Source organism: Ammodytes marinus (genome assembly GCF_949987685.1).
Source record: "Ammodytes marinus genome assembly, chromosome: 16".
Classification (NCBI taxonomy): Eukaryota; Metazoa; Chordata; class Actinopteri; order Uranoscopiformes; family Ammodytidae; genus Ammodytes; species Ammodytes marinus.
In genome coordinates, this window is record NC_137220.1 from 9,813,569 (window position 1) to 9,957,747 (window position 144,179).

A 144,179-nucleotide genomic window follows, 5' to 3' on the forward strand; every position below is an offset into this window, starting at 1 on the left:
TCTGCTTTGCATGGCTTCTTTTCATGTTGCAATGTGGAGCAATACTAAGCATTCTGACACACTTTTAGGCCTATTTATCCCCAGTCTGTACTTCACCAACACCACACAGGACAGCTTTAGATGCAGCATCTCTATGGAAGGTTTAACCAAACACACGCCATGCTGAAAAACATTACAGCAATAAGCATGAACATACTTGTCGGGGAGTTATCGCTGAGGTGTTCGACATACACATAGGCCTGATCATTGCTGTCTCCAAAGTCTGAACAAGCTGTAGGTAGGATTTGCAGAACTGAGCGACAGCAATGAAACAAAAGCACCATGATAAGCTGATAGACTATAAACGCATTATATCTATTGAAATAACCTTTTCATTTCAAACAGTGCAGCCAAATGTCAGCATTATATTGCACTGAGTTTCGAAGAGAGGCATCTGCATGTACTGTAGAACAACCTAATCAAAAGTATAAGAACTCTCTAAATCCATGTACAATATCAGTGCGGAAGAACTGTATAGTTTGAGAGAAGCTAACCAAAGCACAAGCATCCAGGGTAGAAGGCACTTTGGATAGATTCAGTCTTAGACTTAGCTCATTGTAGTGATACCAATGGGACAATATTAATATCAACCAAAATAATAACTTGCCGCTGTGAAAGATTAGGCTGTTCCGGTATAGCTACAAAGTCTATATAGTGAAAATCAAAACTTTGAATCTATCGAATAAAACCCTAGGATAATCTGAATGCAAAGAAATGTAATATGGATGCAAACACGCAGCAAAGGAAATGGTTACGTCTGCACTCAGATATGACTCTAAAGAGCACATCATATAAGAGAATCCACATTCGGCCGACTCATATTCATTAACATTCAGTATAAGATACACTTTGTTGTTTTTTCAAATGTCAAGGCATAATAAACAGAAAAAGAAAAAATCATTTTGTGCTTCAACTCAGCACACATTGTATTGTCTGTATCTGAAGCATGAGCTTTTGATGATCAGTCTCGGAAGTCGTGTTTGTTTTGGAATAAGTTATATAACCGATAATTGTATTGTGAGAGAACAGTATACCTGCTTATCAGAGAATATTACTGCCCTACTTGATGCCCACAGAGGGGATTTAGGTGAGCTTTAAGAACTCAGATGTAAAAAAAAAAAAAAAAACTCCACTTCCATGATTATCTGACACAGGTGCTGACAGACGCTCCCTGTTGACATTTCTGTTGATATTGGCAGTGAAAAGGACAGCGACGGCAGAGACTTATACACCGCTTTACAGGACTTACACGGATGTATTTTCTCTCTTTTGTCGGGCCTGTGTTGTGGGACTTAGCGTATCATCTGCACTTGAATGAGGTGTGGTACTGACCCGTTCGTTGTGACAGGCCGGCATCGTGCATCGGCAGGGCTTTTTTTTTTTCTTTCTCTTTGTCAACACGGTTGTGCGGTCAGGCCTGACACCTGGAAAACAGCTGAAACATCACAAATGCAAAAATGTAAAAAGCCCCATTGTAGAGCAAGCGTGTCAAAAAAGTAGTACGTGTAATGGATAGGGGGTCACGGTGTCGCTGTTTTTTTTCATGTTGCGGTCTGATCCCAACCATGATTGGTTTCTGTTAGAAGTTATTATTAGAATGGCTCAGAGCCTACTTACCATAAAATAACAGGTGAGGTTAATGGGAAATGATTTGTTGCATTAAAACCCCCAGTTTTTGCATTTCACTTTCTTTCTTTTTTTCTTTTTTTTCTCCCCTAATGGATTTTATTTGACTGAATATTCACTGAAAGCGTACATAATTCTGTCTGAAAGCAAGTCTATTTTTCATGAATACAAAGCATTATTAAAAGCACAACTTAAGAGACTATGAATTAATAATTTTGTATTACAAAACATGAAAAATGCACAATTAGGAATGTGTTTTTCCTCCTGGGTGGTGGCGTACGTAGATGATCCACTATAATATACTTTGAAACAAATATCTAGCTGCTAAGGTCTCTTGTTCCACAGTCTTCACAAATATACAAAAACAAGTTCAGATGGTGCACAAGGGTGATTTTGCTCCAGTATCACATATTAGACATACTGTATACAGTTACAGTTTGTTAACAAACATTCACACTTAGTTCAAGCAATAGCAACAACAAAAAAGCATTTTATTTGAGAGATAAGTCAAATGTACTGCTGGCAAAGACTCCATCCATAAAATCATTGATCTTTGTGCTATTGTAACCCATAATAGTTGTCAGACAAAATAGAATTACACATGGGTTCAAAATTAAAAGAATCTGGCAATATACTGTATTTATTTAATAGTCAACTAAACATATGGAAAAACAATAACCAACGACAACATGTGTTTGTATCTTAATACTTTTCGACTATTTCACCCTGTCTATGGATTGTAGACTGGAGCACATTCAGTCCTAATGAAGACGTACAACTTTGTATAATGATCAGATAAGCTGGTTGTGCGGTTTTAAACAAAAGTTACTCAAACGGGAGTAGATGGGGATCCTGCATGAGAGATTGAGTCAAATTTAAAAAACAATGCCCATTGTTCATCATTAGAAAGGAATGCGTCAGTAAGTGCATTGATCTGACTGACTGATGTGTTTGTAATAGTTTTTAGACAACAGCGGTCGCTGGCACAGAAAAAGGACTACACAGACTATACTTGGTAGCAAAAATCAATGTATTGTTGCTTTTGGCCTTTTCACAGGATTTGTGGACAATAAGGATCATATAGAATATGACCAGATTTTTTCATCAACCTATGATTTATTTCCAATACCATCCTTTTGGCCTACGCCATTTTAACCATGCAATCCTTTTCACATATATTCAATGTATAAAAGCCCTGCAGAGTTACTATATATTTACCAATGCATTCTTTAATGCCTGTATATGTCCAGTGCAGTCAGTCACTAAGCGTTTCCTACCTGAAGCACATACAGTAATGGCTGTGGCATCGGCTTTTCCCATGACATTTGGAGGTTAATTTGCACTGGTTCATGGTCATTTATCAATGCAGGGTTCAGAAATTAGCATTCACCACGCTTTTTATTGACAGAAGTGTTTAATAATAACCCATCAAATCAAACAGGATGGCCTGCCAGGAAGTGCTTCTGCATGTGCAAGGGAAAATATAGTCTCCTTTCAAACAACATGCTTTTTTTTTTTAGTTAGCTTATATACCTTGTGATGACTGAACTCGTGCTGCCGAAGCCCAGAAGTTTTCTGTGAATTAATTTGAGTAAATCATGTCAAGCGTTGTGACAGATTTATGCCAGGGGAAGCTTTGTGGTAAATATTCTGTAGGAAGTGATGCCTGATTTTGGGCTTAATGTGTGTGGAGGGATTTGCAGATGAGGAACCTGGATGAGCCGCTTTGATCCAGATGGACCTGGTCAGTGTATAGTGGAGATGGATGAGGGAAAAGGAAGCAGAGGTTTCTTGTTCTCACCACAGGTTTCCCTTCATTTTGACATATTTACAGCCCACGCTCAATCTGTTACATCTTTTTTTTCTTTTGTCCTGCCCTGCACATTGCCTGCAGATTTACAATGTTATTTCTCACTTCCGTTCACAACCCCGTTCCCCAACTTTGTCACGTTCCTTTGAGCTTGAGTGAAATTGTTAATTTTTTTGTGGTTGTTGAATGAATGATGCTTTCTCTGTGAGAGGCTGCAGATTAAGTATTGTGGGCAATGGAACAACCATGTTCACAAACATGTTTTGCATTTCTAGGGAGAACTTATTCATCAGACACGAGGTGCTCATATTAGCTGTAAAAGCAGAGCAAAATCATGTTCATTTTTGTCTAGGAAATTAGTTCAAGCCCATAAAATACATTGCGCACAGGGTTTTTTTCCCCTGATCTCCTTTATAATTCCCAGCTTCCTCCTCCAGTCTTATCTTCCTCTAACCACTGTTGTACTCGAATGTGTATAATTTCATATCCACAGATTCACACGGCATGTCACCAACTCAGAGAGTGAAATATACTTATGTTCAAAGGAGTCCTAATGTGGAGTGATGGGTGGGCCTACAGTCGCCTCACAGCCGCTGACACACAGCTGTCTTTGCTATAAATCTTGCAAATCCACGGAAAAAATGTGAAGAAAAAAAAACTCTCACTCTCTCGAGACTTCTTTGAGTGGTAAATTGCCTCAGCCCTGAAAGTAAGTGTTAATAAGAACCATCCTGAATACCCCCTCTATTTAGCAAATCATTTAAGTCCAATGGAAAGGCAGGAAAGGCTACAACTGCAATTCTAATAACATGGAGCAATTATTTTAGATTGTGTGTGTGTGTGTGTGTGTGTGTGTGTGTGTGTGTGTGTGTGTGTGTGTGTGTGTGTGTGTGTGTGTGTGTGTGTGGCCTAATGTAAATAAGTAAATAAATCTGTCTTCTGATGTATAGTTAGTGGACAAGGTTAATCCTGCAGGTTAATAAATACAATGCATTCCCCTCTTAATAGCAGGCATGGCCTTGTCAGAGTTCCTCCCTCTATCTACAAGCTTTGTCTGTGAGGCTATTATATAATTATATCATTGCATTTGTCATTTGCGCCTTTCACCCTGGGGGTGAAGAACAAATTAAAGCACTGAGTATGTTAGCTTTATAAGCAGAATGTCTGCAACAGAAACCATAACAAAAGTTCATATTTTCTCTGTAATGAATGTTACATTATTTATACTATGAATTATGGATGAACTTGCGTGGACCTGCACAGCATGGCTTGTAATCAATTCTTGTCTGATGGACCTCTCCAACAAACAGTTATTAGTGGTTATTCTGTCTCGAGTCCTAACTGTTACAGAGCAATAGATGAACTATTATTACCTGCATTCAAGGTGTAAATTACACCTCTCGTCACGGAAATTCATTGCCAGCAATTTGGGAATACATCTTAAAATATTGTCACTGTGATGAATTAGAGATTGTGGCAACAGAGATTAAGCAGTTCACCGATTTAGTGACATTGAAAAGGCTTATTGAACTGAACCACTTATACTTTTCACAAAATACTAAGGAGAATGCACATTAAATGACAGCCTCCTTTGAATTAATGCACTTTCTAACTTCGCAGGCAGTGGCATAAGCACTAAGCTGAGATAGGGAGGAAACGTTATTCATGGTGTTTTTCATCCTAACTCTACTTTATTAGCTTATTTGATTCCCCATTCTCCTCATAGTTGATTCAATACATTTCCTATTTGCATAAAACTGTCCGGTAAGATTATCTTCACTTATTCGATCTATCCTAAGAGTCACCTTGTTCAGGATCTTATAGGAATAATGAGATTTTAAATTGGAAGACACTCCACACAGAGAATGAGGCATTTACAGTTAATTCATCTCATTGAGTTACATTGCTTAGAGGTATTGGAGGGTTTAGATTTTCATTCAAGCATCATATTTAACAGTGTCTGCTTCCCCCTACTTTACTGCCATTGAAATTTAAATGTCCTGAGCCTGACAGATCCAATATTGCGACCCACTGTTGCTATTTTCCTGGGAGCAAATATATTGTCAAAATCCGTATATTCAGAGAATGAGAAGAGAAAATAGAGTGATCGCATAGAGCACCATTGATGTGGTTTCCTCTTTTTACAAATATTTCAAAAGCACCCATCTACATTCTTTATTGGCCTATTTATAGAAGCTGATACACATCTGAATGTTGCAGGAATGATTTTTCAGATCTCAAGAATTTAAAAAACTACGTCAAAAATAGTCACTCAGTCATTTGTCAGTGTTTTATGTAACAAAACAATTGTGTACAGTAATAGCATCACACAAACTTGAATTTCTGTCACACATGTACACAGACATTTACAGTGATTTGACAGAGAGAAAGAGACAGAGAAATGGGAGAGAGACAGAGAGAGGGGGAGGGGGTTAATTGGCTTTTTATGACTCCAATTAAATAACATTATGCATATACTGGCTTAACGGCTTATATGTGGCCTCCATTAACAATGTCCCCTTGATTGGTTCTTGGGCTTAAGGTCTCCTCCAACTCGGGGCAGGCGCTTGTCATAGTGTTTAAACTCATATGTGGAGAAAAAGCCTGTGACAGTCGTAGGATACATTTTATACGCGTGTGAATATTTTAAAGGGGGGAAACTACAAATCTTTGAAAAGATCGATGAGCCCATTCTGTATCGACACAACCTGCAACAAGGCCGCTCCGAACGTTATCTGTCCGAGATGAAAATTGAATAAAATAAATCTCATCATTAAGGCCTTTAGTGCGTTATCTTGAAAGCAAAGGGAGAGAGAGAGAGAGAGAGAGAGAGAGAGAGAGAGAGAGAGAGAGAGAGAGAAAGAAAGAAAAGAAAACAAGCATGTGCCTGTCCTGAAGCGGAGCTCCTGAGGTGTTAACTAATCTCCAGTGGCCAGTCTATGCACTGCCTCCTCTAATTGCTCCCTGTATTTCAGTCTGGTGTGAGAGCAGCCATTGTAGCGAGCGCCCAGTCAGCCCCCAGAGGTCTCACACCTTCATTATCACTCTTTATTGCAGAACCTTATACGGGCACTCGGCAGCAACCAGCCTGCCCGTTAAAAATAGAGCCTTCTCCTCTTCCTCTCCTCCTCTCCTTTTGGTGGGTTTCAGTTTTAATTACTAACACAGAGCCAAAGCCAGAGAGTCCTCAGCAGGGCCCCGGCATCTTTTTTTGTTCACTAATTAAAGCGCGGATGGAGTTTATTGAAGGGACCCTGACTCTAGCTCTCTCATCTATTATTAACAGGGCAGGACAAATCATTTTCAAATTTATACGCTGAAACCTGTCCAGGGACAGGCACGGGGCGGTAAAGGTTGGGGGAAGGTGGGGTGAAATGATGCTGAACACAGGGGGGAGGTGGTTCAGATCTATAGGCAGTGAGTGGAGGAGATAACTGAAAAAAAGGGATAAACACAGAAAAACCAACTGTTCTATAACACAACACAAAGGAAGGAGGTGGCACTACTAGATTGACGCTAACTGCTATGTGTGTGTGCAAAGTTCCTGTGATGTAGCAGCACACCTTCATTTTGATCGTTAAAGGGATGAGAAGTCTGGTTAAGACCTGCGCGGATAGTATTAGCAAAGATAATGGGATTGATTGGAGGACCCCCTTCTGTGTGCTCTGTGTAAACAGTGGGCATAAATACCAAAACAGCAGGGTGGTAATGCGAGAGCGCAATGTCCAGCCAGATTGATGTTCTTAGTGATTTCACGAACCCCCCTCCGTCTAGCATCCTTAATTGTCTAAACAGGCGCGACCCTGGCAGCTGCACAGGTAACTCACAGACAAGAATTCTGACTGGAGACATGAGAAGGGGCAAGACAGCTGGTATAGAGGAGTAAAAAACAGTTGAAATGGGAATGGCCACTGGGTTTTTGGAGCCTATGAGAAAACTAACATGGTGGTGAATACTGATGCATAATTTCTAATATCCTACAGACCGCATATTTTCACAAAAGTGATTATATGCTACTTTAAATATCTGACAGAAGCTTGTATTAGCAGAAACGATTCAGCCTAAGAAAAAAGAAAAACCTTGACTCCCCTACTTTCAAACTGTTATGTACAAATTAAAGCTTTGTCGAAATGCTGCTACATAGTAAATTGGTCTCCAACAGTCGCAGAATGTGAGTTATCCATGCTGAAAAACACAACTGGGAGCAAGTCTGCATGGGAAAAAATTAGCAACATACAATTAGAGAAAGAAACTCTTCATATATCTGGTTTCTATAACCTTTATGAGAGGAAGGTAGAGCGAATTGAAAAGGGAGAAATAATTAATTTAGCCGGGTGAAGAGCAAGAGAATCCTCCCTTTGCCTAACAAGCAGCTCGCATCCTCGGGGCAATTAGTCACTGTCATATGAGGGCAAATGTAGAACCCTTTGCATGCTTGTTAAGTAAAAACTTACACAGGGGTCACTGACATGTAAGAGAAATGCAGTGTGTAACCACTGAGCTAGAGAAGACTGCCAGAGTAAAATAAGGCAGACCAAAAACTCCACCATTACAATATATATGATATGATTTTAAATATAATCTAAATTAGGCGTATTAACCACATGCTAAGTGGGTGAATAAGTAAATGGTAAATGTGCAGCAGAAAACAAGAGGTGTTTGGTTCTTTGATTGATATTGATCACCTTTGTTTATATATGACAACATTTCATTTTGTTGGTTAAAATACATAAGCCTCCAAATTCCTTTTTTTCCATAACTATCTTCATGACATATCACATGTAGCTTTGTTCACTTCATGAAGTTTAGCAGAAAAAGCAGCATTCTGGTTTAAAAGACAATCTTTCAACTCATTGTGATGTTTCATTCAGTGCTTGTTTGGGATTTTTACTGATTTTCCCCTCAACATTCAATGTCCTGCATGTGTCTGATACATCGCCTTCTAGACATTTTGGTCCCAATGCTTTTCACCCAGGGAACGCCAAACAAATCCTCCATGTTGAGCAAACTGAGGAATAAAGTGAATTTCACATGTGATTGTTTAATTTCACCATGTTCTATGCATTATAAATGTACGTTTCTGTCTAGGGTGGATTTTCTCCAACCCATACAGGGAGGGATATATAGGTCAGAGACCCCAGTGCCTTATCAGTAATTCGCCATTGCCTGGTTATTAAGGACAGCTTAGGTGGAGAGGGCTGGAGTACCAGGAGGGGTTAAGGTGAATTGATTGCCTGTGGACATGTTAAACATGACCCTGTCAGGCCTCCACTCCACTCCCTAAAATGCACCAACCTGTGCACCTCACTCACAAGTAATCAGCTGTAGAGGCTTTAATAAAATTCAGAAAGCCCTGAGAACTTCCCCCCGGGGACTGTACCAAGTTGGAAATAATCGAAACCCGCGGCAACAGACATTTGCACTGTGTTACCGTATAGGAAGCATGACAAAATGCCCGGTTGCCCTGAACCCCTTGAAAAAAAAAATCAGGGAAGAAGAAGAAGAAGAAAAAAAGTTGTGGTTTATGAGCGTAATGGAAGCACACATAGGTTGTTGTTGTTCACTGTTAAACAGATTGGAAAGTAATGACCAAAGTGTCTGTTCCTTATGCCGACTGGGTGGAGATGCAGCAGCTTGCAGCAGAGGGCCAGTGGCAGGGTAATTACAGGGTAACTTGGGCTCAATCTGTCCGTGGACGCCCTCCCTCTTGGAAGGGGGTGTTTCCCTTGATTAGCCCGACGCAGGGTGAAGCCCCCTCTGCAAACGGCAGATTGAAGTTCATCACGGGGGTCTCAGCTGCCAGTGTGTTGCAATGAATTGCACGCTGTAAGAAGGTGTTGACAGGAGCAGCTGGACATCCGAGAGTGATGAAAAGAAAGGCAAATTCATGGAGAAACCCAGACAGAACGCTCCACCGGGGGGAAAAGACAAGGGAAACTGGTCATCTGCCGGTAGAGAGCGGAACTGCAGTCATTGTAGTCTGTGTGTGTGTGTGTGTGTGTGTGTGTGTGTGTGTGTGTGTGTGTACGTGTGTGTATGTGTGTGTGTGTGTGTGTGTGTGTATGTGTGTGTTTCATATTTGTTTGTGTGTGGCCTTCATCGATGCCTGACCGATGGTTAAGAGTTAAGAACTGTTAACTGAAGTGCTTGAAGTTCAGTCACACTGATTGATTGGATCGCTGCAGCCTCTGGCAATCAAATGAAAACTTCCCTGAAAATGATTTTTAAGTCAAACAATTGTTTGTGAACCATTCAAAGACATTTTGAAATGCTTGGAGCATGCTGATAAAATGACAAAAAAATGGAAAGACTACACAATACTTTTATTTTCTTTATGCCATCTCTTGGCAAGCAGAGTCTATATTGGCAGAAAGGATTATATGTGTTTCTCTTTAAGACACATACCACATCAAACCTGGTTCAGCATCCACATTTTAAATAATGACATTGGACAGGCCTTGCAGGGTGGCTCACAGCGAATGCAGGACATTACACACATACGTATGAGTCTAGTCTGACAAGTGCAGCTCCTTAGCTCAGCAATGGTGACTAATGTTAGTGAAAATGAGTATGTGTGTGTGTGTGCGTGCGTGTGTGCGTGTGCGTGTGTGTGTGTGTGTGTGTGTGTGTGTGTGTGTGTGTGTGTGCGTGTGTGTGTGTGTGTGTGTGCGTGTGTGTTTTGATGAATAGAGATGGTGCCCTAAGGTGAGGACAGACTATATTGGTGTGATTCTACCATTCACTATATTAATGAACTGCCTTAAGGTGCAAATTACGTTTTAATGGGTGTTACTTTAGTAGCTGTGGTTCTACCACACACAAAGCCCTCTCACTCAATGTACCTCCTGCACCTTTTTTGAAAAAAAAGCAATTACAATTTGAGTGGTTTCAGTAACGCCAAAATAAAATACAAACATTAGAAGCTCAACTTCTCAAGAAGAAAAAAATGCTTATTCACTTTGTTATGACACTATAGGTTCCGACTCTTTTCCCCCTCCACACTTGAAATGCCGTAACTCACACTGCCAAATCTTGTCTTCCACCAGCTTACTGTGAACAAAGCCAAACCATTTTGCATGCCTGCGTGTTTGAAACCCCCTTCATGCTGTATAATTTAACGCTCTTTATTTTGCAGCAAGTGGAATTCGGAAAAGAGGAAATGTAGATTGCTGTTTTTTCAAAGAAATAGGTGGATGAGGGGAAAAGAAAAGTGAAGTTTAGGGTGGAAAGACAAATTTTTATGGTTTGAGAGTACAGCTCCCTGCCTAAATAACATGGTCTCTTTAGCATACTTGACACCCGCCACTACTTAATTAGCTGCCATCATCTCTGAGCCCTGGAGAAAGAGGGACAGGCCAATGATTAATGATAAAAAATGCCTGGCAAAAAAAAAAAACCTTTGACCAAACACAACATGTCATCCTGTGTCCTTTTGCTGCTGTGATTTACTCTCCTCAGAGCTTACAAAGATCATTTATGCTCACAAACCATGATTTTTTTTCCAAACACAGGATGGAATGATAGGACACTGTTTGCGTTTGTGTAACCAATAATTCATACTGGTGTTTTTGACACACATAAGGGCCTACAGGGAAATCTGAGGAGTCATGTTTCTGTCTGCATGTAATGGTCAGGGGCTTGTGTAGCATTTTTCATGCTTTAACTCCCTCGAATCTCCGAGCATACTGCAAAATCAATTGCCTTATTGATCTATAACTAATTAGGGGAAGATAAATGGTTCGACTAAACAAATATGGGCTCTATAATGAGCCAATACCGTGCCAGTCAGACATTTTCATTGACTTTCTATATGAGGCTATTCTTCTATATTAGACTTTGCATGGTGTTCAACAACATGAACTGATGTTACTGATGTTACTCTACAGCTATACCTAAAAAGCCAGAAAATAAATGAATAAATAATATCATTTATACATTTTATTAGCTTACAGTTGAAAAAGATGTCCAATCTTCAGCATGGAGGTATTTTGTGTGCTTACGGCAGAGTAGCAACCAGATCCCATGGTAAAAACATGTCTCTGGTGTGACTCGTGTTGTGTGCAGTCACCAGCGATCAAAGGCTAATTAGTTTCAGCTGACACGGGGTATGGCCCTCGGGTCAAAGATCATGACTGATGTTATGGAGATGATGGTGGAGATAGAGAGGGAGAGCCCAGGGATCCCAATCCTCATTAACCAGAAATGGTTGCGCTAACATCAAATCCTTAGACTAAACTTACACCCAACACTTTTCTCCTATATTTTAATCACTTGTATTTCACTTTCTTCATATCTGAACTTTGGTCTGCTTGAGCCCAACAAACCCGTCCCTCAGTGTATGTTTTTAGTAAGAAACGTGGAAATAGAAAGATCATTTTTTTCATGTGAATTGTTTCCCTAAAGGCTATTTGAAAAAAATCCACAATATAAACTATGCAGATTACATTAGTGCCAGCTCAGTTCATAGATACACACATAACCAGGGGCTCCCTCTACAGGCCGACTGTTGACTCCAATGGCAGGCAGCTCAGTCTCTCACTGACAACACTCTCTCTCGTGCACTCTCTCTCTCCCTCTCTCTCTCTCTCTCTCTCTCTCTCTCTCTCTCTCTCTCGCAATGCTTCATTTGTCATAGCAGATGTTCAAAACTATTTTCCCTGGAAGCCTAAAATCTGAAGAAGTAAATTAATATCCCCTCCCCTCCCGTTCTAAGTCCCTCAGACTCAGTTCATAGCCCGCACTAAGTGCCCTTGTTGACTCAATTGGATTAGCACTAATATGTAAACACAGGAGGTAAGAGGAGTAATCCTCTAATAAGAGGAGGAAAAAGTGAAATAAATAAGTTGAAATGCCATGCCTTGCCTTTAACCGAGGCACCTGGCTGTCAGGTAAACTGGATGTGTGTTAGATTGAAAGTAGGTATTAAATGTTGGACCAGGGGATAGTCTGAGGTAAACTGTTGTGACCATTCAGTGACAGCGTAATTACTCGTTTGTAACTTTGTTGGGATAATAGGAATACAGCCTCCAGGGGATAAGACAAAGACTTGTTAATTATTAAAGCTTACATCAGCCAGGCACTAGAGAGTTGCAATTATTAATGTTGTTGTTCTTGTTTGTGCTTAAACACTACCTCTGCTGTTAATATGCTCATTAACCAAAATGAGTGATTTTATTACTCTTGATTTGGTTTGGGGTTTGTTAAACGCATCGGGGCTCAGCTGTCATTGTTTACTGAGGGCTTAACACTTGTGGACAGGTGATGAGAGAAACACCACATTGATTTTATTTTAATTTCTCAGATAAATAATTGAAAAAATATATTACAATATACATGTGATTATTTTGAAAATCACAATTTAGACCATATACATTTTGCTCTTTAGTCAGATAGTGCAATAATTTGTGGTGCAGTTAACCAGGGTCCTTTTATAAGAAATTATTTTCATCCTTTTTTAATCACACGGATACACTGCAAGGTGGACTACAGTCTAATGTCACTTATCGGGCTGCAAAGAAGCGCCTCCGATTCAAACATAATATCGCATTGTGCTCAAAATTAAACAATTTGCGTGTAATTACGGAAATGCACATGGTCAAATTGTCCTTTGCTATCTGAAATCCTAACCGAAATGGTGTGCTACTAAAAACGCATCAGCCTTCTGTAAATGAAAAATTGCTCTATTAATATCTGATGCATAAATTATCATGGCTCATAATGTGAATAATCTAAAAGCAGAACAATCTACAAACATTATTCCACAACAAAAAAAATGTATTTAAATTCTTTATATAAACCTTTTTCAGTATTTCTCTACAGAAAGCTTGCATAATGTACATTAAAAGGTAATTTAACTGTTACAAAAGCGTTTTCTTTATTGTCCTTTAAAATCATATACAGCTCCACCAATGTAGTGTTGGTGAAACTCTTACCAATAAATGCTCCTGTCAGCTGTCACATGTTGTCAATAATGATTTCAGGTGTCCACCCTGTTGTTGCTGCTCGTGAAGACTCTCTAATTGGATCTGTCTGTTGATCGAGGGCAGAAAAAAATAAAAGACTTTAACTCTCGATGTCACTTGTAGTCCAGACATAAGCCTGGCCAATAATGTAAGGGACTGTGTCTTATTTTGATGCGAAAAAAAAAACAATAAGTTTAACTAAAACATTTGAAAAATGTGTCTACAACCATATTTAGTTTTGACATTTCTATTAACTCAGCTTATATCCATTTTTCTTTATTGAGTTCACCATGAACTGTAACTTTTACATTTAAAACTGCTCCAAATCTATTTCTAACCTTTTCTTCAACTCAGAATTTTTTTTTTTGAATTAACATTATCTTCATATAAACAAGCAGACAAAAAAAATGTAAAAGCAAACAAGCAATTATATTTGTTCACTCCTCTCCCATTGTGAGTTCAAACCATATGCAGCTTTAAAGGGTGTTCCTCCTCCTAATGGGCCCCGTGGGGACGAAGGGGTTAATTGATGCAGATGTTGATCGCTTTTACACAAGATGCAGGGAGCGTCTCCCCGGTGGCTCCTATTAGAGGCAGTTTTAATGAAGTGCTAAACAGAAGGCTTTTCCTACAGTGTGGCCGGCCTGTCCTCAGGAATACTCGGCAGAAAAGAAAAGCACTTCACATGAAAAAGGTCCCCTATTGATCCCCGTGTCAAAGAACTGAATCCTTTCCTAATCAATGCTTATTTCTCAACTTATGGAAACCTAATAGAAGGCAACGTGAGAGAAAGTCAATCACAGAGGTGTTAGAATGCTTAGGGGCAACATGAACGAGTGTGTGGTTGTCATTGTGGAGAAGAAAATAAAAAACGTTTTTTTTTAACCTCTTGATGTTAATGGTCTGGGTAATTCAGCTATAATTTCACTGACAGACCGGAGTTTAATGGGTGAATATTATTAAAGGGTCAAATCTGAGGCTATATGATTTTGCATTGGACTAATTTGATTATTTTTGTGGGATAATTTTTTTGTTATATTAATCAATGTAACGAGTTAAGATTATGAACATATTTTTTTATTCATTTATAATGCAGGTGGTTATACACTGGTCCACACAGAAAATAAAAAAAATGCATAATGACCATTAAATAAATTCATGCATGATTTTAAAAAAAAGAAAAGAAAATATATATATATTTATTCATTTTTCTTATTTCTAAAGTTACACAAGGCAAAAACCAGACACGTATGCTATGGAGGTTGGTTAAAGTGACGGTAATGTAATGGGGCTTCTCACGCAGCGTTACCAGCCCCACAGTCACTAAATTCTGCTCATTAAAATGACAAACCCAAACACACAGTTACTCAGGCGTGATCTTCAGCTGTGTATGGCATCTGGCCCTGATGCACCTCCGCCCCCCAACTCCCTAGAGTATCACGCACAACAACACACACACACACACACACACACACACACACACACACACACACACACACACACACACACACACACACACACACACACACACACACACACACACACACACACACACACACACAGAATAACCCCAATCAAATCTTAAAACAATCAGCATTCCTTTCATTTCCAATTTAGTCACCTGCCACAGCGTCCTATTATTGTCCACTTTGATACAATATTAGAGCTTTATAAATGATGAGGGCGTCTTCCTCCCCTTCTTCAGACTCAAGGAGTTTTTCTACATTTTCCCCCAGTCATCCCCTCACTCCATCCGTCAGCCTCCTCCATCCTGATTATCAGGAGACACCAATTTCAAAGAGACATCTTAATAGCGATGTCAACGTATTAATTAGAAGTGTTAATGAGCTAAAAGCAACCCAAATTAAATTAATGCGGCAATAGACGGAGAGCGAAAATTAGCTTCAATTTCTGTAAATGATTCTGAAGTGTGCACAACGTATCAGCCTGTCTGAACATTCCCATCCCCCCAAAGCTAATCAAGAGCTACATTGCAATTAGCTGCTTAATTAAAGCAACACTCTGCCTCGGAAAAAAAAAAATCCGGCACAATTAAGTAATGGCTGTTATAGCATGAAGACAGACTGTATTTTTCTTCTTGGAGGAGAGAGAGAGAGAGAGAGAGAGAGAGAGAGAGAGAAAATAGAAAAACAAACATATTCTACCCCTAATGGCCTGCAGGGATTTGAGCCAAGCAAAGACCGTGCCAAGACGGAGAGGTTTCCATCTCACGCTTCAATGGGGGATCTTTGCTCCAGCTGGAAGCCTTGTGAATCAATGGCAGGCGAAGGCAGATCAAACTGCCGTGCCCAGGGTTGCTAAGACATCGGACTTGGCACTGACTGACTGACTATGGGGCGACTGTGTCCTAATCACCACCAGTTTCTTGTTTCAGCAGCTCAATTGCTTCCAGTTGGACAGAGCAGCTCCAGACTATTGACACTTTGCACATATTTCAGCAGTGGACCTGTTAACTGATCCCCGTGGCTGTGGACACTATGTTGTTCTTCACTTCCTGCTGGTGTGGCTGGTAGAGTTTACCAGCACTGAGGGGGATACACAGTGGAAGAGCCACATGGGGAAAAGTGGCCCTAGCTTTATATTTGCATATAGTTTAGGTATCCTAATTCTTTCATCATAAATTATTTTGAGGATCCTGGAACCAAACGTAAGACTAGAATATGTTGGTAAACCAAACTGTGGGCCTTGCTGCTGTAAACAACAACAGTGAAACAGTAACTTTTCAGGTAGCTTTCTAACTTCAAACAGTGTTCCAGGGATCCAATTTTCCTGTGAAGAAAGTTTGTTTATTCAGTTATGAGAATATACCTTAGATTCTAGAAGATGTTCACTTCTCTGACACACCCAAAGTTACATAGTGCACCTTTAAAGGTTATACATCTACATGTTTAACTCTTTTACATCAACACTAAATGATGACATACATGTACTGATGTCTTTCTGAAGAGGATTACTTTTGTGTTTATTGCCATATATTTCTGTAACCGTCTTATCACTAACCCCTAAGTGTCTTTTAGAAGCTCTGTGTATAGCTCCTCCACTTCCTTTGTGAAAATGCATTGTAGGACAATAGTGTTTAACAATCAAATCTCGTATATTTTTATCATGCACACTCACTTTTTGATTCATGCTCATCGTTGCTCCGTCAGTATGAACATAAAGCAAAACCTGTAACAGCTTCCAGTGCCAACTACATTTTGTAATAAGGACCAGAGCAGCAGTAAACACAATCTTATTTTGGACTAAAAAAAGCACAAGTGAGGAACCCCACTCCCCCCCTTGTTACCCAGTTATTGTGTGCTTTTAAACATGCCTGAATGAGTGTTGAGCTGTGATTAACTGCCGTCTCGGTGGTGGAGTCCAGGGACTGTGGTGTAAACGGCAGCCTTCAGCAGGTGTAGGCCACAGCAGAGCATATGCTGCAGGTAACCAGGCTGCTTTGCTCTACAGAGACTCCACTGTGGGCCTGTGTCTGCTTCTGCTGGGAACCAGTGTCACTCACAAACACCATCTGCCAGTTAAACAGGTCCGCCTGCTTATAAAGCATTTATCGGTGGGGTCAAGCAGTGGGGCCTTCCTTTCGAAAAATAAAAATAAAATCCCTACACACCTTCTGAAGAAAACAGGTATAAATTGTTCTGTGCTGCTTTAACAGCTCCTGATTCTTACTTTAGGAGAATCAGCCATGTAAACATAAAACAGTAAAAAGCACCGGGAACAAGAGATGTCTCAGACCTCAGATTGCTCCAGGACACCTTTCCCTTTGCTGAAGAGAGGGTAAAAAAGACACCTGAAGTGTTTTACGCTAAATTAGCTTTTCAAAGACAATAATTAGACTTCTCCCCCCTGAAGGTAAATTACCTGCTAACCAACTGAACTGTGATCTAATTATAGGATCATGCCTCCGAGCCATTGCCAAGGATCCTTGTTCCTGGGAAAGAAGATGTAAAACACATTAAAAAAAAGAGATACATGTTGAAGTGGTGAAGCCTACAGAATACACAGTGAGAAAAATGTCCTGTGTGACCGCATTGCTCTGTAACACAGAGGTGAAAAGCTGGAGGATCACTTGCATAACTGCGGTAACCTTTAGAGGATTTAAATAAGATCGTTCCACACAGCAACCAGATGGCAGCAATCGTTCCTTATGTGCATTTTGACAGAGGAGGTTGACTGAGCAACACTGGATGGATGACAACTGGGTACTTATCTGCGCTTTGCATATTTTGCAGTTGATGTCGTGACACTGCAAATTGATTTGTAAGACACACAGTCGGTGGAAAAAGATATTGAATATTTACACTCGCCATGTAATAAAAAGCTGTCTGTGGTGGGTAGGGCTTTGTTGGCCTTTAGGTCTAGGTAATTTCTCATTGTTCTGCTGGGCTGAGTGCTGAGCCTCCCGCAAGGCGGCACTGTGGCTGTGGATCGCTGCAAAAAGCCACAGCAAAGGGCCACACATTTGAATTCATCATCCGTGCTGATAGCCTGTCACTAATTAATATGTAAACGTAACATTGTTTGTTTGCTTGCTGTGTCATACTTTGATGTGAGGAGCGGCTTCCAGGTTAACAGAGATTTAGTGAAGATTGAGGGCTAGAGACCTGCCACATATCCCAACCCAGCCTGTAATCTAATATTTTATTTAACTACGTCGACTAATACAGTGCGTCTCCACAGCTTAGAACCTGGGAGACAGGCTAATGATATTTTATTAAGCCAGAGTAATTGAGGATCCCATCAAACTATGTAATTAAACACTTAAGCATAATTATCCAACACAGTAGGAACCCGAATGAATTAATTAAAAAAAACGTCAATACATCAATTTATTTGAATTCCTTTGTCCCTTTTTCTACTTGTTAATAATTAACATTTTAATTGCCTTAATTTGTGGTGAGTAAAATAAATTCACACTTAACTCGATGGCGGCAATAAAGCAAGAAATGTGAGCTCAACGGAAAATGTGTTTGCAGGAAAATTATTATGAATGTTAGCCTCGCGCAGCTCATTGCAGCGGAGAGGAGGAAAAAACTGTTTAAATGTTTTTTGTAGAGGAAAAGCGGAGGATGCAAGTGTGTGTGTGTGTGTGTGTGTGTGTGTGTGTGTGTGTGTGTGTGTGTGTGTGTGCGTCTTTGCTTGCTCGGTTGCCAGGGTATATGTTCATTATCAGCAGGCTGCCTGGGTTTGATGCATACCTGGAGAGCAGCTTAATATCCTCAGGCCACTACTACATGTCAGGCCATGAGAAAGATACACACACAAGACAGAGGAACATCTCTGGCCCCGGTGGAGCCATTTACCTTTCTCCAAGTAGGTTCAAGATATTAATTAAGATAAATCTCCCTCAATTCACACATTCTGCCATCTGCCTATTTATCAGAATTATGTTAATCATTTCTGTAGGGCAAGAAGAATGATTACCCATTTTGTAAGTAATTCGTATTAACATTCAGAACTAAATGATTTTTTTTTTGCATTCTGTACCATATGGTCTCCTTTTTTTCCACCATGACATCTTCTCAGCATACAGCAAATAAAGTGACACATTCAAAAACACATACAGAGAGCTCATGACAGCACGCTCCCTCTGGTACTCCCACAAACAATATGGAAATGTATCCATTCTAATCATGGGCACAGCCTCTCAGGATTTACTCGTCATGATGCATCTCGTGCGTTTCAACAGCTTTAAACAAAACAATAATCTTACGTTGATCCGTTCTGTCTCGGTGGCTGTGACTTGAAGTGATTCAGGGCTGCTTTTTTTTCTTTTTTTCTCTCTTGGCCAATAGATGAGCTAGTTAATTAAACTCTGAGGAGATAATTAAGATGAGACGGCTGCTTGAATCACTCAGGTCATTCTGTCATTATATGGGGCAAGCCGACAGGTGGCACAGGCCTGCATCAGGTGACAGACTCAGCCTACGGACCACAACATATGATGGTATATGGGCACGTTTCATAGCGTCCCCTGGTGCAGACCCACATGTCATGCAAACTTATACTCTAGATCTACAAAGTTGTTGGACTTGCTCTCAGCTTTAAAGCTATAGTGTGTAAGTTATTTCTTGTAAGATTTTTCTGAGCTCCTGCACCAGAGTCAGGGGCTGACATCCAATTGTAAACGCTGCCATAGTGAGGGAATTCTATGGAGCTGATAAGCTTAATCAACTGTGTCAACTTGTTTAGCGATGGCTTGAATATAACTTGACATATGAAAAAGTTACACACTATAGCTTTAAGTTTGCTGCTGTCTACTGGCAAGTCTGGGTCAGAGTCAGGGCCAGTGCCAGGTCTAAAACAGGGCAGATCATAGTCCTGCACAAGCCAAGGACTAATGAGGGTGAGCACAGGGGCCAGGCCGATGCTGTGTGATTAAATTTACTTCTGGAGGGAGATCTTGACCCACGTCTAAGTGACATTTACCCAGGAGAAACACACTGCAGCTGAGGCTTATTAACCTTTTATAGATCTAAGCACTGCCGGCTGTCTTAATTGGCAATCGGATTATTAAATGGACCAAATTCACAGTGATTTGATCCAACACGGGTCTACAATGCAGAGGCTATTTAAAAAAAGGCCGGGCCTGTGACAACGCGGGGCATCCGATCCATGTCAGAGGTTCAATCGTCCAAAGTAAATTCTCGGTGAAGACTCTCAAGTCAATTATAGGATTGCAACAAGCGTTATTGGAAGGAAAGTCATTAGGTTAAATGTGAATTACACTGTCAATATAGAACAGAGCTTGATTCAGTCGCTCGGAAATAAAAGCCAGAGCAAAAAAAATTCAATGGCATGAGAGAAGAAAAAACGGATAAATGATGGAAATTGTGTTTACCACCTATTACTGCGTCTGCCTAAGGTGGCGAGGCAACAACAAGTCATCCATCACTTTTACAATTATATTCAAAAACCAATAACAGTGGCTTAGTCAAAGCAAAGAAAAAAACCTTAAACTATTTAATTATCTAATACTGTATGCAGTATGTGTGTATATGTGTATGTATTTAATGTAAATATAATGTCTTCACCAATAGTTCATTACATACAGAATCGATACACATGCACTTTGTACAAATTCACAACTCAACTAAATCTAAATGAAGTAAATTGCAAAAGTGAAGTGACCATACAAGTGATGCTGAAGAAGACGACGAATATGGCCTTCAAACAAATACATTTCACCAAATTAAAAACTATTCAGCTTATAGTTAATATTCTCGGTGCTGAAAATGCATTTTTCTTGAGCCAACACAAATGCTTTCATAGTTGTGCAATATAGTTTGAATGCATTTCAAGCTTTGTTTTCTAAAATTTCCATCATTTTAATGTTTGTGTTGCCAAATGCTTTTTGGAATAATCTAGAATAGAGACTTCCATTTGCAATGGATATTGATGATGAGAGGTCACGTGCCTGACTGTGAATGTGGAACCTATAGTTTAATAATGGATTCTCCTGTGAGGCGTTATTAGTTTATTTTGGGGACACAACCTGAATTGGGGTAAATACATTCTGGCAAAGCATAACAGAGCAAAACACATCGACTGCATTGTATTTCATCTTAATGAGAATGTTATATTAATTCAGTTGTTAAGCTTTCTTTACAATTCTGTTATTTTGTGCTGGGATCGACCGTATGAGGTTTTACTTTCATATACACAGTATACTGTATCTTAGTTCTATTACATATTAATGTTGATCTATTGTTTAATATTGTATCAAATAATAAATATTGCACCATCTTATCCCACCTTTTTTTTCCAGAGTAAATTATTATGGTATTGGGTAATAAGACTGACGCCTGAAAACCCAAATACTTGACAATGTTGCTGGTAGAAAACTTGATCCTAGATACAATTTAAAATGTTTTATTAATCATCAGTTTAACTGTGATTAGTATGCTTTAATACAACATTTACTTAATATTTACTCTAATATTTAAAAAAGAGGATAAAGTGGCTGAGCAAAGTAACATCAGTACAACAGATTTTCCCAGCAGCTCTAAAAACTTGTGTGTCTGTCTTGTGCTGTTGATGCAGATATTAATTCTGAACACAACGGACACTTTTATGGGCTTCTTACAGTCAGTTAAGATGACCGACAAGCACTGGGAACATTAGTTCTGTGCCACAAGTCCCATACATCAACTGTCTAGTGACAAGTAAGGGAGGGGATCAACATATTCCAAATGAGCAGACATAATCCCACTGAATGTGGAGTTAAGCCATTTCATAATTAGCAGATTTTCTAATGTATGCCAGGCTTTAATGACCTTTGCAAATGAGAATGGTTGTTTGAATTTCCATCCTTCACATGGTTTTATCCCTGCCATATCTGCCTGATAGAATGAGTGCACCAGTTGATGATACGCATAAGCTTAATGAACAAGTGCACACACTTCTGAATGGAAACTGATGGGCTCAAGCCGCGGAGATTGGAAATGCATTTCCACACCTTGCATATCATCATCATGGCCATAAGTGGTGTCTCTCTGACCCGTTAACAATGCATTTCAAGCCTTTTCCTTCAATTAGCTACACTTCTCACTCAGATTCTCGCTCATCAAAATGCTATTAGCATACTATATAATAAAAATATACTAGGCCTCTATAGCATCACAACCTTTTATATAATGCAAGTGACGAAATGAGTTTGTTGATTGCAGAAAAATAACATAGTGGTTGTCATAGCCATTTAATATGTGGTTCCTGTGTAGATATAGAACCTGAGACTCAAATATGTAAAGCTTAAAAGTGGCTAAGATCAATACTTCGGAATTGACAACAGATCACTGTGTGCAATTTGAAGGCGATCGCTCGAGGTGATGAGCCCACAGTGGATTGTGATCGACAGCAGTTTTCCTCAGCTCAGCAGCTGAAGTATATTTCTGCTCATTGTTTTGATTTCTGTCCCACAACCTTACTCCTAGAAGAGTGTGGGTTAGACCTGCCTTGCTTACCATCAACAGTGTAAAAACAGGACTTTAGCACACAACAGACACAAACCAAAACCAAAAAGAAGAAACTAAAAGAAGACTGTCAATATCAATCTTTCTTTCTCTACATCCACACACACAACTCCTGCTAGAAGAGTAGGCAAGTGTTTGTGAACTAGCTCAAGGTATTGACTTAAAAGCCACTGCCCCAAAGTGGCCACATACATTGGTTGTGATGACATTTTGCCAGACAGACGGAACATCAAAAACCTGACCCCAATTTCTTAAGCGGCTAATGCAAAATGTTAACACTTTAAATGTATATATATATTTTGTATTACCACAGTCATTAGATAAACGTCATTTTAAACCTTGGGTTAGTTTAAAATAGGACAGTTTAGTGTTTAGGACAAACATTTGCATATAAACTTATGTTTAATGTGAAACTTTATTTTTGTTGATTTGAGCGGCACCTTTGGAACCACAGGATGTTATCAGTCAATTGTACCCGAGCAAATGCAGTTATAATAACTATATCAAAAGCAATAATTGCACTGATGGTCTCATTTGCTGTGAATGTATCATGAACATTTAAAACGTGCTGATAGGAGGACTAAACTACCTAAATTCTAAAGATGAATGGCTAATACATCTGTACCAAATACACTTTCCTTCTGAGACTAGTCCACAGTGTTAACAAAGTTCCAAATGCAAAAAGTTAGGATTTCATATACACCTTATAGAAAATTGGGTAACACTTTACAATAAGGTACACAAAATTGTAGTACCTACTACATAGATCTGTGTTACCTACTACATAGGTTTTTTTTTGTGCTACCTACTACATAGGGTTTTTTGTGTGTGCTACCTAACACATAGGGTTTTTTTTTTGGTGTGTTGCCTACTACACAAGTTTTTTTTTGTGCTACCTAACACATATTTTTTTTTGTGCTACCTAACACATAGGGTTTTTTTTTGGTGTGTTACCTACTACATAAGTTTTTTTTGTGCTACCTAACACATAGGTTCATTCTCTAAACTGCAGCCTAAGATGAGTCAGGATGGTGAAGTGTTTTATTGTGTTCTTATTGTAAAGTGTTACCAAAAATTGTTAAACTGAGGCAATGTGTTACAAACCTCAGAAAGGAAAATTGTATTTCCTTACCTTTGAGCAGAGCTGCTTACAGCTCAAGCTACAGTTAGCAAAGCTAACCACTTAGCATCCCATCCCAACTGGACCCATAACTTATAAGTCAATCACTTTTTTTCAGTCTAGATAATTAGAAAACATTAACCTCAGCATCATACAACAATAATTTTAAAGTTTAAGACACACATAGGCAAATGTGCCAGTATGTAATGGCAGTTTCTTGTTGACAGTGAGGTTTCAAGATATTGCAGGCGAACAAATTATTTTCATGACTTTATACCACTGATGTGTTTAACGTTCGACAGCCTCGTGTCTCGTCAGACGCCTGCTAAGAAGCCTCGTGGTGGGCTCTGCTCAAAGCCAACAACATTCATCACGGCTTTAATGCTATCAAACTCTAATCTGTCTGGGATTTCATGTGTGTTAACACAGCTACGAATGCACAGAGCAAACACTTCAACAGCCCTACATAAATGTCCCGATATATTAACTAGACAATAAACAACCTATTCAATTCCAGGGATTTGCATGAGAAACGTGAGCATTAGTGAACGGAGACAAGTCTTCTGGCTTTTCTGCTGGAGGGGAACGACGGCTTCAAACATGATCCTTTGTCAGGCGGGATGTGAGAAAGACACACAAGCCTCTTGGTTTTTTGGCAGATCCGAGCTCACAATGCCATAGATTAGTAACAGCCTGACCACAGAGGTGGAATAAGCTAATTGCTTAATTAGCTGACCCAATTCGATAAGCTTCCTTTAGCACATTAACAAGAGCTATGTAACAAATAGTTGTGTTTTTGCAGAGGTGGTGTTTGTTTATGGAATTACAATAATGAGGATCAAATACAAAACATACGGTCAATGGCACTCCTTTTATGGAATCTCTGCTGTAGAAAAATCAAGGCATTATGTTGATTTCAGCACACATGGACGTTCCGTTGTTAATTCATGTAAAACTCAATTCCGCCTTGGTCTGATGATCTACATGCAAATGATCCCGGTGCTTATTTGTAATTGACATCAGATTTACATTATCCTTCGTGTATGTATTCTTTTCTCAATTATTTATTTATTTTTGTTGTTTTGTTTTTTTGTTAAACAATTAAGCTGCTTCGGGGAATAGTTTGACCGCCCTCTGAGTATTTCTGGACATTTGAGCAATGAGGTGAAAATGAGAGAAGGGTGAGAATAAAAATCTTATGGGATTGAATGATGATTGAAATGGATTAATTTACATTTTTTCTGCATGCATACTTTACATACATGATCTTTGCTCAGCGCAGGGAGTTCTGGGCAAAAGAGCACTATTTGTATGAGATGAACTCATCTATATGCTAATTCATTGGCGTGTAGACCTGCTTCATTTCTCCCATTCAGGACTGTTTACCTATTAGCTCTTATAGATGCAAAGGGAATTGGAATATTAAAACCAAAAAGCTAAGGAATACAGCACATTAGCAGTACATCACCTGTTATTATATTTATATAACGCTGGCATTGCTGCCCTTTGTTTAAGCTCTAACCACCACCAGCCAACTTCCAAAACACTTATGACAAATAAAATAAGCCAACTCTGTCACTTATGTGAGACTTGTTGCCCCTGACAAAAGCAATGTGGGGTTTTCAGAGGCCCTTCAATGGAAGAGAGAAGACTACACCCTGCTGAAAACTTTCCTGATTTAAATGAGGAGTGATGTGACGCTCGACGGCGGAGAACCACTTTGACTATTTAGCATTTTAACAATGTTCTTTTCTGCCTCCGAATACAATTCATAACATTTCAGAGCACAAAACCTTAAATGTTGCACAGAAAGACTAACTTTTCCTTATAAGGAGATGTTTGACTGATCAAGTTACAAGGGATGCCTAAATGCTAATGTAATTTCATATGAACTGGGCTGAAAGAGATGCAATCAACCACTCCTGATTCAGACCACTGTTGTGTTTAAGAGGATGACAACCCTCTGTCTTATTGTCTATGTAATTCACCAAAATTGCCACTTACAGCCGCTAAGAGCAGGACGTTTCATCTCCAAGCTTCCTCTGGTCTTTTGCTACTCATCCCATTTCTACTTCCTCCAAAAGTGCCACCACTTCATTAACCTTGCCAGGCGTGAGATAAGAGAGGCAGTGCATCAAAGCAGCCTGCCCACAGAGAACAGGGACTTGCATGTCTCCACTACACAGCAGCAGCCGAAACACACACAGACAGACACACACACACACACACACACACACACACACACACACACACACACACACACACACACACACACACACACACACACACACACACACACACATCCAGTCCACAAGCCATCCAGCATGCAGAAAAGACCTTTTGTGTTCCACACTGTCATTCAGATTTTTTTTTCCTTTGCGGAAAGGACACCATCATGTTTTTAAAGTTATTCCAAGAGGGGTGAAAACCTTTTCTCGTTCCAAAGGGTTTTAAGCGAGTTTGATTGGAAAGGAATGCAATTTAATTGGTCCGGGTCATACTCTTCATTGCCTCCGACCCTGCAAATACCTATATACTGTATGGTGTCTCATATCACTGTTGTCAGAGCAGCTCAGGTACACAGCGCTGTCATCATTTAAAACCTCGGAAAATTAGAAAATTAAACATGCAAAGCATCAAAGCCAACTTCAGCCCGATGAGTAACAACCCCAGACTTTTACTCAAAGCATGAAAGAAGATGGAAGGAAATGTATTAACTGAGTCACAATATTGTTTTACTTGCACCACATACAAATCTCTCTGGTGCATTTAATCCCTCTACCCACAGTTTCTCAGAGAGGAGGATATAAATTATTTTTCCTTTGGTGGAAACTGCAAATCCCTGTCTGGATTCTGTTAAAAGGCTTAAAATGTCACTAAATGCCAAGGCTGAGACTCCTGCTAACATGAAGGTCTTTAAGACAAGATGTTAAAGCGTTGAAAGTTACCTGAAATTGATGAGGTTAATATTCTTATCGCACTGCGAGGCTTCTGTGAAAGTGGATATTGAAAATAGCCAGGTAACCCCTTGCTATTAGAGGCTATCACCAGGATTAGCAGCATAAACACCAATTACACATTTAATTGTTTATTGTCAGTAGTATTTAGAAAACATGCCACACAACGCATAAATTAAGAGGATTGGGATGGGATGTAGAGGCGGGTATTTGCCGCTAGATAGTATCGTCACACCAGTATGTATTTCAGTGAAGAAGACAAGGAAATACTCCCAAAATAATAAGTCAAACCGCTGAATGCTGGGCTGTAAATGAGTCATTTACCATGAATATCCTTCTCTATCCCTTTACGGCCATGCGAATTCGCAAATCACGTTATATACTAGCATGAAAGGGTCTGTCACTGAAATTTGCAATAGAGGACAAAGGGCCACCGAGAAAATAGGGTTTTTTAGAGCCCATCCTCTGAGTTCCCTGCCAATGTGAATCAGAGGTAAAATACAGTGCATTAAGTCGACCTCTGAGGCAGCACAGAGGAGGGTAGAGTGAGACATTCTGCTATCTATTAAGGCCTGCGTTATGTATATATTGTGTTTTGAAGGAATTTTACTGATCCACAAAAACCAGCGGGAAGGGATAAGAGTGAGTCCCTATAAGACCATGTGGTAAGAAACTGCAGTGCCCAAATCTCAGGCAAGTTAAAAGTTGCTGTGGCGTTGGAGGAGAAAGTCTGGCAGAATCCTGCACGCCCGCTGATAACATGGTTGGATTAAGGATGTTTAAGGGAAGTGAAAATTATTCATTTGAGATGGATGAAAGCTGCACTTGTCAAGTCTACCAGTCATGCACTTTATACATTTCATTTCCACTAGCCAGCATGCATAATTTCCCCTCAATGCAAATTTCTACACAGTGGAAATTGTGAGCATATTTACCCCGCTCCCTCAACACAGCCCCTGACACACAAAATGGATCATCTCCATTGAACAGGGGAACAAAACAATGCAATTTGGTTTGTAGAATCTAATTTTATTTTTTTATTTTTGCGCAGGAAGATAAAGTCACAATGCTCTGTAGAATACAAATAATAGCTTTCGCAGCTTCAAATCATGCTTGAATCAAAAAGAGACAAGAGTTGTTTTGTTTCCCTGCTCATCAAAATGGTAACTAAGGAAGTGCTTACAGTAAATGTCCAATTATCCAAACTGACTTGATATTTTAGGTGGAATCATTAGTTTAAAGTCAGTAAAGTCTCGCTCTCAGTGTTGGTCTAGGAGCCTTTTAACTGAGTATATGCACTGTGTGTCTGTCTCTCTCTACAAATATTATGATCTCTCTGATGAGAATTAAGTCTCTAGCCTGGATGGCCAATAAATTAGAGGCACGCTTCTCGTTTACTCATCAGAGCTAATGAGCCTGATAAAATTACCTCGAGGATCATAATTACAGGCTAGTGGCAGAGACTCTGGCAGGGACTGGAATAAGATGACACACACACACACACACACACACACACAATTTAGATTGTGTTGCAAGTGGCAGCGTACAAAAGCTAACCTAAGACATCACAAAGCACTCACGTCTTATTAATAGAATAATAGACTAATATCGATGTGCACAAGCACAAGATTATACATTGTACATTTTCATTCAGAAAAGCCTAAACAATTTCACGGATGAGACATATAGAAACCTATACTGTTGGACACCATCCAAATTAGAAAATGTACTGGATTCAAATAATGTTAGGTGCTGAACAATGTTAATTTACACCTTTCAGTCGACACAATTCAAACTGATTTTTTTAACCACACTTTCATAAAGATTAAGCACTTCATGGGTAATGGCATATTTTAATGAACGGTGGCAGCCTGGACAAGAGCTCACCGCAGAGGATTCCATTTCATCACGCATTCACAGGATGAATTGTTTTACTTATGAATATTAATGTCCCTCTAATTTGAGGCTGTTGTTAATGCTTGTCGCTAGGAGCTTGGCAAATCAGGTCCCATTCCTGTTAAAACCATGTATTAGACACCCCCCTGACACTAAGCCCTCGCCTTTGATTCTTAATTGCAGAAGTGCAAGCATTTGCAGTAGATGGGGCGCAAAGCTTTAATTAACTCTAATATCAGACATTCAGTCTCGACTGTCACCCACATCACGCATGGTATTTGGTACCAATATCATCCCCAACTCTGCTCAGCTAGAAAGATTGTGTTCCAAGTTCATGATCACAATTTCATGCATCTCAAAATGAGGGATATGTAGTTTTAAGTGGCTGCAATATATTGACGCTGGTGAATTATCTTGATGCCATCCTTTAAAATAAGCTTATTAAAAAGCATACATCGATGCAGCTCCGTGATTACTGCACAGATGTAATGCAAAGTGGTTGTAACATTGCTGGTTTCTTAGCAATAGCAACGTCTGATCTTGGCATTGCTGAAGCTTGTGACATGGGAAATGGAGTGAAAAAAAGTTCAGGGATGTGTTCAATAGAAGGATGTGTGCGAAAAGAGGCTCTTAATAAGTAAATAATTCAACTTCTCACACACACTAATCTTTAAAGGATTTATTTGACAACAGATCAAAACATTATAAATAGAGTACATAGCATTCAATAACACTTAAAATGCAACAGTATATTGCATACCTTTCAAAACACTGAATACCATTTTCACACACGAGTGACTCCACATGCCATTTGAACATTTTAATAGTTCAGGTACGGAGCATTTGTGATGCAGATATTAGTAAAGAGTAATGTTTAATTAAACCTGGTTTGAAGATAAAGAGCTCAATACAACCTATAGTTTATAAGCCTTCCCCGGCCATAAGCTACTGCTCTACCTAATCCTCTTTCACATAACATTATTGCATCAGCACAGCTGAACATTTTTGCAGCATTTTATAAAATTAGCAAAAGAAATTAACTGTCCGTACTGTGGCAAATTGGATTTCCAAGTTATTGCCTTGTGATACAGCATACCCAGGCTGCCACCTACAGTACAGTGTGAGAGAGGAACAGTCTGCAACAACGCGGCTCAACATGTGTGGCTCTCCATTTTACACTCCACAGCCGTTCAAAACCTAATTGTCAAGGCTTTTCTCCTGCTAATATCCGTACAGGAAATTTGTTAAAATCCATTATTAAATAAAAACTGAAATAATTTGATTTTGGATCAAGACTGTTGAAGGATTAGCACATTTATTCTGCTCATTCCCTGAGCAGTTCCCAACGGAATTTGTAAATCATAGATAGTCAAAGCATAAATTGTTTGTTTTTAAATCCCAACCCAGTGCAAGTTGATTTGCTACGATAATTAATTAAAAAGCTCATCACTCAATACATATACAGTGCCTTAATAAATATACAGTGCCTTAATATAAAACATAGGCATGGAATATGGCAATTCCTTTTTTTTGTTTGTCGGATCAAATAAGGGAAATCTTAGCAGTTGCATCTGCCACATCTTTGAACAGCATCTTTCTGAAGAAACAGAAAAACCATTGTGAAAAAATACATCACCCGTTGTGAAAAAAGCAAAGACTTAACACAACACTATTTAGAAATGATCACTGAACTAAGGTGACAGCAGAAAACTGAAGGTGAAAGTTAAAAAACAACAAACGGAACCTTTATTTTGAAATACGCTTTTAACAACTCATAAAACACAACCAAATGATTTGATCCATTATGCTTTCTGATTTGACATGCCATAATTTCTCTTCTCACACTATGTGTGCACTTCCTACATATAAAAAAAATACTTTGAAACTTTGAAAAAAATAGGATAATAAATATACAATAAGACAATCGTTGCTTTGAGAATCATTCCACTGGTCTTTTACTTCTTCTCCTGAACAGTTTTGAGATGGAGGACTTTCTCTTATTTTTGGCTTTCTTTACTCCTGTTCACCAAAACAGAATAGTGTACATCAGGATGGTGCATTTCAAATTTGCAAATGTCATATAAAATAAAAATCATTTTATACATCACTTACCCAGATTTTGCATCATTTCATTCAACTGCTGATCCTCCTCCACTTCCCTGAAATTGATCAACATTTTACCAGTTTAAGCATTATATTTGCATATGGAGTTGTTTTATACAGTATATATATAAATATACCAGTATTGCTCTGCTGTAGTGATCTCTGCTGTCAACATTATTTATTTATTATTCTTTCGGACAATTCCACACAATACACCATTTTCTCTTGCAAATATTCATACATCATACTTTGTGTTGTCCGAAGGGAGACGGAAGAAGCCAAAGGCTTAAAATTATAAAAGAGGCCTCCTATTACCTCCGCCTGTCTTCATCCAAACCCTCCACGATTGCATTTCTGCCGTCCACAATCTCGAACAGTTTCTGCATCAACTTTGTCTCCTGCTGTTGATCCACTCTGGACTTTAAATGATCTGTGATTACAAGTTGAGAGATTTTAAGTGTTTGAAAAAGTCAGATGTAAAATGTAATGGAGCTGATGTTGTGAATAGAGTGATACTATGATATCTTACCTGGCTTCTCCATCAGCCTGCGAACTTCTTCCTCCACACCTGACTGCTGCTGCTCCAGCTCCTGAGTCCTGGCTCTGAAATATGCAATCATTAATAAAATTTCAAAATAAAAAGGAAAAGCTACATTTATTGCATATAGTTTAGCAAACATTATTGAACAAATACATTTGGATGGATATTTAATACGTTTTAATTGTCAGGTTAATTAAAAAATGCTGTTACGGCTCAAAGCAAAAGACAGAAGTGCAAACCTTTCTGGAGGTAAAGAACCAACATTGAGAGGAAACAGACAAATGGGTATAATGGATGACGGGCCATTACATACACTACTATATAGAACAAATGGTACTCACATGTATACAAGCTCTGACTCCTTTCTAATGTACATTTGCTTTTTGCGAATGAGGTTGAACCAGTCAACCATCAGCGGGTCCATCAATATGTCCGCCTCTCCCTCTGAAAAGACACAACGCCAATATGTGGGTATTATAAAATTGGGTGTAATGTAATAATATTCAGTAATGGTTGTGTAATGTATTGGCACTGATGTTGACATATTGGCTTAAGAGTCATGAATCAATCGGGATCAGTTGGTTTAAAGTATTCAACAACACTTATAATGCCTGTTGAGACTCTATAAATGGTCTTTGAAAATTGCATTTATTATCTGCTCTGAAATGTACCGTTCCTACATAATTCCACTAAATGATTCTGACTTGCCAGGAAATGAAATCCAGCAGGGAATAATTAAGCCTCAAAGAGTTGTCAGACGGCATTTCTTGGCTATGTGATGTTCTGATGTCAAATAACGCATAGATTGAACAGCTGTAGAATTGTTTTTTCTTTATTTCATATATATATATATATATTTGGATATTTTGATAAAAGGACATATTACCGAATCATATTTAGTACAGCAATCAAGAAGCCATCCCTCATCCAGAGCTAATTTAAATGTTCACCAAATCAACCTTTTTGTTTTTATATGACTATTAGTGAAAGAATAATACAATTGAGTGCAATTATAAATGAGGTTTATGGATCATTTGGCTGGTATGTAGCAGCAGGGTGCAGGATGACTCACCTCCTGGGACCATGTCAACACTTTACTCAAGCCAATTACACACAGCCCTGCAGCCTTAGGTGTAAATGATCTTAAATGTGACATGTTAACTTAATCTAAACATCGCTATCATATGTTGTTCAGCAGGACTAAAATTGTCTAAATCTATTGTATAGTTAACATTATTAGTCATCTGTTGCATATACTTCCGAATAGAACATAAGATTTGTCTTTATCTCACCTAAAAAGCCTTGGTCAATTTTATAATACACTGGGTTCAGTTTATTTTCTCTAATGTTACATTTTAGATAAAACAGCAAGTCAAACAACTATTTAGATAGTAGATTGCATAAGTCAGTTTGATGAATTGATAGTTAAACACACGCCCCAGCATCGGCATCTAGAATATAATTCCTTATCTAAATGCTAACCCCCTTCATTTGCTTAATATAACATAATATGCTAGTTTTAACACGCCACACAGAGTAGAATACATAAAGCACAAATTTGTCTTCGTCACAATGTAATAATGTGTTTTGCAAAAAATCCAGTAGGGATTAGATAGAAATGTATTTCTTTTTTACTTATTATTTTATTTTGACTGTTGGGACAGGGACGGCGGGACAGTCCACATCCTGCTATCACCATAAGAAACATGATTTTATTTTGAATTGAGTGCCAGGGTTTAGATTTTACCGCGCCAATATTCCAGTTGTGAAGTTGATGATCTCCTAGGTGGTGTGCAATTGATGTCAAATGTTGGCCAGGCGATTGTATGCTCAGGCTTCCTGGGTGGCACGGAGGAAATAGTAGGCAATCGACCAGAAAATATATATCACTATACCCAAGTCATGTTGACCTTGAGCAAAGCAATCAGGACCCCTACTCCCACTAACTCAAAAAAGAGAAGCAACATCCCTGTGGGCTGTGTGTGCCTCTCACCTCATTTGGCTGCAGAAACAGTAATAGAAATGGCAGTTAAATCCCCTGAACACACACACACACACACACACACAGGCGTGTAAATGTGTGTCCCGTGTGAAGCAACCAGGACACAACTCTGCATCAGAGATACTCTCAGTCAAGCTGCAGTGGAATTGTGCAAGTGGAAGCACAAGTGGAATTCAGTGGTTTGCACAAATACAATAAAATATCAACGTTTGAGGCGAGGTTATTCAATGCAATAGAGCAAAATTGACCACAGCATTGCCATCTTCTGCCTGAAAATACGACAATGGAGGAACTGTTTATTTTCTTAAATGCATATTGTTTCTGACATATCAACATTCAAATTGATGTATGGCACATCTAAAAACAAAGACAAGTTAAGATAGAGGGAAAAACGGGTTGAAGGCGGAGAATGACAGAGGGGTAAAAAGTACCTTCCTCACAGCCGCGTAGCTTCTGCTCCAGCTTCACACCCTCCTTCTCCAGCTGAGCCAAGTTTGACTCGATATCATTCAGTTCCCTCTCAATCTGCTCCACTGGAATGTGATAAGACTTCATCTGATAGGAAACAAAATAACTTAAAGAGTTACAGTCAAGTGTAGATAACTTTAATTAGAAAATTACGACTTCAGCCACTTAAACGTAAAGAAGGTCGTCCATTTTTTTTTTTTGCTGGGGAATGTAATGAAAGCATATTTGTAGAGCCTGTTAATTAATCTCTTAAGAGACTTAATGGAGGGAACTTACAGAGGGTGACCTCATTTCGGTCCTGGAGGCGTTGGTGGGTGACAAATACTTTCCCTTTTTAGCATCTAAGAGGTAGATAAAATAGGATTAGATAGTCCTTTCATGGCAGCTTTTCAGAAAAGCATTGTCACTTCAGATTTCTACCTGATTTATTTACAGTGGAAATTGACTGCTCATATATGTAATCAACAAGATGGCTGAGGCTCCGTATGTGTGGCTTTGATCCTGATATTTTTTTAACCAACCTGATGACTTTCCGTCATTGGCCGGAGCAGTGGGTGAAGAGCTAATAGATTCCACAGCTGGCCGTCTGGGTGGGGATTTCACAGACGAGCGACTCCCATTTTGAGCAGCTAAAATGAGGACAGGAAGGTTTAGAAGGCTATACATCGGCAGAAAGTTCAGTCCGCTGATGGCTTTTCCTGTTTTCTGCTTAAACAATTTAGCAAATTTTAACAATTTTGTTTAGTAATAACTAGCTGATCTTAGCATACCAACAAGATACTCACGTGATGTACGCGCTTAACTTAATGCTTTAAGAAGAATGCATCAAATAACAATGTGATAATGTGAAAGGTCAATGAAAAAGTCAAAGCGACCCTTTTTACACTCCTTGTAACTCATTTTTTTATAAACACTCAATTAATACAAATTCTCTACACTGGTTGACCAATGTGTCTTATTAAAGTGAACACAGGTGACTCACCCAGGTTTTCAGAGCTAAGCTGAGGTTTGTGGGGAGATACTTCTGTAAAGTGTGCGGGGTCAAACAGAGCAAAGCCAAGTGGAGGTGCTGCAGGTGTTGGCGCAGAGGGAGGCCTGGTTGTTCTGATGGACACGTTAGAAGAAGTTGTGGACATGAATTCAGCCTCACGTTGCTCATTAAAAGCTTCTGAATCCCTGTAAGAAAGACACAATCAACTATTTAATAAATGGTGTTACAGTATGGCCTTTATTTAAGATGCGGGGTCCAAAAGATTGAACATTAAAGAAAAAGATTGTCTCACCTTTCGTTTTATAAGGGGAAATGTGTAGAAAACAATGGAGGAAGCATCAGCAGGAAATAGAAATGGGAGAAGCTAGTCGTGTTAAGAGTAAGAAAAAAGCTCAGGCCTGGCACTCCTTGTTAGGATGGGGAACGGAGCGCGCGGCTGCCCGTCACCGTAAACAGAGACGAACGGAGCTTGGTGATTCTGCATTTGGAGAGTGAATAAGCTGAATGGTCAGGGATGTTTATTGACTTTTTAAATTTTTTTTTTACTAGGATTTTTTGTCCACCTGTGTGACTTTCCCACTTCCACCTAAGTGAGTTATGAGGCAATGATGTTATGATTATTTTGAAGACACTTACCTTAGACCAAACTTGTTTCTCAAAGGCTCCGCCTTTGATTGCCACTCGTAGACTGGATCTGCAGAACAAAAATGAATTAAGAAAAGAGTGAATGAAAATAAAAGCATGGAGGCAAAAGGAAAGCTTTTCACGTCTTCATCTGTTAAAAAAAAATGACTTCACCCATCTCAAAATCAGGGAACCATTAATACATTGACTTTTATTTGACATTTAGCAAATCAAGTGTGCGCTCGAAAGGAGTTCAAGTTTCTCCACACAGTAAACAAAAGACTCCCTCGACTTTTCTCTGCGTCTCACTGACCTGAATAGCTGCTTATGAGTGTGACTATAGTGGTTTGATTATCTAGTCAATCACAACAATCTTCACATGCACATCTCAACTAAAAGACCCAAATGATGAGACAAACTGCCTTTTACTGAACAACAATGTCAGTATATTCCGAATATAGGTGAGCTTTTGCTTCAAGAAAAGTTGGAGTTGGTGTCCATAGTCAATATGTCTTCCATATTATATTAGCAAACACAATAATTGCTTTCCATGATAGGAAGACTTCTATCAAATGCTAATTTGACTAAAACCAACTGTAATTGTGTTTCTGTCTGAAAAGAGTACTGACTGTCAGGATGTTGCAACCATGCATGCACGTCATCCACCCATAGAATAAATGACAGCTCAACTATGAAAGTTCATTACAAGTGTGAGAAAGAAATCAAAATGTCAGTATCCAACACTGAACTAATGTCAAGCTAAATGCACTGGCTGTATAAATGGGGCAAACCAAAAAAAAAAAAAAAAACTGACAAGAGGGCTTTTGTTTTCAATGAATGCATTCTGAGACAGAGAGAGAATCGGGGTGAGGGGGAGCTGGCTGGATGTCAAATAATGGATCAAGAACAACTGAAATGAGTTAAGCGGCGCTTGCCTTTGGCGGTTGTGTGTACAGTGGTTGGCCTTGTGTCGTCTCTGTTGATGGCCTTCAGACATGGCGCTTCCTTTTTGTTTGTCTGGCTGCTGGTGGGCTGTTCTGCCCAGTTTCCTGCTGGGCCTTGGCTGTATTTATCTTTTCTCACACCGGAGCCGTCAGCTGATCTTGGCTCATCTCCAAATCTGCAGAGAGAGAGAGAGAAATCCCTTCACCATCAGCCTTTAAGGGTGCACTATGTAACTTTGGGCGTGTCAGAGAAGTGATCATTTTCTAAAGGTATATTCTCATGAATGAATAAACAAACTTTCCTCATGGGAAAATGTGATCTTTGGAACACTTAGAATGCTACCTGAAAAGTTACTGATTCACTGTTGTTGTTTTTTTACAGCAGGAGGGCCAACAGTTTTGTTTCAAAAACTTATAGGTCTTACGTTTTGCTTCCCGGTGCCTCAAAATAATTTGTATTCATTCATGAGGATAGAATTATTCAATACTAATAATGACAGGTAGAGTAAATTTGTTTTATTAACTAACCGCAGGCTCCGCAAATGTAAACAAATCCACCTCCACTAAAACAGCATAGTGCAACTTTAATAGCAAAAGTGTTCACAAAACCGTACTGACAGTGGGAAACACTATGAAATATCTAAATATTGCAAAGAAGAAGAAGTACTATACAGAGTGCAACACTCACCGTCTCTCTGCTGATCGGATGGTGAACGGACGTTTGTTGTTGTTGTTGCAGTTTTCTTCGGCCAGTTTCTTGCAGATGCTTGTCCTTGCCTTGCTCTTCTCATCATCATCATCATCATCATCATCATCATTGGGACTCAAGCGTTTTAGGACGGCTGAGGCCTGCGTGACCGGCTGTGCAGCCTGGAAAAACCTCTGGCGGGCGGACTGGGTCTTCTGGGCTGAGGTGGTCCAGGTCTGGGTAAGTGGAGTAGGATGAACAGGCTTCACCACAGCATTCAGTGGGGCTGACAGCACAGAAGAGGGGCGTGGTGCAGGCTGGCTCTGGCTGGCACCGTTAATGAGTCGCCCAGCTGAACTGGCACTGGCGGGTCCATTTTTGAACCCATGCTCGGAGGAGGAGGAGGAGGAGGGCGGTGGTGATGGTTTGCAACCGTTCTGGTGGGCGTTACAAATAAAAGTGTCTGGATTCTTCCCAGGTTTGTAGCCTGCGCCTTGAAGCACGCTGGAGCATTCACTGCATTTGGTGGAAAAATTGATTGAGGGGGAAATTATTATTATTATTGCGATAAACACAGCACATGAAAGGAAGGTATCATCAAGGAATATAGATTCCCTAGGTTCGTACTTGAAACAGCTCCTGTGATAGAGCTTGCCTTCCACAAAGTGCCTCTGAACCAGATGGACATGACTCTTGCATGCCACACATTTGCTATTGAGAGTCCCGTTTTTGTTGGCATTTTCTGCCAGAACTGACACCTGTAAAAAAGAAAACAAACGCTGAAGTAATGCCCTATGCAAAAACCTTTCTGATCTTATTTCCATGTACGTAATAATCCAATGAAAGAGGGCCATTCCTCTTTCTTTTTAAATACAATCATACAAAAGGATGTGAACGCGGACATCATTTCAAATGTTTGATGACATAAGTGCTGACCTGGACAGCAACTCTGGCCAACTTGGGTGAGGTCTGAGCAGCGAGCGTGGAAGGTAGACGATTCTCAATGGCGGTTTTAGACACAAAGGTTTTGGCAACCACTGGGAGATTTTTCTTCTCTGATGGCTCCTCCTTGGAGCCCTCTGCTGGTCTCTTCACACCTCCCACTGAGGAAAAAGTAGAACTCTTTGAGCACAAATATCACATAAAAACAAGATATATTCAAGAAATAGCTCTTAGTTCAAGAAAATCTTATTGGTTAGGAGGGTTGACAGTCTCTAGGGATATTTGAAACCAGCATGTTCTCACTAGGAGGCCGTCCTTTGAAGTAGTTGTGGTACTGGGAGACGTAGGTTAGAATGCTCAGCCTGTCTGGGATCCTCAAAGCCACCATGTCTTCTGCATCCAACAAAGCTGGGATCCCCAATTTATCTTCTGCCACCTGAAAAGCCTTGACAGAAAAACAAAAAACAAATACAGTTTAACCAAATGCCTTTAACTTCTGCCAAGACAAAATGTAAAGGTGGAGTCAGTGATTCTGGTCAACTATTGTTGTTTGAATCACTTTGTCAAAATCAGTGAATATTTCTTTACAATCTACTAACCGTCTGTAAGTTTGTAAGTTTGCTGGGTAGAAAAATTCAGTGTTAATACAAAAGCCTAGGCTCTGTAAATGGCCATGTTGCTAGCCACAGTGGGCCCCTTCTGTTTACATACTCTTTGTTAACATACAGTTTACAGAGCCTAGGCTGTGTATTAACACTGGATTTTTTTGCACGCAGTTTATTTAGGTGGTTGATTATGAGGAGATAATCACAGATTTTGACAAAAAGAGATTTCCACAACAATCATTCTCCAAAATCGCTGACGCCACCTTTAAAAAGTGATTGTCTATGATGGACCATGTTAACACATCCAAAGCATTGTTGCCATATAAAAACATGTTATTCACTGATATGGGCGCAGTAATGTCAGCTCCTACAATTACAGCATGTGTAACAAAAAGTCACACAATACAATCTCCTTTAAATAGAAAGGCAGCAGTCAGTAGCTTTGCCCTGAAAGGTCTGAAAGGGCCTGAATAGTGAATAGCATGCTTCCTGTGAGCTTGTAGGGATAAAAAGAAGGATGGAGAGGGAAAAATATCAGGGCATTGTTTAAGATCAGCCTGGACATGCCCTTTAAGACTAGTTGTAAATGAAAAGCACTGAAAGCTGAAAAGTAATGCTGCTTTTGTAACAAACTCACAGGGACTATTTCTTATTTAACAACTAGTGAAAGAACCAACTATAAAGTAACATGACACTATTCATGAAATATAGAGGGGTGTGAATTACCGCACTGGTCGCGCTCTCATGTTTCACTATAGGGGGCATCTCCAACGGTTGATTAAAGCTATAGTGCATAACTTTTTCAGATAAATGAATGTCAGTTACATTCAAGCCATTGCCAAATGAGTTGACACAAAGTTGACTAAGCCTATCAGCTCCACAAAACTCTCTCTGTATTTCTCAGTATGGTAGTAAGTTTTCAAACTGATGTCGTCGCCCCCCCCTTGGAAAAATGGCACAGGAGCTCAAGAAGCGGCAATGGAAATGTTACAGTTGTTGATTCTACTAAGAACACACCTGGACATATAGAGCAGAAGGTAATAAATCCATGCAGGATCACCGCAGGCTCACCTCATGTGAATGCACCGATAGTGTTGTTGTAATTACTCAGAATTCCTCATGAGGGCAACAAAATGTACGCACTATAGCTTTAAAACTAAACCCTAATTTAAAAATAAACTTTTCTTGCCACACGTTGGGTTTAAAGTGCTTCTTTTTGTGTAACATTCATGTATGCTACAACACTGGCTTCAAGTGAACCTTCATGGTATAGAGGTCAAGTGGCAGATGACAGTAAGCCTCATTCAAAATGAATAGCGTGGACAGCCTCCCCCCTTGAGCTCAGGTTTTGTTGCTGACACTGCCAGGATCATCCAAGACAAGCAGGAAGTCATACGGAGTGCACACTACTGTAGCACTCTGCAGGGTGTGTAATCCTCAAGAGGAAGCTGGGTAAAATGGAAGAAGACTAAATAATGGAAGGGGGTCCTGGCTGAGGCTGCCTGGGGTCATGTAGCGGTTTACAAAATAAATGAGGTCAAGTGGACAGAGGCAGAGGCAGAGAACGCATTCGGAATTCTTGAGTTTGAGAGAAGTTCATAAATCTGGTAGCGGTGGCTTCTGCTCGAACTGCATGTGATGTTAAAATGTTGAAACAGCTAAGAAATATTGAACCAATCTGCCAAATAAATGCCAAGAGCAAGAATAAATACTGTGTGTTTGTTGTCGGATGTGCCCTCAGTATGTTTGGGGTTAATGAAGGGGATGTTTTATGATACATCAAGTCATGTGTGGCTTCGGATATGAAGTCAGCTCCACTTAATATAACAAAGGGTTCAACAGCAACTTGACATCTTACCAGTCTGTTGTTCTCAAACACATCCTCCTTTCTGAGTGAGTCATAGTCTCTGGGAAAAACAGGAATACAATGGGGGGAGAGAGAGAGAGAGCGAGAGAGAGAGAGAGAAGTTAGACATGTACAGTAGGTGAAAACATCTTAGGATCAGGACTCTGAGTTCAACTAGGCTATATGATGGCATATCTTTCTTATGGGTTTCAAGATAACATGTAGCCTATTACAGCAGGTCATAGGCCTACACCCTTAACTAAACTAAAAGCAACACACAAAATAAAATACATGTAATAAGATTAGAAAATAACATTTGAAATTCATTTAAGGTCAATAGTACCAGAGACATATATTAACCCTCGTAGAAAACTAAATAATTGCAATGTATTACTTTTGTCACAACTAGTAGCCTAGTTAAAGTAGGCTGTGCCAAACTCAGGCTGATTTTTTATTTTTATTTTTATTCAAAGTGAAATACTTACATGAGGTCGGGTCTGTACTTGTGTATGAGCGCACAAAAAGCCATTCCGTTCTTGAATGAAGTCGTCATGTTGGTGATGGCCACATCTCGGTAACCGTCACAATGCGTTTTACACCACTGCTCCAAAGCCTTGATAGCAGCCATGCTTCCAGCGCGACACACAGACACACACCGTACTGACGAAGTGAAGTGTGCAACAGGCAGGCAGAGGGGTTTCAGCGTGGAGGAGCCGGAGGAAAGAGAGATAAACTAAACAAAGTGTGTGTTCAGGATTTGGCCGTGAACTGCAGTGCTGCAGCTGCGTCCTGTTTCCTTCGTTTACCTGAATGAACGCCGAGGCACAGAGTAGGTCCTAGTAGCCTATTGGACACGAGCTGCGTGCTGCTGGTGTGTGCTTCTGCGCTCATTACACTAATTGACCCCGACTGCTGATTCGTCATTCACAACTGTTGAATACAACACAGCCAGAAAGAAAAGGTAGGCTAAATCAAACTTTTTCTAATATTTCAAGTTTAGCTGTCAATCCCAGACAGAGAAGGTTTATTTATGTTAGCTGAAAGTGCGCAGAAAGAGATCCCAATCGAAATATCAAAGTGATTCTGAACTGTAAGCTATGAAGCTACATTATTTTAATTAATGCAGCGTCGTTCATTTAGTAGGCTGATCAATGTGGTTATATTTTTGGAGCCTACACTGCCTTCAAATATACCGGTATATGTTTGTGATCCTGCACCAACAAGAGTGACAGATGCTGGGTATGTCATTGAAGGATGTCCCTATGAAATGTCAAAGGATGTTAACAACACAGAGAGCCCAACAGTAGGGTGAACAGTGACAGTAGTAGGCTATGTGAAAACACAAACCTCAAATGTGACCTTAAAACAAAATGTATTTGCTTCTGAACACCTTCTAAATACTCACAGATTACTTTTGCCATCTGGATTTGAGAAATGAAATGCTAGTTATACAGTTTCCATTTCCTTTTCTTCTATTAGGTTTTCATTGGCTACATACTAGCCTATGTCAGGGGTGGATTACTGCACGGGCACACCGGGCACAGACCCAGGGGCCCAAGGGGGCCCTTAGTCAGAGATACTGATAGTAATGTTTCATGTCGCATAGTCAAAGAGCTCATTCACTCTTGTCAATAACAGGGTCCAAAAAGGAATAGCCTATATAAGGATATACTCATTAAATTTAACAAAATAGAATCATGGGCCCCTCAGGGGCAGAAATACAAAAGCAAGTTAAAAACAACAGCATTAGTATCTCTGTCTAGGGTCTCCATGAGGCGCCTTGAAGGCTAAATTGTTCATGAAAAGTAGCTATCCACCCTTTATCTGTTGAAATGGGCCCCTCCATCATAGAACATGGGTCTGCAGACCAATCTACTGTACTGTTTTTACAGTTGCAGAGTAAAGAGTGCTCCCTGTTTAAGAACAATCTGAAAAATAATGTTCCTTCTGCATCCCAGGATTTGATATAGTCTCTTACATTTCCTCTCAAAGTGCACCAGATCGATGCATTTTACTTTAAAAAGGTTAAAAAAAAGCATGTAGGTTATGTTGACATTTTCAATCATATTATTTCACTAGTTGTTTAAAAAAACCTAACTTTGGGTCTGCAGTAAAGGAGGAATGTGCTGTATGGTTTTCTTAAGTAATTAAACACAAGATTTCAGCAAGAGTATCGAGGTCAGCATGCAGTATGAGAACCAAGAACAAAATCTGTGACATGCATTTTTCCTATTTAACCACGGCCATATTTGAGTGGGGGGCCTAATTGGGGCCTAATTGAGGCCAACTATTGTCATATAAAGATTCTGACCTAATAAGCTGATATAATGGTGTCCCATAAAAAAAACTCATTGGAAAACTTAACTTGATTTCTCAGTAACTTTCACAAAGTAAACTGTATAGTTATACTCATAAAGGGTGTTCGTAAAATGTGAGTCGTTCCAACTGAAAAAGAACACAAAATAACTAGAGAAAACTTCCAAAAGTGCTTCTCTGACACATTTTGAAAAGAAGCGTCAAATTTTACCATGGCGGCTCATCAGTGAGTGTCCGAACCCTCTGACCTGGGAAATGTAATTAGTGTGAGAGTCCTTGAAATGCGAGCGGCCCACACTGCCCTAATTCACTGTAGACATACATTGTTTATTTATCACAAACAAAGGGTCGCCACAAACACTGCATGAAAGGTTTTGCTATGGTCCACACTACAAAGATGATATGTGTGGTTGCAGTAAAAAAAAGGAAATTCTTAGTTGGATCTTAGAAACACATACTGTGTCTGTACGTACAGGTGTGTTGCCTTGTTTGAACTCTCATCTGTCCTGTCTGAGGACATCTTCATGTCCAGAAGGGGGCAGCGTCACTCTACACTGTTAGAAGACTATCTCACCACTCTGAACTTGTTGTCAGATAATCTATTGCATTCGAAAATAGTATGATTTCTGCAGAAGTAGAAATAATTTCCATATTCACTGTTGTGTTTTAACGTGTGGAAATCCCTATTCATTCACTCTCATATTGCTTAGTCTAGATGGCTTTCATAAACTGAATTTAGTGAAAGTCGGTTGGACCAAAACCAGATTAAAAATGTTTTTAGAAAAAGTTAAGTAGTTAAACATTTTTACATTTTATGACTTTGTCATTTACCACATCTGTGAAAAAATATTATTTATTTTTTATATTAGCGATCATTTTCCATTTCCTTATTGTTTAACTTCAAACAATCTTCAAATTATCAAATTTGTATCGCTATCATCGAAAACAAAATAACCATGCATGCTAAGACTTTGATTCATGTAGTTTTAAAAAACATAGACATGCATCATCTTAATAGACTCACAATGTGTGATTTCATTTTGCAGCTATTTCCTATTTCCATTGTTTCCTGTGAGGACGTGTGGCGGCATGCAGACATCCTGACTGTCTGTGGGCCAGAGACATCGAGGTCAGGGATGAGCTCGTCATTAAATAAATCAGGTAGAAATCATTTGATTGCAATTTGTATCCCATTTCAGTTGTGCCCCTTTTAAACTGATATGATAAGGTATCAGCATTTGTCATTTGCCACATTATGTTCCAGTTTAGCTGACAACCTAAAAAACCTTTATAATGAAGCATGTTCAGAATATAACGAAACACAAACAGCACATGCATGTATGAAATGTTAGTATTAGTAGTTATCAGTAACTCAAATAATGTAGGATACAGGAAATATTTACAGTTTTACATTGTTATCAAAATAGACAAAACAGTGCTACAGAACTTAAGATAAATTGCTTGAATAGAAACACAGAGAACTTTTTTTTAAGTTGCATTTTAGTAATAAGATTTTAAAAAAATTAAATAGTGACCAGAATAACACATTTTTATAATTTCATAGAAAATGACTTACATTTTATTCTGTAGGAAACTATTTAATTAAAGATGGTTAAACAATCCCTAAAAAGGTTGAAAAAAGTTTGTGCAGGCATATTAATAGAATACACAGTTTTTGCGTTGTTATGATTACCTATCTGTACAAACAGGAAAAGGGGGAAAAAGATCAATCATTCGAGGATGGCATCAGCTTCCTGTGTTTGTGATTGTGTGTCGCTTCCTCCTCCTGACATGTTTATAGTGGATCCGTGGATCTCGGCTTGGTGCTCTCTGGCTTTGGCCCTCAGCTTGGCGATGCTGCAGGAGCGCAGTTGGTCTGAACTCGGCCCCTCCAACCTCTCCCACTTCCCGCTACTCACGCTCAATGCAGCAGCAGCACTCGGTACTTTTGTCCATGGATTGTTTTCCCAGTGCTCGCCGTCAGAGCTTTCTGTCTGCTGTTTCAAACTCCTGCTCGCTCCTTTCTCCATGTCACCACCATTGTCCGTGTTTACGTAGGGCCCTCCGAGCTGGCCCTGCAGTTTCAGCTGTCGCCTCATCTTGGCACGGCGGTTTTGAAACCAAACCTGGGGAACGAATGAAGCAAAACTAAATATAAACATAGAGATGAAAAAATTTTCTTAAAATATATAAATACTCCTTTTAAATACTCCTTTTACAATGGTTACAAAACGTTTACAAAATATCTTGTTAAATAGTTTTTAATACACATTTTTCTAGTTTTTGTTAGCCCTTTATTAAAGAATGCCGTATTTCCATGTGAACTTATCAACAAGTTCAAATGTTGCCATAGTGGAGCGCCATGGTAGCGGAGTGGTTACTGTACATACCACATACAGTAAATGCATTTACGCTGGTTGGATTCCAGCTATCCATTAAAGAAGGCACATTTCTTTGCCATAGTCATTCTGCCTGTTGACGCTAGCCGTAAAGATATCCTGTTGTAATGCCAATCCAATGCAATCACACTACAAACAACTTCAGAAGGCAGTGCACTTTATTTGACTTACTCAAACTGCTGAGGCCTCATATGGAATAAGGACTCACGACTTTGGCCCAATAGAGAGGTATACAGTAAATAACTAATCTCCTCACGGTCACAAAGACAAGAAGGAACAAATAGGAAACCAATGTCCAAATTTTCATAATGTTTCAAATTGGAACCTATTCAACCTTTATCATATTTATTTATATTGATATAAACAAAACAATAGAAATCTGCAAACAAGTCTGTAGGGCTAACTTCATGTCCACACTGTACAGAGAGATTAGTATCAGTTGAATGAGTGTGAAGAGAATATTTCCAGGAGGATTTCCGTGTGCCAATTACCTGTACCCTGGCCTCAATGAGGTCCAGTCTGACGGCCAGGGCTTCCCTCATGAAGATGTCTGGGTAGTGGGTGGTCTCGAAGGCCTTCTCCAGCTCCTCCAGCTGCCAGCTGCTGTAGTTGGCCCGTGCGCGACGCTGCTTCACTGGCCTCTGTTCATCTGGAAAAGCACAACAGCGCGAGCACCAATTACACACAATCGCCAACGGGTGACAACGAACTAATGGCTCTAGATTGGATAATTAGCACGGCGATCATTAGGCCCCACTTTATTATAACACTCTTTGGATAATTGATTGTTAGTTACGAGTGTTAAATATTTTGTAAATATTTACACTGCGATCAGATGGCAGCTCACTGATTTGTCTTTTAGAGACAGTGGTTAAGTGGTGCCAGTTTGGCTGCAGACAGTGCACTACTTGCACACAAGTCCTGTATCATTCAATCAATCCCCTTTATTTTGGCCAAAGCGGACGTGATTTGAACTCACCTATGCCCTCTGCGAGAGCCCCAATCCCAACCGCCTGTGTGGCCAGCAGCAGAGCTTCCTTGCATGGCTCTGGTTGCAGATAATTCCTTAAGGATTCGTAGGTGATAAAGGGCCCCGGGATCAGGATCTGAGGTTGGGAGCCTAGCCTGGCCGGGAATGCTGGGAAAAAGTGAGTGGCGGGCGAATGGAAAACTGCAGGCAGGAGAGTAGATACTAGATGCCTTGGGCCAAACATGTCCAAGCTATAAAGAGTCCAATACTAAGTATCAGTCCGCTTAAAAAAGAGGCCAGGTTGACTCCTTACAGGGATGATGCTGCTAGTGGAGTGGTGGAATGCATCCCCCCTCATATAGTGAAAAATAATAGAAATATGGTTTTGGTTGTCCAAAAGATGTATCCGGTTGGTTGTTTAGAGCTGCTGTGTGTGGCTGAGGTGAGCGCAGGTTTGAAGGTGTTGCCTAGAGAGTAAAGGTAAGACTTAAGGAGTGGAGGAGGTCTCACTCTCACCTTAGCTTTCTACTCTTCTCCTCCAATCCTCTGCCCCCCCCCTTCTTTCCCAGTCATGTGACCCTCAAACAGACGGCAGGGCTTGGTTTGAAGAACGGAGGTGAGATTATCAGAACTACTCACCATTACTTTACCCAACCACGTGTTCAACAATCTATGTCTTGATGGTGAGAAAGAAAGAGAGATTCCCCTGAACTTTCCTCTATCTATCTAACCTGAGACAAGTTTCAACGTCTCTGGCTTCTAAAATTTCAAACAGTGAGATTGAGAGGAGCTCAGTGCGTGAAATCTCAGTTTTGAACACGCTATCACTTTACAGGTGAAGAAATAACTACAAAAAGGACATTAACGAAACACAAGTTCATCAGTCTTGTTGGGTACAAAAACAAGTAAAATGGCAGCAGACCCTGAACAGCAGGGCTCAGGTAAAAACACTCTTCTTAACACCAAAGTGAAAAACTTGAAAACTCAAATTCAATTGCATCATACCTTGTGGTGGGCATATACTGTATACCATACCTGTTGGTGATGACATAAACACTGAATATTTGTATTGCAAGACTAGTGCCTTTTCTCACATTTGGAAAACATTTTAAACACATTTACAAAAAGATTCCCATATAAAATGCAATACACTTCATATTTGAAAATCTATAACTGAAATAAATGTTTAATTAAAAGGTCAAGACAGAGCAAATCCTGCAAATAGATGAGCGCAAGAAATTTCCCTCGATTATTGTATTATTGTAACATTTCATTCAAGTCACAGAGCTAAGCATCAATTTCTTTGTAGGAAGATAATTATTGCCAAGCGATGTTTGGAAAACCCAGAAAGTCTGGTAACAGCAGTTACCTCTACTCTGAAAGGATTTCCAGATTCCTCAAACCCTCTCCTTAACATCTGGATGAAAATATCTGGATTCTGCACTCAAAAATAAAAATTAGTATTGACCACCATCTTTGGTTGAATTCGGATATAGAATTGCAGTTTTAATTTTTTTTGTTGATATAATGATCCAGATGATCTGATGTGGTCTGAAATCTGGTTAATTACCTACTTGGTTTTTCAGATGGATTTTTATTTATTATATCGTGTGTTTGTTAATAACTGATATACCGCAATAAGTGGTTGTGTGATATTCTTATCATCGTTGTGAGGAATGCACAGTAGTCAAAGTGTGATCAAACACTCCCAGGATTTTTCCATCTCGGATCGGATCAAAGCGTACACATCAACACATTAGGAGCCAAGACAGGGAGAGTATTAACACCTTTTTTCATGAGCAATGCAGCTGTACTGTAGCTTATAGTGTTGATGGATCTCTGATGAGATGATCGCCAGCACCGTCTATGTGAATTAAACACAGGTGTGTCAATTAATCCAGAAGATACATATCACCCTATAGCAACACATCCTGCTAACTGCTCATCAGCTCAGACTGTGGTGGTGAGAACATTGAGCTGTCAGCGATGTCACCGCTGTACTGACGAGGCTGAGGAGGCTTTGATCAGCCCTGGAACCTTCTGCAGGAGACAGCAGCTGGTCAGAGCTTGAAGGTGAGTCACAGAATGGTCCATCCTTCTGCAAGCAGCAAGGACTGAAGCTCCCCTCCTCACCTGTGGCCCTTTCATCTGCACCTGTTCAAACACTAAAATTAATGCCTTAGTGAAGGGAGCCGATAAAAAAGGTCAGAATAAGGGTCTGACTGATTTGGATTTGTTTATAAAAGCTCATGTTGAGACTTCAAGCGGGTATTCGTCTTTTTTTTTTTTTTTTTTTTTTTTAAAGATATTTTTTGGGCATTTTTATGCTTTATTGATAGTGCAGAGAGACAGAGGTGAAATGGGGCAGAGAGGGGAGTGACATGCAGAGAACGACCGCGGGTGGGAATCGAACCCGGGTCTGCTGCTGGGCCCGGCCCGGGAGGGGGACGCCTTACCAACTGAGCTAAAGGCGCCCCGCGGGTATTCGTCTTTAAAAAAAAAAAAAAGGTGTTGTCAAAATAATTTTCTTTTTAAATCACAAAAGTATATTAACAAAAAAAATAAAAAATAAAATAAAAGATGGAAAAAAGGAAAAGAAACGACTTAGCAGCTTTACCAACACGAAGCGAACTTTGCCAACAAAACATTTTCAACATTAGCATTGCCTAAGGTAGCCATATCCCATCCAAATAAGGACCTTTTAAATACACATTACAATTCACATATTGAATTGATAATATAAATAATTCGATCTTTCCATTACTTGAATGTGTAGTCAGACAGGACCACCTTAAATAGTTGACGACTCAGCCAGCCAATTAAAAACAACTTCTATTGCCTCAGTCAGTGCATGTGTAATTAACGGAGGGAATGGACAGACGGAGGTTTAAAGAAATCATTTCTCTTGGTTTCAAGTTCTGCGGGGGGAAAGCAAAATAGATTAAAAGTGTCTAGTCTGAGCTGTGACTAAATAAACACTGTGTGTGGTGGGACTGACGACTGAATAGCCATCTCCGTTTGTCCCTGGCACACAGGTAGTTACAGGGATTTCTAGTCTGTTTGAAAGTAGAGCCGCTTCTCCCCCCCCTCAAACTTCTGTGTTTGTCTTTGCCTGGGTCCTTTAATGCCTATTGATCCGGATAATCAGGGACAAAATTGGTGAAAAACCTGTGGGGGAGGTTCTGACAGTGGCTGCTCGAAAGAACTTCTTGTGGATAATTGAAGGAGGCATTAAGACAACAATAGTAATGGCTAATGCCAGGTCTTATTGGTCTCTCAGGTATGTCGAGCCGCCTGAATGACAAGGCAACACTGGAGATCCACAGCCAAAATGGCAATCATCGAATCATTAGCAGCAGACCCTCAACTGCAGGGACAGAATGTGCATTATCCATGGATTTAGCCAGCCACCAATGGGATGCCCTTCAGATAGATTTAGCTTGAAAGGGACTTGTTTCAGCTTGCATCATTCTATTATTGCAAAATAGAGGGAGAGGGGCGTATGAGATACTCCTCAAATGTGTAATTTGGCTCTTAGATGATGTATTACTTCTCAAAATTAAAAACATTTGAAGGTTAGGTCAGCGAATTTGGAGAAAGATTGTCAAAATCACTTTTTGTTAAATTCAGTGAATATCTCTCCAAATGATCCACTACATGTAGGCCTACATACTTTGTAAACTGGCATGTTGCTAGCTACGGCGGGCCCCCTATGTTTACACACCCTTTGTTTACAGAGCCTAGCCTATTAACACTTGATTATTTTGGCCACTTGGCGGCAGTGGAAGCAAGCTGTGACCACAACATTGACATATCGCTTATTAAGTTCTGGTTAGCAGTTGCTTATTTATACATCAAGCAAGAATAAAGCACCATTATCACTAATTTGGAGTCCTGTTTGTTTCCACATGATGGATACAATACAAATGTATTGCTAATGTTTCAAATATACAAGTAAGTCATTAGATAACTTCTCATACGGTTACTCAAGCATATGTGACAATTTAGAAATCTTTCCATCGAATGGAATTAGCAGAAAAACTCTCAAATAGTTGAATTCTGAATGAAATTATGTGGGCTATTTACCACCTCTCCTAATCGACAGACATGGCTGAAGTGGATCGACTATCACACTGTGCCCTCAGTGTGATGAGATACAATCTAACATAATGGAGATCGTGAACACTGCACACTATTATTCTTTCTCCTCCACTACAGTGGCACTTTAGTTCATAAAAGCAAGAGTTCCGCCAAATGTCACGCGAAGATGGATGATTATCGTCGGCTCCGCGGTCATGGGAATATATCTATCTGGTGTAATTTGCAGCCTGGAACGGCAATGAGCACAGATAAGATCAATATTTAATGAAAGTTTAAGTGAAGCTTAAGGGTTGTCACTTACGCCTCCGCTGTTAATGACATGTCACATTATCATACTTATCAGATTGGGTCAATCTTTACTGCAAATTACTGGCTTCATTTCTTTTTCATTCATTACAAATGTTGAATAATTTCAGTCGTCCACCTCTATGCAAACACTCCTAGAAAGTATTTCCAGGATTCTTGAATATGTATTTTAGTGTCAACTGCCCTGCACAAACTTCAAACTTTAAATCTATTAATGGGAGGCTGCTGGATTGGCATAATTCAATCAACACTCCCTAAAATGTGTTTGTAACTTGGGAAGAAAAGTGTATTTCACGGCTGAGGAAGCCCCTATGCGTGGTGGTGCCTCACTCTGCCCTGGTAATAGTATCCCCACAGTGAGCTGGGCTGATTGTTTTAGTCCTGGATCACTGGCCATGGGATAAAACCTGAGAGCCCAAGCCTGCTTTTCATGTCAAAACCTTCAAGGGAAAGCGGCCACAATCCAAGAGCAATCACACTTGAGACATCAAAGTGCCCGGGAGAAGAGAGGCGAGAGACGGTCCACATTTTTTTTCCACGCAGGGCCAAGTGCAACTCATGCGTGGAGCAAGAGGAGATGATCTAAGCCCAGGGTGCCATTGAGAGGAAGACGGAGAGCGGACAGATGTGCGTGGGCAGGTAGCGGCACATCATGCAGGGCCCCTCCTGTTAGCTGAGAAGAGACACAGAGAAGCCTTGGCCGCTCGCATTCCTGTTGCTCGCTGCTGCAGCTCATTCACTGTCCACTTTCACATGGGCATGGACAGGAGGACACAATGATAAAAGCATGTGTCTGCACTTTGAAGCCATATTTCCCAATCTGATGAAGTATAAATCAAACCTGGCCTTTATATAAGTCACAGAGGAACCAATACACTATGTACACTATTCAATTCTTATGATGTGGTCTTAAGGTTTTTTCAGTAATTATCGGAATGTTATTTAACTAAATTTAAGAGACAATTGTATCTAATGTTTCAATGGTTTTGGCTCGTTTTTTAAATCAGCTTGTGGGCCTTTACTTGCTTTTACTTTGCATTGTCTTGTTTGACTCAATGTTATTGTATGAGGGCCATCCCTAAATGATCTCTCAAGTATAAATAAAGGTTAAATGAAAAATACTGCTTACATAGTTTTAGGTAAAAGTGGTAGGAAATACCAAAATATATTAGGACAATCTAGTCTTCCAGCTAAGTTTAACTTCTACTTCATATACAGTTTTTAGTGCATTGGCAGCAACACAAATGTGTATTTATATATTGGTATGTGTACATGTCTTTGTTATCATTTGCGAAGTATTAGACCATTTTAACAAATGTTTCTCTAGCAAGTATTTAAATTAAGCCAAGTTTAGAAGGTAAGACTGACATGTCTCAAACATGGCAAGAAGCCCCACATTGCTTTTTGTAAGGGTTCGCAAGCCAAAAAGCTTGGGAACCACAGATTTGATCTTCAACAATGTATTGTATTTTAACAACACAACAAGAACACATGTATTTTAAAAATAAAAAAATAAAATAACAGGGTCAAATAAATGTAGAGGACATTTAAGTATGAACTTGAGTGGAGTAGAAGTATGAAGTAGCATAAAAAAGAAATACCTCAAAACTGTATTTTGAGTAAATGTACTTTGTTACTTTTCATGCCCATGGTTACTTAAAATAATATGTACTATGATATGAAGATATGTTATTACCACTAAGCAAAAATGTTCAACATGTACACATTACCAGCTTGCTTTTAGCAGCTGCATTTGAGGGCATCCAGGCTGGTATGATGAATAAAGGCAGAGGGTTGTTAACTTGTCAGTGCTCCGTCAGACTATTCAGCAGCAGGGCCGGTCCCCCCACCACTTCCTCGTTAGCTGTCATTCATCTCTGTTCCGCATCACTGCTGCCCAGCCAGTAGGATGCTGGCGCCGGACCAAGAGCCCAGGCTGCTAAGACTTGTGTAGTGAGTTGATTGATAACCATAAACAGAGCTTTCTAGGCTAGTTATAGGACACCACACAGGTGCAATTAAGACATCAGACAGCGGCAGAGAGAGAGATCAACAGGTACGAGGCTGGATGGCTCGGACATGATTGGGTTTACATATGAACAAGTTAATTATAGGAAAGGATGTGTGAATACATATTCATTAACAGGGATTTGGAGGCATCACAAGGGGTTCAGAAGACAAAGGCAAATAATATATTCACTATATGTCTAAGGTTTGAGTACATGACAGTGATTACGACTCAGCCTACATATTCTGCTGCCCATATAGATAACTTAAACATGGATTTCATTATTTCAGTTTTACAGAATAAAACTGATTATGATTTAGAGCATGTTCACTTCTGATACTTTTTTTTAAATTTGCATTATTGTAGTTGGAGACAACCTACTTTCAGCCATCCAGCCCGTGTATATCTTATTGAAATGCCTGTTATTTCTGAATGACAGATTCCACTGACCCGCCAGTGTGGGCATGTTTCACTCTCACTGAGAGGATCCTTAACCATGCAGTGGTTTCATCTTCATCTCCTCCTATGTAACAAAACACCAGCCGCAGTCTGCGTGCTGTGAAATGGCCTAGTACCCACATCAAGTCTTCAAAGCACCTTCTTTGGTCTGTCTGATTGAACAATTACCGCCATGGTTAATTTCCCATCAATAGGGACTTCCACTTTCCTAGTTCACCAGCATGTCCGTACGTTGTTTAGCTTATCCCTTTGACTCCATCAAGAGGTTTGTAGATGAAGTCAGTGGCACTGGGCAAAACAACTCACACTTTCATGGCAAAATGGTTTCCATCACAGCATGTGCATCACGCCTTTAATTTGTCTGTTACACGCCAGTGAAGAGCAAGCGTACCTATGACAGCTGTTTCCAGTTTTATAAGGATCCAAGAATTATTGGAATGAAATGAAAAACCACAAACCCTAGCACTATTTATTTTTTTAGCTTTCCATCTTGTGTGACTTGCTAACATAGTATTATGAAAGGTAATAATTGGTTCTTGTGAAATGTGTGTTTTTTTTTACAATTTCAACATTGAACTGCTCTCCAATTAAACTGTGGTAAAATGTCTCCATTGAATTCCTAAACTACAGTGGTTGACTGCTGAAATATCTTACATATTCACTTTCTGTTAGGTTAAGCAGAACAAAAAAAATGCATTTTTCCAAAAGTCATTTTATTCAGCTTTCATCAAGATGTCTCAAAGATGGTGTTTCAGGGAACATTAAAGCAGTGTATTCAGGCAATAACCCGTTTTGGCTTCTTAGTCTTAATAATTTGAAACTTAAATTACAAGATCTTGTCTGGCACTTGTTTAATACAGAGGGGCATCCAATAGTGTTAGGTCAGATTCTACTGATTTTTAAGATTTTGGACACTCAGAATTTGTAGAAAAATTATAGCGAAATTGCTTCCAATCTGATTTTTTTTAGATGCTCATTAAAAACAACCATACATACAGGCAGTGTTTAAACTGTACAATATTGTTTTTTTTCACATTTCAACTATATAAAAATCAAGCTGCGACTAGTGAGCCAGTTCAAAAGGGCACGGAGCTCTGCAGTCGGTATTAATCTGTTAGTAATTTAATAACTGCGGAAGTGAAAGAGCTCCCTCTTAAATGTCTGAAAATGCAAGAAAAACTTGGTTTAATTTAAATTTAATTAAACCATTTTCCAGCTTTGGATTTTATGTTTTGTCTCTAACTGAAAATATAATAACCTATTAATATTCTAATTTGCCTTATCTCTTTGTATTATTGGTTAATGTAGTATTACTTCATCAGTTAAAAATAACACACATCCCCTAAGAAGTAATAAATGCACTAATTGTGGCATTGTTACAATACCATTGATTTTACGTATTTAATTAAACATTTCAAACTGGTTTAGAGGGAATTTTAATTCATTCTTTGAAGTCACTAAATCATCCAGTAGTTAATACATTACTGGTAGCTAACGGCCGACTGCAGGATCCTTTCATCTGTACCACTGAAGAACCACTGTTTGTTAATCTGTCATGATAAAATATGTATTTTTTTTAAATGATCTAGCTCTTGGATGCATAAAAGGAATGACAGATGCCTTTTGAGATGGGGAGTTTCAAGCCTTGTTGTTATGTTGTTGCTTCCATGTGAAGGACCTTCATAGATTCCGCGATCATTGAACTGGTGTCAATTTGTCCGTAGATTCCCACTAAAAAGGCTTTGTGGAGCAAGATGTCGGCATGTTCTGTGAGAATGGGAAAAAGCACATTGCAACACGCAGATATGAATGTGTGACTCTGAGTAGGACTTTAGTTACAAGTTTCGTCAAATCAAAAGAAAATGTGCATGGTCATGTGACTATTCGACAAGTTGTCAAAAAGAACGTGTCTAAAGAGTATCCTCTTACCTTGACAGAGAAGCACATATTCTGGAAGATTCCTGAGAGCGGTCTGCACCACGTCAAAGTTACCACTGCCCATACAGTACATGTAAGTGGGCAGGAAGTCTGTTGCCAGGCTGCAAACAGAGAAAACAGACAATATAACACATCGAAAAGCAAAAGGTAACAAACAAAAGTATGCAGACAGATGGACTGAAGATTGACTGAAAGACACATAGGCATTGCGCCATTTTTTTTAACACTATGCTTTTCTCATTCATTTCCAGCACGCTTTCTGTAGATGGCTTGTCCAAAAGTGCTCTAAACCTACCAAGGATTATTCTGGATGCAGCGCAGCGCCAGACTGAAGGCCATGTTCCGACACAAGTCCTCGGAGGAAGCCATGATTCTCTGCAGATCATTCTACAAACAGAGACACATGGTGGTGATGGACGTGTTACACACTCAGTGGTACTCAACTTTACCTTTTTTTTTTGTCTTTTGTTTCTTTTGATTATGACTCACAATGAAGTACTGGATGATCTCTGGGCTCCTCCTTGACTTGTCATCCACCTCTGTCAACACTTCCAACACATCTATAGCAGACAGGGAATAAGAGAGCATATTACTCAACAGGAAACAGGATTTATACATGTGAAATTTGCTGCAGCAGTATGTTAGTTACCCTCGACAGCCTCTCCTCGAGACATCTTTTTCAGGTACATGGTCATGTCAGACGCACTCAGTGAAACAGAGGCAGAAATGTTGACAAGGGGCAGAGAACCGGTGGACACTTCATCTTTGTGAAGAGCAAACATAAGTATTCAGAAATATTGTAGATGGCTCTTAAACAAATAAAATGTAACAAGACTATTGCAAGGTGATTATATTTTACGATATGGGCTCTGTTGTAAAAACTGTATAAAAACCTCCTGGGCTTACCATCTCTCTCATCTTCATCTCCCTCTGCAGAAGAACTTTTCACAGGCAAAGTGAGTCCAGCCAGCAGAGATTTCAGTTGAACCAGGTCTGGGTTTTCTGCACACAGGCCCCTGGAAGGCAAAACAGAAATACAAAGTCTCTAACAAAGCCATTGTTGCTGTAAATACAGTAAACTCATTCTCGGTTTGTCATTAAAATGTCACAATTTTAATACTAAAATGGATATTTTTGCCGTGATATACTTACTGCAAGATGCCAGAGTTCTTCTGTAAAAAGGGAATGGCGGCTGATGCATCATGGGTGATGTACTTTTGTGTGAACTGCAAATACTTGTTGATGAAGACCAACGGAGAACGAGACCTGTGAAAGTTCTGAAAGATGCACAAAAATTTAAAATCAGTGTTAAAACACCAGATTTGCAGCTATATTAAACAAGTAGTTAACTGCCTGGTCTGAATCCTAAAATCCTATGGTGAAAATGTGACACCGTGTGTAAGCCGTTTACCTGTAGAACCTTCATAAATGACAGGAGACAGTCTTGAAGCGCCCTCTGGTGGTCGCTGTGGAAAACAAGCGGCTGCAGCAGCTCCAGGATGGCCAGCACGTTGCTAAAGAACGTCATGTGGGTTGGCTGCCGAAACTCATGTTTGTTCAGGTGAATGCGTCCGTGTAAGAGACCTGCAATCATAGGCAGGTGTCTGGGGAAAAAAAATAAATGAAAAAAGCAAAGTCAGCTCAGCAGGCAAAACAGTCATCACATTGAACCCTCTCCTATGGCAACAGAACATTTACTGTTTGTATACTCAGGGTGATTTCATGCCTAAAGGTCTAAAATCAATGTTCATGTTTATGCTACACTGTATGGATTTGGTAGAAGTTTGGTTTTACATTGCAGTTCTTTGATAGCACGACCACACGGACTGAGTCTCCCTATACTGGACATTGATTGGTTTGTAGAAGAGCATGCACCTGATGTCTGCATGTCAATTCGGTGAGTAGACTTTATAAATTTGAATGAATAAACAAAAAAACTTAAGAAAATTGCATATTTTTTGCACAGTCCGTCCGTTTTTGTCCAGAAGTCCCAACTAAACAAGGTAGTAGTGAAAGCCCCCTTAATCCCGAAATACTAAAAATACTTTTTCACCTGAGCAGAAGGACAGGATGCGACACAGCCATCTTCCTACATGCAAGGTTGGCATCGGACACTCGGTTCTCAGCAGACTTTGATTCTCCTATATCAGCAAGCAGTGTGACCAGACGATGCACCAGGACATCAAGCTGAGGGAGAAAAAAAAACACATCAAATAAGTGTTTACCTTAGTGTGAAGTGTTGTGATGAAATCATTGAACATACTCTGGAAAAGCCACATGTATTTTAGGAGTGTCCATCTAATTCAAACCAGATATTTTACTCAACAAACATCTCCTTATATCATGGTAGCACGACCAAATAGAACCAAATGCCACAACAAAATTCCTTTACATTTAGACGATCAGAACTGTGTGGTCTATGACATAGGTATGATGTCTTTACCTTGCAGCTGCTGCCATATGCCGCGCCCCCACTGCTGAAGGTTCCTTCAGGCAGAGTAACGTGCTGGATGACCTCAGGGAAGTGCAGATAGATCTGCAGCAGCAAGTTCTGGCACCGCTTACTCATCGCACTGCCAGACAACATAAACAAAATGGGATGTACACTGTTTAGAGAGACAAAGCCCCATGCCATTCACGTTAGGGAAAATACAACAATTATTATTGGCTAGTGACAGTTCAGTTTTCCATCCAGGCTAAAGCTAGAAGCTTACGGTAGTAACAAAATAATAAAAAGAGTAATCCCCAAAGGTATCCAGTTGTGGAGCTTGAAGATATTTAAAGTTCATCAAATATTTTCAACTCAAGTGAAAGATTTACTCTAAAGTGAGAAGTGCATTATAAAACAATATATTCCAGCTTAAAAAAAATAACACACACACACAAACACACTATCATCTCTTTCAATAGATTATCCCCAGAGCTGATATGAGATCACAGGGTGAAAAGCATGATGAAGCACTTCTGTCTACAAACAACAATAATTCCTGTACATTAATACCATCTAGGCACATAAATAGCATAATGTAATTCTGAGGCATTTGCCTTCAAGTCACCGTGGATCCATAACACCCTCTAAAGCTCTTGTCGAGCTCAAATGATGCACTCTCTACTAGCTGAGGAGTTGATTACAGCTGTGAATTAAGCAAACCAGAGCGACCTTCACCAAGAATGTGAAGTACGTTCGCTGTTCAATAGTTGGGGAGTAATTGGAATAAACACCAGCTTATCTCACAGCGAGGTTTCACAAGAAGAATGCTCGACATACAATCAAGTGTTTATTCAACACAAGGCCAAAACCCTTTACTCTCAACGTGTTTTTATCCGGCCATATTTTCACAAGCAACCATTTTACCAGACAGCTTAGCCATACTTAAAATACTGTAATTCCGGAGCTAATTTTGCTTGACCTTGGCCAAAGTTTGCTCATTAAAGTGGTTTAATAACCAGAGACATGGTCATGAAAGGAGGGTTTGCCTCCACAAAGAGTTGCACCCTGATCTCTGACAGCTAAGTCAGAGCAGGAATTCACAACACAGGCAAGTTTAGAGCTTCAGCCTTAATCCTCTTGGCTTCATTATAATACACTGAGCTTTTAAAGAGATCACAGTACAGACGACTTCTGCTGGTTTTAATTTCACACCAATAGACCTAATTATCGAGTTTTCCCTGGTCCACAGCATTGTGGCTGACAGAAGAAGTCGAAAAAGTACATCTGCACTGGGAGGGAAAATCTAGGGCGATTTACCCCAAGTTTATCAGCAAACCATAACATGAGAAAAAAACTGTGTATCTGGGCTAATTAGAAAGAACAATACAATGTGTTGAAATGGATGGGCAAAGCACTTTGTTCAACATTATATGGAAAAGAAATATGACAAGCATATGTGTCTTTGAATATGGAGGGAGGGAATAGCGGAAATATTTGAGAACTGATGAGGGCGCTAACTGACAGCTAATGTACACCTTACCTGTCCTGCCATTTCTTGGTGCAGTTGATGAGGTATTCGGAGACTTCCTTGATGCTTTCTATCTCTCCGTTGCAGTAGGAGTTGAGAAGAGGCAGCCTGGACTGGATGAGTGAGCAGGAGGCTTGGTCCAAGGTGCTTTTATCATTGTGGCTCGAGTCCCGACTGTTGAGCTCCGACTCTGACAAGATCAGGTCCACCAGGCTGAGGAGCTCCTCAGAGCTCAGTCGCAGCACAAACTTCTCTGTTTTCTTCTGCACGGACAAAAACAACAAATACACGAGTTTGGTCTCATCGCGGAAATCAAAAGAAAAAAAAGTTGAGAATTTGCATTGGGGATTTTGATTTTACTTGAGGGATCTTTTGGTCCCGTCCTTGCCAGATACGAGGGATGTGGCTGCATGCCCACAGGAAATCCAGGGCCGACGACGGGTCAAGGCTGAAAAAAACGATACAAAGACAGTTAACATAATCTCCTACTTTCAAGGAACATCATGCTCAATTAAATATCATCAGGACCAGAAACTATACATTCATCTACAAGTGGCAAAAAATAAGGCTGACAAGAGGGGTTTTAAAACATGGCGTACTTGTAGTCTCTGCGCTTGCTGAGGAGAGCACTGATGCACTGCAGGAGGGTGGACCAGTTTGACTGATGTGTGAGCAAGGCCAAAAGATACGGCCTGTAGGCCGGGGTTCCTCGTGCCTGAAATAAGAGAAACAGTAAGAAAAGATGTTTCAGTGGCATCAAGAAAACACTTGTTACTGTGTGACATTATTTGCAGGCCATGCTCGTCTTACCTTGTTGAGGGCGAAGAGCAGTTTCTGTTGAAGGTCCGGACACACTGAAGTGACCTCAGGGTCAAGGTGCTCCAGCCAATCAACCAGTAGCCCAGAGCTCAGTCCTGACTTTGTCACCTCAGGGCTGCAGGCAAAGGTGAAAATGAAAGGCTAAATTACATCTATTCAAATCCCATAACCTTTATCTTTTTCAAGACCTCAGAAAGATAATCGACAATACAAGTGAGCTTAAGATCTTATGCCCAATGCTCATTTGCTGATCATTGCCACCACCATATCCAAACTTAACTATTAACTTTGAGTCCCCTGGAAACTGTCTTTGTGATACAAAAATGTTTCAGAAAGTAGTGATATGCTTCTACAGTTCTAAATATACAGACAGTAATCAAGACAAATGTGTGCTCCTTGGGCTGGACCTTGCATGTCAATAAGCAACCTTTCCGTATGTACCTGCCTAAATGGCAGTGAAGCAAATGTAAAGCCGCAAAACCAATTAAACCTTCCCAGACCAAATTAGTTTGGACCACTGCAATTTTTCTGTCACAGGCAGCCAGTGTTTGTCGTTTAGTCCCGTCAAATAGAAATATTTCTTGCATGACTTGAGATAGGGAAATAGAATTTCGCCGCTTACCTGTGAGAATCCACTTCCTTCTTCACAGCTCGCTCCTCGCTTTCCTGAAGCAGCAAGGAAATCACCGTGGCAACAGGGCCAGCCGTCCCAGTCTGCGTACCAACAGTCATCAACAGAGACAGCAGCTCCTCCAAATACGGTGAGCTCACCTCCATCAGGCCTTGCAACACTGCAACAGAATAAAAACACAATGTTAAATAAGAGGCTTTGGGCCACATCCTTATGCATCCATGTGTAACTAATCTAAATGTTAAATGTGACCGCAGCCTTTGTGTTTTAGTGACAGCAAACTATGGATATATAAATATATTTGATCAGATAAACCTTATATATTCAAGGTTCAATAACTTTTATAAAAATGGATAGTGTAAAAAATGTGGAAAAGGGGTATTGAAAACCTATAAAAAAACCTCTCATATTATAACAACAATAATAAATAAATAAATATATCTAAAAAAATATTGCCAGTTAGATTGTATCTTTAATCGGTAAATAAATAAATGCTACTTGACAAAACAATGAATTAAGTTTCAAGACTGTTATAAATGTACTTTCTGTCAATCAAACAATTAAAGGCCTACTTCACCGGTTGGAATATGAAGGTGTATTGAATTCTGTGACATCACAGAAAGAGAAATGTAGGGTTAGACAGTGAGACCATAAAACACTCTTTCTGCCTTTTCTCAGGCTAGGATGAACCAATTTTAAAAAAAATTGCACATTTATACTACATAGAATCTCAGAATTCAATACACCTTCACATTCCCACCGGTGAAGTAGGCCTTTAATGATTTGTATAATGTCTGATGATCACTTCAAGCTAAACGTATGCACATTCACGTCCTCAGAGAGACTGCACTAATACCTTTTCCAATGATCTCTGGTTCTGCGTTACATCTGTCTCCAGCCTTCAGCATTGCAATGATGGCTCTCAGTGGCACCTCAGTCTCTCTGTGATAGGCCAAAGCCTCGGCCAGGTGGAGGAAACCTGTACGCACTGCAGGGCAGAGACACCAATCACTCATTGGGTATGATGGATCAATTCATAAACATTTAAAATGATTAAGAGTTGAGCTGCTTACCATCGCTGTGCCTGTGTTTGTGAGAGTTCTGACCAGCGAAGGACTTGAGCAGAGTCTTGAGTGGTCCAGCCTCCACAGTTGGGTTGTCTAACCAGTTTAACATCTCAAGAATGACTTTGAGGAATAGTGAGGAGAATGCAGTGTCCTGGGAGACGAGACGCTGGAAAAAATAGACATCAGGCAAGAGAAATAAGAAAAGAATAAAAAAATCTAATCTAAATCTTATATTCCAATGTTTTATGAATCAACCTGATATTATACAGTGAGTGTCAGCAAGCCTAACCTGGTAGAGGTGAAGCTGGCGCATGAGAGGACAGGAGAGGGCATGGCTGTGGTGCATTGACATGACAATAGGCCCGGCGTGAGTAGAGGTGAGCAGGGCTGTGATGGCCTGCAGCAGCCGGAACGCCAACCCGCCCTGCTGAATCTGGCCCTGCTTGGCCCTCATCAGCTCTTTAGCCAGGGCTTGCTGCAAGGCCAGGGACAGCTGGCTGGGAGGGGGGCCATGCCAGCGGGGGTCCACCTTCAAGGGGAATATCTGGGGAAGCAAAGGAAAAAAGAAACAGCTCAGTTGGACAAAGAAATGACTAGACAACAGCTTTGGATAGAGGTTTGTTTAGAGGTGAAATTATTTACAATAAACTTCTCACATTAAGCATTGCAGGAATTCAGTTTTAAGCAAATTTTATCCAAAAAGTTCCAATTTTAAAAAACTATATCATACCACAAAGAAATGAGATGGAAACAGCTAGTCAATCCTACCTGAAGCAACATGCCAGTGAGGTCATCTTCAGGCCCAACTGTAGGGAGCTGACCGGCTGCTCTCATCTTCACAGAGCTGTGAGCTGTTTCCACGGTAACTTTCACCTTACTCGTTTCAGCAGAATCTGTCACAAGGGAAACAGTCACAACTTATAAGAAAAGCATTTTCAGAAATGTTCCACTAGATTTACTAGATACTTAAAACCAGATTAGATTAAGAAAAAAGAAATACAGATATTATAACAAATAATATTGTACACATGTACAATAATGTAAGTAATACATATTTAATAAAGTGATCAATTAATAACAATTATATGTGATTTGTTTTTGTAAATTAAATTGAACTGATATAATCATTAAATAAAAACAATTACTTAAAGGTGAAGTAAGCGGTTTATTTATGTTAATATAAGTGTAAAATCGCTCTTTATTCATACAGTGATCACTTACATAATGTGCGCGTTTCATAAAGCCGATCTCTCAGTCAGCTGCTTTGCATGTAATCGGCAAATAAACTTATTGTAGTATCCCGAAATTTTTATCCAATCAGAAGAGAGAACTCTACAAACCGACACGCGTCTCACTCATATAAAGTATATACACTCCATGGTCTCACTGCCGGTGCATGCCAGAACAACAGATGGGTGAATGTGTATGCGCCTACAATGGCGGAGCAGGTAAAAATCCTTCCCAATGTCTGTTTTGATGGTTTGTATCATGTTTTATCACACTTATGGATCTGAGATGATGCTAGATAACTTGCTGCTTGAAGACCGCAGTGCATTAATGTGGTGACGTAGGGACGAGCGAGGGGACCGCTAACTGCACTAACTGACAGGAAGTTAGCTAAAAGAACCATTCTGCTTACAGCACCTTTAAATGTATAGTATCAGTTGTCACCAACCTCTGTCTGGAGGAATAGAGGAGCTCAGTAAGGAGTGGAAAGTGTGCCCTCCAGTGGCACCTCGCTCATGCTGCACTTCAACCAGGTGGGCCATGTAGTCTGTTGTAGGATAAATACAACATAAGATAAAACCATATATATTTTTAATCTTAAACCACTGCAAAAAATAGTAATCTACGGCACTCTTACGCTTGTCCATGATGTTCTCTTCCAGTGTCTGTGTATCATGGGAGACAGCTTGGTCCAAGTACTGCAGCAGTTTACTCATGCTGGACACGGGAATGCCAAAGGACTGTACAAACAACAGCAGCTGAGTAGGCTCCAGGTCATTCAAAGCTAGGGGGGGAAAAAATTATTGTTTCCTTAAAAAGTTAAAAATATATATTTACAAACTGAACCACAGATATTTTAGTGTATTATGACAAGTTGTACCTGCATCAACCAATCGAGAAACTTCAGAGCGGATCATCCTCAGTTTCAGCCAATCAGGCAGCAGAAGAGCTTCTTCCGAGGTGTCAACCAGGAAGGCAGTGGGTAGAGGTTTCTTGTCGGGAAACCAAATGTCCAGAAGGGCGTAGAAATCACTCTCTCCTGTAAAATCAAAACAGTAGTAAACATGGCCTTATAGCCCCCTTTAACACTGCAAGTATTCAACAGGGCAAGTGAACAGGACTAACCTTTGGGTGGCCCCAGAGTCAGCAGGATAACCATAGCATGGACTACTAGAATGTGCATGGTGGCCGTCTCTCCCGTGGTCCAACGCAGAAACACTTGGTCCTGAGATTCTGACTAAAAGAGACAAAAAAATGTTTTGTCAAGCACAAGTTTATATATGCAATTCTTCTTTTTTTTTCACCAAACCTACATTTTCAGATTCACACTAGGCCTTAAACTTTGGATTTATTTTTGATGAGCCAGTGACAGTACCCATAAAATGTTAGCCATTAAAAAGGTTAACCGAAAGGGATCTCCAAGTTAAATTTAAGACTTTTTAAATTCCTTATGTCTGCCACTTCAAGTGAAATTGAATGCCAACGTAAAGACCATACTGGCAAAAGTAGGAAGGATATAATGGAATTCTGACCCATTTTATGGTACTTTTAATGAAGAAAATGTATAAACTCACATTAATATACTTCTCACATTGATACACAAACACAAGCTTTGTGAATGGGTGTTTACTCTTAATAACAAAATCAAAATGTGTCACATAACGACCCCTCTCCAAGTTTTTAAAAGGGCGATCAAGAAATGTAAGAGCTTTGTTAAAAGGAAATTCAACACTCACGGTGAAATTCAATGCTTTTAAGGCCTTATTTTGAGAATATTTTTTAAAATCTCTTGAAACCCTGCGGGTACCCTGCATTATGTAAAATGAGCCGGCTGTAGTTCAGTGCAATTGCTGCTCACCCAGCTGTAAAGGTCCTCTCCATCTTTGGTCTTCCTCATCCTCCTGATGTAGGCGGAGAAGATGATGAGGAAAGCGCTGAGCACGGCCTCAGACTCCGGCCGGCAGGAATGTTTGGAGAACAGGCTGTTCATGATGGTGGAACGCTCCACTATGAGACGCGCCACATCCTGCAGAGGGGGATTGAGGAGAAGATTTATGTCAACACATTGCTCCATGACAACAAAAACTTATTTAAGAAAAAGTGTGTTACGCAAAGCCAATTTAAGCAGCTTGGCTTTGATTACCAGAGCCAAGTCATTATGAGAGGACTGCTCCTCCACTGGTGCATGCTGGGATAGGTAGATGAGATAGGCACTGATCGTCTGCGGATCGGTCTCCATGTGAATAGCCTTCAATGGAACAGACAGACAAGACAAGACAAACCCTTCAAACATACACTCATTATTCCTCCTTAAAAGGTTAAATGTATTTTCAATTATTTAAAGCTCACTGTTGGGTGAGATACAGATACCTGCTGCAGAGCAGTGGAGGTCATGCCTCTGACGCTGTCAAACAAAGGGAGCTTTGGAAGGTCTTGTAGCAGCCACTGGTAGCCGGGCAACAGCTCGGCATCTGCAGAGTCTTCTTCCATTGGTTGGTCGCGCTCCTCTCCATCTTTTAAGCCTCCTTCACTCAGCACCAAAGACAACCCCTACACACAAACATATACTGTAAACAGAACGTATGTGTTTTATTTAACATGACACAATGCTACTAGAGATAATGTTTTCAATACCTTCATGGCTAGCACCCTAGATGCCACCTGAGAAGAACTGAGACGACGCAGAAAGTAGTCCAGCACTTCACATGTTGTCTGTTCATCAGCCTTAGGACCCAACAGAAGATCCTGCAGCCGTCCCAGTAGCTGCCTTTGCTTTTGTTGTCTCTTAACAGGACAAGAGGGAATAATTCTGGGTTATTCAGGAAGTCAGTAGTACTCAGCTGCATATGTAGCATATCAATCTGAGACCAAAGATGAATGTAGACCCGTCTTTCAAAACCAGAGCATTTCAGTTATTACTGCCAACAGTCAAGGTAGGGTTTTATGATCAACATACTTGTCTCCTCTTGGCTCTCTGCTCTTTGCTCTCTCCCTCTTCGTCTTCCTCGATTGGCAGACTGTCATCGGCAGCATCATGCAGAAGGAATTCACACAGACACTGCACTGGAAGCACATCCAGGGAGCCCTCGCTGGACTGGACCAGATCAGCCAACCACGGCATGGACTGAGAGGAGGCCTGGGAAAGGAATGGGGAAAAAAGCACATTTTCATCGAAGACAAAAGTTTCACAATAATATGTTACTTTTTTACTCTTTATAAAAAAGGTGCTACCAGGAACTTTTAAATATTTCTGAAACAGTGCCATTTTTTCTCTGATGATCATAAATGACATGTAACAGTGAACCAGACCATCAGTACAAGGAATGTTATTTTGATATTGTTTTTCTTAAAGGTGAAGTAAGCGATTTATTTATGTTAATATAAGTGTTAAATCGATCTTTATTCATACAGTGATCACTTACATAGTGTGCGCGTTTCATAAAGCCGATCTCTCAGTCAGCTGCTCTGCATGTAATCGGCAAATAAAATTATCGGGATCCCAAAATTAATAACCAATCACAAGAGAGAACGCTACAAACCGACATCCGTGTCACTGGCGGTGCACGTGCAGAGCAACAGACAAGTGAATGTGTATGCGCCTACAATGGCGAAGCAGGTAAAAATCCTTCCCAATGTCTGTTTTGGTGGTTTTTATCATGTTTTATCACACTTACTTATCTGAGATGGTGCTAGATAACTCACTGTTTGAACACCGCAGTGCATTAATGTGGTGACGAGGGAGGGGACCGCTAACTGCAGTCAGTGACAGGAAGTTAGCTAAACTGACCATTCCGCTTACTGAACCTTTAATGCCTTTGTCATGGATACAGCTGGCGTAGTAAAAACACTACTGCTTTTGTCCAAAGGGGGTGCAATAATTAACACATACTGAAAGATCCTCCAATCACCTTTAAATCAGAAAGAGTTTATATAAGTTCATGACAAAGCAGTGAAGGACATTTTTTCTTCTTCTATTTTGTGACATGTTCCTTCTTTGCTATGTCCAGTAGAATCCAGTAAGTACATTGAGGGCAGTTGTGTGAAGCATGTAGCAGCATGTCCAGTCACATGTCTCTTACCTGTCTCTGGATGATGTTGAGGAGGAAGTCTGGGTTGCGGCTGCGGCACAGAAGATGTCCCAGACGCAGAGACTGGTTGAGGGCTTTCACCTGCTCCTGGATCTGAGGGGGCGGTCGACGAGAAGGACCCCTGAACACAAAACAAAACATCTAAGAGCCAATTCAACACCCATTCACACAGCTCTAAGGACATCTATGGAGACTTGAAAAGCTCTAACTCTAGCACAGATTTTTAACAGACCAACAATGGGTTTCTATCAAATTAAATAAATAATGATAAATCATTTATAATTAATAAAATTAAATTAAAAACCTGTATCCAAAATATGTTCTTTAGACTTTGGACTAATATGTTGTAAAAATAAAATAAAATATATAAAGTCTGACTTTATCTAGCGTCAAGTTTTTTGATTTTTAAAGTGATGCAAATTCAAACATAATTAGTTAGATATTGCCAAATCTGCATATTTCTGATAACAATGTAATACAAAAATTCATTGTTTTAATGTAAATAAACAACTGACAAAGTTTAATGATGATATATATAAGAAAAATGTTAACCTATTCACCTGTAGTGTATCGCCTTAAATCTATATCAAGTGGTCATGTGAAGTCTCTAGATCCGTCTTACAACTAAGGTTTTATTTTCTTGGAGAAAACTATTTATTTATGAACTATTTAAAGGGTGTGCATGAGGTCACTGTTTCTTGCTCCCTTACTGTGGGTCCAGACTGGTAAGCTGAGACAGCAGCAAGCTGTTGCTCTCTGTGATGGTCTGTTTGGTGGAGGCTGCTGCCAAGTGGCTCTCGAAGGCCAGGATCTCCTGTCTCTCTCTCTGGGAGATCTGCAGCTCCCTGTTGATCATCTCTGTCTTTGTGTCCTCGTCTGCGACGGTGCATGGAGGGAAGCTGTAGTTACTGTGGAAGCATGGAGAAATGGGTGCGAGTTATGCAGTTTAAAAAAAATAATTATCTTGTATCCATTTTATTTAAAATGTCTAAACGTTCACCTACTTGGTCATAACCATCTCCATGAGCATTTTCAGAGTAGGATAGCCATCCCAGGCAGCCAAACCTAAAGGGGAAAAATGTTTGAGCATATATAAATAAAATATTTTTAATAGCTTTGAATGCATCCAGTAGCTAGTCTGATGTATGTTACACAGTATTGTACCTATTTTCTGAGGATTATACGCAGCCACCACTAGCAGCAGCAGCCATGCCTTCCAGTACAGGGCGGATATTGCCAAATTTGGTGGTTGGTACCTGAAACATTAGGAGACATTGGTTATTTTAGACTGTAAACTGTATGAGTGTGTTTTAAAAAGCCAGTGCAGACTGTTGAAGTACCCGGCAGGCAGCTGGATGTTCTCTGGGTGGTGGTATGTACACAGGTTGAGCACTGCATCAATCAGCTGGATCCTCTCCACTTTCAGGACCTCCAGGTCTGTTCCAGAGGCAAAATCAGTCAGTCCTACAAATGGAAGAAGTATTCATACTATTACAATGTACACCATATTTCCTTTGCTCATACTTTGCTACCATGCATATTGTTGACTTGTGAGCATAAGCTGTGAAATAACTGCACATTAAACTAAAGGCAGACGTGTGTTTATCATATATCCAAATGTTCTTAGAGGAAGACATTTACACAGGCTTTAACTGTGATCATAAACAGTTACAGTCTAATGCAGCCGGGACTAAGGCTGCACACAATATATCGAAAATGTATCTTTATTGCAATATCAACATTCAAAGTATACATGTCGCAAAGCCTGCTTGAACTGCAATAAATGGTAGCCTAGTCCATGTGCCCCATGCATTCATGATCTGAATGTCAATGTAATATTTGAACAATTGGATGTAGCCTACCAGAGAATGATGTTAAGGGGGGCATCAAGATGTTTTGCTTAAATGATCAAAAAATAATAAACAATAAAACTGTGTTGAAGGAATGGAAATAATGATAATGTTTGGTTTATAAACATATTCTAGTCTTATGTTTGGTTCCAGGTTCCTCAAAATAATGTTCTATCGGTTTATGATGATGGAATAATTCAATACTAAGAATTACATGTAGAGAAAATATGTTTTGTAAATTAACTAAAGTTAAAGTAATGTTTTTTTTGCCTCCCCTGAAACTGCATAATGCACCTTTAAGTAATTGTATAATTTTTCCCAAGGGATACCTTCACCTCAATATGCAATCAAGTTTTCCCTGATATGGTGCAGCCCAAGCCAACCTGAGACCTTCACCCACCATCTGACTGAACTCCTGCAGCCCTCTTCACCAGGTGATCAGCCAGCTCCATGGCGTCGGCCGGGCCCAGGGGCAAATCACGAGACAGCCCGATGACCAGAACACGCATCAGTGTGTCCTCAAGCAGAGGCACCTCAGAGCACAGGCGCAGGAAGAAACTGAAAGAATGAAAAAATAAAAACAGTGAGGCGACAGGGCTAGATGCAATCTAAAAATTATTGATTTTAAAGACTAGAGAACAGCAGCTCACTTCCTGTCACTCTCTGGAGGCCAGTTGTCCCACTTGTAGTACGTCTCCGGCTGCTCTGTGAAAAGCACTTTGTGAAGGCTGGGGATATGAAAGAGATCATTCATGTGTAGAGCAGAAAACATGATTTGCTTTTGCAGCTTGAACAATAAAAATGCATGCAACTGTTGTGACAATAAGCGCTTTATAAGTTCTATCATTATCATTATTATTATTACTGACCAGTGAATGTAGTCTTTTGCGGGGGTTTTGCTGATGGCGGGAACCACAGAGTGAAGCCACCACACAGCATCTCTCTGGATGGCGGCAATATTATTCTGAAAGGACCTCAGGCTATCCAGATCTGAAACCATGCCAGACGTGTGGTTAAGGGCTAAAGCTAATCACGCATATTTTGGTTAATTAACAAGCAAAAAAACAGCACTCACTCTTCTTCTCTCCTTTGTCCCACGCGAGTCCAGCTTCTTTGACCTGAGCGGTGATGCCCAACATCATGGAGACGGTCAGTAAATCTGTCACCTGGATCACAAAACGCTCCTAGGGGAGAGACCAGGACAAACAGCTCAGAGTCAAGTGCAAATACCTGAAGACTTAAGATGAGTACAGAGGGATTATCAAATGTAACTTACTTTGAACTCCATGTCCACATAGGTGGCCTCCTTTCTCTCCTGCATTAGACCAAAGCAGAAGGACTGGAAGTTGATCTCGTGCTTGGTCTGCTTGATGATCTCTCTCAGCAATGCTCGCGAGGCGCGGAGGTAGTCGTCCTTATTGGTCAGCAAGTCCTGGAACACCATGGCCAGGAACTGCAGACACAATGGAAGACAGGGGGCCATGAGGATTTGGAGAAAATAAAATTATTGAATTTAAAAAAAAAAAAAAAAAAAACAGATTTAAAAGGTGGAGTCAGCGATTCTAGAGAACACTTGCTGTCAATTTTAGTGTTAATACGCAGCCTGGGATCTAAAACGGTTATGTTGCTAGCACCGGTGGGCCCCTTTGTTTACATACACTTCGTTCACATTCCCGTTTACAGAGCCTAGGCTGTGTACTTGCACACAGTATGGATGGACAGGTAAATGATCGTGAGGAGATTTTCGCTGATTTTGAAAAAAAAATATATTTTGTCAACAAGCGTGCTCAAGAATTGCTGAAACCAAATGATAACTGATAATAATGTCAGACTTAAAACAGCAATATTATTTCCAGTCTCAACTATTTGTTTAAAACCCTCCTGAGGTGTGTAGTTTTCACCTTTGGAGCCTGTTCAGGGCTGTGCTGCAGCACGGTGTGGAGGACCTGCATGTTGTTTGGGTTCCGGGCGTTGGACAGCTCGTTGAAGATCACCAGCTTCACCGTAGTGGCCAGGTTGTCTCTGTTAGCATTGAGCAGCTCCCTGCACAATCAAGGCCAAAGCAGCAGTCAGTTTAAGTCGCTCTATGTAATAAGTTAAAGAGAGAAAACCAAACAAATCCAAACAGAAATGCCCCACAGACCTGACACACAGCATGTAGTGGTTGAGCAGGACTTTGGGTTTGAGTCGGATCTTGATCAGGTTGGAGATGACCTCCATGTCGTCTGCTCCGTGGGTGTTGCAGTTCATACACATAGACATGAGCAGGTCTTGAGCCGGTCGAGTCAGCTGTGGAAGAAGGTTCATATACTCATTAATTACATTAACAGTTCTCTGCATACAGACTATGATTTCAAATCAACTAAAATGAAGTGTGACAAATTGGAAAATAAAATAAACTAAAATGTTGCTATATTGTAGAATGTTTTAGATACATTTTATTTACAAACACAGTTGTGAATGTCAATAACACAATGCTAAACCCAAGGCAAATAAAGCGTTTTTACTATGGTGTTGCAGACAGATGATATGGCCAGTGAGATACAGGGAGGGAAAGTTGTAATCAAAAATTCTTGTAAAAGGTTTATTATCCCAGGATATTTGTTGCCGTCTTACCTTTGGGTTCTGGAGCCACATCTCCAGCCTCTGCACAGCCATGAGCCGAGCCTCTTTGTAGCCACACGTAGCTGTGAGCAGACGCAGCAGATTCCGCGACACGTTGTCCATGGGCTGTCTGCGGTTCAGCTGATCTCTGAGGACGTCCAGCACATAGTCCTCCACGCTCTCTGACAGTTCCTCATACCTGCACCGAGACAAAATAAACAATAAACAAGTGTGTAAGAGTCATTGCAACTAATGTCATTGTGAATCAGTGAGTCTGGAAATCCTTTTTTGTCTAAATCGGTGAATATCTCCTCATGATCCACTACCTGAGCATACTGCTTGTGCACTGAAGAAGAAAAATCCCGTATGTAGGCTGTGTAATAATAACACTTTTTTTTTAACATTTCACACCCAGCATGGACAGGTAGAGGATCGTGGGAAGATATTAATTAAAGTCCACCTTTAAACACTTATCTGATATGTAGGGGTTGTACTGTATATGTTGGACTGTGTGCACTGTAGCATCCCCTCTAACATTAACATTGGGGTGGTTTTCATACCTGGGGGAAATCTGCCCGTCATCTTCAGGGCTGAGTTTCTCCTCTGCTATCAGTAGCTCAGTCTGGCTGTCTTCTTCGTCGGGCGTTGAGGGATGAGGGCTGCTACCTGAAAACAAAGGCATTAGAACCAATAAAATCCTGTTATTCCTGCATCAGTAATCCTAACAGGCCACAGTGTGTTCTCTGGATGGGGCTGTACCTGCACTGAGATCTCCAGCAGAGCGGCCAGTGTCCGCCTGCAGCAGCATACTCTTAGGGGGCATCTTTGTGCCAAAAGCAGTCTGGATGTTGTCTACAAAGTTTTTACAGTGTGAACTGTCCACCCAGATTCTTTCCCCCAGAGAGTCCTCGATGTACACCTGAAAAAAGACATGTTACATTTGAAAAGAGTCCTTACATGGCTAACATAAAACATTGTTAAAAAATCAAAAAAGGGCGCATCTTTGTTGAGCATTCAGGGGATTCTCACTTTAACAAAGATCTCAGGCCAGTTCTCGTCTTCCTCGTAGGCTGCCATCAGCAGATTGCAAGTGAGAACAGACACAAGGCTGTTCCCCTTGGCTTTAAAGTTGATGGAAGCATCTCGACGCAGGAGGCTGCACAAGGCCTAGGGACCAGAGAGAGAGAGAGAGGTGGAGAGAAGGAAAGAAAAGGAAAAACAGTCAGACAGCTGTGGGGTTTACTTTTGAGGGAGGTTTCTATGCAATTCTAACAATATGTAATTCAATATCAAATTGTCTTTAACCAACTCTTCAGGTGGTTGAGTATATATGCAGAGGTGGGCAGAGTAGCCAAAAAATGTACTCAAGTAAAAGTAAGTTACTTTAAGATTATAATTACTCAAGTAGAAGTAAAAGTACTCATAAAAATTATTACTCGAGTAAGAGTAAAAAAGTATGCAGTGAAAAGACTACTCAAGTACTCAAGAGTACAAGTAGGCCTACTGAATTACTCCGGATTTATTTTTGAAATATACAGAGCAACACAAACGGTACAGAATAGACACGAACATAATATAAAACAGCAATGTTCAAATAAAGATATGTTAAATAAAATAATTTTAAATAAAACAATAAATAAGGTATTTAAAAATCAAATGAATAACCCTTGAACTCAAACAATAATACATTAATTATCTGCCAAATTAAATACATCACCCTTCAAATAAAATGATAATAAATTAGGCTTGTCCAAAATTATATTAATTAAAACCAATACACTTATAACACTGTTGCAATTGTTTTGCACATACACATTTTAAAACAAATTCCTACAATATGTCACTGGCCCTGAGAAAATTATCTAGGTTGGGTTTAGCCCCAAAATGATAAAACACACAAAATTAAACTTTGTTACACATCAAAACCTGCTGGCACACTCACTTAACGTATGAAACTACAAAGTGGCTGAACAAAGAGACCACTCTCAGACTCTCACACAGCCAGACTGGGGCATGCGAAGTGAGTAGGCTACAGGGAGAACAGGACATGTGTCAAAGAAGAACAGTTTCTCTGTAATTGCGAGTGTGTGGGAGTCTGTGTCACTGTGATTGTTATTTTGTAAGTTAGTGTGATTGAGAGCTTGCGAGTGTGTGAGTTTGTATTTGAGGCCAGGGGTGTGGCTATTGCTCCTCGGAATCAGCGGTTTCTTCCATTTTCTCGACTCACCCAGATAGTCAGTAAAATATGCGTTTAACCTACATGGCACGGCCACGGACACAACATCGGTGCAGAACCGCAGCCTTTAAAAAAGTCCGCGGACATTGTTGAGCCCATGGTTGAGCCCTATGACAACATGACAACACTTGTCATGTGACTGAAGTGGCTGCATTTGATTGGCAAGCTTTTGTAATGTGGTTTTTATTGGTTGAAATAGTCACGTGATAGAGATGTTGGCTGAAGACGTCCCCGGGGAGAGAAATCATGAGAGAAATAGCTCTCGCATGTAATAAATAAAATATATAAAAAAATAAGGTAACGACCGTCACGTAGCCAAATGGAACGGCGTAAAAGTACCGTTCTTTCTTCAAATATTTACTCAAGTAAAAGTAAAAGTATGTTGCAATAAAACTACTCCTAAAATTACAATTTATTCAAAAAGTTACTCAAGTATTTGTAACGGAGTAAATGTAGCGCGTTACGACCCACCTCTGTATATATGTATGTATAGCAAAATACGTCTGTTAAGGATGATTCATGAATGTATAACCTTTAAAAAACTGAAATAAATGAATAGTTAAATGTGCGTAAATGAATAATTGACTTTTCTTTCTTTGAATAATGTCAATCACTATTTTCAACACTAACCAAAACTACTCACTACTTTCCTATGACCAACTCGTCTAGGCCAAGGTGCATGCATTGTGTATTGCAACATTATAACTGCTCCTTTAACTGTCATAATTGTCTTCTTGACAACTATGGCATCCCTGATTAGACATCTTACCTCGATAATTCCCTCAGTAGCAAAGACGTTGGGCTTGATTTTGGCCAGGAACATGAGACTGAGGTACAGCGTAATGTCTGGTTTTGCTCGGTTTAGCTTGAGCTGCTTCACGGCTCCACACAGCAGTCCCTCGATGCGATCATCGTTTCCCTCCGACTCTGAAGCTTCAATCTCATCCAGCAGCACAACTGGAGACACTACAATGATAAAAAATAAATACTTTTAAGATATGTTTCAGCTATTCTGGAGAAAATCACTTGTTGTCAAAACCAGTAAATATCTCCTTAAGATGTGCTACCTGGTGTCCTTACTGTGCGCTCGCTGAAAGTAAATCTGGTGTTTATACACAGCCCTGACTCTGTAAACAGGTGGGTAAACAAAAAGGGGGCCACCATAGCTAGCAACATGCAAAGTTATAGAGTCTAGGCTGCTTATTAGCAGGACAGGATTGTATTTAAGCGCACCTAGTACGAAGAAGAGGTAGCGGAACACAAGGAGAATATGACAACTCCACTGCTCCACCTTGAATTACAGATATGAAAGTGTTAATTATACAAAAATATATTGTGCATAGCCAACAGGCACAGAGCCAGTGATTTAATACCTTCAATGGGTATCACCGACGGCTCCTTTATGGAGGGGGAGATAGCCCGCTTGTCCACAGCTGCCACATCAGCGAGTCTTCCCAGAGCGCTGACGGGAGGCGTGGTGGAGAGTTTGGGCCGCTTGGCCAGGCCGGACAGACCGGAGGAAGAGGAGGGCAGAGCGGAGGAAGTCTCTCTCTTACGGTCGGAGGGTAAAACTGTGGACGCCGGCTTCAAGAGCACAGCGGGGGCTTTGGTCTCTCCACCCTGGCTCTTTGATCCCAGAGCTATGAAGTCCCCAGGTGGAGCGTGTCCTGGAAGAGAAAAGCAGTCAACAAAGGTTAGGTGGAGACTTCACTTGTTTTATTGTTTTTTTATTGTCTTTTCAAAGCATTTTTTTTTTTTTTTACAATTTGTCTGCCAGTTCTCACTCTTTATTTTATTATCTCTTTAATGCTTACTCAATATTTTATTTTGTCTTACTTTTGAATGTACTTGATGCCCCTGTAAAGCTCTTTGAATTGCCTAGTGTCTGAATTGTGCTGTATAAATAAACATGCCTTAATACCTCGCTTACAGAAAAAAAAACACTTGACAATGCAGTTCGCATCCTCCTACCTGAGGTTTTTGCAGCGCTGGGCCGTCTGAGAGTTGTGGGCTTTGGGCGATTCATCTCGACTCACAGGCACAAGTCAAAACCAAACTCGCAGCACGTCAGACAGGTGACATTACCTGACAGGAGCGTCTCTGTATGTGGGAAACTACGGAGAAACGCAGGATTAAAACACGTAAAACACATCAGCATACATCAGCTACTTCAGACCCTAAATAGCACTTGACATAGAAACAACACAAGCCCTCTGTGTCCAATCTCAGTTGACAGCCTGCATGCTGTACTTCATTTGTTGGACATAATGGATAAAATCTGCAGCGCCAAAGACAACAACACGGCTAAAGCTAGTTAGCAACTTTAGCTACAATAACGGTGTCCAGCGCAGCACTTGAATTGGACTAGCGTTCATTTGGCATTAAATACAATTGCGTTAATTAAAATGGACTTACATGTTATTTTGGGGGGGATAAATGCTGTACAATAAACAGAAATAGTCTTTTGCCGACTCAAACAAAGCTAGTCAGTGTGAGCCATGACGGCTTCTCCTTCTTCTCTGTATCAATGGTATTCTATCGCAAACATTACAGTGCACAGCGCCGCCTAGCGCCAGGGGGATGCAGACGGTCTACCTAATTTTCATATTCTTTATTTAATTTTTGTTAAATGTTTTCACTGTTCGACGGTCTGAGTAACTGTTGGTTTTCATGAGTGCATAGTTTGTAAGTGCCCGGTTCAGCAACTACGCTTAAAGCAAAAGTTTTACTTTGTATTCCTTAGCCGGAAGTATTACATTACAATTGTAACAACTTTACAATAAAGCATACTGTTGTAATTACAAACTTTGGCCACCAGAGGGCAGAGATGCTCATCATTATTATAGGCTACTGTTTAACACAATTCTCCTAGTTGTAGTTTGGTCTTGCTGTGCGACTCAAATACCATAATACACACGTTAGCTTCAAAGCATACACAATAGCTTGGTGGTTAGAAGTGTATTAAGCTTTTTACCCGTCGGGAGGTGTTCTTAACTGGCATTTTTCATCATACAATATGAACAACTGCAGATGAATTATAGGCTACTACGGTAGCCTACTTCACGCATGGACTTCAGTTTACTAGAAGTTTTCCTATGCTATGCTAATCTAATTGACCTCTGGCTCAGTCCAGGCTAACCCCCAAACTAGACTTACATTGCACGTGCCCAATGTTTTGAGCAAACTCGGAAAAACCATTTTTCCTCATTGGACCTGCAACTCGGAATAAGGAAAATGCCCAGGCCATCTCAAAAATATCCTTGGGGCAATGTTAGTGATTTCATTTTGAACATCTGTCGTTTTAATTCATTTATATTTGCTTCATTACCTTTGTACTCTAAGCTTTTTATATTATATTTAGCTACTCTTTAATCAATTGGGCTCTTTTAATAGGGACTATCTTTAATTGAATAGCCTTTTTCTTTGTCTCTTTGTGTCTGTTCTGTACTCCTTTTGTAGTTATTTTTTCACTCGCTCGGCTAGATTGTAGATTAGGTATTTACCATAGATAGTATAATTTACCTAGTTAAAAAAAATGAAAGGTTTTTAACCGATAGGCTATCTGAACGTGTAGACGCCACGGTGTAAATGATGCTATGTGTGTGTACGCCCTCCGGTGGTCACAATGGGTAACTACAACTACGATATCAAGTTAGAAACAATATCAAAGTTAAACTTCCGGAAAGCACTTTCAAAGTAAAACTTTACAAAAACTGACGAGTGTAGTTGTGCATTGTGGCCACTGGAGGGCAGTAAATGCATGATTTGTTTCTATTACGTTAAAGCTGGTCATAAGGGAATAACTATAAGGTATTGAAAATAATTACAATTTAATAAATATTACTTTAATGAAGAAAAAAATGGAATTCATACTTCATTCATTTTTGACTGACAGTTTGGAGTGAGTAAAAAACAAAAATGGCAAATTGTATGTTAATATTTAGAATTGTATGAATAATCAGCAAATGTTCAGGGAAATATAAGAGAAACCTGATTGTACACGAAGGAAAGTTTTGACAAAGATTTTTAAAGTTTTTATATTGATATTTATCTTCTTCTCCATAGTAGTACACTAGATTCACTTTCTCAGCCAGAAAATCCAAATAGACAACTTTACACTGGCACGCCTTCTTGAGACACAAGGTGGAAGCAGTCTCAAATCAACTGCAGTGAAATGGTTCCAGTTTTCCTATCCACCCAGAAGATCATTTTATCATTAGTATGAATCCATGAACATGAATGAAAACCTAATAAAACAAGGCTTACATTTTACCAGCGTTTTGTGATGTCTTTGTCACAGACCACACACATAAATCAAACCTTATCGTGACTCTCCACTTTTAAATACAGATAACCCTAAAGAACAAAATGCCATTCACCAACAACCATCTGATCCAATCCTTAGGGATTTTTTCAGTCTGAAGTCATCAAGTAAATTCATGACAGTGAGTCACAAGTTCAAATGTGACACAAGTTTCTTTCATCCTGACAACTGACTTCATTCTTTAACAGCTAGTGTCTATGCCTCGAGGGAAACAATGTGGGAACATCAAAGCTTTACCACCCGCAATTAAGTCCATATTTAGTCCATGCATGGTCAGCGGCGGTGACCTGTTCATTCCTTAAACATTGCTTAGCACAGATAAGACAATCAAGTAGCCTACAGGTGAACTTGGTTTATAAGCGCCATAATTCCTGCTTCTTTAAAATCTCAACCTTTTATTTTGGCAATCAAATATTTTTCAGTTTCTTAGTAAATGTAACTCTGGTGACTTTGAGGCTGTGTACACTATCCACTATGGCGTGCTCCAGCTGCTGCCACCACTACTACTGTAACTTCGCCATGTTCCTGTGGATTGCAGCTCTAACCTGCCAGCTAGTTACGTAAAGTGTTTTCATGTGAAACACATTTTGGTGAAGTCAGTGGAATGTCCAGTGAATGTTCCAAATTAAATCTTGTGTCATACGGGGAGTCTACAAAAATCTGCAAAAACAATCCGTTTAGGCTACTTCTGAAATTACGTACGGCCCGCACTGTGCCAGAGGCAGCTCTGTCTAATGCGTCAGACATTCTCAGTTACATATTCTTGGACAATGTGCAAACACTTGGAGGAAGATAGTGGGATTAAATATGTAATGTTTTTATCCAGGGGGGTTTATTGGTCTCATTGGTAATGCGGTTACTTCAGTTTTAAAAAATCCTGCGTCGTCAGTTCAGTCTTTAAAATCACTTAGGCCCATAATATGGAGCGTTTGGATGAAACAGAAAGAAAGGTCCCTTTGCAACATGGGGCCTCATTGTGCCATATCAGATTTCTGAGTTGAACAGTCGGAGTAAGAAAGAGGCTAGATAAGTGACTTAAAGTTACTTCCTGTAATCCAAAACGTCCTGTAAGGATCTCAGACCCCACAGCATGTGGATCTAACGAAAAACCCCGACAAGTCTCCTACACATGGTCCGTGCGCTGTTTTTGTTTTGCTGCTCACAGCGGGTGTAGGCCACTTCAGGTCATCGGTGGGAAGTGTTACCAGATGTGCACTGACATGGCGGAGATGACCAAGCCGCTGCAGGAATCTCATCTCAAATCTACTGTAATTCAATGTAATTCCATTTAATTCTATCTCCTCTCTCCTCTCCCTCTATTTAATAATTGAATGCACAATCACATCACTTTTAATCCTATAACATCTTTAATCTCTGATATAACATACTGTAATCTCATTTAATCTGAAGTGATGTAAACTGATCTCATGTGAAATATGTTCTACATGGATGTGATCCTGTTTGATTCTATGTCATGGCATCTCATTTAGATTAGATTAGAACAGATTAGATTTGACAATTTTATTGATCCCCAGAAGGGCAATTCATTTGCATTTTACCCCATCCACCATCACACTAACAACATCCAACATGCATCATGTCAAAAGCACAGGTCAATCAATATACAAACAGAGGTCATGGTGAATGACATCAAGGTAAATATAATAAGGTCAAATAAAGGAGCAATACAAGAGATAAATTAGCAAAAATATGAATAAGACAGATTCTAATTAAATGTCAGGTATGTCTATTCAAATCTAATGTAACATTATCCCTTCTCATCCAATTGTATCCTTGATGTCTAATAATAATCTAAACCAACCTAATCTCAGATTAAGATCTCAGATTTTATATGAATGTAATCCAGGTTTATCCCATCACATCTTCACTCTAATCTAATCTGTGATGTAAAACATGTTCAAATATTGTACCTAAAGCTATGGTGTATAACTTCTGTCGCCCCCCATGAGGAATTCTGAGTAATTACAACAACAACACTTTCTGCAAATCTACACGACGTAAACTTTCCGTGATCTTTGGTCACTTTCTTTTTGGGGTTTTATTTCTTCTAGTGTACGTTCAGGTTTTTTTTCCTAGCAGTAGAATCAACAACTGAAACATTTTTGCAAGACTGCCATACTGAGAGATACAGAGAGAGATTTGTGTCGGTTTAATCGACAATGTGTCAACTCCTTTAGCAATGGCTTGAATTGTAATGGACATTCTTTTATATGAAAAAAGTAAAGTTCTACAGTTTAAATTAAATGAGGAAGACCATGATTTGGCCTAAACGTAGTCTACTAATACATGTACTTATACATCTAAATCAAAGTACAAAAAGGAAGTCATAATGCAAAAAGGGAAATTTCAGAAAAAAACACCCATTATATTACTGTATTATAATAAGTGATGCATCAGTACTGGGTAGATTGGAGCTGGTTTCTAATATTTGAGTTAATGTAGTGTACTTTCCACCACTCAGTCTAATCTCATTTGATCAATCTCATCTCAAAAGCTTGTTTGATTGTATCTTGAAAAATACATTAAGCGTGCATTTCACTCATTACAGGAAACGCTGTGTGGTGTGTGTGTGTGTGTGTGTGTGTGTGGTTGCTGTGGTCGTGACGCTACGTTAGTCATCTCATTAAGTTTATTTGCTATTTTATGCGAAACATGCTCCAGCTGCAGATGAAAGTCTCCAGTCTAACCAAATGGATAGCAGGTGGGATCAGAGGAAGATATCCATGTGCTGAGTCACTAGCCATGAACTGATACAGTCCTTTAAAATCTACGCCAATCTGGCCCTTTGGCACCGAGCCTAAAGCAGATGAATTATCAGGAGTTTAGTCATTTGTTCCGGAGTGGCTCTTTGTGATTTGTGTGTAAGGGAGGACTCAAATCAATAGTGTATTTTTGCCTAAAGTCAATGCTTCACGTAGAGCCTCCCATCAACAGAGAGGCATCTAAGTTTTTTTATTTTTTATTACTGGCTAAATATAACTCAACTTTTTTTTATGTTTTTTCTAGTCATCCACAAGTCACATTTTATCTAAAGGTCAAAATGACATCATGCAACTGGGACAATGGGCCTGTCTCTCTCTGTTTCCTCTCTGGTCCATCAACTGGCTAAACATAGCACTACATAAAACCACCACAGAACTGATATCATTCTATAACAAAGCTTTATTTGGTCTGTAATTGGCAATTATAAAGCTTGTACTGTTAAACCACCAATCCAAGAAATGACTGAGCTTATGTTGGTGTTTGTCTAAACAGTATATCCGGTAAATACCATTAGAGTTTATTATGACACTTCTTAAATATTGTGTTTATTTGGTGTAATATGGCATGAATCTTGTGTCTGCATAAATGAAATAAATAAACCGTTAAACCATCTTTAATTGCTACTGGCTGATAATGGCTTTGACTTTTCGTAAAACCAGCGAGATAGAAAATGAAAAAATCTAATTTCCAGAACAAGATGTTGACCTTTTCCTCTGCACGATGTGTTCTGAGGTCTGCTGACATTTGTGTTCTAATCTTTAGCCTAGTTATGCAAATTCCTTATACAATATACATATACGTCAATATGTTTATTCCTCATATAAATTATGGAGGAAAGTAATTAACTACACAGAACATCCTGCAAGAAACCTGTCAGTGTTTCACAGGGACATTTTGAGCTTTGATGATAATGTGCTCAAAGCCAAGGTCGCTCAGTCAGCTAGAGAGAGAGAGAAAAGAAAGTGCAAACTCCAAAGTGCATTTTTCTCCTCTTTGTAGCCTGGTCTGCACCATACAGCCCGCAATGTGTATAATGTAAACACACCGCGTCTGTTTGGAGTGCAGGCCTTATTATACAGGAGAGGAATAATGCAGAGGGAAACCTGTGAGCCCCTTAAAAGGCTCCTGACTTTACATGTTTACATCCATTACTTGATCACCCAGAATAACCCCTGACGGTACTGGCAGCAGTTGCAGTTAAACTAAGAGAAATCCTGTGACTGGCTGCTGCTGCTGCTGGACTACTACAGCACATACTTCTCTCAGGAATGGAATGCACACGGAGGGAGGGGGTCGCTGTTTTCTCTCAGTTAATGCACATTTTTGAATAGCTCGTAGTGTAGTCGTACGGCCCATAAAAGAGTCAAAAAGTATGCAGCCTGCAGCCTGAGAGAGCAACATGTTTGTAATCTGAAACTTCAAGTTTCTACTCAGTTCTTCCCCTGCTTTAATATGAGCAACGCGAGCTGACTTTGTACAATTTAGTTTTGTAAAGTAAGCAGAAGCAGTCTGCGGCTCAGGGCTGTGTGTCTATCTTCTATTTCTGGCGTCCCCCCCTCCCCGGCTCGCCCCCCTTCCCAGACTGACGTCAGCAGAGAGTTATTTTCATGAATGGAGGGGGCGGTCACGAGGAATCGGTGACGTGAGTGCTTGCGGAAGCAGAGCGTGGAATGTTGGTACATTGTTGTTGTTTTGTAGTTAATTTAGTGCGAGGATCCACCGCCGCCCGTCCGCTGGACGTTTTATCCCTAACTGTGTCAAGTTACTGCGCCGTCTGGGTCGGAAACCTACTCTGCCATATTTTACGCATTCCGGTTCACAGATATACGCGTCCACAGAGGTAAGTTTGTTGGCTTTTTTTTCACAGTTATATTTAGTTTTTGTTAAAATATTTTGACATTCCTTTTATATTTTAAAAATATTGCTGAAGGAGACGCGATGAAATAATGACGCATGCATGTTTGGCCACACGCGCCCCAGCATGTTGGATATACTACGTTTAGTTGTGAAAGTTGATGTTGACTTTGTAGATTGTTTCTGTCGCGTGGACACGTGTTGTGTTGGAGTAACAGAACACAATGCTCCATCGCAGTGCTCGGTTTAGTAGGCGAAAATAGGTCAAAACAATACTGTTTTAGTTATAGGCTATATATAGGCTTAATAATTTTTTTGCCGAAATAAGATGAATGTTATTGAATTTATGAGTGAAATCTTCGAGTGTATCCCTTTCTTAAATTTAAAATGGGCTTAGAAACGTAGACATAGGCTATTATTAATAGAAATAACACGAAGTAGCCTAGATTAGGATCATGTTAATTATATAGTTATGAAGTAACTTTATGTTGTTGTTACTAGGCTAAGCTTCTTCAGGCTACATGTAGGCTATTAATTACTGATTGCCACAGAAACATTATGCCTAGCAGGCCTATAAGTTATTAAAAGCCATAAATAGTCATCTTTGTTTTTCGGGGTTTATTTATTTATAGCCCTATTTTCTGTCACTCCAGTGAGCCGTTTGGGGAAAATGGAAGTGAAATTAACTTTCTCAGCTTCCTGTTTAAAGTAATGTATCTAAAACATTTCACATCCTTTTTTTTTATTTCTGGCGCTCCTGTTCATTTCTCAGCGCGGGGTTTTAATGCAGGCTGCTAGAATGCAGAATACCAGCAGCCTACTTTTGACACTGGAAACCACACGTGGTCTGCATTTTAGACATGTGGGACAAAGGGCACGAAGTGAAGTCAGACCACCAAGGCTGACTCGCCTACAAAAGAGAAACAAACAGTCGCTAAACAGCTACATTATATGGGGGGGGGACATTTCCACAAACCATAAATCACTGTGGACAATGAAGAAGAAGCTTTATCTAATCTTTCTGTTTAGCTATCATTTTTGAACTTCATACATCTTCATGTCACTGGTAAAGATAAGGAAACTGTGGCCTGAGAGTACAACAAATATTTCTGAATATAAGCCTACCTAATAATATCCTATCAACAACCAAATGTTCCCTAAAAGCCAAATAACACTGCTTGATCGTCTTGTGTGGTCACATTTTAGTGAAAAACTAGGGCTGCTGACCTTTTTTTAAATGCTTTTGTGATTAATATATGGTAACTGATTGGTCACAGATTTGTGCCCGAGAGGCTTTTTTTTCTAAGTTCTCCCTTCTTTCTGCTGGGCACACACACAGTGTCTGCTACTTTGAGAGAGGCAGTGGGAGCAGCTACACTCCTCTGTCATGAGGTAAACATGTGGTTCAATCACCAAAGTGATGATGTCTTTTTGAGGATGGAGAAGTAACAGTGGCTGTCTGACTCATTTTAGTCTGTGACAGTGACAAGGCACTATACAGTGAGAAATTCCCCATGAAAAGCACCATGGAGAAAGTCTTGATTGTCACCAGATATGTACCCAGCTATGGGTGAAAGCGACACAGACAGAAGGCAACACACACTGTTGCGGTGGAAGTATTGTGAAAGTGAAATAGCTGTGGTTAGTGACGCGATGACTCACACAGGGAACACGCTCCCTTATGATGTGTTTTGCTCCTTCTTACTGGAAAAAAGATGTCAAGTTTTGATTGTTGACTTTGGGAGCCAGTGATTTTAATCCACGGCTGAACATGCCAAACCGACTGAATATGGGCAATAACAAAACGAAATGTGTGAACAGCTCAATCCAAAGTGTCTGCCTGACAGTTAAAGTGTAGGAGGCTGTTGCTCACACTGCCACCCATCAGTTATTTGCATCCTGCTCTCTCTCTCTCTCTCTCTCTCTCTCTCTCTCTCTCTCTCTCTCTCTCTCCCTGCTTTTCTGTCACAATGACTGAATGTGGTCAGAGGTGTGGCAGGTGTCAACTCTGCTCATGTATTTATTTGGTGGGATCTTGTTATTGGGAATTCCTTGTTGTTAGTCAGTGGAGCTGACTTGCTGTTTTTTCAGCCCCTGGAAACTTCCTGATTCCACCGTGACTCAGATTGCATGTTTGCAGCAAACACAAACAAACACTTTGGCATTTAAAATGTATGCTATGCTGTCACATCAAGTGTGTCCTTGTGTCAGCCTCAGCTGGCTGCTTTAAAGGAGAAGCACGGACATTTGAATTTGAGACTGAATTATTATTTTACATCTTTTCAACCAAAGAGCCTTGCTTTTTTGTATCTTTTTGGGAAAAGAAACAATGTGTTTTTCTTGTCCCTGATCTTTTATCGTATTTTAATTGGATGCTGAATGTGCTGTATGAGAATTGTATATGTTGGTTGTGCTTTATTTATTATGTCATTGTGCTGCTTTCTTGGCCAGATCACTCCTGGAAAACAGATGTTAATCTTAATGATTGTTTTTACCTGGTTAAATACAGGATATTGATTCTATTGATTGATTTTAATGCAAACTATACTCATTTTTTGGAAACCGAATGTTAATAGTTCTCCTGTTATTCAAACTTAATCAGTTCCCAGGTTGTAAAAAGTGGGAGAGCTACCAGAATGTCCCTTTTTTTCCTTTTTGCATTCTTGACATTTCTTTGAGTCCCAGTTTCCCTGATGGGGAGAATATCTTAGCTCAGATATTGGTCCGGTTCTCCACCCTTTCCGCACTAAAGTCCTGGTGGTCATGCCAGCCATTTCCAGGGCTCTCTGTACTTTTCCTTCCTCCCGGTGAAACAACGGGATTTTCCAGGAAACGTCAGATTGGGAGGGTGTGATTCCCTGCCGCTGGTCTTCGCTTTTTACCAGTAAACAGCGTGAGTCATGGCTCAGCTATGCTCTCCATTTCCTTCACTGAATATCCCACCAAATGTGCTGCGCTGGAGAAAGAGCAGAGTGCCGCGCACACCAGACAAGGGAGAAATATTTCCACCTCCTTGGAAGTCGAAAAAATGCAAGAAAAGCCAAGACAGCTTTCTCAGAGGAGATTATGAGGCAGCAACAAAACCGCTTTACTTACTCCCAAATTAAAACAAAAAGGGAAGAAAAACAAGGAGTCCAGAGACGAGCCAACTCTGCATTTCTCACTTGAGCATGAGCTCACATAAGTCTTTGATTTACTGTTTATTTTAGGAGAAGGCTGGGCCCCACACTTACCTGCTGTAACTCAAGTGCAGCCTTGAACTTGACCAGATGCCTCACTTTAAAAACATAAACATTTGGTATCAGTGAACAAAAGGAACATAGGTTTATAAAACTGAATGTGTCTCACAGACTTAGTACAATATGTCATAAATGCACTTTAAGAGCTATTTAACATGATTCATGTAAATATCTTTGAAAGCTTTCATGTTTTTAAGGAGTTCTCAATGGGTCCAAAATAGTCTTTAAATATACGGTTCATCTTTAAAGCAATGTATACGCCCTGATAACAATGATAGCCATGAAATACGAGTATAGCATTTGTAACAGACAATTTACTCTTACGTCATCCCTTGGCTACGCATTGATGTGACTCATAAATTAGTGATAACAATTCAAGAGTAAGAGTACAAGAGAAAATAGTAAATGCTTTCAGAAGATCATCTTGAGGATTGAAACAGTATCTGTTGTATAAAAAAGATAGGAAAGTAAAGTCAAAGATAGACCTTTTTAGTTTACAGTGTTTTCTAAAAGAGGAATGGTAGTGGACTCCTTACTACATGTGCACATTGGCTGCCTTCCATTTGTTATGGCAAGCGAAAGATTTGAGACACTTCTGGATACCAGACATTTTGTGAATTTTGCAGCCGTTGTTTCACAAGTGGGGTTGTCTGAACTCCACCCCCGTAGCCGGGTGCATGGCAGGACATATACAGACTCAATGCTGCCTCGCCAGTAAAGATGTTGCCTGTGTTGAGCATGTGAGGCTTTGCACATATGTGTGCTCACTCAGGAATGTGGTTTTGTTCTATGCCCAGCCATCTGTTGCTTTTCTTTGAGGTATTTTCCCAGACTCCTTTTGTTACTGTTATGAAAAACCCTAATATGAGCCGTTTTCTTCACTACAGCGAGAAGCCATGGTGTGTTGTGAAATAAGCCTCGTCTCGTCTGTGTGTCGAAATCACAAAAAGTGGATTTGGCTGTGTGTGTAATTTAGTTTCTGGAAACGTTTCCGTTTTGATCAGGAGAACCTTGTCCCTCTGCGAGTTGCGAAAACATAAGCACATGCCTCAAGAATTTCAGAGAAACAACCTGGCCTCTTGGTTGAAGCTTGAGGCCTCTTGTATATGAAAAGAGGGAGGCCCACCACACCATTTTCCATGATCTCTTCGAGGAATACACCCAGAGACCCCCCCTCTGACGCAATTCCACTTAAATTAGGCCGCTCAGGCCAACTTGCTGTCAATGAATGTTTTATTTTAGTTCTTCCTCTTTATTTGATGCTTGGGAAATCTAAATGATGCAATCCTTAGCTGCGTGTTTTACAGAATGGATGAGGGACATCAGAGAGGGAAGCAGATGTTCTCTAGATCTCCAAAACATGAGTTTATGTGGCTCTGTGTTTAGCTGTGTGGTTGGTTCATTTATTTCTCATCTGCTTGATTTTCCAATTCAAGATCCTTTGAGGTTGATCTGTTTGTAACAAAAACGCAAACTTAGACAAGAGATGTTTAATTAAAGCTAGTACGAGAGCAATGACTAAAGTTAAGATCCCATCAAAGAACAACAATTACAAAGCTGGTCGACTGTGCTGCTTATTCAGCTGTAAACTTTAAAACAACTGTTTCTAAGTCCTGCATAAGCAATTTAGCCTCAGCATGTGAAAATGTGCTGAACATCCCAAAAAAGGAACAGCCACACCCAAAGTATTTTCTTCCATTTAGAAGCAGCAGCTATCATGACTGCAGAGAATATTTGCCCTCCTACTGAGGTATCACTTATCGCTCACTCACTTAAATTGTTTAGTTGGCAGAAATTTGTGTCAGCACTGTGGGCTAAATATATCCGCCAGAGTTAAATAAGGGCATGGAGCGGCTCAGGAAAGCCCAGTGTAAGAGGATCCCGCTCAGCCAGCGAGACACAGTCCTCTCTCTAACGATAGACTGCATTGTCTCACTGTGAAAATACATCAGTGACTATAAAGGAAACTATTTCCTCTGTGACACTCTATCTCCAGGAATTTTCCACATGCGTATCTGCTGCCCTGTTAAAGTTCAGCATAACTTCAGATGTTAGCGCTGATGTGTCTGTTTTAAAGTCTGCTGAGGAGGCAGAGTGGACTGACTGTGTGCCCGTAGAGACACACACTAAAGTATAGGGGAATAAACTATCTTTTTAGGACTACATTAGAAGGGGAAGTAACAGGATAAAGAGAAACATCATATAGACAAATTTAGGAATGTTGTTTACACAGGATGCCCTTAAGTTATCAGCAGCACAAGTTGGTGCTATGTATAGGCTGTGTTGCGGTTATGAATGAGACTTGTTTACCCTTTTGGTGACCATGTGACTCCCACTCCTACGCCCCATTTGCGGGGCATCACCATGGCAGCCGACCGTTGAGCATGGAACAGTGCACTCGTAGTCAGGCTGCTGGTCTCCGCAGGTCCTGAAATGGAACCTTTTGGGGGGGATGTGTGTGTGGCTCTCACAGGATCACAGCTTGTTTTGGCCATGGCAGCAGTCTGGGAAAAGCATATGCCTCAGTGTAATAGGCACAGAGAGGCCTTTCCTCCACCTGCCCTTGCAAAATGGCTTAGGCGGAGAGCTTGAATGCAAAGTTCTGGGAAAGGAGAGTGGTTGCCCTGTTTCTAATCTGGCCTGGTCTTGTGAACTACATTGTCAAGGCCCTCCTTCTCTAACAGGTAAATAAAGGGCGAGCTCCAGTGGGGTTGTTTGATGGTGTCTTGCCGCCATCTGCTGGCTTCTGTGGCACTAACATGTAAAAGACCAATATTGACACATGACGTAACCCCTGGAATGTTGTTGTGATGTCTGTGTCTTTAAACTCAGTTCTGTAATTCAAGTCAAAAATATCCTCATTATTCAATAATGTGTTTAAGTAAAAAGTACATCAGTATTTTAAATTATCAAAAGTAATAGTGCTCACTGTGCAGAAAAATGGCACCTTTCAGCAATGTTATAACATAGGATTTAATTATAATTAGTCATTCATAAAGATGTGTTCACAACAGTTCAAAAATTATGTTAATTTAAACTATTGTAAACTTTTGGTAGGCGAATCTGTACATTACATCATAATAAAAAAATAACTAACATGTTTTGTGTGTCATATCTGTAAAATAAGCTGAGATATAAATAGAGTGGACTGAAAACACCCCTCTTGTAAGTTGTAGTATTAGTGAAAAGTAAAGTAAATTGCACCAAGTAAAGAACTTAATTAAATGATAATGATGATAAGTGCGTTTTCTGCAATTTGACTACTCACATTTATTTTATTTTCACTTCCTCAGATTGTCTTCTGTGAGATTCTGGCCAGTTGCTCGCATGCAGGGAATGACGACTGATTTGAAGACGAGCAAAGCTTTAAGGGTAAGCGTGACAACAATTAGAGTGACGAGTATTTGGCAATACTGTTTTCCCCAAGCAATAGTCAAGCCAATGGAGCAAATAGAATTGAATTTACCAGTAGTGTTTTCATTGGACACTATCCAGACATTTTGCTTTCCTTCATCCTCTGCTCTTGCCCCTACAGGTGAAGAGGGAGACTGGTGAGAATGCCCCGGCGCTTAGCGACGACGAGCTGGTTGCCATGTCGGTGCGGGAGCTCAACCTGCACCTTCGCGGGCTGACCAAGGACGACGTGGTGCGGCTGAAGCAGCGGCGGCGCACCCTGAAGAACCGGGGCTACGCCGCCAGCTGCCGCATCAAGCGCGTCACCCAGAAAGAGGAGCTGGAGAGGCAGAAGATAGACCTGCAGCACGAGGTGGACAAGCTGGCCCGCGAGAACGCCAGCATGCGCCTTGAGCTGGAATCCCTGCGCGCCAAGTACGAGGCCCTGCAGTGTTTCGCCCGGACTGTGACCCGCGGGCCCCTCTCGCCGGGTAAGATGGCCGCCACCTCCACGAGCGTCATCACCATCGTCAAGTCGGCCAACTATAACAAGTCCAACAACAACAACTCCAGCCCCACGCCGTTCACAGCTCACTCCTAGTGTTGACAGGACTGGGCTTTTTTCCTTTTTCTCCTTGCCTGGTCCTTTCCCCCCAGTTTCTCTGACCCCACCCCCCCCACCCTGAACCCCCCACTCATCCTGTTTATACTGAGGATACTCAGTAGTTATTAGACTGAGGGATGGAACGGGGGCAGCACGCTCTATATGTGATGTTATACGCTGCATTCACACAACTCTGTCTCCCTTCCTTTCTGTCTCTCTTACACAATCTACATTGTCTGTGCACTGTGCAACCCCCCTGACCCCCCCCCCCCCCCCCCCCCCCAGCACCGGCAGGGTACTGGGCCCCTCTGACCCGTCCTCCATGACTATTGCAGAAATTTGCTTTTAACTCCAGTGTGAAAAAAGTATTTTTCATGCCTTTAATGTGGCAGTACTGGCCTAGGACAGCTTCTATACATTCAATGCTATGAAGCGTAACACATGGGAGGTTTTTTAAGAAGTACATTTGTGACAGTAAAGCGATGTGTAAAGCCTATGCCAAATCACAATCTCTTTATGTCGTGTCAAAAGTGTCTCATTGTAAATTGAGCCTTTGAAGCTGTTGCCGTAAAAGGACCTTTGAGTGATCTATATAAATCTCATATGTGCATGTAGTTTAAAACAAAGAGGATGTATTTTACCAGAAATAAGGTTAAGTGGACACCTTCATAGCCACAATTACCTGACGTTTCCAACCAGTTGCCTTTAAGAGCCAGCCAAACACGACAGATGTTTCCACTGATATGTTCCTCTCCTGTTAAGGAAGATGCTTAGCAGTCGAATCACCTGTTGTAGTGTTTGGTTGGGGTGAAAACCTTCCAGCACATGGCTCTCTATTGCCTGTTTGGAGAGTACTGCATTATGCTGTAATTGACCAATTTAAGCTAAAGGGCTCTACTCATGATGCATGATTGTTTTTATTTCTGTTTAGGTTATGCAAAGGTTTCTAAGTGGTGGTCAGTCATGCCAAGTAGCTTATTTGGTATTCAGTAGGTAGTGCTCGAGAACAGCAGTCAGTCACTCCAGTAAAGGCTTCCATAAATTTGCTGATGGTGGTCAAATGTGGCCGTTTTGTGACATTATTCATTAGTTTAATTAAGTTTTAAACTCAATAGTTAGGCCAGTATTTGTATGCGTGCCTTTGCTGGACTATATGGACTACGCTGTTATACCAGCTTACCATGTGTGCCTTTTTCTTTCCTATTTTATATTTTAGTTGAGGAATTGTTGGGGGTGTCAGTGGGGCTCAATATTGTTGTGTACAGTTAGCAATATTGTTGAAGAAATTGGAGGGTTTTGGGCAGATGCCACAAGTTATTCTGTTAGATTCTTTTTGGCATGTTGACTACAGAATTGAACAACAGTTTCTGAATGTTATATTGCAAAAGAGCATTCTGACAGAATTCATTTGATATAATACGTACATTTTGGGGGAAACTAAAATGTAAACAATTGGAAAGTGGTTAAGAAGCATTTGTTAGGTTAATACGATTTTGACACCCAGTGTCTACCATTATATGGCACTTAAAAGGAAACTGTTAAGATACAGTAAAACAATGGGAGAGGATTCCTGGTTTGGAGGAAATGACAGATATAAACTATTCTTGCATTCCTGAAGTTACCCGGGCTTAATTGCATGATGATTAAATGTAGGGTGACCACCTACTGCAAGGTTGAGCCTAGTGTAACTCAGGATTGTATGCTCTGCTATGTATGCCAGCCAAAGCACTGGTTGGGTTATGTTTGCCTCTGTCTTTTATATGCCACTCTTTGGTAGGTAATCCATATTGGATATAGTAATAATGAGAGAGGTCCTTACAAGTGAAATGCAATTCAACTTACTTCCTGTATATTACAGATAACAGAAAAGCTAAAGCTCCCACTGCCTCTGCTGCCACTTTACATTGAGAACTCCGTCCAAATAGAAATCATTCCTTACTGCTTGGTCACGAGAAGTACTGCTGCTGGTGTTGGTCTATCTGAAACAGTAGCTTTTTTCCTTGCTTTTGACACACTCTTCTGCAAGAGAACTCCTGACGCCCATCTCTAGAAACAGTGGTGTCACGACGGCTAAATGCAGTTAACACCTTCCTCCTGTCGTATGTTTTGAGATATTTAAATCTGAAATTCACTTGAAAAGAAGCCGTTCTTACCGAGGATCCATTCCTAAATTGGAGTGAAATCAATAGAGAGTGTTCATGTCAGGATTTTCTCTTGGCTAAGAAGACATGACCGTTAATCCCCTGTTCCAAAGCTGCAACAGAACAGTACGGGGAACTTTGCTGCTGTACAACCTGCTGTGATTTTAAAGCAGGGGAATTGCTGTGTTGTTTCTTGGTTTCTATGTCGATACATCCTATGTTCTCTTTCTGATACTTAGTTTTATATGCATATACAGTACATATAAATATAAATATATATATTACATATTTTTCTATATTTATGTCTTTTGCTATCCTGGGGAGTGGTGTGATTATGTAGTCATTCTTTGAAGTTTAATTATGTTGATGTTGACCCTTTATCTGAAAAAGTTATATTGACATTTACAATGAGAAAACTATTCTTATAACATAAGTCTTTTTAAGTCTTTTTTGTGAGTATTTATACCCCATACATAGTTCTTCTCAGCACATTTACTATTTGTCTAATTCACTCATTGGACAGGCCGTCAGTAGGGCTGCAGCTAATTATCTGTAACAGTCGAGAATTGACTGTTTAAAAACAGGCTAACATTGTTAGTAACAAGCACATGTGCATCATGTACATATATTACTTGTAACTTTTAGAATATCGGAGTGTCACACCAAACAATTAAAATATAGTTGAGAGGTGGAAGTCAAACTATGACTATCTATGCGATAGGAATTAAAACTTGACAAATTCTACATACTTTCTGGTTAACATAGCTGGAAATGTAGGCTAATCTTAATTATTACTTCAGCACTGAAATCAATGATCTCAAATATCAAAACCAATTGTACATAGTTAAACACAAGAGCACACAGGTCTGATGTGATCAGATTTAAAGCTGCCCAATATTAACCTAATGTTCATTTCTAAGTTTGGCATTTTGGGCTCCTTTAGTTTAGGATGAATTTTCTTTTAATCTTATTTTGGAATATTAACCCCCATGTAAACCTTTAAACCTAATGATGTCAAAGCTGCTAAACACTGTCCACCCAGAGCTATTATCTTTAATGTCTGTTAAAAGCCTTAAGTCAAGACTGAGTCAAAAGAATATATAGCTACATTATTATCACACGTTTAGGTAAATCAGCACATTATCTTACAACGCAGAACTGCTTGAGGTGTGTTCTGAACAAACATTAGTGACCTCTGGTGGTCAAGTCTCTAAACAAAAAGCTGGAGAATGAGGCGTCGTTTTAATGTGAGCACTTACTACTGTATGAATCCGAGGTAGATGATTTGGATCCAAGTCAGCAGACTTAGAAATACTTGTAAAAAAAGACAACCCTCTCTCCAGGTGAATTAATTACCTTGATGTTAATCCTACATCCAGTGTGACTAAGCAGAGGTCCATTAATGCTCCAAAACACATGTTGCTCATAAGCTAGTTTACCACAAGAAAATACTTATCAGACATAATAAATTACATTTTCTACAAGCCATCTTTTTTTTTTTTTGCATGACCTGCCAATGTTGTTCAAATCATTTAAGGGAGTGTTATCTAGACATGTATATAAGTGTTTATGGGTGAAAAAAGGCATAAACATGACCTGTCATGTGGATGGTCTTGGCTCCCCTGCCATTCGAAGTGACTGAATCACATTATACAGAGGAGCTGTAATGGAACTGTTGAAGATGTCAATGGTGTATTTAATGTTTTTTTTTTTTTCTTGCCGTACACCATTGTTTTGGTTTGTAATGATTTAATTTGAATTGTGTGCTCCATGCCATGTGCAATGGCCGTGAGCCGTAATAAATAAATGAAATGAAAACATTTTAAGATGAACAATAACAATGCAAATGTATGTATAGAAATGAGGTTGCTTGTATATCTTGGCTATGTATTCATGTCGAATAAGCTTTCACACGTAAGCTTTGCCAGTCAGTCTTACAAGCTACAGCATTTTATTATGTTTTTGATATTGTAGATTGAACAGGTTTTGACTTTAAATTCAGAAAAAAGCTCCACGATAGAAGGAATTGAGCATGTGTATGGAAGAAGGTTGTGGGTGAAATACATCAAATGTTAGTTCAAAATCAGGAGTTTCTATGTTAAGTTTGTACTTAGGAGATAAATCCATTTCCTTGTTCTAGTCTTGTGGTAACATGTGGAGGCATAATGGGTGACTGTAAATGAGGACAGTAATAAGGCAGCATAAACTTGTTATGTACCCTTCACAAATTGTCATTACTCTGCTCATATATATTTTATATTTATTTAATTGAATTGTGTAATTTTATTAAAAAGAACACCTAAATTATTTTTTATTTCATTCATTTATTTACATGTTTTCTCAATGAACTACCCTCATGTACAAATAAAATCTGTATTTGTTTCCACTCTGATTTAGAGTATGGTAAATTATTCCTATAAATAGGTCTGCTGCGTCTGTGTTTTTGTACTTTCAAATAAAGCATTTTCCTCATCGAGATGTGTAGAGTTACTCAGTTCAACTAAGTAACACAAGCAAAAACAATGGTTTAATTTTGCACGAGTGCCACACAGGACTAAGACACACAATTTTGTACATTTTGTACCCGTAACTGTAAATTATTTTCTGTTTACCCAGGAGGACAGCTATAATTGGCACAAGAGTGTATCAAATTAAAAACAACCTTCGGCTTGATATACAAAATAGTTTTTTTGATACCCCACAATTTTTAGAAAGCTATGTGTCTCCCACGTGACATAAACACAGATGATGACATCATTTGTGAAACACAAAGTCTCTTAAAATCTCAATTATAGCCATGTTTCTCTTTTCACTGCATATATTTTGGTTCAGTCTGACTAAAACTTAACTACACACACTAAAATACATTAAGATCTTTCTAATTCAAAATCCAAAGGTTTTCTTTTTCCACACAAATAGAACATATTGAACATCATAATTTACACCAATCAAATTCTATAAATATATCATAATCCCTGGAACATGGAATTAAAACATGAATAGTGATATGGAAACGTCAAACATAAAAAAAATTATTCTGCCAAAAGCATTTACAATAGTTCAGAAGCAGCAGAAAGACTCATTTGTGACTCATAATGTCGGTTGAACAGCTGTCTTAGTTGCACTGAATTACACGCTTTAGCATACTGGGAACATGAATGAGAATAATACAACTCCCACGTTGTAGGAGACAGGTTTATCCAATTTGTCCATGTTACAGTTGATACAAAGGATTGCAAAGTGCAACAGTCTGGAGTTTGAAGTGCCGGCTCCAAAAAGGAATGTGTCTGTGCATGAAATGTTCCATTTGTCAGGAAACCATGCAGAGGAGCGCTCAGCAAATACTTCAAACGAGCAGATGCGAGAGACGGTCCATGAAGTGTCATTGCCAGCCATCGCCGGCTTCCCTGCTTCCCACCTGCAGTCACATATTAATCATCTCCTCTTTGAAACAGACATGACTCAGGAGGGAGCTCACTACATACCGCCAGAGACGAAGCAACGACAAAATGACAATAACAGAATCGGGATCAGGAACACTGCTGAACAACCAGCAGCGCAATTTACAGAAAATAAAACAGCTCCAGATATCTCCCATATAGTGAAGGTGCAATATTGTTATACTTGAGATTGTTACCGCCTTAGATGGAGAAAGTTCAGTCCTCAGGCCATTGAGCCATTAATGAAAATAAGATGAAAAATAAATGATTCATTTTTTTTTATCCTCTTCTTGGTGCAAAAATTATTAATTAAAAAGTAAGCAAACCAATCTTAAATACGGGGATAATGAAAATGAAAACACCTGGATACAATCCAGCTCAATGCGATATGAGATACGGCCGTTTCCCCAGGGGGTCAGAGTAGATAGGGGGTGGCAAAGGAAAAACAAACACCTGGATCTTTGCTGGAGAAAGGCCTAGAACTCATCATCAGAGGTAATCAGCATGATTTTGTCAGACTTGCGGGAGCTCTTGTTGCCCGCAGCCGCTTTCCCATTGGCGCTGGGCTGGACCACCTCCTGTGTGGACTGCTGCGTGTACTGCTGGTAGGCCGGGGAGAAGTTGTGGATGGCATCCTGCACCATGTCTCCTGGGTTGATGGTCTCCTTCAGACCGCTAGAAATGCTATGCATAGGAGGGTGGTTCGCTGTAGGAAAGACACAACAAGGACATGAGGCGGAGATGAATGATTGATGCAATGTTACAGCTTTAAAAAGGAATAGTTTGATAGAAAACATAACAGTCCAAAACTCTGAGAATATTTAAATCATCAATCACATCAAATCTTCATATTGTTTCCAGTACTTTAAGTTTTCCTTTACTTGGCCCTTTCATTTAAATGTTGAATGTATGTGCTCTATTGGTATATCCGTCTTTCTATAACTGATGTTGCATTGTCCCAGACGGGTCTCTTTTGAGAATGAGATCCTGTGTCTCAATACCTGTATAAATAAAGGGTTAAAAAAATATATATATACACACAGTATATATTATTTTTTTTTATTTTTTTTAACCCTTTATTTATACAGGTAAGCTCATATTTAAAGACTGCAGCCTGGGAAATAAATGAACACCATCTAGGAAGGTTTTACTTCTTCCATCATGGCTTTTTGCCAGGCTGCAGTCTTTAAATCGGTGGAGACAGTAGCTGTGACTGAAAAGAATTCAGTCGCAGCTGCCGTCTCCACTGATTGGTATCTTAGCATCCAGCTGTGAGCCAGGTTGAATTTAGCCGAGAACTAAAAAAGCATCCAAGGAAAAAATAAAGCAAAACAGACATCCACAAGCCTCTCCTTCAGGGTCACCGGCAGTGCTGTGTGGATCGGCTCATGGAAGTGGCAAAGAGAAGGGCAAGGTGGGGGGAGGGTGTTTACAGGGTAAGGTTGGCTGAGTTTTTGTTCTTACAGTCTGTCTGCCTGCTCAAGTTCAACAGAGCTGAAGCAAAAGGGACTGTAAACAAACTAAAAAGGTGTGGCAACTTCTGCACTTCTAGAACTGCAGTGTTCAACATATTCAGCTCTATTAGAACCAAAACAAAGAGAAATGCTATAATGAGCTGTCAAAAACTGGAGAACTTTACTATGAAACAGGTTTTTTTCTCCCATTTCGAAAGAAAGAATGGGTGAGAAAGAAAAAAAAACAATGATTTCATCCCAGTACCTTCTTTTGTTTTAATCTTAATAAAAAAAATGTAGTTGATATAAAGTAGTTTCAGTTTTCATCATTACTTCTGAAGGGTTAGGTGAAGCAGTTCAAGGGGACAGAGGGTTTCCAATACCATTGGGGGGGAGAACAGCAAAATGATTGAGATTGCTGCAAAGGCATTTCCACTGGCTTCCATTTGTCTTTGCATTGCCAGCAGCAATCGACTTAAAAAGGTTGCTGCTCGCTCCCTGCTAGTTGCTGTACTGTGGCCTCGAAAACCTCTTCATCTTCCTTTATATTGCTTTACTGGCCACTCTGCTCTGAGCTTTGAGTAATCATGTGTGCTCTTACGCCGATGAATGCCCCTGCTGACTTCTAACCTAACTAACGCATTGATCACAACAGCACTACATTTATCATAAGTGCAAACGTGTAAAGATATAGACATTACAGCTTGTGTATCAGTTGGAACAGAGAGATGTACTGCAAAATCCAACTTTAGAAGCCAGTGTGACACGGCTTAATGGGTCCAAAAAGGCACAGAGCAATGCAATTACTGATACAGCTAACACTTTCAAGCCTGTGTCAGTCCCTTATTCTGTGGGGGGGAGAAGGGCAATTAGCCTGTGAGAATGTCAAGGTATTTTCAAGGCAATGCGAGAGGTAATGATCAGCTTTTCGCCTGCTCTCTGTATAATGGACCACGGCTCTCACCTGGCACATCATTTTTTTTCTCCTGGTAGACGGTGCAGGTGAAGGCGTATTTGAGGGCAATGGCAGCAAAGAACATTTCAATGCAGGTGATAAAGTTCTGCCAGCCCGCTGCCACAGTGCCGGCTCCGACCTCCTGTCCATCGATGAAGAGCGCGTTGGGTATGACACCGCAGCGTTCCAAGATGGCGAGGACCATTCCTGCAAAGCAACAATTTCATTAGAAAATGAACAGCCGTACCTAATAAAGTGGCCGGTGAGTGTATATACACATTCACCGGCCACTTTATTAGGTACAGCGGTTGAATTTCTTGTTAACACATATAACTTATCAGCCAATCACATGGCAGTAACTCAATGCATTTAAGCATGTAGATCTGGAAAGGACAACGTATTGAAGTTAAAACCGTTGATGGCAGAGGTTAGAGGAGGATGGGCATACTGGTTCGAGATAATAGAAAGGCAACAGTTACTCAAACAAACCACTCATTACAGCCATGGTATGCAGAATACCATCTCTGAACGTACAACCATACATCCTTAAAGCAGATGGGCTATAGCAGCAGAAGACCCCACCGGGTGCCATTCTTGTCAGCTAAGAACAGGAAACTGAGGCTACAATTCACACAGGATCACCAAAATTGGACAATAGAAGATTTGAAAAATCTAGCATGGTCTGATGAGTCTCGATTTCAGTTGCGAAGTTCAAACGGTAGGGTCAGAATTTGGAATAAACAACATGAAAGCATGTTGTTTTATTCACATGCAAACTGCCATGCACCATCAACTATCAACTATGCCATGTTCAAAGTCACTTAAACCTCCTTTGTTTCCCATTCTGATGCTCAGTTTGACTTCAGCATGTTCTCTTGACCACGTCTACATGCCTAAATGCTTTGAGTTGCTGCCAAGTGATTGGCTTATTAGCCATTTGTTTTTAGAAGCAATTGAACAGGTGTACCCATTATATATTTGTGTACATTATTTAGATAAGATACAATTGATCAAATGAGATAAGCAGTGCTTAAGAATTTGAACAGCCAAACAATTATATTCAATCATTAGAAAGAGACATACACATATCAGTGTTTCCCCCAGCTTTATGGCAAAGGCGGCCGCCTTGGCTACTGACCGACCAAAAAAAAATAAAAAAATGTAGCACTGGGCAGTGACCACCTTGACTAAGACATTTCCTGGGGGAAACACTGTACACAATATATTTTTTTGTTTGTTTGAGTATATGTAGGGATGTATGTATATATAAAGTGATCAAGGCTATTTACACATGACTTATATACAGGTTTTTTTTTCTGTTTTTTATTCTTGGTCGCATAGCATATCACTGGGTGTATAATGTATAATGTGAGAGAGATTTATTTTTTTCAAAATCTTGTCAAATACAATGACTACTACATACCTCGTAAAAAATGTTTTCATGTACTGGTACTGATCATAAAAAATAAAGCAAACTCACCTTGCCAGAAGGATAAGAAGATGACAGACTTGATCGTGAGGAATTTGAGCACTGGTTCGTAAGGCCTGAGCAGGTCACTCGTGGCGAAGAAGAAGAGGAAGAGAGCATAGAGGGCCAGACTGACTGAGAAGTTGTAGATGATCATGATGTACAGGTAACCTCCGTTTATACTGCACAGAAACAGAGAGAGTAGGAAAGGACCCATAGTTAGACATTTGGTACATACTTTGTCCTATTTTTTTTCAAGCAGTTAATAAAGCCCGTTTGTATATTTGCTTCTTATTTCAGGATCTGCATCTGATGAAAAGGCAGATTTATCTATGTCGTCACTGTTAGACTGACTTTTCTACCCTCTTTGCATTCTAGAGAGCCTCCCTGAAGATTCAGCCGTGAATACACTCGTTACTCTAATGCAGTGCGTGGTTGGCTGAAAGCATAATAAGGAAACAATCTACATTGAATCATCAGGGTCCTGCTACAGAGCTGAAAGAAAGACATGAGAAAAAGAGCATTATTTCTGCCAGCTTATTTTGCTGTTGAAGTATATGGAGAAATAAGCGGGGAGAATCATGTCTATCTTTTCTTAGGGCGATTATATATAAAGCTGATTGGACACATCTGTCTCTGGCCCTTGACCGTGTAGTTGAGAAACAAGCTTTGTCACAGCTGAATCTTCAGAAAGAGACGCCGAACAGAGAGGCGGAGAAGAGCACCTGAAACTAGTCGGGCAGAGCTTATAGCTCTTGACTGCACGCAAAACAATTTTATTGAATGCATTACCCTCTCCATATTCTGTCGAGACCCTTATTTGCTTAACTCGTAAGACTGAAAATACACTCAAATTAAATTTTTCGTTCTGTAACTCATCCCCGTCTTAGCATCACTAGACATCCAATGCAGAAATATGTAATGAAAAACAATATATCTCTTCTATAATATTGTACTTCAGCCGTGACATACAATAAGAATTAAGGGTATTCATTTCAGAACACATGTGACATTTGGGGAAAACTTAATATAAAAGTCAAGAATTATTATTTTCAATAACAACAATAGCCAAGTGCTGTGATTATCATGGGCTACAATAGCGACACAGCTGGGAGAACGCAATCCCGGAAAGCTTGAACAGAGCAATTTTTTACTTGAAATAAACCCCTTAAATTCTGAAAATTTTCACTGTGCCAACTGTGGAGAGGTGGTATAATTATTTCCATCTGCAAATTGATTCCATGTACAAGTAAACAGAAAAACAAGCCTGTTAGCAAATTACGTGGATGTGTGTAAGATACATAAAGAATGAAATGGAAAGAGAAGGGGTGCTGCTCACTTAAAATCTCCATCGTGATATTTGCCAAAGGCCTGCAGGATGATGGTGATGACAGCCATGATGGGTTTGACAACACAGAACTGGAGAGTCGCCTAGAGAACACATTACAATTCAGAATGAGACTCCCTTAACAAGCAAGGACAACATGGAGGAGGAGGAGGAGGAGGAGGAGGAGAATGAAGGATGAACAAGGACATTTAAAACTGTTCGTACATCTAAATCAGATGGAAAAGATCTGAAGCTGCTCACTGACATACAGGCAGGTGTCGATGTCTCTAGGACTCCCATGGACATGTGTCACTTTAGCCATTACAGCTCTTTTTTTATAAATATGCTTCTTCCCTTTCTGACAAAGTTAATTTAGAAGATAATATAATTCTCATATCTGTCCATTTAGTCTAACTACAGCCAGCAGCTAGTAAGCTTAAACTGGGAACAACCTGGCTCCATCTGAATCTAAAGATTCCAGAATATGCCTACCAGCACATGTAAAGCCTGTTAATTAACAGGTTGTATCTCATTTGTTTAATGCATAAAAATAAAAAAATCCAAATTTTACAAAACAACAACAGACTATTTGCAGTTTTATGGGTGGTCATGTGATGGACTGTTTCTTGGCTCTAAGCAGACACTTCCTGGAGTCTCCGCTGGTTGCCTGGCAACTGCTCAGAGCCAAGAAAGAGTCCAGCACACACAACCCATCAGAAAAGCAGGAAATGTAATTTCTAAACTTAATTTTTGGGTGGTTGTGTGGAGTCATGTAAGTTGCCCACCCTCCACTGTTTCTATGCTTTGCTCTAAGCTAAGCTGGCTGTAGCCTTAAATGAGTGGTATCAAGAATATTCTCATTAAACTTTTGGCCACAAAGAAAGTAGGCGAACTTCCTAAGAAGTCAAACTGTTTACTTCAATGGCATCCTTTGTTAAGGTCGTCTTTCCCTCAGTAAACCACACTGATGTTAATGACGTAATGTTGATGTGGCCCAGGAAAACTTGATTAGCCAGAGGGAGGTTTTTTGAAATGGCTGGAGACGGTGTAGGGCTTGACAAAATTACATCAAACAATCATTTAGGTTTCTGATTTACTTTGAAGCTTTTAGTACTGACAGCCTCTGCGTGCCGCTTTGAATATTCTCAAAGCAAATAATTTTGCATGACATTTTATGACATGCTTGACATTCAAACCACAATGCATGTTTATAATGCTGGAGGTTTAAATGCCAACCGCAGCTTCTACCTTCAAGTAATTTAGTTAGTAACTCCATCCATGCAGAATCCTTAAAAGTGTGTCCTATGCACAGCCTGCTGAGAATGGCACGTGTTAACCCATTGATGACTATGGCAATCTAGGATGCATGTCCTTAATGCCTGAGGGTTTTCTGAAAAAATTGTACGAATTGTCAAGTCTACCAAAACCTTAATATCTAAGCCTGTGTAGCACATAGAAACATGAAATAAAATACATTTAAAAGTTAAGGTTCACAGGTTTTATTTAAACATGCTCCCTTAGCGCTTACAAACCAGCAAATATTTCTAAAAATCGTCAAAATTAGATGAATTAGAAAAATATTAAATATTGTTAATAAATAGATGCAATGTGTTGTGTGATTTTCGTCAGTAGTCTATAGTAGACCTTGATTCTGCGCACCAAACGCCACTAACTGTTCTGTCGCCGACATAGCTGGCGTATTTTTTTTTATTATTTTGTTTTATTTTTTATTTTTTTTGATTGACATGATTTTCGGCAAACCACATAACTTTTGGGTGGTCAAGTGGTCTTAAAAAAATCAACAAAACCCACCTCATGTGTATTTGAACCAATGACAGTGCATTATATGCTGGGAATGCCATGAAAATTAGATAAAGTAATAATGCTGCGCGACGCAGCATCAGGCAGGAGAGCCAATGTGGCATCGCGCAGCAGCCGTCATCAATGGGTTAAACCAACCTCTTAATAAACATTAATTTTAATTTACAGTTGAGTGCTGTTGTAAATATAAAATAAGATGCTATGTTTATTCTATATACGTGTCGGCTTGAATAACAAGTCTCTTGCAAAGTAACTGCTGCATCAACGTATTTCGTTAATGAAGAATAATACATTTGACTTTACCCATCTTTTGTTAGCAACCTGCCGGCATATCCCAGTACAATACTTAGCAATGTTTCATAATTCAAAAAGAAGCATATTCTTTCCTGTAATGTTGCAATAAGACCCTCAAACTGATCCTTGATAACAGTCCAATTATGAAATCTATGCATCGGTTCACAAGGCCATTGCTTTTATTGTGGTGCTGCCTCACACTCTACTCCTAGCTGCTGCAAATATTCTTTAAACTATGCAAAGACACTTTTAAGGCCTTTCTGATGAAGCTTCAGCTTGACATTAACTGCTTGTGTGTTCTTGCTGCCGTTCCTTCCTTTTAAAGAAAACTAAATTATCATAAAACAGCCCCTTGCCACTGCTGAATGATTACATTTGGGGAGTCAAAAGAAAAAGCCAAATCTATTAAGGCTCTTCTTATTTTACTGGTGTAATGCCAGCTGTTGCACAAACCAAGTCACAATGCACATTCGTCAGATGGCACCTGGTCCATTTATTCTGCCGACTGCTTTTAAAAAGGGGAAGACAGGAGGCCTTGTGATTGGCCATTGTCTAAGCTCAACTCAACATGTATAATAAAGTGCGTATTTTGATAATATAGTATCAGATGTAGCGCCTTTTTTACATCAAGATTCACCAAAATTGCAAACATTTCTTGATCATAAGTATATGTACCAATAAATATATTTTTTATTTTGTCCATAAACCTTGCCACTGGGATGCACAGAATTATACTTCCGCACAGTTTCAGCAAAATGATACCCTAAAGTGTCCTACCGACAGTATGATAGAGGACTGAAAATGACTAAGATAAACTGTTTAGGATGCAAGAGCAGCTTATCTGCTAACCTTGTCTAGATATTTCACCACAGTCCAGGATAAGCCCTTTGTTTTAAGCCAACCCTTTCTGAAACTTATCAGACTTTTTTTTAACCACATTGCTACAATGTACAGTGCTCTTGTACAATTAACTGTGGTGGTCTCCTAAGTTCCCTATCCCAAAGAAATAACCTTTAACAATGACTCCTTTCAGATATACCACCAGAGAAAACCTGCAATGTTTTACTTTTTAAACACTTCAAATAGGATTAGTATGAAGGCCCATTGAGTGTCAGTCCCTTGCTGCTTGTGTAAAAAAAAAAGATAAATCCTTTCACCATGTATTTTGTTTTGAAGACATAACTCTCAGGTCCAATTTCCATCCGCATTAGACTGGGAGCTTGAGCAGCATCCCAAGACACAGGGAGAGAGCTCTGCTGTGCTGACAGCTCATATCATATCTCTGTGTTTATTATCAAACTGCTTTCACCTGGCCTCAATTGCTTTTGTTTTCCTTCGTTTCTTTTTTTTTAAACAGTGAATGTTATCCACTGAAAAGAACCCAGCCAATTATATAAGCTGTCATTCTTAAGCAGTCTGGAGATCTGGACAGAATGGTAATTTGCGGTGCAGTATTGTTTTCTTAACACAATTTAAATTTATTGTCATTTGCAATGAGTGCAAATGTATTTCTGTGGTCAAAATGGAGTGGTGATAAGGGGATGATGGAAGCCCACCTGTTTGCAGAATCTTAAAAAGCCGATGGAGTAGCTCATTCCACCGAGGCAGCAGGTACCATACAAACAACTTGACCTGTGAAGACAACAGCCAATGGTGAGTCATTACGTCATGTCAACACTGAAACATCATACACATTTAGCATCAAATAAAAGAGGCGAGATTTAGTACAAAAAGAATATGTATTGAATGACATGTAAAATGTAAACGTGTATGATATAATAAAACAGCCACACTTTGACACTTGCTCCTTTAAGGCCAGGACACAACGGCCCGATAATCGGCCATCGGACATGGTCGGAGAGTCTGGAGGGGGCGGGGACACAAATCCGTTTGGTGAGTTTGGTGACGTCGGCCGTCGTAGATGTCGTCGGGCTTCTTTTCAGCCGATTCAACATGTTCAATCGGCGTCGGGCAGTCTTTCAGTCGGAGCAATTTGATTGGTGGAGGGCTAGCGAATCAGTGAAGCCCGGAAGTGAGGTGGGTAGCACAAACCATATCTATGGCACAAACAGCTGACAACAGTATCGCATCGCTAGCCATTGTTTTAATGTGTTTGTTTCGTTCAGCGAGTACTCACATGCATCAACCCTTCTTGACTGCTCGACACCATGCTCGAAACTCTCTGTTAAAAATGGTGCTCTTTATGGTCCATAGATGTAAATACATATTTATATCTAACACCTGGATATATAGATAGATATAGCATAGATATAAATACGTATTTATATCTATGTTTATGGTCTAGAGAGCTGTCCCATCATTTCCGGCTTTCGTATTTTTTTTGGGCCACAATACAGATTAGCTCCGCCTGCTGTTATGGAGACATTACGTCCCGCGCAAGCGCAGAGCGTACGGAAAGTCAGTAGTCGGCTCGGTGTGTACTTTGCCCTTTTTTGGCCGCGACGGGCAGACTGGAGCTGCCTGAATCGGCAGACTCCATTTTCGGGCGACGGTCGGTAGTCGGACCGGTGTGTCCTGGCCTTTACACATCCGGCTTTCGTTGACAGAAGAGCCAATTAATTTGTCATTCGTAAACAAAAAGAAATCTGAAATTGACAAGAATTTTTAAATTTGGCCCCTCATTGTTCACAAAAGGCTGCCTCCATGACTAAATCCTTATTGTTAATTCATAAAATAAACTAAAATTTGTTTCCTTTGTACAATAGAACAATATAGGTACAGTTGATCCACGTGGACAGTGATCTTGGTGGCTGGCTTATGGTGTCTTTGGCAGATAAAACAGACTTTTGCTCCAACTGATCTGAGAAACTGGACTTTTACTTTAAGCTTTGGTTTCAGCTTATGTTAAAAGACTACTTTTCTGTTCAATATTTTGTTTATTGTAATATCAAGTCAGTGGTGTTCAGTTGGATGGATTAAGTAAATGGAATAAATGAACTGTTGAAAAGCAGCATGAACTACCTGATCAGAGCACTTTTCATGCTCCAAACCACCAGACTGTGCAGAGCTAGTGTCCAAAGTGAAAAATAATTACGTCCCTAATGTCTACGCGTCTATTTTTGTGTTGTTGTTGCTGTGTTAATGCACCTTCTTCACTTGCAAATACGAGTTTGAATATCCAGTCAAATAATTTGAGAAACAAATTATTATTTGCCTGTAGAGTTAAAATAGTATGTGTTGTTTTCTGTGTTGAGAACCATCATTACCTATCTGGAAGTGTATTATTTGAGCAATTCATACTTTTAGTTCAAATAGGTTGGGAACATGACATTTCAAAAACGTAATCTAATTTTGATGAAAAATATTAATTAGATTTGGAAAAGGCTTTAACATGTTGTGTGAGCAGTGGCAGATTTTACATAAACCATGCGATTTTAATTTGCCGACCATGCCATAGGAATTAAAATGTACTCAACTTGAACTTTAACAGAAAATGTTATGCTTTTATTTCAAACAAGTACACTTTGTCTGAATTTCTTTCTGGAGTTCTCACTGATATATATGAAAACAGAAGATAATATTAGATGTCTGTGGAAATCCTACAGGACGAGTTACAGCACGGCAGAGCAGTGACTTTCTCTAAAACCAGATAGGGATTGTATGCCTTTTTTTCACCAATGGCTGGTGTTAAGCAATGCCATCATTTATCAGGACTCAGCAGTAGTATCTCCACTGTCTTAAGAACCTAGCAAAGAGCTCCTTCCCTGTGGGCGAGTCAGCCATAAAACACAGCCTATCTAAGGCTGGTCAGAAGCTCTGAGATGGAGGGGATACCTTCACAGATTAGCAATGCTGTTTAATGCCTGCTCTTTCACTACATCATTCAAACTAAATGCGGCTAGGGGCAGCAAGATACACCTTGCACCTTTTGCGATTGTAAACATGAAGACAAAACCAGACTTTAGTGTTTCCCCGTCGAGCTGAAGAGAAATGATAAGGGAAAAATCTCTGATGTATTTACCTCTTATATCAACTTATTTGAAAACTTTATATTTCTAATCTTCCAACCCAGTATGAACATGTATGCAACAACTGGATGGAGAATTTGAAAATAGAGCACTCACTCAATGGGCTTCCCTCGAATCTCTGACATGATGGCACTCTCTCCTCCCAGATACTCAAAGGACAGGCTCAGGAAATTGTAAATGACAAATGCTGCAACACAAAGAGAAGAATTACATCTTTAGAGCCTTTTATTACGCATTGAAAGTATAACATCATTTAAAGAGGTAAAATAATTTTCCGGGGAGAAAATGTCCAAATGATAAAAAGAAGAAAAAAATAATAATTAGTCCTACATTCTGGAACAATAGCTGTTTCGCTCCTCATATTAAGAAGCTTCCAAGGGTTCTGTGTCTTGGAAATCCCTTCCTAATCCTTTGTAGCTATTTAAAGAGGGATTAAATGAAGCTAATGCAGATGGTGTCCAGTCAAGAGAAGTTTCATTATGGTTTAGCTGTAGCTGCTGGTGGTTCTCTTGTCCGACTGTTTCCTGACGGGCTGCACTATCAATCAGCCACAAAATTGGCCTGCAACCTGGAAACTAATCTCCTGAATTATGTATTTCAATAGTTTTCACTTTCTCAAAATAGCTGTAATCCATTTTGCATATACTTCACCTTTGCCATCGGTCAAGTGCTTTTGGACTTCATCTTCAATGCACAATTACAACTACAATGTACAAAGGAAATTAAACATACATAATCTATACAACAGGGTTTACTTTATGTTTGAATATTTGAAATTAAATTAGCTTTTTTGTTGTTGAAAAGTACACAGTACAGTGTATAAACACTGCAGTAGTTCTGTTTATTTTTCTATTTACAAACACTAAATACAAGTGCATTGAAAGAAGATGCTCCTTACATTACTCCTCCTAGAAATGTAACACCTGAAATAATGAGGTATTCCAGCACGAGAACAATGACTGGTGTGAAAAACTAGTTTGGTGGGTTCTTCCCCGTCTTTCGTTTCCTGGCAGCCTATAGTCTAAAATATCAGGGCAGGGGAACAACCAAGACAGGCAGATGACTTAAAGGGCGGGGGGGCTTGTGGTACTACTTACCTTCGTAGCAGTCTCGAACAGAATCAAAGTAGACGTAGTACTGGTCGTTGCTGATGAAGAGCAGGCTGAGCCAAGAATCAAAGGCGTAAATTGGCACGATGAACAGGATGCGGATGATGTAGCGCTGCTCGTTAGGGACGCTGTAGGATCGAAGGTGTGTATAGATCTACAATGGAAAACACAAACGGACCATAAAATGATGATACGATTGACTGATCTTCTTGAACATTGTCACACATTCATAGAATAGAGTTATGAATTAAATAACTTGAAAACTTAATTTCAGCTCAAGATCTACGAGATTAAAATAGAAAATCATACTGTTAGCTAAAATGTGAAAAATCACACTTCACATGTAGGCTATGTTTGACAAGAGGCATTGCCATGAAAAATATATTTTGCTTTCACTAAAATGTGTTACAATGGTTTTCAGAAGTGAACTTGCTTGACTAGGGCTGCACCGTGTACAGTTATTTTAGCCTCAATTAAAACAACAAAGCACAAAACCCCAAGCAGAAGGGGACTTCTTCAAATGACTTACTACTTTTAGAAATCCAAAAGCTTTATATATATATAATTCACAGAAATTTAAATAAAAGTCTCAATTGTTAGAAGCCAAATATTTGCCATTTTGCCAGTTGATCAGACACCCTTGGTCAAACAAAATAAAACATACAAACAGTGACAAATAAGTTACTGCCAGCAATATTAACCACATGGGTGTGATCAACTTGACCTGCCAACCACCTGATAGCTGACAGACAACGATCAAATACATCATGCTTTACCCGGATGATGTGGCTACATTTTGTCCAGCACGTACTGCCCTGTCTTTGCAAAGATCGGCCACAATGAAATGCAGCAGCACGGTTGACTAGAAAACATTCAGATCACTTGTCTTTATTTCAGAACACCTAGCTTTAAGGGCGCACTCACCACTAAGTGGCCATACCTCATACTATAGTGTACAGGTTAAAGCAGGAACTAGGATGAGTGAAATCTTTCTTCACTGAAATGAATAATGATGAAACTTTTAGTTTTTTTTACACACACACACACACACACACACACACACACACACACACACACACACACACACACACACACACACACACACACACACACACACACACACACACACACACACACACACACACACACACACACACACACACACACACACACACACACACACACACACACACACACACACACAATATAAAGCAATCTGATTATCATTCCTTTTCTGTGCCCTTTATGTGGTAAACAAAGCAGAATTAACGTATGGACAGGGTTATCCATTCTGATCGCAAGCAAATAGAGCACAGTAGGATCCCAAGGAGACATGTTTTTAAAGATCTCCTATTATACTACTTTTCTGGTCTTAATTTCTTGTTAAAAACTGCTATAGAGCAACCTGACACGAATCACATCACAAAAAAACATGTAGATTTTCGGGACACTCTTCCTCTCACCCTAGCGAGCACAGCAGTCTGCTCCACACACTGCCTTGAGCTTCTCCGTAATTATTTGATATGCTAGTATGGTTAAACATGACTATAAATCATTATAACAACGTTTATAGGTCATAAAAGTCGAAAAGTATCATAGGTCCTCTTTAACGTTAAAAGGTCAAGTACGGTTAACTTTTCCCTCATGGCAATCGCTTCCAGATAGATTGCTAAATCGTTGTCCATAAAAAGGCAATTTTTTTTTAATGACCAAGATGCTTATGAACCATAAGTAAACTGAGTACAAGGAGGATATCCATGTTATAACGCCAAGCTCATGCTACTGCCGACTAACAACTTTACGAGAACGAAAATGAACACAACATCACTACTGTCTTCATGAAAATCAACTCATTGCTGAACCAATTGGACAATTATTTGTTGGGTATATTGAAAATATAGCAATTACAATGTACTGATTACATAAGCAATAAACTCTCTGGCTGCAGTTTCTCATATGCGATGATTTGCTACTCTTCTTCGTTTTATGTGAAAATCCTTAGGTGTTGGGAGTTGGACTTTTGGCTGCTAACCTTGAAATGATGTTCACAGTTAATCTTTCTGCCTATGAAATGTCAGAAGATATTGAAAGGTGCCCGTTTTAATTTCTCAAAGCTGAAGATGACACAAATTGCTTGTTTTATCTGACCAACAGTCCAAAACTCTAAATCATCGCAATGTTTGCTAGTTTTTCTGTGGATCATCAATCATTGCAGACTATACACAATATTAACTCGTTCTCAGTATCACTTGCCGAATAATTTAGTATATTTTAAAAACGTAGCATCAGAGGGATTCATTTTTTAATTTATGTTGTTAACAGCAGCAGGGCCCACAGTTTTGTTAACAAACATATTCTAGTCTTATGTTTGGTTCTTCATAATATTTTTATTTTATTTACAATGATAGTATAATTAAATAATAAGTACATGTAGAGAATTTTTTTTTGTAAACTAACCACAAGCCCTGCACATGTAAACAAATCCCCCTCCACTGAAACTGCATAGTGCACCTTTAACAACAGAGGTGATAGCTCATAGCTTCACTAAACAAGTTGGACATGTGCCACATGTGTGTGAACCATGACGCCGCCAAACAGCAGGTGATCAGTGTCTATAGTCTGCTGCTCTTAATCCTAAATGCTCCAAATTGCAAAGGCATCAACACGCCCACCAACAAACATGAGCCACACTCTACTGATAAGGAGTCCGGAAAGGCATTGGCAACTCTACAGCTAAAGGGAAGTAAGGTCATTGTCTATCTGTGTTTAGTATTCTTAGCGTGGCTTTAAGAGTCTATAGCAATTCTCTGCAGTCGAGTCAGATGAAACACCACCAGCATCGCAACACTAGTCCCGCACACCATTTTATTCTCCCTGTGAGACAGAAGGCATGCCTGTTGCAAACCTGATCCATTCTCCCTGTGGTACTCTTGCTATTTTAATTGTTCAATTAAATTGTCTTGCCTGCAAGTGCTTGGACAAACAAGTTCTATATTAAAAAGATAGAAACCAATTTGCCGGATATTGAGTCACAAATCCCTAAACAATGATTGTGCTTGGACACAGGATGCAACATGCTGATGCTTTGTGAGGTGATTTAAAAGCATAGAAAGCTACCCGAACAAAATCAACTCTTTAATTAACAGACAGATATGACCGGGTTGATTCATGTATGACTTCCAGCCTTAGAATGATGGACGGATGCAAATTCGATCGACCAAATCCAGGAACGACTACAGCTACACGACATTAAAACAAACAGCGAACAGGAAAACAACACCCGCCCCATCCTTTATAACGCTGTAAATGTTATCTCAATATCTATTGATTTCCCTGCTGATAATACACTGCACCCTGCCGCATTCTCTGCAAATGATAAAACCGTAATGATAAGCTATTATCCGTGCACAGTGGGCAACTCATCCGCACAATAGGGAACTCATTTGCAGCAGGAAGGAAATTATTTCTGAGTAGAGGTGGGCTGTTTTAAGCCATCAATTTCATCCTGACAATCTTTTTCCCCACTTTTTCAATCACTGAATAGTATCTCCCGTCTGTAGGCTACTGTGTGCTCTGAAGAAAGAATTCTGGTGTTAATACAGTCTAAGCTTGTTAACTGGTATGTAAACAAAGGGTATGTAAACAAAGGGGACCCACTGTAGCAAGCAACATGCCCATTTACAGAGCCTAGGCTGTGTATTAACACTTGTTTTTTTAGCATGAGGAGATATTCACTGATTTTGACAAAGTGATTTTGACATTAAGCTTTCTCCGGTTTCGCTAACTACACCTTTAAGACAAGGTGTCAGTGTGAGTATGAAAATAGGCAGTGTGATTTGGGACAGTGAATTCACTAAAATATGCTGTAAGGTAATAATCATGTATAGAGAAACTTGTTTCTGAGCCCTGGAAATGGTAAGCTACAATCTGTCAGTCTCCAAACTGTGATTAGGCCTACTTCTTTACGTCAGTGAGTGTGCATTGCTATGAAGCTGCATTACTCACTCCCTCGTGTTATGAGTGTGCAGTGATTTAAGGCATGGCTGATGAAAAATATTTTCTTGCCTGAGACTATACCGGGACAGTACGCTACTCACCTGGTGACATGTTATGAGCAGGGCAGACCATACAAATATCCCTGAGAGGCCCTGAGCAACCAGTGTGTTCAAAAACATCTGATCCTCTATGATTGTCCCGTTGCCTGTTCGAATAAGGGTCAGGTTGGAGATGTCTCCCTTGTCTGGGAGGATTGGTGAAGACAGGTGAACAACAGAAATGTTTTCGGCTGATGAATCCATTTCTTCCAAAGGAATGTTCATCTGAAAAGACAACAAAAAAAGTCAAAACTTTTTATAATAATACAAATTTGAAACGTGTATTGAATACGAGAATGGCAAGACTTTCCTCTGTTAAAATGACCGATGTCTTGATATAGGCTACCTTATTTATAGTCAACAGCTCACCTTGTCCAGTGAATGGGGGAGCAGATTTCCGGTTTAGATGGCACTGTCCACAAAACAATCTAGGGTCGTCACAGGCCAACGTTAAGGATTAAAAATAGAGAATACAATCGCCTATTGGAACATCGAACAGCGCCCATTTGCTGCCATTAAAAAGCGGCCCGTCGACTGCAACGACGGTTTCAACGGACTGGACTTCCTTGTTTGAGGCAGGTATAACGAGGTCGAAGTACACACACACACACACACACACACACACAAACGGCGAGTAGACTACAAACTCAAATAACACCTGTAACGCAAACACTGACAAATACTGCTGTAGGCCTAAGCGTTTACTCTGCGAAACCAGTAAGAAGTCTAACTTTCAATGTAAACGACGGGGATTTGAAATTATCCTTATGCGGCGAGTCAACGGCAGCAGCAGAGATAAACAGGTTGCGCACAGCACAGGTGAAGGGATCACGTGCCACATGTCGTCATCACGTTGCATTTATCTTGGAATGATAATGTTCTAATGTTTTATATATCATCTATGGTTCTAACCTAAGGTAGAGTATAGCCTAAAACAAACGTGACATCATAGGCCTATGTGATGAAATGATATAAAAAAACGAAGATAGATAAAAATCCTATAATCTGATATTGATTACTGTAGGCTATTAGCCTATATTTGATAAAAATAAGTGACTATCCATCACAGCTGATGGATTTAAAATAATATTGCAAATCTTAAAAACTGTTTTCAGACTGTTCTTGTAATACCACTATTTGTCATGTAATAAATTACAGTAAACCCATCCGCAAACAATCCCAGTGAATCACTGCCAGTGCAGAATAAACTGATTTGAAAGGTTTTGAAAGGGACTTTACATGACTGCATATCTGCACTGTTCTAAGTGTAAAACAGCTATATTAAATTTTATAAAAGCAGATTAGAAATATTACAAAAGATTTAGCCCAATGTTGTATTTGTGATGCTTAAAATATGTAGGTTACAGTATCCAGGGCTAAACTAACACTGTTCTTCACTAGGGGAATGATTGAGTTGCATTTGCTTCAAAGACACAAAAAAGACTTTAAAGATTTTAAAAATTACCTTCTTTATTTCTAAATTATCTTAATGAATCATTTTAGAATATTCACTTTTAAAATACAAAAAAATAAACCGTTTTAGGTATTACAATTTACAAAACAAAAGCAGAAAATACATAGTGTGTGTACAGTGCTGGAACAGTAGCTGTGGGTCATAATTTAGAAACTATAACTTTAGTTGATGCACATTCTTCAGATTTTAATATCACACAATGGCTCATTTACAACCAGATAAAGTCCAAATTGTGTTTTCCAGAAGACATTATTTACTGTCTCAACAAATCAAAAGATCAGTGTAAATGATATTGGACTTATACATGTCTGTCATGGAGCACACGCCTCAGTTTTTATTTTTTAAACCACAGATTGACATTTAGTCAAGTTAAAAATCATTTCAGTTTGAAAAGGCACAGAGGAAAAAGCTGACTCTGATGGAATCCAAAAGGCCTGTATTTCATCCAGAATCCCGGCTTCATGTCCATCATGTCCACTTCCTACCACACTTTACAACTTTTGATGATCTCTTTCATTTCTTTTATTGCATCTATGGAGGCATCCTTCAGTGACAGTCCCAGTAAGATGGGCCTGTTGCCGGCTTCTTGCGACACGAACATTGCCAGGTTTTTGGCACAGACATGCGTCAGTGGCTGAAAACACAAACACAAACCAGGTGTCAGCAATAATATGACATACTGGAAATGCTACGATGAAACATGCATGTGTCAGATAAAAATGAATGAATAAAAATGAAAGGGCATCTGCAAATATATAAAACATTTGAATTGGTCTTTGAAAAGGATCATTCCACACTGAAAATGTTGGCCATAAAACAAAAGACTTTTCCAAATTCTGTGCTACTGTAATCGCATATAGTCGTAAAAAAAGAAAATACAATTATAACGTGCCTTCACTGCAATGCAGCCTTATTCATTTTTCTATATTCCACACATATCTTCAGAAAGGTAATTCATTTTAGTGAAGTTCTCCCAGAGTAAGCAGGGTTTGCTTGTCTTCCATCACGATTTGATTCTATTTTAATTAAAGCAGCTTATCTAGCTGTTGTGTAATCCAGTTAACTTGACAACAACAGAGATAAAGACTTGGCTGTTGACATAATGCTTAATTACATTAGATAAATATAATTCAAACACGACCATTCAGTCTGTGTGAAGGTGCTTCAACACTGTTTACCTGTCTGACCCCAAAACCCCCTTTTTAAAATGACCAGAACAGTGAAGAACAAACTGTAGATCTTGTCAACTCCACAAGCTAATAATAATATTAAAAAATCCTTTCATTATTGATGATCCACAATCCACTTTATGTCAGTTAGAAAGTGATATGCTAATAGCGGGCTGCAATAGGTTTCCTTGTGTACATTTAAACAGTCCACTGAACTTCAAGATAGCACACGTCTAATTTCTCCCCATCCACCACCGCAGTTCATCACCAATCTCATCTGAACTTTGACAGCACGAAATGAGTTCCCATGTTATAAAAGGCTGTTTCAAGTCCTATATGAACAAGTCTGTATCACACCGATACAGGTTTTATCTGAACTATTTCTCAGAGCGTACCTCGTCTTTGCCCAGCAGTACTTTGGTGGAGAACGTTGGCGTGTTGATATCATTAGATCTGGAGTCAGGTGTGATGGATATCAGTGTCCCAATTTTGCCGTACTGAGTGAGAACTATGAATATATAGTTGCTGAACTGTGTACACACGACCTGTGTAGAAATTCCATTGACTTCTTTCTCCGCCTGTTTCGATTTGATAATGGAGTCAGTGGAAGACATTTCGGTAATCCTGGGAGAGAAGAAAAAATAAGACAAAAGTACACCAATTATTTTCAGGTCTGCAGCTAAAGAGCATTTTCTTTACCGATAACTCTGCAAAATATTTTCTTGACCAGATCCATATCTGGTTAATCATTTTGTAACATAGTGAAAGATGCCAATTATACTAATTTCTTGAAGCCCTAGGTGACAACCAAAACCCCAAACTGTCCATCACATAGATAATCAAACAGACAAAATAATAAACACCACAGACAAAATACAAAAACCTCTCAAGTCAGCCAAAAAAGTGTCTCCTCTGTGTTACATCCTCAAACTAAGTCTATTGAGCATTTGCAGATTCTACATACAATAACTTAATAAATAAAACATCTCAATTATTTGATAAATAGGAATTGATCTGAAAAGATGATTCCAACAAGTTACATTGGGATTTTCAGACTCATACAGAAAATTCCGGATAAGTAAGAAAAGCAAATGCATACAGTTCAAATTCGTATCCAAATATCTGACGAAATATTTAATATGGATAATAAAGTTAACTTTGCTGCTGGGTGATGACAGAAGCTCCGCAGATGTGATGCTCGACTAGGCTACAGGGAAGTAATGGCATGCACAGGCTAACGTTAGCTACAAAGCTAACGCTAGCTTCAGCTGTTATCTTCACAGTTGACATTACAATGAACATACTTTTCAGCGTCTGTGTAAAATAAGCAAGCCTCACCCTTTGCCTTCGTCTGCACACTGTGTAAACCTTCTTCTGCACTGAGGCGCTTCACTTTCGGCAACTTCACTGGCGCTCTGTCATCCACCTTCCACCGAAAACAAACGTGCAGCAATGTTTAGTTGGACGTCACCGCGGCTGTCCGTGCGTGATGACGTAAGATGAAGTCACGCCTCACTTTGTTTCTACAGAAAATGAAAGGATTTAATTAGTCAAACGACATTTGTTGGGTGAATTGAACGATATAATGGGAACACGTGATTCGTTTTCAGAAAATTGTGTTACAATAACAAACAACTTCAGATAGGCTACATGAGGCGTTTCTGTGTTGATAAGGATGAAAATGAAGGAAAAACAGGGGTGTCAAACTCATTTTGGTTCAAGGGCCACATGAGTTTGACACATGTGGGCTACAAGTTAGAAAGTAATGAATGAATCTCTGAGCAAATGTATGCATAGATCAGATGTATCTTCCACTTGATACTTATTGGCATTTGAAAATCATAGGAACATTTGCCACTATTTATATTTTCCTGATTATCTATTTCAAAAGTCCTGCACAAATTTGTTTTAAGGATACAATATTTTAATCAATGGGGGACCTATGGCAGAGTGGGCAAGTGAACGGAAGATCTGCACTCAATATTTATGTTTCTCTATTTTTTTCAAAACGTTTGTTTATTTGTCTTTGTCTGAAGCTTGCCAGAGACTTGAAGATGAACAGATGTATGTTTATTATTTGCTTCTCTTTTTTTCCTCATAAATAATGTTCTAGATTCCAGAATTGATCACAATGCATGATTGTACATCATTTGTTTGCACACTTATTTTCCCAGAAAATGACTGTGATGAAGTGAGAATGACTCAACAAACTTTAATAAAGTAGCCTATGAGTGAACAGCTTTTAGTTTGAAAATAAGCCTTAAGCCGATCCTCAGCCCTGGTGCATTTCAATCAATATTAAGTATAAGAAAGTACTCTTCCAAAGCAAGAAACCACAGATGCAAGAGGTTTTTTAAATTAAGTGTAAATGGATTATTTAATTTTAGGAGCAGATGAGTCTAACTTTGTATGTTATGTCTATTTTTTCCTTTTCCTTCAACAGGGATTTTGATTTAACATTGGCACCTTACACCCCAGGCTAAAGAAACCCTTTGTTTACTTGAAGAGATCTAAAATGTGCACGGCAAAGTATGTGGCAGAATCTATATACGTAGGTCTTTTATGCAAAGTTCACAACTCGCCCCGAGCCATGGTGCCGACATGAAGAGAAAACTAAAGACGGACGAGACGAGAGAAACTTACTTTCATTGCAAAGACTTTAATGATTAACAAATGAAATTGATCAATTGTATTATTTATTTTAACAGACCAAAAAAATAAAGTTTCCAGGGCCCAGCAATGGTACTGACCTGATATTTTTTACTTCATGCAAATGCCAAACGTAGGCTATGCAGGGCCAATTTAAGGTTGAACTTTTCCATTTTGGCTACACATTGGCAAGTCACATCTGCTTTTAAAGCTGCGGGAGAGGCAAGCAGTTGAGGAATTTTCACAGTTAGCAGAAGTGCTTGCATGACAATTTTTTTCAGGTGGATGTGAGGCTCCACTGAAGTCTGTGAGTGCTGCATCAGGCTGATCCAAAAGGAGCCATCCCTATGAACATGACACATTCACAATGTCAAATAGAGCCGGCTCAGCAGAATTTTTATACACTCTGAGTAGGCAGCAGTAGGTATGAAATTGGTTGGACCGCTCCCTGTACTCCCTGGCTGACCATCTGTGTCCTTGACTGATCACTTTGATCTAAGCAAAATTGTAATGCAAATACCAATATGCTATATTTCAGCATTGCTTGTAATGCAGTGTAATGCATACAGTCTGAGATTGTGTAACAGTACAGCTTGTGTCAAAGAGGAAAGATTGGGAAATCCTTGAAAGCACACACAACTATTCAGAACTGATACAGACAATTTAATAAAAAAATATTATATTGAGGGTGTTCAAGTTCAGCTCAGTTCAGTTTATTCTATCAATCCGTATCCTCTTCCTTAAGGCTTTGAAAATGTGTCAGTTCAAGTTGATGGTTTTGTTTCCTCATTCACAAAAAGACGTGTGTTGTGAAGCCATTTAATTGCATGTTACATACTGTTTTCTCCTTCATTTTCTATATCATTTGGTGTAACACAGCAACGCAAGAAAAATATCTCATACCAGGTTTATCCAGTTGGCCCTGAGAACATTTTTATGATAATGGTATGAAATGAAAATACCACTGGCACTTTGTAATGAGCTCCACTTCCACATAACTCATTCCATGTAATATTTCTTAGTGAATTACTAAGGCTTGCTTTGCATAATGAATTACAGTAGACTCACACTAATGGATGCAGTGGCTGTTTCAGAGGTCTAAGGGTCCTTGAGCTGTTTCCAGGAAAAAAAATAGTAGTAGTTCAATTAACTATAGTTAGATTCCGGTGAAGATGGCAATGATTGAGGATAATTATATAAATGTTTTTCCAAAGAAGACACTTTCTACTTTTTACTTTCCATTTCGCTGCTTGATGACCCAACCTTTTCCAAATCCTTTAAAAAGTGAACAATTGCCGACTTGCAGCTAAAATAAGGACCTTCATATCTAATCTTTGTGTTATGGATCAAATGAGGGAAGGCATTTCATTGTAGTTGTTGGTTGTGTCAATAGATTTTAATCACGATGTACTTTGGATGACACATAGACAAAGGAACCAGATGCACCATTAAACTGTCTTGAGAGAGACATCCTTGAAATATGCTGTTTCGTTATCTTTCTTTGGGCATTAAAAATGCTACACAACACCAGCTGTATCCCAAAAAGTTGACCATTGAGAAAAATTGAGAAGCACTGAGAAAAAAACTATATATTTCACACTTCATGGAGTTTAAGGGTTGTAATGTCTGTAGGATTGGTCAACCTTTTTTTCCCCCCCGTAGCACACAAAGACAAAATGAAATCCAAGATAAAAAATATATATCTTAGTCTTGTTTGTGCAGATTGAATACATGTCACGCAGGCTAATTTTATTTATTTTTTTTCCCTCTGTGAATAAGAACTCCTTCAATATCAGGTCATCTGTGGTTTAAAAATATCAACCAACGTGGACCCATGTTCCTCACACCTGCTTTGTAAAAGTTCAGAGGTTGATTGGGGACAAAAATGCACTTTCAAATGTGTCAATATATGCCTCATTACCTATTCTCAGACACACACCCATGCACACACACACACACACACACACACACACACACACACATGCACACACACACACACACACACACACACACACACACACACACACACACACAAACACACACACACACACACACACACACACACACACATACACGCATAAACAATTATTATCCTTGTGGCCACTAGAGTGCTGTGCTGCATTACAGATAGAGCTCAAAAGCGACTTATCCGTGACATTTGAAAGTTGCCCTCGTGCCAAGAGGGATTAACCACTGAGTCTAGATTTTAAAAGTGTTTTTAAAAGACAGGCAGAGGAAAACCAAAGGGGAATAACAACATGCGGAGGGCATTTTTTTTAGAAAGGCTTAACAGACTGTGAGATACCTTTTCTTCCAGAGACCACCTAATCACTATATGATTTAAGTTTAAGTTTAATGAGGTCAGAGTTTATAACTGATTACTTCCCCCAACTGAAGGTTGTGGTTTTGACTTTCCAGCTACACTGATATATGTAGCTGGACTGTTAGTCCAAGTCCAATACTTGACCATTCTCCCATCTACTTTCCGTTTACTGTATATTTATCTTCTCAACACTGGAGGACATACTAAAACAGCAAGTGTTGAGCAAAGTAAGACATTTCATTCTCAATCCCAAAAAAGAACATGACAGATATTTAATATGAGATATTTCATTCCAGTAAATTCTATAGCTTGTCTATTGATTTGAATGGGCTGCGACAGACAGATGGCAGATTTAAATATTATGAAGGATAAAGAGAAATCAGAGAGGCAGCGAAAACACCTCCCACCCTGTCTCATCTCAGCTCTTCACAGTGTTCCAGAAATGTGCGCAGTAAATTGTGATTGGAACAGCTTGTGGCCAGTAAGAGTTTTTGGCATAATGTCTGAATGTTCTCCAAGCTCCTCAAATCATACAAGCTAAGCTGGCGTAAAAAACTCAATGGAAAGATTTCTAACAAAAACATCACAACATTTAACATGGCAGATTAATGTGCCTTTGCTGTGAAGTTCATCAGCACACAAGTTTAAAATTGAGAATATGGGATTTCAAAAACGTTAATTTCTTCTAGATGAAGATCCTCTGCTGTCAGTAGGCAGTGGACCTGCACTTATGAGTGAACACATTGTAGCCATCTTCTAAAAGCCCCACCCCCCAAATCTGATGAAATCACAGGCAGCCAATAAAACCTCTAGGTGTAGTAAAGTTAATTCTTTGGAAGAAACAAGCAAACAGCATGCCTGAGGTAATCTTTTAATCCGACTTTGATCTGATTAGGGTATCTGTAAAATAACTTAAAGTATCTCTACCTGACTAACTAGCTAAATCTGTCCCAAACACAATGGAGATACATAGATACATATACAGTATACATATGAGTATTTACCAGGAACATTTTTGTTTGAATGATTTGGACATAATGGCCCATCAGAGTTTATTGCAGGCTTTGCAAAATGGACGGTTCTGATTGGATCAAACTACTCACAAATGTTGCTTTTACTTTTATTGTTTTAAAAGGGAAACATATTTTTGGTCTACATTTTGTGATTGAATGTTAATTTTAAATAATTAAAAGTAACAATTTAGAAAACATATTTTCTCCCATTCATTTTTGATGGATGGGCCTGATAATGTGTGGGCCCAGTATTGTATTGGGTGGGCCTTGGCCCAGTAGGCCACCCGTAATGCTGCAGCTGGTTTGTGTGACTAAATTCAGGGAATATCCATACTAAGAAGTGTGGAATATTCATACATAAACTGGAATAGAGGTGGGAACTCGGTGCACTATTAATAATTCCATCATGCTGAAAGTGAAACCTCGTCCTTTGTGGCAAGGTGTTATATAACTGGCAACCCTTCAGCACTTTCAGATTCCTCAGTATTCAGGTCAGCGGTGGATGTGTACTTTACTTGTCCTTGTTTGTAGATTATAATTTGTGACGTCCTTGTTTGTTTCTTTTTTGCAATATTCTGCAGGTGTTTTTATATTTGTATTGGAAATATGTTCGCCTTTAGAGCAATGTTATTTGAAAAATGAGTGACGTATACAGAAACAGAATTTAACAGATTTATTTGATGGGTTTTCATTATATATTGCACACATGTGAAATAAAAATAAGCAGGAGAAAAAACTTCTCACTTTATTTTTATTTAAAGATATTTTTTGGCATTTTCAAGCTTTATTTGATAGTACAGAGTTGAAATGGGGAGACCGAGAGAGAGGTGGGAAGACCTGCAGTAAAGGTCCACGGGTCGGATTTGAACCCGCAACCACCGCAACGAAGGCCGGAGCCAATATGGTACGCGCTCCATCCACTACACCACCAGAGCGACCTGAAAAAAAAACTTCTCACTTTAAACAAATTGTTCTCATCTTGTGGGTACTTAAGCAACAGTTGGGTCCTCACTCTTGTATTTGTGATCATCAATCATTACTAAAAGCCTTCATTAAGTCATAACTTTAAGTTTATCTTTATCCATGCACGTTTGCTGGGCTCTGCTGTTAAGAATATTATAGTTTATACAAGATGGAATTAATGTAATCAAAGTCAGGAGATATTGATTTGGCTCACCGACACATTAAGTTGATGAGTTTATTAACGGTAATCAGTTTTGTCTGCCTCACGACATGTGCATGTAAATGAAACATAAGCAGTGTGCCCTTTAGTGTTGTTTGAATTTCCACACAAATATATCACCTGATTAATTCAAATAACTTTGTTCATTTGTGCCACTGATTATCTGTCTGTGCAGTGATGCAGCACCTCATTAGATCAGAAAAGCCTGAAGGCTCTCATGGCACTCTGGGTGAGAAATTAAATATTCCAAAACAATTAATATTAATATTCGGCAACATGATGTGTGCAGAAAAATAGTTTCTAATTGAATTATTAAATGTACGTTACTCAAACATATTTGAAACTTCAGTTCACCTCTTGAATTAAGATGGTCAAGCTTTGAATGAAATCAAGGTATAATTGAGGTCGGCAATGTGCATGAACAATGTACATCACAGTTGAAATAATTAAAAAATATATATAGCTATATTTTAAAAATATTAATAAAAAATATTCACATCCGCTCGAATTTTTTTTTAAGGACACTATGGTTAAATATTTGATTATATTGTAGTTTCATGTTTGTTGAGACAGTGATTCAAAGACATTTTTGGGGTATGAAGATAATTAAGTTCTATGGTTATCTAATCTCGCTGATAGGCTTTCGTTCTTAATTTTCTAATAGGAGTGACTAATGAGTTGCACATGTTACATCCACGGATATCGTTTAACTGGTTAGATATAATCTAGTCTCTAGTCTCTAAATCTGTCACGGTTCATATGCCAAAGGATTTTTTTCTTCTGATTTAATGTTTCAATATTTTTTGGTGTTCTCACTCAAATTCCCTCTTCTTACTAAAGTGACTAAATTTCCCTTATTTCCCAGGATGACTTCCAGCGGCCTTCATTTGAACTGACACAAAGTGATTGCTTTCAATCAAAAGTGGATATGGTCATATAAATACAGCTGGTCGCTCCACTTTTGAAAAATTGAAGCAATTCTATATTGTATGGGAATGTTGGTTGAAGTTGCATCTTCTAAAAGTAAAAGCCGATTTTTGTGTGGCTGTGAGCACGAGTTACTGATGGTGAAACTAAATATTGCTCTGGCTCCTCTACAATGGACTTTGCCCTATTCTCTTTGATGCCAGAACTGACAACAATATGATCATTTCCATTGAAAATTTCAATGAGATGAGATTGATGTGTTTGAATAGCAAGCTGAAAAATAGCAAGTCGCTAAACAATAAAAGGGCTCTGGATCTGAACTGTCAGTTGCTGAAAGCTATTGTGTTTGACGGTGATTTCATGGTGAACGTTTTATGACCCTCAATACCTCAGATATATAATATCGATGAACTTTATTTGTATGGGACTTTTCTTAACAATGTTGAAAAATATTTGGAAAATCAGATTAAATACCAGTACCAGTGAAAAACAATAAAATGTCAAGGGCAATAAATGAATCCCAAATAAACAACTTTAATTTTATGATATTTAAAGTGTGCTCTGAAAATTCATCTTTAGTCATGTTTCAAGAGACTTTTCATTTCCATACGTGCTGTACCTTTAACACTGGGTTGTTACCTTGCTTGAATGCATGGAACGGTGCAGACTGAAAAACAACTATTTATCAATTCCATCAATTATTCAGGATAGTCATTCATTCTTCTGTGTCTTTCAACAAATTAATCCAATAATGTTATTTTATGTTAATTTGGTTATGACTGTTTTCTTATTTTCTAATTTTCTAAAAGGTGTGCATAGTGTAAGCACAGGTATAAATACCCTTTATTTACTTGTTATGTTTATTTCAATCAGCACAATAAAAGAACCACATTCTTTGATTTGTACTGGAACACCAGGTGAATTCAAAGCAGCTCACCCTGGATTAGTACAAAATTGACTACATGCTGCAGACAAATCCCCGAAGAGGTGAGAAATGAGGCGCTTTGAAATATGTGTGAAACTCTCTGCTTTCTATTCTGATACTGGAAAGGATCATTGGATGCGATTAATTCACTAAACACTCCGCAAACAAGTATAACACAGCATAAAATCATACATTATACTGTAGCATGAAGGTCACTCACATTCAGGCGAAGTGAAGGGTCCTATTTTGTGTTGTGTCAAAACATACCGGGTAAGGAAGCCTCGACAAGTTTTCTTCATTTAAGCACATACCTTCATTTTGGTAGGTGTGGTGGGTGTTTCAGTGCTGCTGTTGTGTATCACTTTGCATGATTTATGACCAGTGTGGTGACTGCTTAAATGCATTGAGAATGGTATCAAGGCTTAACTGAAAAGATGCAAAAGAAAGAAATGAACTGCAATGGGCTTATTCTTCAATATATGACATTAATACTTATTTGAAATGAATAATCCTCATGTTGAAATTACATCTCTTATTAATCCCTTTTACATCTCACCCAGCAGTAAAATGTCACATTTGGCTAGGATTCACTTTGTTGCATGGTGAATACATGAAACCGTTTGGGCATTGTTTCTCATGATATAATGGGCACAATATTTCATAGTCATGGCCATGTCTTTTAGCCGGGAACACCCTAAATGCATTAATCAATGTGAATCCCTGTGTTTGATGACTGGGTGGCATTTTGTGGAGGCAGGTTCTGAGATTCTGCCTTGACATTATTTAGAACAGCAGGATGCATGCAACACATTGCACACACCTGAGAAAAGGTCACAGAGAAAAATGGAGTGCAGTGGCAAATTGCCTTTCCATCCCATTACAGGCTCTGTTACAACAATATGTTACCCAGCCTGCAACGCTGGAGAGCCAATGCCTGATTTAGGATGAGAACTTTGACTGTCACATTAATCTGTTCTGGGGGGGTTTCCACTTTTTCTTTCTTTCAATGTTATACTTCAGATCAAATGCTGCACATCTGAGTTGAGCTCTGAAGTCGGAGGACTCAAATAAATCTCGGTTTTACTGCAGGGGAAAAAAGCATAATAGAAGTGTTTTTAAATTATGTATGGCAACTTGTTTAATTTTGGATTTTGTTGTTGCCTAACATCAACCTTTTACTTTATTGATAATTTAGGGGTTCATTGTTTGAAGAAACTTTCATGAATATTAGGGGAGCATCATTAAAGATGCTTTGTGTGCTTTGCATTGAATGCATTGAATAGCTTTCTTGTATCCTTGGGCGAAAAAAAAGTGTTATAAATGATTCGTAGGATTAGATTATGCAATCCCAAAGATATATATCTCTTCTCATTCATTACTGAGCTTTGTGACTCGCAGTCAGATAATAGATCTCGCTTGTGAATGGCGACTGCATCTCTTTAGGACATTGTCTATAACAGACACATTGAAACATTTTGAATTTGATATGAATCTTATTAAATACATTGAAGAATTGTGCAACCAATTCAATTTTTCCTGTTAACAGACATGTCAGCTGTGAACACTTGAATCTCCCATGGACTTATATCAGTCTGTCGAACTGGGGACATTAAAACATGGTGGGACAGAGGGCAAAGGGCTGTCAAGGTTAACATAAAACATACTGGGCTTGTTTGTCTCCAGAGACCGGGGTTACAGTAATATCCTGAGTCCCATATGTGGTTAGGGGTAGGCATAATGTTGGCAATAATGTAATGTTTCACAATTTAAGTAACTGTGGGCTAAGACCCTGATATTTCCTTATATATTATGTTATACCAAGTGCTATGAGTGCCTAACCATGATCATAACATACTTTGATAATGCTGTAGTGGTTATGAGTGGATATGTTATTGTAAGTAGGGCTGCAAGTAACAATTATTTTCATAACGTATTAATGTCACGATTACCAACAGCAAAGACCTAAAGATAACTAATACAATTATTCAATAGTCAAAAAGCATTGCATATTAATTTAACAGTTGACTTATTGTTGTAGCTCTAATTTTATGATCAGGTATTTTGGCTGAACACAACTGAAATAAGTTCTGGTTGTATCTTGCTACTATTAAACATTCTGTGTCAAACACCGGTCTAGACAATAAAAAAAAATACTTTGCTTGTTGCAACTAGTTGTAGGATACCGATATTATTACCAAAACAAATTAGTTGCTTAATTTGTTAAAAGGTGCAATACAGGATTTTATTTTGTTTCCTACATCAGAATAAAAATGTTAGGTGTGTAGGTTGATGATTGATGCACAAAAAAAATAAAAACAATTGTTAACCATATGTCCCTTTTAACCTTCACCTCCAGTGGTCAATGTGTTATGTGCAACAGTAACATATATAAATAAAGGACAATAAAGCATGAAGGCCACAGAAGGTCCATGGCACATTTTCATTCATATAATAAGTCCAAACCTATAGTAAAATAATCCTTTACGACACTGGTTTTGTTACTCAACAAATCAAGCTACCCACCAGCCTGATTTAAAATTCTCCTTTGGCGCTCCACTTAATGAATGACATGGCAGGAGCAATTCAGAAAGGGAGTGCACTGTCTGTCATCATTCACAAAGGCATCAGAATCAATGTGACACTGTCTGTTTCTGGTGTGTGTGTGTGTGTGTGTGTCGGTGTGTGTGTGTCGGTGTGTGTGTGTGTGTGTGTGTGTGTGTGTATGTTTGGCAGAATAAACAGTGAAAGGGTATTGGCTGATGAGGTTAAGGAAGTGTTTACCTCTGTGGGTCTCCGTGGTGTTTACTTTGGTTTACAATCTGTTTTTGAAAAGACTTCCAGCAAAGGCTCAAATGTTCAAGGCTATGTTTCCTCGAGCGTTCCCAGTGTCCAGGGCTCGTCAAAAAATCTGCCAGTTGAATGTGTTCACTGAACAGGAACATTGTGTTTGACTTCGCCTGTTCTTATCTCCCCCTTGGTGGTATCCTTTACACATTCTAATTTACTTTCTACTGAAAGGCATTTTTGTTATTAAATTATTCAAATGAAGACCGCCACAGTATTCTGCAAAAGGGAATTGGTTAAGATTTCACTTTAGGCAATAATGCTATAAAATAATTTAAACCAATAGCCCTCTAAAGAGAAGACCAGAGAAAAGCCATCAAGCTGTCCTCTGTCATCATGTGGACACTTTTCAACACGACAAGAGCTGATTAATTAAAAATCTAAACCCTACAATATTTACCTCAGTATACCACTGTTTAATAAGTGTTAACAGAATTACATTAGGTTTGCTACAAGTAAGGATGGATGATGGGGGAGTGGATTTGAAGTTTCTATTTGACAAGTTATTATTGAAAATGTGCTGTGCAAGAAGATACAAAAAATGGTATTCTATCTGCAATGTGAAGAAGTAAAATACCTCAGCCAGTCTCCTGCTGTTTCACATTAGATGACATAGTGTGAGGAAAATCAGGGATATTAAAGGCAGAGGATAGATGTGTAACTGCTTCAAGATGTTGCTTTAACTTTTTAGTTGCCTACATTAAAGCTATTGCATAACTTTTTCATATAAATAAATGTTGGTTATTTTCAAGCTATTTCCAAATGAGTTGACCAAAAGTTGATTTAGCCAATCAGCTCCACGAAACTCTCTGGATGTCTCAGTATGGCAGCGTTTACAAACTGGTGTTAACTCATATAAAGAAGTCGGTATTGTACGTATATAAATCATATTTCGTATGCATAATTTAAATTATCAATGTTTTGTTTGCTAAGATAAGAGGGTTGTCAATTCACAATAAAGTCAGTGTTCAGCATTACTGTTACAGTACAAAATGCTGACAATATAACCTATTAAAAATCTCTTCTGAATACCTCCGACAAAATGGCTTGAGAATCACCTAAGGCAATGCCAACAACTTCTGTAACTCATTTTTACGACAGTTCATCACAGGGAAAAAAAAAACTTTACTCCAGCTGAAAGTGAGTTCAGGTCCCAGAGCTTTTTAATAATTACTTTAATTAGAGATTTCTTATGATGGAACCACAGTTATGAATAATCAATGTGTCACATCGCAGGAGTTAGCATAGCCTTGAGAGAGATCAACAAGCATCCATATCGTCGTTTTTAATAATTTTTTATAACATTTTACTTAACTTATTTATTTTGTAGTCAACAGATATTACCCTGCTATTGGCCCTTTGATAAAACCTGTTTGCATAAATAAACACTTTCTTGTCATAAAAAATCAGTGAGAAATTATGAAAGTTCCTACTCTACCTATTTTGATGTCTCTTGACCGTTTTCTTGATTTTTGAACAATCATTTTGTGTTTGCAGTTTAATTCAAAACACATCCAAACTCATTTAATCTGTTCTCCCCTATTTTCCGATCTGCCGGAATTCCATTCACAAAAGGACTTGAGTCAATGGTTCTAGCTGCTAGCATGTTGATAAAAAAAATAAATGGCTGCCAATATATGGTAAGTAAAACGATAAATAGAACAATCAGAATAGCACCTTTCTTATTATTTGCAATTCTTTTCCACATTATTATCTCTTTTTAAAATGTCATGAGGCATCATGAGATGTTTTCATATTTACATCAAAGGGAGAATTACTGTTACAGGGACGGAGTCATGTGTGGGTAGAACAGGTGAGCAGAAGCAGTGTTGCTATGTTATTGGACTTGAAAGTACTCTTTATGTTTCAAGATATTAGATTTGTGTGGGTAAGGTATGTGCAGTTGTCACCCCAGCTGACCTCAAGTTGTATTTCTCCATGCAGTATATGATCTAAAATTAAGTGTCTCATAGGCTGCATGCAGTAACAAAATAGTGTAAATGAGTCAAAATAATCTTTCTTTTCTACAGGAATTGTATTTTATTTTATGTTATACTATCATGGAGGGCTTCACTACAACAACAAGAAGCAAGAAAACACATATAGGAAAAAACAAGAGACCCATCCAAGGATAACATCAGTTCAATCAGTAATAACTTGTTCAAAGAGATGCTTAAAGAATAATACCATTCATTGACAATGGTCAAAGTCACTGCTACATCTGGTTGGTCTAGCTGAAAGAGTGAACAGTCATTCAGCTAAATGAGTTGGAAACAGGAACAGACAGAGTAACAGACAGAACAAATATCAAATACAATAAGAATGAGAAAGAAAAAGTAATTTCTATTTTCTGATTTAACTTACACTTAGCTTTATTTAAATTATCTTCCAACAGTGGAAACCTGTTTTGGGAACTTTTAATGCCTTTGTTAATAGAATAACCACATCATCTAGTTCACCTTGTTGAAGATACATTATAGAAATGTAGCACAAATTGCAAAAAATTTGCATATGTTGCTCATTGCCCAATGTTCTCCAGCCTTTAACTTTCTCTGTTTAACTTTACTGATGTGAGAATTTTAAAAAATCCAGTTTTATTTAGCATTATACGAAACATTGTTTATGTGGTAACAAATAAGAGAACACTTGTGTTTTGCTGAAAATATGTGATATGGATCTCAGCAGCAGGCCACAAAATGAAAAGATCAAAACTTTGCTCCATAAACTATCCCTTGCAAAAAATAGCTCACTGAAGGAGAAGGCTAGCCTGGAAATCCAGACCCATATCCAGAACGATAGAGGGTCTGGCCACGATCAATAGACCTTTCCAACTCAAGGGGCGGCACCTATGCGTGCATTTCAAATGCCACTGCACGCAATTGGATAGCTTTACGACCCAATCAGAGCAATGGACAAGGTGGCATATTAAGCCCAGTTCGTTTAGCGAACAGCGGGTTAACTGTTAAATTAAACGTTTGCTGTGGTTGGTCAGCAAAACATAACATTCCTCCTACTTGCTAATGAAAGATTTGAGTGCTGTCTTCCAACTCGCTAAGTGTCGAGGCGAAAGCCGTCTAAAACTCGAACAACATACCCACAGCTATCTCTGTTTACTATCACGGCTTCGGCGGCGCACTGTCGTCATCCGGTTACGTCCGCCCCAGAGCACCATACATAGGGCTCTGGCACGCCCATATCAGAAAGAATGATGTGATTGGTAACTCAGGATTTCGTGACATGTTAAATTAGCTTCAATGGAGAGTGTCTAGACCAACAGGCGCAACATATTTAATTTGCCAGATAGTGCAGACACTCAAGCTCTGGCATGAAGCAAAGGCTATGACACACACACACACACACACACACACACACACACACACACACACACACACACACACACACACACACACACACACACACACACACACACACACACACACACAGCATGAACACGCCACACAAACAGTTCCCCCTCCCCTTGTTGTCTTCAGGAAGGCAACCCAGTGTTCTGAATACACTGGCTGATATGCTGCAGGTGCACAAGAAAGTCCCATCCAAACATTTTTCAAAGCAAAATGTTCACCAACTGAGTTCACAAATTGTTTGCCCTCTCCGCCTTAAAACTCTGTTTAAATCCCCAAGAGGAAGTGATAAAGAAAATATGTGAGTTATAATTTAGAGTATGAGGAACATGTTTGAAAATCAAGAAGTGCTACTGCAAAGTGATGGAAATGTTTTTATGGTTTGGTAATCAACTTTATAAATGGTTGTATCGTATCTTATGGCATTACAGTTTTTACCAAATGCTTACACACATATTGCAGACTTTGGCCCACTGTGTCAAAACTTAACACACAGGCCGAATAGGACAAAGCACATGGAGATAAACTTCTAACTTATACGGCAAAATGAAACTCTTGAAACAAAATTTAACAATCCCATTTCAAAACTGTTTTTAGCATCAAAACAATACACACATGCACTTTTGAATTACTCTTTCCTAGCAGCAACAACACACAGATGTGCTTTATGCAAAACACAGCTGTATTCAGTACTTTGGATGGTTTTTGACTTCAAAAGTCTTATACAGATTTTGTTTTGTGAAAGATTGATCCACTACAGTTGATCTAGACACATGAAAACAAAATGTAAACGCTTCAGATCTTTTATTTTATTTTGCCATTTCAGGTTTTTGCAAAAGTAAAAAAATAAATGGTACAACTAGAATATTCTACAAAACATAGTGTTGTAGGGGAATGATTGGAAGACATTTAGGCTATGAATCCTGTCTCCTGTTGGCATCTGGCCACATCACCTCATCCAAGTCACAGGCAATGTCCTCCCTTGCCAAGCAACGGGGGAAATATCGCCTTGCGTGCCGTATCCAACCTTTTGCAGAATTTTTTGGAAAGATTGATCCACTATATTTTCAATTAGAAAAGAAAACAGGTTTATATTGCAATTTCATGGTTTTGGCCAACAAAAGAAAAAAACACAACAAATAGGTAGGATCGCAGTTCAACAAGCAATTCAGTGTGTCACTATGAACTCTGAAAAAATTACAATTACAATTACAAAGTGTTGTAAGGAATGGGGACGAGTGGATTATGAATCCTTTGGATACCGCCTCCCGTTTGTGTCTGGCTACATCGCCTCATCGATCTCACATGCAATGTCATCCTTTCAGAAGCAACAGCAAAAATATTCCTGATATCTAGTCTAAATGTCCTAATTATGGAGCTATTGTGTTGTTGGGCTGGAATCTCAGACCAGCCTCCTATATTGTTAGGCCATGATCTATAACATGGTCCACTATAGTGACCCTGTCTCCGTCTGTTGTCTCCTTTGTCATCGTCCTCCTGCCGCTCTCTCTTGTCCTCTTCCCCTGACTCTTACTGTCTCACAAAGGACCTGAGCTTACCTGGAGTCTATTTGTAATGCTAAGGCTCACACTGATTGGTATTATATTAGCTTTATTTTTTATTTTTCATGTGTGTGAATCTGTGTGCTTTTCCAATTTTAGTTGTGTTTTGTATTTTATGTGTTTTCCAAAGGATTGCAGGTGATTTCATTTTTGACCAATGTGTCTTATGTAAAACACTGTGTGTAGAGTTTTGCAAAAAGTGTGTTGGAGAATTTCAAACACAGTGCAAAGCACTTATTGTGTTTGTAGGGTTGGTGCTTGTGTTTAGAGCATGGTCACCAAAGTTAGAGGTTATGATGCTATGGGCCTAGCAACCACTATTAGTGTTTAAGCATTAGGCAAAAACTGTAAAAACACTTAATGCATGCCTATTAAGTGTGGGCATTTTTTTTATTCTGGGGTGTATCTTTCTCGTATGCTTTTAGTTAATCTACTAAATACAATTCATTGCACTATGCATCGGTGAGCATTAGTGTATTTTTATATAAAGATGTGTACTATAGGGCACATTCTGTGCAGAGGAAATAAAGCCAGTGCTTCACTGGATGTCAGGGGGGTAATGTGAAATTAGAAGCATGATCATTTTTGAAAATATGTATGCAATTACAAAAGTGCATTGCATAAAAGGTGGCTACGTTGCAGCACATCATTACAGCGTCTCTTTCACTTTCATTGATTTTCTGCTGCCTACAGTATAGAGGAGTGATAGGGCCTGTTCCTCGCACTGTCTCTCTCTGCATGCTGCTGCTGTCCCTCAAACTCTGATAGGATCCTGACATGGTCTAAATTAAAATGATTTTCACCTGTCTTTAAACTCTGCCATGATCCAGAGTAATTGCTCTACTCTACTCCTTCAAATGCAAACTGACCACAAGGCTTTAGCTTTTACATTTGTCTCTAAAACCTTGTATTGTTGGTCTCATCTCTGATTTTAGCTTTCAATGAATGTGACATATGGCTTTATTATTGTGCCGCCTTTATATTACCCCTGTAACAAAGATCTGAAATACTATTTACCTGCTGTATGTAGATCTTCTGACATGATGAGTGGATTATTGACCAGATTTCATGTCGAGAGTTCACATGCACAGAGGCACCAAAGATGAATAACTGTATAGAAGGCAGAACGTGCTGGCAAAGCAGCCATTCACATCAGTGTGGCCCCCGTCATTTTATCTTATGTATGGAACCCCCCTAATAAACTCTTAAGCACTCAGAATGATTAGCTATTGCATAACCTGAAACAGCGCCAAAGGGTTAAAGCCCAGTTTTAATGTAGTTCAGGCATTACTGGGCTTCAGTATTGGGCTGTGTTCCAAAAAGACAATTTAAGAGAATTACTGGAGGCACATTAAGTTGTCAAGATACCCAATTTCATCAATGAAAGCCTGAATAAACATTGTGTTGTTGGAGAGACATGCATCCCACACATCTGTGCTTTGTTAATGTTCCCTGTGCATATCCCAAATGAACTCTCTTCAGCTAAAACCGTGCTGCTAAATTACTGTCACAGTGTAAACATTATTCTAGACTTTATTCTGCCTTTGTTGTGTGTATGAACACTGAAATGCACACTGTCTGGGCTGATATCCAGAAATTCACCATGACATAATAGCATTGGCCTTTTGGTTTGATTTGAGAGCATTTATAAAGTTCCTGCTCAGAAGAGGTAAGAAGAATGTGTCACATAACTTGTGCATTGGCTTCTCAGAATTGCTGCCATCGTCATTAAGTGAAATATCATATGGAAATGCTTAAAAACAAGGCGACCTTTGGCAGATGGTTGCATTGTTTTGGTCACACTCTTTAGTAATGGTTTAAAGTAATGTGTGGGTTACTGTCTGTCATATTGAGACACAATACTATACATGCAGAGAACTTGTTTTGGCATTTTCAAGGAAATATTTTCAGTGTTTACAATATGTATTATACAGTAAGTACAGTATATAACTGTATGAAATAAACTGGTTTAAATGTTAAATGGATTGGCTGGCTGAATTTATGCTGCATCCTCTAGCTTCTTTTCCACTTCTGCATTGGCTCTTTGAAGATATTTGTAAACCCAGTCAGTAGCGTTTGCTACTATGAGAAATGTATTGAAATTGACATGTTGTATGTTAATGATGGTGCATTTTAAGGTTTAAAGGCGAACTGCATATAAAGGTTACGGGGAGTACTATCTCATAGAATTTTTTTGTAAATAGCCAATTGAGGCTTGCACAATCTGATAAATGCATCAGTTGGGGGGGCTGAAGACAACATCTGGAGTTTGAAAGTAGTGATGATGTCAGTGGCCATTGTGGGTAATGCGAGCACTAGGTTGAGAAGAACCACAAATGTGTGGAATAATAAATAAATAAAACGATATACGAACTACAATGAATTTCTGAAACATTCAGTATAAAAATATATATGTAACATGTTAAGGCCTCTGGGAAAAGGTTTGGGTTGCCCCGTCTGCTCGCTTGCTACTGTCGTCGTCTTAAAGGTTCTTCTATTCTTATCTAAAGAAAAACACTCACAAACAGCCAGGTTACAGGTGAACTAAGAGTTCAGGGAAAGGTGGCCATGCCTGTGTCTATTACATGAGTCACTTTACACTATACCTGACCTCTTTGCAGCGTTCAAGAGTAGCAACAGCTATACAAGAGGATTTTGTCAGATTTTAAAGAACTCTATGCCATTCCTCACACTTTCCCCTCAGATCAATATTACATGGAGACCAAATATTTGGACTTAATAAAGATGTGATAGGTAATTGACCCCAACTTTACCTGGTCTGCCCTCTGGAATTGTGGCCTGACTTGATCGACACAGGCGGACCATCGTGCATATTCAAGGCAAGCTCCATCTGTGCTTCCACATTGGAAATAGTAGTGTTATTTCATAAAACAAAAGCTTTTATGTCACACCTAATAATGGAATAAATTCAATTTAAGAAAAGGACGATTTACAAAATGCAGAAATGTGGAACAGAAATGAGCACCCCAGAAACTATAAGATACACACATTAACCTACATTTCAACAACAACAACAGAAACATTATCTAATAGTATGAAATGTTTGCTCGGATACAAGGATTTCAATTCATGTCTGTTTGTCTTCGTAAAGAAGAATTTTTTATCTTTGCCCTTCTTTGTTGTGAACAGGAATAGAAAGGGTATTTGTACAAATACTTTAGTACTGAATATTTCTAATGCTATGCAATGTGGTTACTAAAGCGCCTTACTTCTTTTGACTGCGACTGAATAAAATCATCAGTCGAAGAACTGCACGTAAGTGGTTTTTAATTTCTTACTTGCTTAGTAATGCCTGAAGCAGCCTCTAATCTCAAAGCAGCATGTTTCCAATAGGGATATATTATTTTAAGGTAAAAAAAAATTGTTTCTTTTTTCAGAATCAAAGGCCCTTTTTTCTCAGATGTAAGGAGAAATGTTGTCTGAAGTTTTTTTTATATGTGTGGCAACGAGTGGAGGAAGCTTTTTATGTTAGGTGCTGTCTAACGGCTTTATTCAGGCCTACTTCTCTTACTAAACTGTAATCACCTTTCAATTACAAGCTGAAGTGTAAAAGGTTAATTGACTACAGCAGATGTGTCCTCTGGTAAAATAAATAAATAACGCAATGCAGGAGGACAGTCGGTGAGAGAAAGAGAGCAAAGCCTGAATTAAACATATAGGGAAAATGTAGTTTGGCAATTTCAACTTTAGTTAAATATTTAGTTTAGAAAAGGCCTTATTTAAGATTTTGTTAAATATTAAGTTGGCAAACTCTAGGATTCCGTTTATAATGAATTCAGGAAAACTTAACATATTACCATTGAGTAGGGCGGCTGTCAAGAAGCAGGTAGGGCGGTCGTCCACTGGGTTGCAGGGTCGGTGGTTCGATCCCCCGTCTCCCCGCCACATGTCGAAGTGTCCCTGGGCAAGACACTGAACCCTAAATTGCTCCCGATACTTAGCTTGCACCCTGCGTGGCAGCTGCTGCTATCAGTGTATAAATGTGTGTGTGATTGGGTGAATGTGTAAAACAATGTAAAGTGCTTTGCGTCTGTGAAGAAACAGGAGAAAGCGCTACCTAAGTGGAGTCCATTTACCATTGAGTTAAATATTAGGTTGTCTTTCTTAGATCAACTTTTGGATCAAAATACATGTTTGTGAAATCCCACTGTTCTTCCTTCTGTTTGGTGTAATTCCTTAGTGAGAAACATGTGATAGTGACCAAACCCTCCCTCCCACTGAAACCAAGTGTTTGCTGCAGGGATCAAGGCCCATCTGCAGAATTAAAACAAGCACTGGAGACAGAATTACAATGCAAAATTAGAGACACTTGTCATCTAAGACACTAAATTGAGACTGTATGGAGATTTGAAAATGGCATGCCCAATCCCCCTAAAAAACAGCATGAGCAGCTGTCTCCTCAACAAATGGCTCAAATATGGCCAGCAGAACAGGATAATGCATGTCCAAAAAACAAAACAAAGAAAATCCTCAAATGAATACCAGAACCGGTTTAAAAGCTTGAAAGGTGGAACACAGCTTTAAAAGAGCGGTCTGGAATAAAGTAACACAAGGTTGTGGAACTGCTTGCTGTAACGAGTGTGAGCGAAGGGCCCGGAGTACACATGAGCACTCAATGTATTGGACACACTACGAACTTAGCAGGTACTTAAAAGAGAACAGCATGGTGGTGTTTATTATAGAAACCTTGATGTTGCACATCCACCATTGAGCTGCTTTTTTGGAAAGAAAGGGTAATTGTACTGTGCTGAATGCTGATAGACACAGAGATAAGGGGGCTTACATTCTCATGAGTGCAACCTGCCAACATTCAAATGTGTGAATCAAAATGGAGGAGTCATTGCAACTCTATCTATGCCAAAATCACCAGACCAATTCAGATCCGGATTTGTTTTTTTTACATGCATAATTTAAATGAGCAGTGTGGCACCACAGTTCACAACATAATTTTAATTTACTTTAACTGGATGAGGTACAATATATTCTAGGGACGGCTCAGAGATAAGTTTTATAAAACAGTATACCCTATAATATTAAACTGTCTAATAGCTAATAAACCTTCAGTAGTGCAGAAAGAACAACATGTCAACAATGTTGATAGGTTGCATGTAGGATAAAATATTTTCTAATATTAGGGCACAGTACAAATGTGTACTGTTACTGTTACCAGGAACTGTTAATTCAACACCAAATACGAATTGTTCCTCATAAATGTCACCCTGCAAACACAAAAAGGGCTGCTATTGATTGTTCTTTGCCAAAATCCTGAAGATTTAAAGGAATAGTTTGACTTTTTAAATTTTGAAATGGGCTTCATTTGCTAGTTGCCTGGATAATTCCTGATAACAACAGAACTCCAGATCAAGAAATGGTAAAAACTAAAACGTAATGCTTTATATGTTGAAGTATTTTACATGAATGACCCTTAGAGGTGCTGGTAGGCAGGTTTTTACAACAGCTGGACAGAGCCAAATTAGTTGTCTTCCCATGTTTCCAGTCTTTATGCTGAGTTGTATAATCTTCCAGCCCTTCCAACTCCTGATATTAATCTTTTAACATTCAAACTATTCTTTTGTAGTGCTGTGCTGCTGTAGCTCATTGATATGGTTTTCCAGCCAAACTCAAACTATATCGTTAAGACTCATGTCTCTCAGTTTCTTTTCTGATAATAGGGAAATAGATAAGTGACCTTGGACAGAGAAAATGTACACTATATGTAAGTTTGACAAAAGGAAACAGCCAAAGTTGCCATTAAGAATGAACAAACTAAAGGAGATATTTTTTCTGACTCATTGTGGTGACAAATTCCTGAATGCACCTTTAGGATAAGAGGATGGAGCAGCTTCTCCTGTTCACGAAAAATCACATTAAAGATACAGACAGAAAATAAAAAGTAGTCCAGTCAAATACCTCAGGGCCGTATGAAGGCTCTCTTACCATCATAAATAATTAAGTGTTCACAAAAGTAGGTTTCATACGGTAGATATTTGTATCTCTTTGACTCACTTTGAACGTTGCATATCAAAGGTCAGTTCCAGGGAGGTCACAGTACACCCACGTAGATTGAGGATCAACAAAAGGATTCCACTGCTTGTTTGTTTGTGCCGTTTTTTCATAATCTGATTAGAAATGGGCAGAATGAAAAGCCCCTTCTGACACATAAAACGTGTTGAATAATACGCTTGCGGCTCTGTGAAACAGGGTGAATGTTAATTTTTGCAGGGTTTATCACAATGGTGAATTTAAATCACGACAACATTCTCCTGCAGATAAAATTATCATTTCAAATGCCTGCCTGTTCAGTTCCCCACTCACCTTCACGACCTCCCCCGAAGAGTGAAAATGTCCTCGGAATTTTAAATCAGCTATACGAAGATCATTGTTGTGGAAAGGTCACAAGGTGTCATTTTACATTTAGCTCTTGGGGTTGTCGCTGTCCTATCATGTTATTATTATCAAACTAACTTTTGTGGTTTAGTTAAGAGTTCAGTTCAGGAGCCCCGGCATGCATTTGATGACATTTAACTTTCTGGTGACACTTTCAGTTTTTCATTGAAAGTGATCGCCTGATTTGAATGAAATGAAAATGCCATCTGTGCAATAAAACTTTCATGATTTATTGATTTCTAAAAAAAAGTAACTGATAAAACACAGAAATGAGCCTTTGAAGAGCGCCATCTCATTCCATATTTTTTTTTCACTCCATCTGCCATGATGTTGATTTGCCAACGTTCACTGGCTTGTTTATTCTGTATACATGTCATTTCACATTTCCAAACCTTTGCCAAAATAATATCTTTCTGTGGTACAGAGCGTACAAGGAAGCCTGTCTGTCCAGTGCCAATTTTCTGTCGGAACTCACGCACACATAAGAAAGAAGAAAAAAAAAACACCATTGCCAGCAGCAAAATTTCACTAATAATGTAAATTCAAAGCCTAATTGGCAGCACACCAGCTGTTTCTCATCAAAATAATGAGTCTATTATTTCTTTTATGAGAATACGACGATATATCTTCTTTAGACTGTAAAAGCTGAAGTAGTGTGTCCTTACTACACCGCTATAGCCTGAGGTTTTCAGATTGACATCCAGTCTCAACCTGACCAACATTGCCTGCGGCCAGAAAACAAAGATCTGGGCTTTTTACCATTAACAGGCAGCTCGTGGCCGGCTCAAGAACTGACTGTCTTTGTTGTTGCAGACAGTACAGACCCCGTCATAAGTCTCCCCCCTTGTCGCCACCGTCCTTAATGGCTCACTGCACAGTTTGATTGTATGCAGATGAGGGGACCTGATGAAGTGGGTTTTTTGTTTGACCGCAGGGTCTTAGATCTGCCACTTGACTTCGACTTATTAATGATTTCTGGGAGTCCAACTCTTACATATGCACTGAACAATATGAAAGGTTAATGGGTATTTTATTTTTCGGAGTCTAAAGGGAGGCGGAGGCAGACGCCAGGGGTCGTATTACATTAAAAAACAAAAGGAACTTTTGGCATTGTGCTTTTGAGAATGAATGATAGCCACTTTGTAGCATTAATTACCCGCTGATGGCTGATTTAATGAGATTGCTTCAACTTGTGCTGTATTTCAAAATTCAAGTCATTGTTTGATTTTCAACTTCAACAAAGTGTTACTGATAATTATCTACTTGGTACTTACTTGTACATGAAAATGTCAAGTCTACAAAGAAATACAGAACACACAAATCCAATGGAAAATATTTCACCAAAGATAACAACAACACAAGACTTAAGAGACAGTCCACAGGCATAAATCCATATCCATAAAGTTGTGTCTTTAAAGTGGCTAAGAAATAGTGCATTCAAATAACAATAAGCATATATTTCTTAGCACTGGTTCAAATTATCTGGATTTCGAAATTGAGCAATACAAGCGAACACAGTATACTTTCAAAGAAAGACACACTCACACATATGAAATACCTCTGACACTGGCGGTGTAGCGCACTAGCATGTAAACCCTACTGGCACCCACACAGTGACTTTTCATGTGAGATTGGATGAATTTCAAGACTCCATTAGGAGCACTCATGGGTAATTTCTCTCCACAGGACCAGAAATATTGCTATGTGATTGCACGGTTCGAATGCAATGATGTAGGTTGAGAGACGCGACACAGAAGGTTCACAGCCTGTATGTGATTAATGTCACAGCATATGTTGCTCCGTCTTCTGACATGTTTGCCTTCCTTTGGTTTCTACAGTATAGGCCTACAGTCATTTGCACAGAATGTTTAATGTGAATCACGCATGAACATTTGATACCTTTGCATTTAAAGTCAGTCAGTGCGTTTACATGCAGACTCATAATCGGGTAACTAAACGAATAAGACCTCAACAGGACTTTTAAACTGCATGTAAACACCTTTATCCGATCTACTTCGGACACAAATCGGCACAATAACGGACAAGAGAAGTCGGATAAGAACACCTAGATAATTCGTTCATTGTCGGCTTTCTCTCTGCATGTATGCAGGGATCGGACATCGCATATCGGACTTCTTGTTCTGTGCTTGTTGTGTGCCTGCGCGTGATAGGCTACACCATGGGTTATTGACGGAAGGGAACCGGACGTGGCTCTAAAACCACTTGTTGAAAGCATGGTTGAAAGGGCTACAGCGCCACCTAGCATAGTGGAGACAGCCATGCATCGGACATTTATCCGATTTCTGAAAGGCCATGTATACTCAGACAAGTGACACGGTCCGTTCAAGTGTCTTGTTCGATATATGTCTTAATCCAATCTAGTTGTGCCATGGAAACGCACTGACTGCCTCTTCTTCATTTCCAATCACTGTTAGGTTAATGGAACTGATTACCCGGTGAACATTTTGAACACATAACATAAACACTTACAGTACATATGTTGTTGCTTCATAACAGTTGCTTCTACTGGCTCTTCTAATTATTTTATATATATATAATGCCAATGATTGCTGCATATTCTAGATCATTTCGTAGCTAAACGTTCCTGTTTTACAACATTGATCTCCAAGAAGTGTTGTAGAATACAAATAGAAATATGAATAGGAAGTTTAAACCTTTATTATGATAATGTAAGCTATTTATTCATCTGGACTGCACAGGGTGACAAACAACTGTTCTTCTGTTTAATAGGAGCCACAGTTGTTGCTGTACGGCATTTCTTTATTTTCACAAAAACAATGCTGCTAGTTCCTATAATAATGTCAATCCACCATGCATGTTGGTGTTGCCCACTGTGTAAGTCTTTAGCCTTTGTTAAAACAATAATGGTTAAAAGTTTCATCTGGGATTACCACAGGGACAAGTTTGTGATTCATCGATTCAAATTGCTCTTTCAGTGTTCGGACAATTTACTCTTCATTCATAATCACATTACATGTGCAGTGCACTATGCACACTTTCTCTGACTTCCTTGTCTGTGCATACCAGTGTGGGACAGAATATTTCATACATCCTCAAGACTGCAGAGATCAGTCCATTAAACGAATAAACATATAGCCAATATAATACAGTTCTTATTTCTGAGCTGCCTTTTAAATCTTATGAGATACAGACAGTAACTCAACGGTAACTCAACTTTATGCTTACATTATTCCTCGGCAGACATTTTGATTTATGATAAAAGTGAAGGCGACTGGCTGAGTACAATGCAAGGTGCAATGATGGGTTGCGTTTATAGTCCAGTAATGCAAACTCACAACAACACATGTAGGATATGTAGACCTCTTTGTGAAGACCTGCATAATGTCTCCTAGCTGGGTGGTTCAAATTCTACTGGGCCATGCTGCTCATAAATCACTGTACTGAAGATTGAAGTGAAGGTGACCCCAGCCTCAGTGCCATAATAAGCATCATAATACATTGATTCCCAGATTTCTGTTGAAGAATTAGTAGGGACAAAAATAATGTCTATGATAGTGTGGACACAAAAAATATTCTTTAAAAAAAATATAAAAAGTCCAATTATCACCCATTTAATTCAGTGTTTAGTTTTGAGATGTACTTTACAGGGCAGTTTGTCTAACCATAACAACTGTTGAGGTATATTTTCCAAGCAACTGAAAAGTCATAACTTCAAAACTTGAAACTTGAGATACCTTTTCACTTTTGAAGGTGAAGTGATATATAGCAATATATTATGTTAATATACGTGTTAAATTGCTCTATATGGCACTATATTCATACAGTGGTCGCTTATATAGTGTACACGCTTCATAACACAGGTCTCTCAGTCACCTGCTCTGCATGTAGTCGTCAAATAAACTTTATCCCACAACCTGATATCCAATGAGAAGAGAGAACGCTACAATCAGCACGTCTCACTGCCGGTGCACGTGCAGAGAGCGACAGAGGGGTGAATGTGTATGCGCCTACAATGGCGGAGCAGGTACAAATCCTTCCCAATGTCTGTTTCGATGATTTTTATCATGCTTGACCTCAGTTAAGGATCTGAGATGACGCTAGATGACTTTCTGCTTGAAGACCGCAGTGCATTAATGTGGTGACGTAGGGACGAGCGAGGGGACTGCTAACTGCAGTAACTGACAGGAAGTTTGCAAAAAATACCATTTCGCTTACTGAACCTTTAAGTTAAGCCATCCCAAATGCCTCATTATTTTGACACGCAGTAACACACAATAAATATTAATACAAGCTGCAAACACATTTGCCAGGAGAAGTAGCCAACAGTCTGTTTGGAATAATTATCTTGCTACTTTTTGTACAGTCAGCCAGCTAAATAGTTGTGTTTACCTCGTATCAGGCCTAACTCAAAGATAATGTCAATGGTAATGACAGTCAGGCTTGGTCTGCATGACAGCAGCTTGCTGTCTCACTGCAGACGCGGGACCAATAAGCTGCTGAAAGTATTAATAATGTTTGTGTTGCTTGTTGGATGTTTTTCTTTAGTATTTCATCCACATTTGGTGATGGAAACGTCTTTTCTACATTGCATTGCTGAATGAAGGTAATTACTGCAAAGTTTTTATTTAGCAAATTTAAGAAATTAAGTTAAATAAAATTAAGTTAAAGGTGAAGTAAGCGATTTATTTATGTTGATATAAGTGTTAAATCGCTCTTTATTCATACAGTGATCACTTACATAATGTGCGCGTTTCATAAAGCCAATCTCTCTGTCAGCTGCTCTGCATGTAATCGGCAAATAAACTTTTCTGAGGATGCCGAAATTAATATCCAATCACAATAGAGAACGCTACAAACCGACACCCGTCTCACTCGAGGTCTCACTGCCGGTGCACGCCAGAGCGACAGATGGGTGAATGTTTATGTGCCTACAATGGTGGAGCAGGTAAAAATCCTTCCCAATTTCTGTTTTGATGGTTTTTATCATGTTTTATCACACTTATGGATCTGAGATGATGCTAGATAACTCGCTGCTTGAAGACCGCAGTGCATTAATGTGGTGACGAGGGGACTGCTAACTGCAGTAACTGACAGGAAGTTAGCTAAAAGAACCATTCCGCTTACAGCACCTTTAAGAAAGTAAATTAAATTGGAGAACATTTTTACATTGCCATGTAAACAGCAATCAGCAGCATGCACATTTGCACCCAGGAATTATAAATGTTTTAATGGAATTTCTTCATTTAGTGTGGCATAGCATAACCAAATACTCTAAGGCTTCCTCTGAAACTCCCTTTTGGACTTTAATTTAGCCCAGGGTGTAATGTAGTTGTTGTTGAATTAACAATGAAAGAGGAAAGAGAACTTGTAAGGTGACAGGGGAAACTGTATAATTGAAAAAAGAAATCACGGAGCCCTGAAAAAAGAATGCACTGATTTGCATAATAATGGATACTCATGTGTTATTGTGTAGTCCGGTACATGCTGTTTAACTATGCTATGCTTTGAACCACTCGCTGTACAGCTGACGACTTTGCACTGAGCCGAATGACAGGAACCTAATGAAAAAACATCTCTGTCACATCAGGGTTCTCTGTAAATTCATCGGAACACATCCGTTCCCCTGGAGTGTCATCAAGTGCAGCTTTGAAATATGTGGGAGCGAGAATCGTTAATGGGGTAAGAGCACAAATGGCCGACATTACACCCAACGGTGCTTATTTGTATAATCAGTCTGTTCTCTCTGCTCAGGGGACAACCACAATGATAACCTCGCAGCGGAAACAACACATTGAAAATTAACCTAAAATGTTGAATTGCCATTGTAAAACCAACAAGTTTCGTCGTTCAATTAAAAAATAAGCTCAGCCAGCCCATATGCTTGCCATTAACTGGTCTGTTCTGTTTTTTGCCCTTGACTTGGATGACATAATCAATACAAAGCCCCCCCAATCACACAAACCCACTCACTGAGGATGTAAAAAAGATTGTAGGTGTTGTTAGCTTTGGGTGTATTCATCGCCAGTAGTAAGAGGTAAGGGTCAACAGGCGAGTCATTGTTCTGCATTGAGCCACTCTTCGCAGCACAGACAACTGAATAATTTTGAATGGTTTCGTAAAATGGCGTCTCTGAAATACGAGGCAGGATTACAGTTGATTGCATCTGTCCCGGTCCAGTGACACCTGTCTGTGTGGTGGCCTCGCAGGGTCACGTTAGCCTGTGATTGAAGAAGCTACTGTTGATTTGAACAAAGCTACGAAACAAAACTGTAGTCGGGAGAGAGAAAAGTCTCCTTGGCAATAACAAAGTAATTTAAGATTTTTTTCTGTTAAAAGTTTGAGATACTGTCAAAAATGAAGTGGGAGAAAAAAAATCAAAAAAATTAAAACAGGGGTTAACAGAGTCGGACACGAGACCCTGTATAAACCTAACGTTTTGTTTTTACATTCTGCTTCTTGTATGGATTAAACATACTGTATACAAATGTTTGAATTAGAGATTCCGTTACCATTGGACAGAGCCAATCCGATTGCTAAGCTAAACTAATATTTACAGTATGGATATAAGAATTGTATTGATCTTATCATACAACTTTTTGCCAGAACGCAAAGCATTTCCCTTGGTGTCAAACATTATTAAGTAACCTTATATCAGGCTCAAAGTCAAAAGGTATGGTGATATACAGTACATGCAGATCAAAGTAGTGCTTTATGTTCTATTTACTGAAGAAGCCGGTGGGCTTTTCAGCTGAATGCCTCCATATGCTGCTGCATTGCTTCACACATGAGAGCTGCAGGCCGGAAACAAAGCAGGAGCTGTTCTCAGCGGTCCCTCCTACATGCTGCTAATGTCTGTGGGGCTCTTGGGTTTGCATGTGTGACACCAAACTCATTCATCATTAAAACCCTTCCTCTGTTTCAGTCCCTCATTTA

General features: G+C 39.4%; 6 protein-coding genes across 6 annotated transcripts; 1 reads left to right on the forward strand and 5 right to left on the reverse strand.

Moving 5' to 3' along the window:
* Positions 1–30,120: 30,120 nt before the first annotated feature.
* On the reverse strand, positions 30,121–40,785 carry micall2a (mical-like 2a; the record flags this gene model as incomplete). The annotated part of the gene is made up of 16 exons (XM_080044027.1): positions 30,121–30,422; positions 30,516–30,562; positions 30,822–30,936; positions 31,036–31,109; positions 31,389–31,491; positions 33,481–33,604; positions 33,794–33,858; positions 34,039–34,146; positions 34,500–34,693; positions 35,145–35,202; positions 36,068–36,252; positions 36,765–37,522; positions 37,701–37,867; positions 38,010–38,151; positions 40,170–40,218; positions 40,643–40,785. The coding sequence occupies 16 exons, from the start codon at positions 40,783–40,785 to the stop codon at positions 30,343–30,345; spliced, it is 2,412 nt and encodes an 803-aa protein (XP_079900153.1). The 3' UTR covers positions 30,121–30,342.
* Positions 40,786–44,203: 3,418 nt separating this feature from the next.
* On the reverse strand, positions 44,204–46,086 carry LOC307263009 (uncharacterized protein; the record flags this gene model as incomplete). The annotated part of the gene is made up of 3 exons (XM_080044028.1): positions 44,204–44,599; positions 45,364–45,521; positions 45,852–46,086. 3 exons carry the CDS (start codon positions 46,084–46,086, stop codon positions 44,204–44,206), a joined length of 789 nt encoding a protein of 262 aa, XP_079900154.1.
* Positions 46,087–53,328: 7,242 nt separating this feature from the next.
* Positions 53,329–75,647, reverse strand: ints1 (integrator complex subunit 1). The gene is made up of 48 exons (XM_080044404.1): positions 75,551–75,647; positions 75,107–75,249; positions 74,509–74,802; positions 73,905–74,101; positions 71,929–72,066; positions 71,659–71,818; positions 71,460–71,565; positions 70,912–71,098; positions 70,439–70,584; positions 70,197–70,338; positions 69,572–69,748; positions 69,371–69,479; positions 69,165–69,285; positions 68,946–69,023; positions 68,696–68,853; positions 67,786–67,909; positions 67,610–67,701; positions 67,450–67,510; positions 67,156–67,353; positions 66,437–66,566; positions 65,314–65,493; positions 64,992–65,141; positions 64,728–64,907; positions 64,501–64,605; positions 64,216–64,383; positions 63,483–63,594; positions 63,238–63,396; positions 62,995–63,141; positions 62,806–62,904; positions 61,899–62,023; positions 61,420–61,674; positions 61,137–61,296; positions 60,920–61,051; positions 60,055–60,223; positions 59,424–59,547; positions 59,213–59,328; positions 58,974–59,061; positions 58,626–58,876; positions 57,098–57,227; positions 56,708–56,841; positions 56,066–56,258; positions 55,807–55,931; positions 55,561–55,670; positions 55,304–55,417; positions 55,144–55,214; positions 54,950–55,041; positions 54,646–54,755; positions 53,329–54,483 (listed from the first exon to the last, which is right to left on the reverse strand). The coding sequence occupies exons 2-48, from the start codon at positions 75,159–75,161 to the stop codon at positions 54,368–54,370; spliced, it is 6,588 nt and encodes a 2,195-aa protein (XP_079900530.1). The 5' UTR covers positions 75,162–75,249; positions 75,551–75,647; the 3' UTR covers positions 53,329–54,367.
* Positions 75,648–81,995: 6,348 nt separating this feature from the next.
* Positions 81,996–89,529, forward strand: mafk (v-maf avian musculoaponeurotic fibrosarcoma oncogene homolog K). The gene is made up of 3 exons (XM_080043525.1): positions 81,996–82,083; positions 88,630–88,708; positions 88,872–89,529. The coding sequence occupies exons 2-3, from the start codon at positions 88,664–88,666 to the stop codon at positions 89,328–89,330; spliced, it is 504 nt and encodes a 167-aa protein (XP_079899651.1). The 5' UTR covers positions 81,996–82,083; positions 88,630–88,663; the 3' UTR covers positions 89,331–89,529.
* A 272-nt stretch (positions 89,530–89,801) lies between these two features.
* On the reverse strand, positions 89,802–112,220 carry tmem184a (transmembrane protein 184a). The gene is made up of 9 exons (XM_080044094.1): positions 111,795–112,220; positions 111,429–111,650; positions 107,320–107,485; positions 106,319–106,409; positions 103,790–103,865; positions 100,131–100,222; positions 98,804–98,973; positions 97,333–97,530; positions 89,802–95,620 (listed from the first exon to the last, which is right to left on the reverse strand). The coding sequence occupies exons 2-9, from the start codon at positions 111,648–111,650 to the stop codon at positions 95,391–95,393; spliced, it is 1,245 nt and encodes a 414-aa protein (XP_079900220.1). The 5' UTR covers positions 111,795–112,220; the 3' UTR covers positions 89,802–95,390.
* A 655-nt stretch (positions 112,221–112,875) lies between these two features.
* On the reverse strand, positions 112,876–115,516 carry psmg3 (proteasome (prosome, macropain) assembly chaperone 3). Its single transcript, XM_080044522.1, has 3 exons — positions 115,407–115,516; positions 114,464–114,692; positions 112,876–113,533 (listed from the first exon to the last, which is right to left on the reverse strand). Exons 2-3 carry the CDS (start codon positions 114,680–114,682, stop codon positions 113,381–113,383), a joined length of 372 nt encoding a protein of 123 aa, XP_079900648.1. The 5' UTR covers positions 114,683–114,692; positions 115,407–115,516; the 3' UTR covers positions 112,876–113,380.
* Positions 115,517–144,179: the final 28,663 nt, after the last annotated feature.

Bases quoted from the DNA above. Each gene is read 5' to 3' on its own strand.
- tmem184a (XM_080044094.1), bottom strand. From the start codon at position 111,650: ATGAACATTCCTTTGGAAGAAATGGATTCATCAGCCGAAAACATTTCT. The intron at 106,410-107,319 runs GTAAGTAGTACC...TTTGTGTTGCAG, and splicing joins TGTTCGAGACTGCTACGAAG to CATTTGTCATTTACAATTTC. The intron at 103,866-106,318 runs GTGAGTGCTCTA...TTGTCTTCACAG, and splicing joins ATTCGAGGGAAGCCCATTGA to GTCAAGTTGTTTGTATGGTA.
- psmg3 (XM_080044522.1), bottom strand. From the start codon at position 114,682: ATGTCTTCCACTGACTCCATTATCAAATCGAAACAGGCGGAGAAAGAA. The intron at 113,534-114,463 runs GTACGCTCTGAG...TTGTGTTTTCAG, and splicing joins TACTGCTGGGCAAAGACGAG to CCACTGACGCATGTCTGTGC.
- ints1 (XM_080044404.1), bottom strand. From the start codon at position 75,161: ATGAATCGCCCAAAGCCCACAACTCTCAGACGGCCCAGCGCTGCAAAA. The intron at 71,099-71,459 runs GTATGAAAACCA...GTCTCGGTGCAG, and splicing joins GACGGGCAGATTTCCCCCAG to GTATGAGGAACTGTCAGAGA. The intron at 61,052-61,136 runs GTAAGCAGCTCA...TCTGCCCTGCAG, and splicing joins CAAACACAGGCACAGCGATG to TGCGTACAGGTTTCCTCCAC.
- mafk (XM_080043525.1), top strand. From the start codon at position 88,664: ATGCAGGGAATGACGACTGATTTGAAGACGAGCAAAGCTTTAAGG. The intron at 88,709-88,871 runs GTAAGCGTGACA...TTGCCCCTACAG, and splicing joins AGACGAGCAAAGCTTTAAGG to GTGAAGAGGGAGACTGGTGA.